Source organism: Stomoxys calcitrans, chromosome 1, assembly GCF_963082655.1.
Source record: "Stomoxys calcitrans chromosome 1, idStoCalc2.1, whole genome shotgun sequence".
Classification (NCBI taxonomy): domain Eukaryota; kingdom Metazoa; phylum Arthropoda; class Insecta; order Diptera; family Muscidae; genus Stomoxys; species Stomoxys calcitrans.
Genome location: NC_081552.1, coordinates 59408429 through 59552607, shown reverse-complemented (window position 1 = coordinate 59552607; position 144179 = coordinate 59408429). Strand labels below are relative to the sequence as shown.

At 39.5% G+C, this 144179-nt stretch overlaps 1 protein-coding gene across 1 annotated transcript; it reads right to left on the bottom strand.

Moving 5' to 3' along the window:
* Nucleotides 1-63940: 63940 nt before the first annotated feature.
* Nucleotides 63941-125191, bottom strand: LOC131995881 (uncharacterized). Its single transcript, XM_059365154.1, has 4 exons — nt 125016-125191; nt 117921-118083; nt 64951-68226; nt 63941-64064 (listed from the first exon to the last, which is right to left on the bottom strand). The coding sequence occupies exons 1-4, from the start codon at nt 125189-125191 to the stop codon at nt 64026-64028; spliced, it is 3654 nt and encodes a 1217-aa protein (XP_059221137.1). The 3' UTR covers nt 63941-64025.
* Between the last annotated feature and the right edge of the window lie 18988 nt (nt 125192-144179).

Below are 144179 nucleotides of genomic sequence, written 5' to 3'. Positions count from 1 at the left end.
TTGGGGGCCGCCTCTCTTCAAAATTAGTCCTTAATGGGGAAAAGTTGAGGACCATAGCAATATGGGGGCGCAAATGAAAGGTCTTTGGGAGGTAAAGCTCGAATCTGATATCAATATTCGGGAAAAGTGTCTATGGGGCCATGCCCACCACCCACAACAACACCCCAAATAGTAAGTATTTTCTGAATTTTGCAGTATGAAGCTCAAATAAGAGGGTTTCTAGAGTAGAACACCTATCGGATACATATTCTCAAGGCCAACTCACTGAGTGGCCGCCCATCCCCAAAACACTTCCCAAACCGGTCATGTTTGCCGACTATGGAAATATGGGGGCTCAAATATGGAAATATGGGGCTCAATATCTGATATCAACATTAGGGAGCAACTGTCTAGCGGACGTCCCACCACCATAAACAACCCCCCAAATAGAACGTATATGCTCACCGAGACAATTTGGGTCTTAAAGAGAGTGGAACTAATTATTTATAGTTTTTTAGAGTCAATACCCCAAACCCGGACATATTTGCTGACTTTTGCAATAAGGAGTTTAAATGAGATTAGAAAACGAATTTCATATCTAATTTTGAGGTCAATAGCAATATGGGGGTTCAAATAAATGGGCATATAGATATATGAGAATAGAGCACGTTGCTGATATATTTTCCGGGCTTTGTGTTTGGGGGGACCACCACTAAATCGGGCATATTTTACCTACCATGTCAATGTGGAGCTTAAATAAAAGGTATTGGGCGGTACAGCAAAAATGTATACCACTTTCGGAGCTAATTTTCTGGGGGGTCCCTTCCCCAAAATACCCCCACAAACATCAATTTTTTACTGACCATCGCAATATGGGGGCTCAAATAAAGCTATTTGGAAGTAGAATACGAATTTGATATCCAAATGGGAGGGCCATTTATTTAGAGCATCACCCCCTTCCCCAAAAGACTCCCCGGCTGACCCGGGGCCCGTTCCGCTACGCCTTCTTTTACTTTATATGGGACAAAAAGTTTCCTTGGAACATTTATTTTCGACAATTAAAGATCTTTTAGTGAAATACCATGCTACGGAAATAGTATATCGCTTGACTAACAGTTTAACAATATAAGTGCCTTTATCTGAATCCTATATGATCTTTATTGTTCTATGAATTTAAGTTTGGATGTAAGGTGTACTCCATTCTTAAAATACTTAATTTCAGCCCGATATTCTCATGATGTCTGATTTAGTGGTGTTTTGGGGGGAGAGGGCGGTCCGCCAGGTGGCCCTGAAAAAAATATCAGCATCGTGCTTTTCTCTCAAATACCTTTTATTTAAACCCCATATTGCCATTGGCTTAAGAGGAGTTTACAGGATGAGGCATCCCCCAAACACATGGCCCCAAAATAGGTTATCAATTTCGTTTTCTAATCTCAAATACCTCTTATTTGAGCCACATAATTGCAAGGTTTGAACATTTTTTTTTCCTTTTAGAGTGTTTTGGGAAAGGGGTGATGCCCTAAATACCATGGTCCTAACATTTGGATATCAAATTCGTATTTTACTCCCAAAAACCTTTATTTGAGCCCCATATTGCGATGGTCACTAAAAAAATGCTGTTCGTGGTGTATTTTTGGGGTATCAATTCTTGTGAAAATTGGTATCAATTCTTTCTCTACCCCCCCAATACCTTTCATTTAAGCTCCACATTGACAATATGTCCTTTTAAGGGGTGGTTTGGCGATTGGGATGGTCCCCCAAACACTATGCCTAGAAAATATATCAGCAACGTACTCTATTCTCATACATCTTTATATCATTTATTTGAACCCCATATTACCATTGGCATCAATGGATATGAAGTTCGTTTTCTAATCTCATTTGAACTCCTTGTTGCAAAAGTCAGAAAAAATATGTGCGGTTTGGGGTATTGGTATCGGCCACTCAGTTGAGTTGGCCTTGAAAATATATATCGGATTCGTGATCTACTCTAAAAACCCTCTTATTTGCAATAGTCAGCAAATACTTCAAATTTGGGTGGGTGCTGTGGGGGATGGGGTGACCCCATAGATACTTTTCCCGAATATCGATATCAGAATTCGTGGCTTTACTCCCAAAGGCCTTTCATTTGAGCCCCCATATTGCTATGGTCGTAAATTTGTCCCCTTTGGGGGCTGTTTTTGGGGAGAGGCGGGCCCCCCCAAACACTTGGTCCCATATTTGGGGTATTCCTTCTCCTGTTCCTATGGTATCACAATTGACGAAAACGTCTAAGTGATTCTAATGGCAGACTGCCACTTAAACCTAACCTAACCTATGTTGATGCTTTTTATTTGGGTGAATGAACGGGAGAGTGATGCTTTCGTATTTGCTCGAAACATTTAGTTCGAATCACTTCATCGGTAATCAAACATGAATGTTCGTACTCGCTCTTTTCATTCAGTAACAAGGGATGATCGAACAATCTATCTTGAATTAAGTAAAATTTTTGATTCCATTCGAGTTTGTTTGCGAGCTTTTTATTGTTCTTTCTACTTCTACTTTCTCGATGCACGAGCACTTAAAATAACAACAAAAACTTGTTAGTTTTTTCTGTTTTTTTTTGTTTGGAATGGCTGAAAATGTCGGAGTTTTGTGTGGAGCATTTTGGCCGACATAATTAAAACTGACGGTTCATCAGCCACCATCGACATGTGGTCGGACAACTCCACCATCGACATGTAAGTGGCATTCCATTTTCAAAAAGACCATAAGATAATTGATTTGGTGGTAGGCAAGAAATTAATGGATTTCGAGTGTTTACCAGCGTAAACATTTTAAAGAAGCTTTTATGCATTGTTAATGAATTTGGTGCCCCAAATATCGAAAAGTAAAATCTAGTTAATTTTATGAAATTAAATTTCTAATGATAGAATTAAGCCATAAAACCAAATGAAATTAAAGGTTTTTTGTTTTCTAAACCTGTGTTAGTTTATTGAAGCGAAGGACATTTTATGAAGCTTGATTCCAATCAGATTTGTTCACTTGCACTTTGAACAAATCAAAACAAATTCAACAAACGGAAAAATCATACTAAACACGAGCCTTATAATTGAGCGTCCCGTTCAGCAGAATCTTTCACAAGCCTCCAACGAAAAACAGCATGTGAGTGGTTCGATTGGGACCTAGTGCTTCAATCGATTCGTTTTTATACCCTCCACCATAAGATGGGGGGTATACTAATTTCGTCATTCTGATTGTAACTACTCGAAATAGTCGTCTGAGACCCCATAAAGTATATATATTCTTGATCGTCGTGAAATTTTATGTCGATCTAGCCATGTCCGTCCGTCCGTCCGTCTGTCTGTCGAAAGCACGCTAACTTCCGAAGGAGTAAAGCTAGCCGCTTGAAATTTTGCACAAATACTTCTTATTAGTGTAGGTCGGTTGGTATTGTAAATGGGCCATATCGGTCCATGTTTTGATATAGCTGCCATATAAACCGTTCTTGGGTCTTGACTTCTTGAGCCTCTAGAGTGCGCAATTCTTATCCGATTGGAATGACGTGTTTTGTTATAATATACAACATCTGTGCCAAGTATGGTTTAAATCGGTTCATAACCTGATATAACTGCCATATAAACCGATCTTGGGTCTTGACTTCTTGAGCCTCTAGAGTGCGCAATTCTTATCCGATTGAAATGAAATTTTGCACGACGTGTTTTGTTACGACATCCAACAACTGTGCCAAGTATGGTTCAAATCGGTCATATAAACCGATCTTGGGTCTTGACTTCTTGAGCCTCTAGAGGTCGCAATTATTATCTGATTCGCCTGAAATTTTGTACGACGGATTCTCTCATGATCATTAACATACGTGTTTATTATGGTCTGAATCGGTATATAGCCCGATACAGCTCCCATATAAATCGATCTCTCTATTTTACTTATTGAGCCCACAAAGGGCGCAATTCTTATTCGAATTGGCTGACATTTTACACAGGTCTCCAACATATAATTTAATTGTGGTCCAAACCGGACCATATCTTGATATCGCTCTAATAGCAGAGCAAATCTTTTCTTATATCCTTTTTTGCCTAAGAAGAGATGCCGGGAAAATAACTCGACAAATGCGATCCATGGTGGAGGGTATATAAGATTCGGCCCGGCCGAACTTAGCACGCTTTTACTTGTTATCTTTTTATACCCTTCACCATAAGATGGGGTGTATACTAATTTCGTCATTCTGTTTGTAACTACTCGAAATATTCGTCTGAGACCCCATAAAGTATACATATTCTTGATCGTCGTGACATTTTATGTCGATCTAGCCATGTCCGTCCGTCTGTCCGTCCGTCCGTCTGTCCGTCCGTCCGTCTGTCTGTCGAAAGCAGGTTAACTTCCGAAGGAGTAAAGCTAGCCACTTGAAATTTTGCACAAATACTTCTTATTAGTATAGGTCGGTTGGTATTGTAAATGGGCCATATCGGTCCATGTTTTGATATAGCTGTCATATAAACCGATCTTGGGTCTTGACTTCTTGACCCAATTCTTATCCGATTTGAATGAATTTCGGCACTACGTATTTTGTTACGATATCTAACAACTGTGCCAAATATGGTTCAAATCGGTCTATAACCTGATATAGGTGCCATATAAACCGATCTTGGGTCTTGACTTCTTAAGCCTCTAGAGTGCGTAATTCTTATCCGATTGGAATGAAATTTTGCACGACGTGGTTTGTCATGATATCCAATATCTGTGCCAAGAATGGTTCAAATCGTTCTATAACGTGATATAGCTGTCATATAAACCGATCTTGGGTCTTGACTTCTTGAGCCTCTAGAGGGGGCAATTCTTATCCGATTTCAATGAATTTTGGCACGACGTGTTTTGTTATGATATCCAACAACTGTGCCAAGTATGGTTCAAATCGGTTCATAACCTGATATAGCTATCATATAAACAGATCTGGGATCTTGACTTCTTGAGCCTCTAGAGGTCGCAATTATTATCCGATTTGCCTGAAATTTTGTACGACGGATTCTCTCATGACCGTCAACATACGTGTTTATTATGGTCTGAATCGGTCTATAGCCCGATACTGCTCCCATATAAAGCGATCTTTCTATTTTACTTCTTGAGCCCCCAAAGGGCGCAATTCTTATTCGAATTGGATGACATTTTACACAGGTCTCCAACATATAATTTAATTGTGGTCCAAACCGGACCATATCTTGATATCGCTCTAATAGCAGAGCAAATCTTTTCTTATATCCTTTTTTAGCCTAAGAAGAGATGCCGGGAAAAGAACTCGACAAATGCGATCCATGGTGGAGGGTATATAAGATTCGGCCCGGTCGAACTTAGCACGCTTTTACTTGTTGAATCACATTTTCGTTGCGTTTTGAGTGAGTTGAATAGACTGGGTTGACTTGTGCACATTCAATTTTAATTTTACTCGTTTTCAAAACAGATAATCAAGCCTACACAATCATACCCCTTGCAGCTCTCTGCAGTGCTGACCAATTTAAGTTTAAGCTCAATGATATGAGGTCTCCTTTTTAGGAGGGGTGTTGTAAGCGGGGAGAAGTTTTTACATGGCTGCTATATCATTTTTATACCCTACACCATTAATGTGGTACAGGGTATTATAAATTAGTAAATTTGTTTGTAATAACTAAAAGGAAGTGAGATAGACCCAATCCGAATCATTTTCTGATTCGATTTAGCTATGTCCGTCCATCCATCTGTTTGTCTGTCCGTGTTAATTTGTGTTCAATGTATAGTTCGCAATTTTCATCCGACCGTCTTCAAATTTGGAATGAAGATCTTTTTTGGCGTAGAGACGAAGCCTATTGAAATTGGAAAAAATCGGTTTAGATTTGGATATAGCTCCCATATATATGTTCGTCCGATTTGGACTAATAATGCAGTAGTATCGTCATTTGTGTCGATTTTAACGAAATTTGGCACAAGAGAGTGTCTTTTAAGTCTCGATATTTGATCGAAATCGGTTCAGATACAGATATAGCTCCCATACATATCTATAGTTCGATTTCCAACTTCCAAAGCCTTTCCAAGGGCTTGTACTACGCTTTTTTCTACGACTATCACAAATCGTTCCGAGTTTGGTCGAAATCTGTTCAGATTTGGATATATTAGTATATATATTCGCCACATTTGAACTAATATTGCAATTATTTGGTAATTTATTAACCGATTCTCACAAAATTTTTCGCTATGATTGCTCTTAATTCTCGACATTGCTGATGAATTTCATAGAAATCGGTTCATATTCACATATAGCCGCCAAGATATGTATCAACGGATTTTCACTTTTAGAGCCTTTGTCAACGTATTTCTTAACATTTGCATAATGTCTTTTTCTATGATTTTAACAATGTGTGCCGATTTTGGTTAAAATCTTATAAAATTTAGATATAGTTCTTATACATATATTCGTCCGATTTTGACTAATGTTGTAATAATCTGGTCATTTGTTGACCGATCCTCACTAAATTTGACACTAGGGTTTCTCTTCTGACTTTTCTGATCCCTGGTAAATTTCATAGAAATCTGTTCAGATTTAGATATAGCTCCCTTATATATGTTTCTCCGATTTTCACTTTAAGGCCTTTAATAACACATTAATCAACCGATCTTCTCAATATTTTGCATAACGATTTTATCTATAACTCTTACAATATGTCTGGATTTTGGTCGAAATCCTACATTTCAACAATTTAACCTGCACACACAACGTGATGTAGGGTATTAAAAAAAGTCGGCTTCTCCGACTTTAACCCGTCCTTACTTGTTTCAAATTGCATAGTTCCTTACAAATGTCGCCAGCATTAGGAGGCGATAATCACCGCCTAATGCTGGCCATGTCTTAGCTTGGTATCCCTGCAAAAGAAATAAGACTTTTCAGGATGATACTTGCTGATACGCGTTCCTCAGTAAGAATAGGAAAGAATCTCTCTGGACCATTCAATACCAAACGAGGTTTCAGAGAGATTATACGAGATGCAGATGTTAATAGATATGGCACACTAAGCAAACATGCTACTCGCCTATGCCGACGACATCGACATAATAGGTCGGTCACTGGAAGTGGGTCTGGCAGTTAATGGAGATAAGACGAAATGGATGGTTTCAATTCCCAAAACGCCTTGTACATCCGAGCAGATAAAGAAAATGCAGAAAGTTGGGAACCACAACTTTGAGATAATCAGTAACTTTATCTACCTCGGCACCGCCATATCCGAAACGAATGACACCAGTTTGGAGATAAATCGAACAATAATACTGGCAAACAGATGCTATGTTGGACTAAGTAAGCAGTTTAGAAACAGGCCACCTCTCGATGAAGATTACACTATACAAGACACTGATACTACCCGTGTTGTTATATGGTTCTTAGGCATGGGTACTTCGAAAGCAGATGAGGCAGTACTTGGGGTATTTGAGGGAAAGATTCTTCGTAAAGTATATGGACAAGTTTGTGTTAATGGAGAATATAGGCTATGTATGAACCACGAGTATGAGCTGTATGCATCAAAATACAACGGCTGCGTTGGCTAGGTCATGTTGTCAGAATGGTTGAGGAAGCTCCAGCAAAGTCTTTCAAAGTCTTTCAAAGGCAAACACGGTGGTACACACAAATCGACAAGACCAAAACCCCGATAGAAAGGTCAATTTGGGGAGGACACCTCAAAACTTAGTGTCAGAGATTTTAGAATTAGCGCAGAAGATCGAGGCGCTTGGAACGCTATTTTACGTTCGGTTAGTGGAACAAATGTTCTGTCATAGCCAATTAAAGAAAGAAGAAATGTTGGCGATAGTTCCTCACAAATGTCGCCAGTATTAGAATTCGATCCCAGGAGTTCAGCGTTATAGGTGGACATGTCAACCTCTGCACTACGGCGGCCTTCTTGACTGGTTAAACCCTCTTAATTCCATCATTTTCAAATTTACGTATTCTATTCTATTTTTATACCCTCCACCATAAGATGGGGGGTATACCAATTTCGCCATTCTGTTTGTAACTACTCGAAATATTCGTCTGAGACCCCATAAAGTATATATATTCTTGATCGTCGTGACATTTTATGTCGATCTAGCCATGTCCGTCCGTCCGTCCGTCTGTCTGTCGAAAGCACGCTAACTTCCGAAGGAGTAAAGCTAGCCGCTTGAAATTTTGCACAAATACTTCTTATTAGTGTAGGTCGGTTGGTATTGTAAATGGGCCATATCGGTCTATGTTTTGATATAGCTGCCATATAAACCGATCTAGAGTCTTGACTTCTTGAGCCTCTAGAGTGCGCAACTCTTATCCGATTGAAATTTTGCACGACGTGTTTTGCTATGATATCCAACAACTGTACCAAGTATAGTTCAAATCGGTCTATAACCTGATATAGCTGCCGTCCGTCCGTCCGTCCGTCTGTCTGTCGAAAGCACGCTAACTTCCGAAGGAGTAAAGCTAGCCGCTTGAAATTTTGCACAAATACTTCTTATTAGTGTAGGTCGGTTGGTATTGTAAATGGGCCATATCGGTGCTTGTTTTGATATAGCTGGCATATAAACCGATCTTGGGTCTTGACTTCTTGAGCATCTAGAGTGCGCAATTCTTATCCGATTGGAATGAAATTTTGCACGACGAGTTTTGCTATGATATCCAACAACTGTGCCAAGTATAGTTCAAATCGGTCAATAACCTGATATAGCTGCCATATAAACCGATCTTGGGTCTTGACTTCTTGAGCCTCGAGCGTGCGCAATTCTTATCCGATCAGAATGAAATTTTGCACGACGTGTTTTGTTATAATATCCAACAACTGTGCCAAGTATGGTTCAAATCGGTCCATAACCTGGTATAGCTGCCATATAAACCGATCTTGGGTCTTGACTTCTTGAGCCTCGAGCGTGCGCAATTATTATCCGATCAGAATGAAATTTTGCACGACGTGTTTTGTTATAATATCCAACAACTGTGCCAAGTATGGTTCAAATCGGTCCATAACCTGGTATAGCTGCCATATAAACCGATCTTGGGTCTTGACTTCTTGAGCCTCTAGCGTGCGCAATTCTTATCCGATTTCAATGAATTTTGGCACGACGTGTTTTGTTATTATATCCAACAACAGTTCCAAGTATGGTTCAAATCGGTTCATAACCTGATATAGCTGCCATATAAACCGATCTTGGGTCTTGACTTCTTGAGCCTCTAGAGGGCACAATTCTTATCCGATTTGAACGAATTTTTGCACGAAGTATAACGTTATGATATCCAACAACTGTGCCAAGTATGGTTCAAATCGGTCCATAACCTGATATAGTTGTAATATAAACAGATCTGGGGATTTGACTTCTTGAGCTTTTAGAGGGCGCAATTCCTATCCGATTTGGCTGAAATTTTGCATGACGTATTTTATTTTACTTTCAACAACTGTGTCAAATAAGGTTCAAATCGGTTCATAACCTGATATAGCTGCCATATAAACCGATCTGGGATCTTGACTTCTTGACCCCTAGAGGTCGCAATTATTATCCGATATGCCTGAAATTTTGTACGATGGATCCTCTCATGACCATCAACAAATGTGTTTATTATGTTCTGAATCGGTCTATAGCCCGATACAGATCCCATATAAATCCTTCTCTCTATTTTACTTCGTGAGCCCCAATGGGCGCAATTCTTATACGAATTGGCTGAAATTTTACACAGGTCTCCAATATATAATTTAATTGTGGTCCGAACCGGATCATATCTTGATATCGTTTTAATAGCAGAGCAACTCTTTTCTTATATCCTTTTTTGCCTAAGAAGAGATGGAAAAGAACTCGACAAATGCGATCCATGGTGGAGGGTATATAAGATTCGGTCCGGCCGAACTTAGCACGCTTTTACTTGTTTTATTCTATTCTATACTATTTCAACTTTTAACAAGTAAAAAGGCGTTAAGTTCGGCCGGGCCGAACTTTGGATACCCACCACCTCGGGTATAAATGTAAACCACCTTCCATCAAAATCCGGTGAAAATTGCATACATTATGTCCCATAGCAGTTATATCGAAATATGTTCCGATTTGGACCAAATACTAAAAAGTTCAAGGTATTGTTCAATTGTGTATAATAAAATATTGGTCTTTTTAGTAGCTATATTTAAAAATATACCGCCTAACTTAGGTCACTGTGTCAAATTTCAGTGAAATCGCGCCTTGAATATGCGCCTTTTATGGGGCCAAGACTACATGGCAGCTATATCCAAATCTGGACCGATCTGAGCCAAATTGACGAAGGATGTCGAAGGGCCTAACACAACTCACCGTCGCAAATTTCAGCAAAATCGGATAATAAATGTGGCTTTTATGGGCCTAAGACCCTAAATCGGCCGATCGGTCTATATGGGGGCTATATCAAGATATAGTCCGATATAGCCCATCTTCGAACTTAACCTGCTTATGGACAAAAAAAGAATCTGTGCAAAATTTCAGCTCAATATCTCTACTTTTAAAGACTGTAGCGTGATTTCAACAGACAGACGGACAGACGGACGGACATGTCTAGATGGTCTTAGATTTTTACGCTGATCAAGAATATATATACTTTATAGGGTCGGAAATAGATATTTCGATGTGTTGCAAACGGTATGACAAAATGAATATACCCCCTTCCTACGGTGGTTGGTATAACAAGTAAAAGCGTGCTGAGTTCGGCTGTGCTGAATCGCATTTGTCGAGTTCTTTTCCCGGTATCTCTTTTTAGGCAAACAAAGAAAAGGAAAGGATAAAAGAAAAGGATTGCTACGCTATTGGGGCTATATCAAGTTATGGTCCAATTCGGACCATAATGGAATGAATATTGGAGACCATAGTAGAAGTCTTTGTGTAAAATTTCAGCAAAATCTAATAAGAATTGCGCCCTTTAGGGGCCCAAGAAGTAAAATAGGGAGATCGGTTTATAGGGCAGCTGTATCAGGCTATAGACCGATTCAGACCATATTTGACACGTCATTGAAGGTCTTGAGAGAAGCCGTTGTACAAAATTTCACCCAAATCGGATGAGAATTGAGCCCTCTAGAGGCTCAAGAAGTCAAGAGCCCAGATCTATTTATATGGCTGCTATATCAGATTATGGGCCGATATGGCTTTTTAAATCCAAACCGACCTACACCTATAAGAAGTTTTTGTGCAAAATTTCAAGCGGCTAGCTTTACTCCTTCTAAAGTTAGCGTACTTTCTACAGAGAGACGGACGGACGAACATGGCCAAATCGCCTTAAAATGTCATGACGATCAAAAATATATATACTTTATGGGGTCTTAGATGAATATTTCGGAATGAATAGATTAGTATACCCCCATCCTTTAGTGGTGGGTATAACAAAAAACTTTCAATAACGTAAAAGATGTAATCTAAAAATTCACTCCATTTATTTATGCAAATGAAGAGGAGGGATGATAACGCAACTCATCTCATCAAATAATTTTTGGCCATTTGGTAGCAAAAATTTTTGTTTTTCTCCTTTATCCTTTCATCATCACACTCAAGTTTTTTACTCACACAAATGCAGTTTATTGTGGTTTGCTAGTGTTGCACGTGGTGTGCTGTGGCTTGTAATAACAATTTGTTACACCGAGTTCTTGAAATCATAACTCATACTCTAAATCCATGGTCATATATTTTTGCTCAGCTTTCAGCACAAAACAAAAAAAAACATTGTAACATATTCGGATGCGGACACTGAAAACAAATGTCTGTGGTGATATGATTTGTGACATCAGGTCTTTAGGTTTTAGTCATGCCTTGGTAAGGGAGTGGCGACAGTGGCAAAAGCATGCACGCGGAGGCCAAGGGAGTTACCATAAACTGAAAAGATAAGGTCAAAGATGATAAATAAATAAAAATAAGGTATCAATTAAAGAAATTGAAAAAGCAATACATAACAAGTAAAAGCGTGCTAAGTTCGGCCGGGCCGAATCTTATATACCCTCCACCATGGATCGCATTTGTCGAGTTCTTTTCACGGCATCTCTTCTTAGGCAAAAAAAAGGATATAAGAAAAGATTTGCTCTGCTATTAGAGCGATATCAAGATATGGTCCGGTTTGGACCACAATTAAATTATATGTTGGAGACCTGTGTAAAATGTCAGCCAATTCGAATAAGAATTGCGCCCTTTGTGGGCTCAAGAAGTAAAATAGAGAGATCGATTTATATGGGAGCTGTATCGGCCTATAGACCGATTCAGACCATAATAAACACGTATGTTAATGGCCATGAGAGAATCCGTCGTACAGAATTTCAGGCAAATCGGATAATAATTGTGACCTCCAGAGGCTCAAGAAGTCAAGATCCCAGATCGGTTTATATGGCAGCTATATCAGGTTATGAACCGACTTGTACTTTATTTGACATAGTTGTTGAAAGTAACAATAAAAAACGTCTTGCGAAATTACAGCCAAATCGGATAGAAATTGAGCCCTCTAGAAGCTCAAGAAGTCAAGTCCCCAGATCGGTTTATATGGCAGCTATATCAGGTTATGAACCGATTTGAACCATATTGGGCACAGTTGTTGGATATCATAACAAAATACTACGTGCCAAAATTCATTCAAATTGGATAAGAATTGCGCCCTCTAGAGGCTCAAGAAGTCAAGACCCAAGATCGGTTTATATGACAGCTATATAAGGTTATAGACCGATTTGAACCATACTTGGCACAGTTGTTGGATATCGTAACAAAACACGTCGTGCAAAATTTCATCCCAATCGGATAAGAATTGCGCACTCTAGAGGCTCGAGAAGTCAAGACCCAAGATCGGTTTATATGGCAGCTATATCAGGTTATGAACCGATTTGAACCATACTTGGCACAGTTGTTGGATATTATAACAAAACACGTCGTGCAAAATTTCATTCTGATCGGATAAGAATTGCGCACTCTAGAGGCTCAAGAAGTCAAGACCCAAGATCGGTTTATATGGCAGCTATATCAAAACATGGACCGATATGGCCCATTTGCAATACCAACCGACCTACACTAATAAGAAGTATTTGTGCAAAATTTCAAGCGGCTAGCTTTACTCCTTCGGAAGTTAGCGTGCTTTCGACAGACAGACGGACGGACGGACGGACGGACGGACAGACGGACGGACATGGCTAGATCGACATAAAATGTCACGACGATCAAGAATATATATACTTTATGGGGTCTCAGACGAATATTTCGAGTAGTTACAAACAGAATGACGAAATTAGTATACCCCCCATCTTATGGTGGAGGGTATAAAAAGAGTATAAAACTCTGTATGGACAAAATATATGTATGTACATCAGTATGTTTGACTCGTGGGTGCTCCACATTGCGTTCTCTCTTCGTTCAATCTCTTCGATCAACTCTCTTCGATTAAGCTTCTCTTTCTTGTATAAATGAAAGACGACAAAGTAATTATATTCTTATAATGACACTTACCAACACTATCCGGACATGTTGAAGGCCTTCTGCACGCTCGGGATACTTGTTGTAGCTATTTAAATTTTTATAGGTTGGTATGAAAGTTTCTTGCCTAGAGCGGAATTAATAGTTTTTATACCCTCCACCATAAGATGGGGGGTATACTAATTTCGTCATTCTGTTTGTAACTACTCGAAATATTCGTCTGAGACCCCATAAAGTATATATATTCTTGATCGTCGTGACATTTTATGTCCATCTAGCCATGTCCGTCCGTCTGTCCGTCCGTCCGTCCGTCCGTCCGTCCGTCCGTCCGTCCGTCTGTCTGTCGAAAGCACGCTAACTTCCGAAGGAGTAAAGCTAGCCGCTTGAAATTTTGCACAAATACTTCTTATTAGTGTAGGTCGGTTGGTATTGTAAATGGGCCATATCGATCCATGTTTTGATATAGCTGCCATATAAACCGATCTTGGGTCTTGACTTCTTGAGCCTCTAGAGTGCGCAATTCTTATCCGATTTGGCTGAAAGTTTGCACGACGTGTTTTGTTATGATATCCAACAACTGCGCCAAGTATAGTTCAAATCGGTCGATAACCTGATATAGCTGCCATATAAACCGATCTTGGGTCTTGACTTCTTGAGCCTCTAGCGTGCGCAATTCTTATCCGATCAGAATGAAATTTTGCACGACGTGTTTTGTTATGACATCCAACAACTGTGCCAAGTATGGTTCAAATCAGTCCATAACCTGATATAGCTGCCATATAAACCGATCTTGGGTCTTGACTTCTTGAGCCTCTAGAGTGCGCAATTCTTATCCGATTGGGATGAAATTTTGCACGACGTGTTTTATTGTGATATCCAACAACTGTGCCTAGTACGGTTCAAATCGGTCCATAACGTGATATAGCTGCCATATAAACCGATCTTGGGTCTTGACTTCTTGAGCCTCTAGAGGGCGCAATTCTCATCCGAATGGAATGGAATTTCGCAAGACGTCTTTTGTTATGATATCCAACAACTGTGCCAAGTATGGTTGAAATCGGTCCATAACCTGATATAGCTGCCATATAAACCGATCTGGGGATTTGACTTCTTGAGCCTCTAGAGGGCACAATTCTTATCCGATTTGGCTGAAATTTTGCATGACGTATTTTATTTTTACTTTCAACAACTGTATCAAATAAGGTTCAAATCGGTTCATTACCTGATACAGCTGCCATATAAACCGATCTGGGATCTTGACTTCTTGACCCCTATAGGTCGCAATTATTATCCGATATGCCTGAAATTTTGTACGACGGATCCTCTCATGACCATGAACAAACGTATTTATTATGGTCTGAATCGGTCTATAGCCCGATACAGATCCCATATAAATCGTTCTCTCTATTTTACTTCGTGAGCCCCAATGGGCGCAATTCTTATACGAATTGGCTGAAATTTTACACAGGTCTCCAACATATAATTTAATTGTGGTCCGAACCGGACCATATCATGATATCGTTTTAATAGCAGAGAAACTCTTTTTTTATATCCTTTTTTGCCTAAGAAGAGATGCCGGGAAAAGAACTCGACAAATGCGATCCATGGTGGAGGGTATATAAGATTCGGCCCGGCCGAACTTAGCACGCTTTTACTTGTTATATATCATGCGATAAATTTAAAAATATTTGTGATATGTTTGCAATTTTGCTTCCCTCATATTATACAAATTATAAAATAGGAAAAATAGTTTTTTTCCCAACGGGACAAAAAAAATTGTTAAATATGATAAGCAACCAAAAACAAAAGGAAATAAAATATTTAACTTTAAATTATATGAAAATTAAACCATTTTTTTATGAGCCATGTTTCGTAAAAATTAAATTTTAACAACGATACCAATCTGAAAACGAATTTAGTTTCTTAAAAAAATATTTCTTTTTTTTATGAGTTTAATGTTTGCATAATTTAAACTGGGGTATGGAATCATCATGTATTTTACTTTAACTTTAGCCCCATATATAAAAATGTGTAAAATGGACTAGGTGTACAGAATTTGTATAACATTTGGGATTATTTGTTTTAATTCATTTTGCTCATATACTTATTCCTTAAATATTAAAGTTGGCGAAAAATTCGATCATAAGGCCAATCATGTAACTTTCCAGTAAAATGTAGCTAACACATGACCACTCTCAGTGGCAAGGCAGAAATCTGCTGTCGTGGCAAAGCTGGATAGGGGGCAAAAGAGTCCCTCGCCGCAGTACTGTGGTAAAATTATTTATAGGATGATGAGGTGAACTTTATGACTCCTTCAGAGCCCAAACGTAGTCTTAAGCCCGACACCTCTGGTGGTCAGATGAAAGGTTACTGGGTAGTAGACAATTATGAGGTTAAGATTTCTGATGCTACCACGTTGTAGTCGGAACGCAACCTTTGTACACCGATACCAACTAGGCGTTTTGTGGGTATCTGTACCCCAATCGGTACAGTCCTAGTGAAAGTGCGGCTGACAAAGTTCTTGGAGAGATTTGAGCAAAATGGAACCTCTGTGGAAGCTGGAGAACCGTCTCGAAGCACACTACACCGAGGGTAGTGTGGTCTCAGGTTGTTATAGCCAATAATAAAAGCAAATCTCTGGTCTTTTAAATATAGCACTGGGTGATTGTGGGCTCCAATAAAGAAATGAAGCACTTCACAGGCAATGGTCAGACACAGGCACCACCTGTATAGATGTGCGGAAAACTCTTCAAAATAATTGCTTGGAGTTTCGATGTTGACTCGTCCGGTAAAAATTAAACACTTTAATTACAACTTCCACTACAAATTATTGCCGAATATATTGATTAAATTTTCCGTATGATTTCACTGAGCGGAATCGACTTTATCACACCAAAGTACACAGGAAGAAGAGTTTTAGCTTCATTCGCAGATTATCTCGAAGCTTCTGAAATCCAAGCCAAATGGGGATGATAGAAGGAATGTCAAATCTGCTTGAATGTTTAAAAGCCATGAACATTTACGTTGCCAATTTCAGCCGAACTTGGTACCAAAAAATGTACTTCAAAAATAAAAAATTTGGTTTTTATCCAGCCGAATAAAAAGAAAAAAACACACTAAAATTCGTAAATTTTTATTAAATTCCAATACAAGTTTTTATTGAAAAAACACTTTTTAGACCGAATGGAAATATACTAAGTGTGCCGGATTAAACATATGTATGATCGAAGCGAATGAAATGACAGTAATAGAAAAACAAAAAAAAAAACAAGCTGAACAGACGGACGGACGATATACCTAATCAAGTCAAAGGGAATATGAATGACAGAATAAAAAACATGTGCATCCTAAAGAAGTGCCAAAACACAACAAATACGCTGTAAAACCAGTTGTGCATAAATCAAAGAACAGCAAAATCGGAAGTGCGGAAGTTCTGCCTGTAAACAGAAAAATTATGTACTCATTCTCAGTGTCTAAGCGCTACAACAACATTGTTATTAACCCCTTAAGTACACATATAAATAGAATTTGTTCGCGAATGATGAAAAATTAAGTTAATTTGTATTAATTTTTCTATATGTAAAAAAAAAATCTTTCTGAAAAAAAAAAACGTCCAATACAAACCGGATAATTAAGAAAGGTTATCCACATCTTAATTAGATGGAAAACAGGACGGTTAAGTACGAATATCTTTCGCATGGTACGTGCCACTACTCTTACCATCAGTGTCTTCGAGAATGTAGTAATGTTTGCCCAGTTTCTCTTTCACTTTTGCCTTAATGAAAACCGGAGCTAACTATGCATTGAAGGATTTCTCAAAGCAACTTTGCGCAAAGTTCCTGCGATATACCATTTGTCCAACAGCAAAGTCTCGGGCTCTAGATCTAAGATCATAGTTATGACGATTTGCGTCAAAAGCGGTCTTAATGTATTTTCTTATGTCCTGTCGCATAAGCTGAAGTCGATCGTCATTCGATAAAATTGTGGTGGGTTCATTCAACATCTCTAACTCCTTAAGCAGTCGATAGGAGGATGCATGCGTCACCATATCAAAGCCAAAGAGGGCATGATATGGCGAGCAATGAATCGTCTGATGAATAGAATTCCTCAGAGCACAACTTATGTGGGTCAGCTTCTGGTCCCATTCCTTATGGCTGTCCTTCAAATAAGCCCTTATACCCGCAATCAAAGAACGGTTTACCCGTTCTGAGGCATTTGATTGTGGCGAGTATAATGCTGTATAAATATGCTTGACGCCATAGGACGTCAGAAAGGCGTTCAAGTCGTGGGATCGGAACTGACTCCCATTATCACTGACCAAGCTTTCAGGGACGCCGTACACATGAAATATGTGTTTTAAAAGAAAATCTTGAATTGGCGAAGCGGTGAATTTTTTCAGAGGACAGAGCCAATGAAATTTCGAAAAATGATCCACGACGATAAAGATCCCGACATGACCGGCTTTACTTCTTGGATATGGTCCAAGAATATCCACATACAATCGCTGGAATGGGCGCTCGGTTTCAGGCAGGTTTCCCATAGGAGGCTTCAACAACGCATTAGGGGCCTTTGTTGTTTTGCAAACTTCACAATTGCGGACATAATCCCTTACGTCTCGAACCATTCCAGGCCAGAAAAATGTCCGTCGCAATATATCAAGGGTCTTACCCATACCTCCATGTGCCATCTCGGGTAAATCATGAGCTTTCGCTATGGTTACTGCACGTAAATTCTCAGGAATCCATAACTTCCAGCTCTGTTGTTCCTGGGATTCGTCCCCAGAGTAATGCTCTGTGCGACAATAAATGAACTTGTTCACAACCTTTATGTCCGGATATTTACTCTGGTTCTGACAAACCCTATCTCTCAATTCTTGATAGTCAAGATCATCAAAGTGAGGTGAATCAAAGTCGATTTCTGGGTTCAAAATCTCGACAGCTGATATCTCCTCCACGGGAATTCTGGATAGTGCATCTGGAACTATGTGATCTTTCCCCTTTCTGTGGCTGATGGTAAACTTGTACGGCTGTAGTTTAAACACCCAACGTGCAAGTCTGCCACTTAAATCGGGTTGACGCATCAGCCACAGAAGGCTGGAATGGTCTGTCACGACTTCAAATTCTTGAAGTTCCAGATAACACCTGAATTTCTTTATGGCCTCGAGAGCCGCCAGACATTCCCGCTCTGTAACACTATAGTTACGCTGAGCGGTGTTCAATTTCTTACTCATGAACGCGATCGGGCGTTCATTTCCTTCATCGTCAAGTTGGACCAGAACCGCGCCAATTCCAAAGTCACTTGCATCGCAATGTAAGTAGAACTTCCGGCTAAAATCCGGATTACATAAAACTGGTGCAGAGGTGAGCAGAGATTTGACCCGATCAAAGGCTCTCTGAGCTACGTCTGTCCACTGGAATTTGCGTTTCGTGGATAGAACCTCAGTAATGGGGAAGGTCTCGGTCGAAAAGTTTTGAAGAAACCTTCTATACCAACCAGCTAGACCTAGAAAACCCCGAACTTGTTTCAAGTTCTTGGGTACAGGCCAGTTGGTAATAGCGGTAATCTTTTCAGGGTCTGTCGTTACTCCTCCGTCACCTATAACATATCCCAAATAGTTCACTCGGGTGACACAAAATTTACTTTTCGACACGTTAAGAGTCAAGTTAGCCTTACGAAATTGGGTGGATAATCTCATAAGTACCTCTAAATGAATATCAAAGTCCTCAGAAACTATCACAAGATCATCTAGGTAACCGAATACAGAATGCCTGAGATCTGGAGGGATTAGAGCATCCATGAGACGGCACATAGTTTGCGGGGCATTACACAGTCCGAAGGGCATAACCACAAATTGGTATAGCGGCCTACCCGGGACCGTGAATGCCGTTAAATGTCTGGACCGCTCATCCAGGCCAATCTGCCAGAAGGCGTCTTTAAGGTCTAGCTTTGTAATAATATTCGCTTTTGGCAGCCTAGAAAAGATTCCTTCTATGTTTGGAAGCGGATAAGCGTCCTTTTTTGTCACCGCATTCAGCTTGCGAGCATCCAAACATAGTCGGACCTTGTTCGGTTTTACCACCAAGCGCATCGGCGAACTCCAAGCCGAAGTTGAGGGTTCGATGACACCTAATTCTAGCATTCTATCGATCTCTTTAAACATTAGTTTTTCCACTGCCGGTGAGACGGGGTAAAACCTTTGCTTTACCGGTGCGGAGTCTCCCACATCGATAGTATGCTCGATAAGATCGGTCCGTCCCAAACCCTGAGTCTCGAAATTAGGAAAAAGTTTGATAACCGCATCCAATCTTCTACGCTCAAGAGGGGTCAATTTATAAAAAGTGTCCTCTATCTCCAAAACCTCCTGATTAAAGTCATTAGAAATATTGGGCACAGATATGTCATCACCATTCAGAGCAAATAAATCGGTGGAATTCAAAACGTTCTGAATCAAATGGAATGACTTCCAGAAATCTATCCCGAGGATCAGTTTTTGCGCAATCGTAGGTACAATGTAAAGTCTTAGGCTTCTGGTCTTATCCCTAAACGTGACATTAACGTCGATCCGACCTAGGACCTTTTGTCCCTTGCCATCTGCGGTATTCACAAATGACTGGTAAGCCAAATAATTGGGAAAAGAAGTGAAATCCTGTTTAGCCAAATCCCCACCGATGCAGCTAACGTTAGCCCCTGTATCTAAGAGACCATATTCCTGAAAATTCAGGAAGGATACCTTGGCATAGTATCGCTTATCATGGGCATTTGCTACTATGGTGGATATATTAACTATCTTAGAAAGCCTCTTCATCTTATAAAAATGTCTAAGTCGAACTGTGGACCTTTTGGGCTTCCTCATTCGAGTAACTGTAGAAACGTTGAAAATCTCGTTTCTTTTCTTAACATATAATTCCCATCGCTTGTGAAAAGTAACCTAGGGTATATTATACGTGAGGTCTCACTGTCTGATACATCTCCAAAATCGTTAGTACGTTTCAAAATCGAAATCTTCTGAGAGTTAGTCACATTGGTGCTTTTGTCAATGCCGGGTGATTCTCTACTATGTGGAAACGATTTATTGGTCGAGGTAGAATCTAGGGATGGTCCTTGCTTGGACCATTCGGTTTCAAGTTTTTTGAAAGTTGACTGCGAGTGATACATCTGGTGCATTGAGGCTTGTACACGTTTTTCGCGCCGCATCCATAACAAAAAATGGTCCTCTCTTCAAGGCAGTCTTGCCAGTTGTGGCCAGAATTGTCACAATTCCAACATTTGTAATTGGAATTAGATGTATTAATGGCATCCACATGACATTGAGTCTGATCAGGTGATGGTTCCTGATCAATTTCCGATACATGGCGACGAGCAGGAAAGCCTGGATTCGGAGCACGTTGAGCCAACGTCTTACGGACGTTCTCATCGTTCCACAAATTCTCACGCATCTGCACAAGTCTTCTTAAATGTGAAAGGGATCGAATGGGTACGTAAAGCAGGTCCTGTCTGATCTCGGGTCGCAAATTCCGAGCAATTATTTCTATGAACTCTTCTTCGGCCATCTGCCTTGGAAGTCTATCAGCTATCACCGAAAGCGCATCGAAAAAGTTATCGTAAGACTCCCCAGGTCTCTGCTTTCGACTACGAATCTCCTCAATCAAATCGAATGAAGACTTCATATCTTTGTACTGGTCCCTTATAGCGAAACAAAAATCCTGCCAAACAATTGCCGGGACTTGCTTGTGATAGCGCCAAAACCACTCACGCGCCTTACCGGTTAAAAGGGTATTCAGGTTTCTACATATGACTGAAAAGTCATCATTAAAAGTTTCCTTAGTGAGGGTCTTAACTCTGTACAAAAACTCGTCTATACTAAGTCCGGAGGATGACCCGTCGAATTTGAGATTCCAATTATGTATGATTGATGTTATCTTGTCAGCATGTATATTGGAACCGCTTAAGCCAGAGAATGCATTGGGTGAATTCACATTACAATCACGAAAATTCTGAGGGCATGACCCTTGAGGTGCATTATTCGAATTCAAATTACAATTTGTAATGGGAATGTTTGCGAAAAGTGACCTATTTCTTACAATGTCGTCATTGGTAATGTTATCAGGTGGATTTAACCGATGCAAGTCATTGCCATTTGGAATCGGGTTCGTATGACCAGCGTCATTGCCGTTTGGGAAAGGAATATCCAAATTAGAATCCTGAGGGTTAATATTCCGTAGCTGAGCTGTTGCCAATGGTTGTGAAAGGTGCATATTCTGAAGTACACGTGTAACACTCGATTCAATTAATCTACCTATTTCCCTATAATCAATGGTAGGTTGATTAACCGTAGATGGCCTAGGATTCTGAATAGGGGACATCACAAAATCGTCGATCAGGGCATCAATCTGCCTATTTGGTGTCCGAAGAGAATCGGATGGACCATTTGCGCTGGTCTCCAGCGAATTATCCCTCTGATCTTGGAAAAGATTACGGCTAACACTACGCGTATTGTACTGTTTAGCCATTGCTCCTCTACCCTTACCTCTCTTGTTACCAGTCTTCGCAGGTGGAGGTGGTCTCGGTACAAAAACAAACGACTTTAGCTCATTCAACTGGCATGCTTTTCTGCATACCGGACATTCCGAAGATGTGGCCAAATGATTCTCAATACAGGCCCTGTGAAAGTAGTGCGAGCACTCGCTAATAAATAAACAGTCCTGACCTTCGTTTAAAGGCTCTTTGCATAATCGACAAAACGCAGTTAGAATATTGGATTCTCCCAACTGATGAGCCGATGAACCAGCCGGGTTTTCTGACTCCTGCTGAGTAGCCATCAATAAATAAAAATCCAAAAAGCTAATGATAGAATTTTAAAAAATAAAACAAACCTATCCTTTCAAAATTGTTATATGTATGTGCTTCCAAATAATTTGAAAAACAAAATAGAAAAAAAATATATATGATCATGAAATGAACGACGATCTCTACAAGGTGATAATGAATAAGAAAATGGAGTGAAATGTGAGATTTTGGATGACAAAAAAAAAAATTTTAAAAAATTGGACTATGGGGATTTGAACATCTGGAAGTTTGCAGACAAACCAGCTTGGAAGTGTATACTAAACCTCTTCCTTCGCTATCCTCCGATGGTCATTAAATTGCCTTTGCAAAAATAATGATATCCTGTCGTCAGAGAGGTGCTGATAGCTCTGTCTCAGCTATAAAAAACTAAAAGACTATCAAATCCAGGAAAAATATGTGAATCTCTTTATATTATGACACCCAGTATCGAAAAGCCTACAGATACTCCGACGGTCAGCCAAGCCGAGGTAAACCCCAAACTGCTGAAGGTTCCAGAAGGGTTCGAATAGGTATTCCATACCTGAATGTTTCTAAAATAAAAAGTCAAAAATCTTTCCCAAAAATGTGATCTCTATGAAATTAGCAAAAAATATCTATTTTTAAGTTCTTCCGGCCCCACGTTGGGCGCCAAAATTCTGTAATGTACATGAACAAAAAATATTTATTCTGATGCAAGTTTCTTATGGATATTAAGCATCGTTAAACCTGATAAGAGACAGGACTGCGGGAGCCATTGATAAAACTAGCAACAGTCTGTGGGGGGGTTCTTGTCCTTTTCCTAGCAGGCCTATTTTCCAAAACAGTCTTTATTATAGACTCCCTTCAGATGTACCCTTAAATTTACTAGAGGTGAAATGGTTTAAAATAAAAAAAAATAAACCGGAAACCGGAAGAAGAAAAAATAACCAGACTATAGTAACGAGAGAGAATTAAAATGATGAAATGGGATAGGACTATTTAAAGTTATCATTTCTGGCATAAAACAGATCTATTGTAAAAAACTAAAAAAAAATATAAATGACTATACGAGTATTAACCAAAAACCACACATGGATTTCTCTGATGTCATTGAGAAACCACCTCTTTACCCTCACCTTCCGTAATCCCAAATGGCGACTTTTATATAGGATCCCTAGCTCCATAATCACTCCAAATTCATTAATCCACCCCTTTTCATAGAGAAACGTCTATATCGGTTTTAGCAGTTCATTTTGAAGTAAATTCGGAACATTTTATTCACATAAAAATAATATCATATATTAGACTTAATTTCCATAAGTATTTCTAAATCTAAGATTTCTATAAACTATGAAAACATTATTATAAACTTTAACAAAAAAAAAAATAAATGTAAATAAAAAAAATGTGTGTTAACACATTTTGTATGAACGAAGCAAAATTCAAAGTATCGCATAAATTCAAATTTCTGTTGTAATCAACTGCCCACAAGGGGTTATAGGTTCTTTGGAAACCCAAAAGTAAATTATTAAAAGAATAAGAAAAAAAAAAACAATCGAAAACTGGATAAGATTATGATGCGAAGAGTGTGAGCGAAGAGAAGGCAATCATTGATGATGAATTGATTAGAAACAACAAGTAAAAGCGTGCTAAGTTCGGCCGGGCCGAATCTTATATACCCTCCACCATGGATCGCATTTGTCGAGTTCTTTTCCCGGCATCTCTTCTTAGGCAAAAAAGGATATAAAAAAAGAGTTTCTCTGCTATTAAAACGATATCATGATATGGTCCGGTTCGGACCACAATTAAATTATATGTTGGAGACCTGTGTAAAATTTCAGCCAATTCGTATAAGAATTGCGCCCATTGGGGCTCACGAAGTAAAATAGAGAGAACGATTTATATGGGATCTGTATCGGGCTATAGACCGATTCAGACCATAATAAACACGTTTGTTGATGGTCATGAGAGGATCCGTCGTACAAAATTTCAGGCATATCGGATAATAATTGCGACCTCTAGGGGTCAAGAAGTCAAGATCCCAGATCGGTTTATATGGCAGCTATATCAGGTAATGAACCGATTTGAACCTTATTTGATACAGTTGTTGAAAGTAAAAATAAAATACGGCATGCAAAATTTCAGCCAAATCGGATAAGAATTGTGCCCTCTAGAGGCTCAAGAAGTCAAGACCCAAGATCGGTTAATATGGCAGCTATATCAGGTTATGGACCGATTTCAACCATACTTGGCACAGTTGTTGGATATCATAACAAAAGACGTCTTGCGAAATTCCATTCCATTCGGATTAGAATTGCGCCCTCTAGAGGCTCAAGAAGTCAAGACCCAACATCGGTTTATATGGCAGCTATATCAGGTTATGGACCGATTTGAACCGTACTTGGCACAGTTGTTGGATATCACAATAAAACATCCCAATCGGATAAGAATTGCGCACTCTAGAGGTCAAGAAGTCAAGACCCAAGATCGGTTTATATGGCAGCTATATCAGGTTATGGACTGATTTGAACCATACTTGGCACAGTTGTTGGATGTCATAACAAAACACGTCGTGCAAAATTTCAGCCAAATCGGATAAGAATTGCGCACTCTAGAGGCTCAAGAAGTCAAGACCCAAGATCGGTTTATATGGCAGCTATATCAAAACATGGACCGATATGGCCCATTTACAATACCAACCGACCTACACTAATAAGAAGTATTTGTGCAAAATTTCAAGCGGCTAGCTTTACTCCTTCGGAAGTTAGCGTGCTTTCGACAGACAGACGGACGGACGGACGGACATGGCTAGATCGACATAAAATGTCACGACGATCAAGAGTATATATACTTTATGGGGTCTCAGACGAATATTTCGAGTAGTTACAAACAGAATGACGAAATTAGTATACCCCCCATCTTATGGTGGAGGGTATAAAAACTAAAAACATGTAAACGAATGCTAAGTTCAGTCGGGGCGATTCTTGGGAACCCACCGCCATGGATTCTACTAAAAAATTTATACAAAATAAATTAAGTTGAAGGGCATAAATTTATTCTACATACCAAACTTCTCTCAAACCAGCAAAAATGAAAGCTTCTTAGAACCGAACAATGATGATCGAGAGACCGGTTTACCTAGGAGCTATATCAGGTTATAGACCGATTTAGACCATACTTGGCACAGTTGTTGAAAGTCATAACAAAACAATACATGATCTATTTTAGCCAAATCGGACAAAAATTAAGCCTTGTAATGGCTCAAGAAGTCAAATCGGGAGATCGGCTAATATGGGAGCTATCTCAGGTTATACATCGATTCCGACCGTACATAGCACAGTTGTTGGAAGTCACAACAAAACATTACATGCAACTAAATCGGATAAAAATTGAGGTTTATAAGGGATCAAGGAGTCAAATCGGGAGATCGTTTTATATGGGAGCTATATTAGGTTATAGACCGATTTGGACCGTAATTCACACAGTTATTGGAAGTCATAGCGGAATACGACATGCAAAGTTTCAGCTAAATCAGAAAAATTGCAGCTTCCAGGGGCTGAAAAAAATTAAGCCGGGAGATCGGTTTATATATATGAGCTAGATCTTATTCTGAACCTATATGGCCCATTTGCAATCCTCAATGGCCTACGTCAATGCTAAGTATCTGTACAAAATTTCAAGTGAATAGCTTTACGCGACCGCTATAGTGATTTCGACAGACGGACGGACGGACATGAAGATATATACTTTATGGGGTCTTAGACGAATATTTCGTGGTGTTACAAACGGAATGACAAGATTAGTATAACCCCATCCTATGGTTGTTGGTATAAAAAACACCTCCGTAGATTATTTTTAAAAGGTACTTGGTTAAGGAATAGTGCTCAGAAGTTCAAATACGAGACAAAGAGCAAATGTAGAGCAGGAATGCCGGGAAGATTATCAACTTTTTTAACTAGCTTTTTTTAAGGAGTACTGCAATCTATGGGTATACCCTAAGCTGCATTAAAACTGATTCTTCAAGCTTCGACCTGAGGGAATATCAAATTGTGTTTCATCCTGCTCTGAGATTAGGTGGTCCATCTTATCTTGAAAAATTCTATTATTGGTGTGAACATTTGCAAGCTTTTAAAGTCATTCTGGTAAGTTCAAAGTTATGAAGAAGTAGACGTCCTTTTTGAACATAGCAGGGGCTTTTAATTACGTCCACATGACGCCTTTGTTAAAATGATGGGCTTCTCTCTATTGGTGAATTGGGTTGATGCGGTGCTGAAAGGGCGCATTATCAACTCACCACTGGTGATTAGGATGATTGACGTCAACGAAATAGCTAAAACGATCTACTCCTGTCGCAACCACTCGAAATATTCGAATAAGACCCCATAAAGTATATATATTAGGACAGGTTGATTATTTCAAATCGTATAGCAAAAATGCAAACTTCATAGAAAATACTCCGAAGAAACCATGTCTCTAAAATAAAATCCTCATTCGCGCCTGTTGGCTTGGAAAAGCTATTATTTCTGGCATTTATGTTTTGCAATCAAGGTATAGTATTGGATAGCAAATACCTTGTTTGCAAAACATAAATGCTATAAATAACTGCTTCTTATAAGGATTAGGATTTAATTTTAGATGCATGGTTTATTCGTAGAATTTATTTAAAACTAGTTGAACCGGGCCCGCTCCGCTGCGCCTTTTTATACCCTCCACCATAAGATGGGGGGTATACTAATTTCGTCATTCTGTTTGTAACTACTCGAAATTTTCGTCTGAGACCCCATAAAGTATATATATTATTGATCGTCGTGAAATTTTATGTCGATCTAGCCATGTCCGTCCGTCTGTCCGTCCGTCCGTCCGTTCGTCCGTCCGTCTGTCTGTCGAAAGCACGCTAACTTCCGAAGGAGTAAAGCTAGCCGCTTGAAATTTTGCACAAATACTTCTTATTAGTGTAGGTCGGTTGGTATTGTAAATGGGCCATATCGGTCCATGTTTTGATATAGCTGCCATATAAACCGATCTTGGGTCTTGACTTCTTGAGGCTCTAGAGTGCGCAATTCTTATCCGATTGGGATGAAATTTTGCACGACGTGTTTTGTTATGACATCCAACAACTGTGCCAAGTATGGTTCAAATCGGTCCATAACCTGATACAGCTGCCATATAAACCGATCTTGGGTCTTGACTTCTTGAGCCTCTAGAGTGCGCAATTCTTATCCGATTGAAATGAAATTTTGCACGACGTGTTTCGTTACGATATCCAACAACTGTGTTAAGTATGGTTCAAATCGGTCCATAACCTGGTATAGCTGCCATATAAACCGATCTTGGGTCTTGACTTCTTGAGCCTCTAGAGTGCGCAATTCTTATCCGATTGGAATGAAATTTGGCACGACGTGTTTTGTTATGACATCCAACAACTGTGCCAAGTATGGTTCAAATCGGTCCATAACCTGATACAGCTGCCATATAAACCGATCTTGGGTCTTGACTTCTTGAGCCTCTAGAGTGCGCAATACTTATCCGATTGGAATGAAATTTTGCACGACGTGTTTTGTTACGATATCCAACAACTGCGCCAAGTATGGTTCAAATCGGTCCATAACCTGATATAGCTGTCATATGAACCGATCTTGGGTCTTGACTTCTTGAGCCTCTAGAGGGCGCAATTATTATCCGATTTGCCTGAAATTTTGTACGACGGATTCTCTCATGACCATTAACATACGTGTTTATTATGGTCTGAATCGGTATATAGCCCGATACAGCTCCCATATAAATCGATCTCTCTATTTTACTTCTTGAGCTCACAAAGGGCGCAATTCTTATTCGAATTGGCTGACATTTTGCACAGGTCTCCAACATATAATTTAATTGTGGTCCAAACCGGACCATATCTTGAAATCGCTCTAATAGCAGAGCAAATCTTTTCTTATATCCTTTTTTGCCTAAGAAGAGATGCCGGGAGAAGAACTCGACAAATGCGATCCATGGTGGAGGGTATATAAGATTCGGCCCGGCCGAACTTAGCACGCTTTTACTTGTTCTACTTTATATGGAACAAAATTATCATTTGAATATTTATTTTCGACAATTAAAGAGCTTTTAGCGAAATACCATGTTACGAAGATAATATATGTATATCGCAAAAGCATAACATTATAAATGCCTTTATCTGAATCCCATATGACCTTTACTGGTCTATGAAATCGCTCGCAGGGTTTAGGGTTATTAAAGTTTGGGTGTTAGATATTCTTCATTATTAAAAGTCTTTATTTCAGCTCGATATTGTTATGATGTCCGATCTAGGGGTGTTTTTTTAAGGGGTGAGGTGGTTCTTTAGACTCTTGGCCCAGAAAAATATATCAGCATGGTGCTCTTCTCTCAAATACCCTTTATTTAAACCCCATATTGCCATTGGTTTAAGGGGAATTTATGGGATGAGGCGTCCTCAAACATTTGGCCCCAACATTTTTATTCTTTGGGGGGTGTTTTGGGAAGGAGGCTGTGCCCCAAATACATGGTCCCACATTTGGATATTAGATTCGTATTCTATTCCCAAATGCCTTTATTTAAGGCCCATATTGCGATGCTCAGTAAGTAATTGTTGTTTACGGGGTGTTGTAGGGAAGGGGTTGGGTGTCTACTGGTTTCCTAAAACAACTTTCATTTGAGCCCCACATTGACGTGGTTGGGATATACGCCCGATGCGCCCAAACACTAAGCCCTGAAAATATATCAGCAACGTGCTCTATTCTCATATATCATCATTCACCATATTGCCATTGGCCTCAAAATTAGATATCAAATTAGTTTTCTAATCGCAAATACCTTTCATTTATACCCCTAATTGCGAAAGTCGACAAATATGTCCGGTTTAGAATATGGGCCCTAAAAACTATCAATATCGACATCCACTCACTTTAAGACCCAAAATTGCCATCGTGAGCAAATACGTCCTATTTGGGCATTGTAATGGGGGTGGGACGTCCCATAGGGAGTTGGTCCCGAATGTTGATATCAGATTCGTGGTCTACTCCCAAATACCTTCCATTTGATACCCATATTTCCACAGTCGGCAAACATGATCGGTTTCGGGTTTGTGGGGATGGGGCGGCCGTTCAGTGACTCTGCTCTGAAAATATATATCAAATTTGTATTTTCACCAGATATGGGGAAGTTCGGATGTCAACGAAAGGGGTGAGCTGCTTATTGAATATATTATAAGCAATCTGGCGATTTGTAACAAAGGGGATAAACCGACCTTTATTACCAGAAACAGGGAGGAGGTACTAGATATTACCTTTGTATCGGAAGATATAAGTGGAAGAATATGCGACTGGGAAGTATTGGATTACCACAGCTTCTCTGGTAATCGTTATTTTAGTTTCAGCCTTAGAGAAAATATTGCAGTAGTGGTCCCTCGGCTAAGTAGAAGAAAGGCGAATTGGGATAAATTTAGGCACAAATTTTGCACGTCTGTCCTTTCTAGACATGAAAAGGAAGTGGAAACTACGGAAGATATAGACATAATGGTCAAGCGGATCAAGAAGGCTATGAATGACTCGCTTGTGTCAGCAAGTCCTAGTGCTAAGCCAAGGTTCAAATAGCGACCGCCATGGTGGACCCCAGAGCTGGTTGGTCTAAGGAAGGACTGTAGAAAACTCTTCAACAAAGCAAAAGTCACAAGAGCACCACACGATTGGGACATCTATAAGGCTGAGTTAAGAAAATATAAGGGCGAGCTCAAAAAGGCTCAGAAAAAATTCTAGGTAGAATTTTGCAGCTTCGTTGAGAATACAACTGAGGCCTCTAGGCTAAGGAAGCTTCTGTCCTCGAGACCTATTACGGTGGGGTATTTTCAGAAGTCAGAGAATGTATGGACAATTTCTTGCGAGGAAACGCTGGAACTACTCTTTGATACACATTTCCGGGGAAATTCTCCAACGGACTACGTGGCGCCAGAAGAGGTTGCCAGTGGTATTCATTCGTCGGAGGTTATTAGGGAAATTGTGTCTGAGCCGAAAATCCTAGAAGGTTCTCTCGCTATCAAGGAATATACAATGGTAGCATTTCTTGACATTGAAGGTGCTATCAATACTGAAAAACCGGCGTCAATCATGAATAAGTTGGAGTTCCTAGGCACCAACTCTACCGTAAGAAAGTTTATTAATAACTTACTTACTAAAATATGCATTACGGCAGGCTTGGGATCTGTGAATCTAAAAAGATGGGTCAGAAGAGAAACACTCTATTAGATATACTTCAGGAAGCTCTACGTGTAACAGCTAAGTGGGCTACCGAAATTGGTCTAGGTATAAATCCGTGCAAGACAGAAGTAGTTCTTTTCACCAGGAGATACAAGTTGCCTACAGTGAAACCTGTCTAGTTAGGAGGAGAAAATGTTCCATTTACAGAAAGCGTAAAATACCTGGGTGTTTTGCTGGACAGGATATTGAACTTCAAATCCTACATTTTGGAAAGGCAAGAAAGGTAACTCTTGCCCTATGCACCTGCAAGAGAGCCATTCGCAAAAGTTGGAGGCAGTTCTCAGACCTATTATGCCATATGGTGTTGTGGTCTGGTGGACGGCGCTTCATAAATCCACCTACTGCTCAATACTTAACCAGATCCAAAGGATGACTTGTTTGTGCATCACAGCCGCACTGAGGACGATACCATCTAATGCACTGAATTTAATGCTACATCTTATGCCTCTGGACATTATGGTTACCCAAATTGCAGCGACCATTGCCGTGAGGTTAAGGGAGCTTTCTCATTGGTCATCTGGTGGCTTCGGCCACTGTTTTATCCTCGATTCAATATCCGATGTTCCAGGCAGTGTAGATTACACCCTACCTGAGCCGTTTTTTGATAAAAAAAAAGTACTGTACCACTATTCCTGAAGAATTGGAACTACGATATTCCTGGTAACATAAGTTACATAGACTTCTATACGGAAGATTCCAAACTAAACGACCAGGTGGGTTTTGGGGTGTACTCTAAAGATCTAGAACTGATCACATCGAAATGGTTACCCGATGGTTACCCGACCACTGCAGTGTGTATCAAACGGAGATCCTTTCACTTAAAAGAGTGGTGGAATGGCTATATATATATATGGGAGCTATATGTAAATCTTGACCGATTTTGATGAAATCTTGAAGATATATTAAAATTGGTAACAGAACAAACCGTGCCAAATTTTGTGTAGATCGGTTAAAAATTTTAGTAACTACGGCCATTTATGTGGAAATTGAGCGATACATATACATATGTGGGAGATATATCCAAATCTGAACCGATTTTGTTAAAATATTGCAGATGAGATCAGGTTGCAGGTTGAGATCAGTAACAAAACAATCCATACCAAATTTTGTGCAGATCGGTTGAAAATGTTAGTTACTACAGCCATTAAAGTGAAAATCGTGCGATTCATATATATGGGAGCTATATCTAAATCTGAACCGATTTTGATTTAATTTTTTAAAGAAAATTAAAATAAAAGAACTGTAAGCATTTTTTAAAAAATAATCAAGTAAAAAGGCATTGAGTTCGTCCGAGCCAAACTTTGAATACCCATCACTTCGGGAGTGTATGTAAACCACCTTATATCAAAATCCGGTGAAAATTGCATACCTTATGTCCCAAAACAGTTATATCGAAATTTGCTCCGATTTGGAGCAAATACTAATAAGTAAAAGTCATTGTTCAATTGTGTATAACAAAATATTGGTCTTTTTAGTAGCTATATTTAAAATAAACCTATCTGAACCATATACGACACGGATGTCGAAAAGGCTAACATAAGTCACTGTGCCAAATTTCAGTGAAATCGGATTATAAATGCGCCTTTTATGGGGCCAAGACTTTAAATCGAAATATTGGTCTACATGGCAGCTATATCCAAATCTGGACCGATTTGGGCCAAGTGGCAGAAAAATTTCGAAGAGCCTAACACACACTGTCCCAAATTTGGGCGAAATCGGACAATAAATGCCTTTTATGGGCCCAAAACCTTAAATCGAGAGATCGGTCTATATGGCAGCTATATTCCCATCTGGACCGATCTGGACCAAATTTAAGAAGGATGCGAGGAGCCTTACATAGCTCACTGTCTCAAATTTCAGTGACATCGGACAATAAATGCTCCTTTAATGGCCCCAAAACCTAAAACCGTGAGATCTGTCTATATCGCAGCTATATCCAACTCTTTACTGATCTGTGCCACATTGCAGAAGAATGTCAAGGGGCTTAACTTAACTCACTGTCCCAAAGTTCGGCCACATCGGACAATAAATGCGCCTTTTATGGGCCCAAAACCTTAAATCGAGAGTTCGGTTTTTATGGCAGCTATATTCAAATCTGAACCGATCGGGGTCAAATTAAAGAAAGATGTGGAAGAGCTTAAGACAACTCACTGTACCAAATTTCAGCAAAATCGGATAATAAATGTGGCTTTTATGGGCCTAAGACCCTAAACCGGCCGATAGGTCTATATGTGGGCTATATCAAGATATAATCCTATATAGCCCATATTCGAACTTAACCTGCTTATGGAACAAAAAAGAATCTGTGCAAAGTTTCAGCTAAATATCTTTATTTTTAAAGACTGTTGCGTGATTTCAACAGACAAACGGACAGACGAACATGTCTAGATCGTCTTAGATTTTTACGCTGATCAAGAACATATATACTTTATGGATATTTCGATGTGATGCAAACGGAATGACAAAATGAATATACCCCCATCCTTCGGTGGTGGGTATAAAAGTTTGCTATTTATTTTCTAAGCCAAAACAAAAAGAAAATATTTTTAAATAAACTATTCTAGTCATTCCCTTTGTAACACCTCGAAATATTGATCTAGGACCCCATATGTTTAAAGTATTTACAGGAGGCCACCGTAGCGCAAAGATTAGCATGTCCGCCTATGACGCTGAACGCCTGGATTTAAATCCTGGCGAGACCATCAGAAAAAAAATTTCAGCGGTGGTACCATTTGTGAGGTACAATGCCATGTAAAACTTCTCTCCAAAGAGTTGTTGCATTGCGGCTCGCCGTTCAGACTCGGCTATAAAAAGGAGGCCCCTTATCAATGAGCTTAAACTTGAATCGGACTGCACTCATTGATATGTGAGAAATTTGCCTTGCCTATACCTTAGTGGAATGTTATTGGGCAAAATTTGCAATTTTACATTTTAAAATAATTATTTCAAAAGAACCACATATATTGGGAAAAAGTGCAGCTAATAGACAGGGTTGTCGAGCGTGGTTAATGTGGTAATTGTATTATAGAGGCGTTGTCGCAATTAATCTGATTTGAATACATCTTACCAAAGCACGGCCCTTGAAGTCATCACACCTTATATGGTTGAAAAGTTTTCTAACCAAAGACAATACGCGTCCCATAGTAGTTGATTTTGTGTTGCTATCTCTGGCTTTCCTTTTCCATGACCATTGAGCTCGTCTCGATAGAGAAACAAACAGAAATTGTAAAATGTCATATAGACCGATCTCCCGATTTAAGGTCTTGGGCCCTTAAAAGGCTGACTTATTGTCCGCTTTTGCCTAAATTTGGGACTGTGAGTTGAGTTAAGCCCTTCAATTTGGCTCAGATTGGTAAAGATTTGAATATAGCTGCCATATAGACCGATCTCTCGATTTAAGGTTTTGGACCCATAAAAGGCGCATTTTTTTCTGATGTCGCCGAAATTTTCGATAGTGAGTTGAGTTAGGCCCTTCGACATCCTCCTGTAAATTTGCCTCGATCGGTTCAGATCTCTCGATTTAATGTCTTCGGCCTATAAAAGGCGCATTTATGATCCGATGTCGCCGAAATTTGGAACAGTGAGTTCTGCTAGAGCCTTCGACATCCTTTTTCAATTTGATCCAGATCGGTCCAGATTTGGATATAGCTGCCAAATAGACCTATCTCTTGGCTCCATATAAGGCGCATTTATAATCCGATTTCGCTGAAATTTGACCCAGTGACTTATGTCAGGGACAATGACATGTATTTATTAGACCACTCAATGTCCGTGCCGAATCCAAATACGACCATATTTCAATAAAGCTGCTATGGGGGCATAAAATATGCATTTCTCACCGGACTATGACGATAGGTGGTTTACATATATACCAGAGGTGGTGGGAATCCAAAATTCGGCCCGGTAGAACTTAACGCCTTTTTACTTGTTTCAATTTGTTTGCTTAAAATTTTACAGAAATGAAAGTAATTTAGAACCAATTGACCGACACAAACAATAAAAATATATGGCTATTATTTGAAACAATAAAACTAGTATGAGAAAAATTTAACAAGTAAAAAGGCGTTAAGTTCGGCCGGGCCGAACTTTGGATACCCACCACCTCAACATACGGTGAAAATTGTATACCTGAATTTCGGCGACATCGGATAATAAATGCACCTTTTATGGGCCCAAAACCTTAAAAAGAGAGATCGGTCTATATGACAGCTATATCCAAATCTTAACCGATCTGTGCCATATTGCAAGATTATGTCGAGGGGCTTAACGTAACTCACTGTTCCAAATTTCGGCGACATCGGACAATAAATGAGCGTTTTATGGGCCCAAAACCTGAAATCGAGAGATCGGTCTATATGGCAGCTATATCCAAAATTGGTCCGATCTGCACCAAATTGATGAGGGATATCAAAGGGCCTAACACAATTTACTGTCCCAAATTTCAGCAAAATCGCATAATAAACGTGGCTTTCATGGGCCTAAGATCCTAAATCTGAGGATCGGTCTATATTGCAGCTATATCCAAATCTGAACCGATCTGGGCCAAATTGACGAAGAATGTCGAAGGGCCTAACACAACTACCTGTCCCAAATTTCAGCAAAATCGGAGAGTAAATGTGGATTTTATGGGTCTAAGACACTAAATCGGAGGATCGGTCTATATGGCAGCTATATCCAAATCTGGACCGATCTGAACCAAATTGACGAAGGATGTTGACGGACGTAACAAAACTCACTGTCCCGAATTTCATCAAAATCGGATAATAAATGTGGCTTTTATGGGCCTAAGACGCTAAATCGGAGGATCGGTCTATATGGCAGCTATATCCAAATCTGAACCGATCAGAGCCAAATTGATGAAGGGTGTCGAAGGGCCTAACACAACTCACTGTCCCAAAATTCAGCAAAATCGGAGAGTAAATGTGGATTTTATGGGCCTAAGACACTAAATCGGAGGATCGGTCTATATGGCAGCTATATCCAAATCTGGACCGATCTGAACCAAATTGACGAAGGATATTGAGGGGCCTAACACAACTTACTGTCCCAAATTTCATCAAAATCGGATAATAAATGTGGCTTTTATGGGCCTAAGACCCTAAATCGGAGGATCGGTCTATATGGCAGCTATATCCAAATCTGAACCGATCTGAAACAAATTGACGAAGGATGTCGAGGGGCCTAACTCAACTCACTGTCCCAAATTACAGCCTAAGACCCTTAATCGGCGGATCGGTCTATATGGGGGCTATATCAAGATATAGTCCGATATTGCCCATCTTCGAACTTAACCTGCTTATGGACGAAAAAAGAACCTGTGCAAAATTTCAGCTCAATATCTCTATTTTTAAAGACTGTAGCGTGATTTCAACAGACAGACGGACGGACATGTCTAGATCGTCTTAGATTTTTACGCTGATCAAGAATATATATACTTTATAGGGTCGGAAATGGATATTTCGATGTGTTGCAAACGGAATGACAAAATGAATATACCCCCATCCTTCGGTGGTGGGTATAAAAAAGCTCAAAAGAGAAAAAATCATGAAACTACTGTTGTTGTTGTTGTAGCCACATTTTCCTGTGGAGATGATGTTCCTCGTCAAACTCCTGTAAGTGAGCAAGCTCGTGCCGGTCCAAAGGACCGACCGATCCACTTTCCGCAAACTGTGGACGGGCCCGGTACCTCGCAGCTAACCTTCTCGTGGCAGCAATGAACACCACAAAAATTTGAGCTCAATGTTCCAGCGTGTGGTGCTCATAGCTACCGGTCATCAAAATACTGAAGCTATAAAACTAACAAATTCGCAAAAACAACCACATTTTTAAGACAGTATAAAATTCAGCTATCACGTTAACCTAATGTCACCGCAGATAGGCTAGTTCCTGCATCCAGTAGCGCCCACAATTTTCATAAAAATTTTGAGATATCTTTTCCAATTCCACAGTAAAAGAAGAATTTTGCAATTTTTCGGGTTTGAAAATATGTGAGATCGGCCCCCCCAAAAATAAAATCCTGGATGCCATATTAACCGATCTCCTGATTAAAGATTTTATGCCCGTAAAAGGTAAATTTATTACCAAAGTTCGCTGAAATTAAGCACAATGCCATGCCCAAATCGGACCATATTTCGATATAGCTGCTATGGGTTCATAAGTGATGCATGATTCACTGTATTATGACGAAAGGTGATTAATATATATATCCGAGGTGGTGGGTATCCAAAGTTCGCCCCGGGCGAACTTAATGCCTTGTTATACCCACCACCGTAGGATGGGGGTATACTAATCTAGTCATTCCTTTTTTATACCCACCAACACGAATGGGGGTATACTAATCTAGTCATTCCGTTTGTTACACTTCGAAATATTCGTCTAAGACACATACAGTATATATTCTTGATCCTCTCGACGTTTTGAGTCGAACTGATCTCCCGATTTGACTTCTTGAGCCCCTGGAACCGCAACATTTGTCCGATTTGACTACATGTAGTGTTCTGTTATGACTTTCAACAACTGTGCTAAGTACGGTCCAAACTGGTCTATAACCCGATATAGCTCTCATATAACCCTATCTCCCCATTTGATTTCTTGAGCCCCTGGAAGTCGCAATTTTTTGTCCGATTTGGCTGAAATTTTGCATATAGTGTTCTGTTATGGCTTCCAACAACAGTTTTAAGTGCGGTTCAAATCGGTCTATAACCTGATATAGCTCCCATATAACTCGATCTCCCCATTTAATTTCTTGAGCCCATGGAAGCCGCAATTTTTTGTCCGATTTGGCTAAAATATTGCACATAGTGTTCTATTATGACCTCCAACAACTGTACCAAGTACGGTTCAAATCGCTCATGAACCTGATATAGGTCCCATTACACCAATCTTTCGATTTGACTATTGAGTCCCTGGAAGACGCAATTTTTGTCGGAATTGTCTTAAATTCCTATTATGGCAACCAACATCTGTGCCAAGTACAATTCAAATCGCTGAAGAACCTGAAATAGCTCCCATTAGGAAGCAACATTTTTGTCCGATGTGGCCAATATGTTGCACATAATGTTCCATTACGACATCCAATAACTGTGCTAAGTACGATCCAAATCGGTCTATAACCTGATATAGCCGCTATATAACCTGATCTCCCCATTTGACTTCTTGAGCACCTGGAATCCTCGATTGTTCGTCCGATCTGGCCGAAATTTGTATATTGTGTTCTGTTATGACTTCCAACAAGTTAAGTACTGTCCAAATCGGTCAAGAACTTGAAATAGCTCCAATTAAACCGATCTCCCGATTTGATTTCTTGAGCCCCAGGAAGCCGTAATTTTTTTCCTATTTCGCTGAAATTTTGCACATAGTGTTCTGTTATGATTTTCGACAACAGTCCTAAGTAATGTCAAAATCGGTTAGGGCCGTGATATAGCTCCCATGGCAACCGGTCTCTCGAACATCTCTGTTCGGTTGCTATAGTTTTAGTTTTTGCTGGTTAGACAGAAGTTTGGTATCATTTCTTCTTATACATAAAAATCAATTTGTGTTTGTTTGTGTGTAACGGCTGAACCGATTTTCTTGAAATTTTCACAGATGGTGCATAATGATCACGTGGTGAAAATAGGGTACTACATTTTTTGATATCTGAAGAACCAGATCTCGGAGATGGATGGTGCGATTTAAGCGAAAAGGTTTTTAAGATTAGAAAACGAATCTGATATCCAATTGTCGGACCAAGTGTTTGGGGGACCACCCCAAACCTCAAAACACCCCAAAATCTGACATATTTACCGACCATGGCAATATGGGACTCAAATGAAAGGTATTTGCGAAAAAAATTCCAATCTGATATCCAAATGTGGGACCAAGTTTCTAGGGGTCCCCAAAACACCCCCAAACAGGACTTTTTTACTGACCATGGCAATATGGCGCTTAAATGAAAGGTATATAAGATTAAAAAACAAAACGAAATACAATCCCATGGCAGCCGGTTGTACGCACCGGATTGACCCGATGGAATCTTCATCGGCAAGGGCTGCCGCCTCAGTGTACGTGTTCGTCTTTTTTCGTCATGGGACAGGCACATCCCCGAGTGCCTTCTCCGCACGCTTCTGGTCCGTGCCGGGATTGAAAAGAACCCCCACCCCTGGTTCTGTTCGGTTTGCCAAAACCGCCTTCATCATCGGTCGGTGTCGGTGAGGTATAACCGGTGCATGGAGTGGGTACATTTCCGATCTAGCTCTGTCCTAACTTCACTACGGGAGTATAGTCATACTGGCTATGTCGCAAGGTGCTGTGCGAACATGGCCAGCAGTGGGTCACAAGCGACGTGTCGTCGCAATCGGCGTCCTCGTCGTCGGACTATGTGACCCCCCCCGACCTCTCCTGTACGGCAATTTACGCAACGGCAGCATCCTAACCCTAATATTGCCAGGCCAGTGCCGGGAAGTGTATCGTTCTTGCAGTTAAACTGCAACGGACTGCGTGGCAAGATCGATGAGATCGTCGACATTATGAGTCGGAAGAGCATATTGGTCGCAGCGATTCAGGAGACAAAGCTGACCAACACCTGCAGCTTGCACAGTTGTCACGGTTACATTGTGCTACGTAAGGATCGCTCATGGAGTGGAGGTGGGGGATTGGCCTTCGTTATACACCATTCGTGCAGTATAGACCTATCTCGCCTGCGCTTGACGCTATTGACCCCTACATGGAATGTATGGGGGTAGCAGCCAAGTCTGGTACTGCCGAGATAGAGATATACAACGTGTATATACCGCCGGTTGGTAGCTGTGTCCCGATTAATGGCCAGGCTTACAACCCCGACATAAGTGGGTTGCTATCTGGCTATAATCGTCTGATTATAGGGGATTTTAGTGCGCATCACACGTCATGGCATTCTCCCCTAGGTAACGACCAGCGTGGCCTATCTTAGGCAGAGCAGATTGAAAGCTCCACGTTTTGCACGCTAGGATCCCGAGGAGGTGCAGCAACCTGCCAGTCATTTCCATTGCATCCCCTGATCTCTTGAGTGACGTATCCTGGCAAGCCGTCATCTCTTTGGGGTCAGACCACCTCCCCATTATTCTCACCATCGACCGACCACACAACTTCATAACCTCTGAGCGCCGGACGTTTATCAATCAGAAGAAAACCGATTTGGCTGGCTTCAGAGAGTATACCAATCGCCGCTTCAGTGAACTGTCACCCCCTCGAATGTGGTAGTGATCGAGAGGAAATTCCGAGACATCAATAACGGAGTATCCGCTGGCTTTATACCAGCCGGTCGAATACCGCAAGTGCGACCCAATTTCCCGGCGCAAGCAGTGGTACTCGCAGACGAGCGTGATGGGATTCGTGCTATGGACCCCGATAACCCCAAAATCAGCGAGCTAAATCTGGAAATAAACAGGGTAGTCAACGAACATAAGCGGTATTTGTGGCTGGAACACTTGGAGCAATGTAACTTAGGCACCGGCGTAGGCAAACTGTGGGCCACTGTTAAGTCACTCTCGCACCCCGGTAGACGGGATGACAGGACCTCAGTCACTTTTGGCGAGATAACCGTGACTGATCCGAAGAGATGCGCCAGGTTGTTCAACCGAGAGATGCGCATCCCGAGAGAGACAGGGCAAGGAGGAGAGCCATTCGCCGTATTCGTGGTCTCCGAGCCGATGAACAGCCATCACAATTTACCGTGGGCGAAGTTACGAATGTCATTCGTGGCGCCAAATCTTCTAAGACGTTGGGCCTTGACGGAATCTCTACATTGATGTTGAAGAATCTGGATTCACCTGGAGTTGAGTACCTTACCACTGTCCTCAACCTGTCATTGAACACTCTTATAGATCCCGATGTCTGGAAAATGGGCAGAGTGATCCCGTTACTGAAGCCTGGAAAAGACCCGAGTTTGGGGGAGTCGTACAGACCGATCTCTCTTCTGTCACCAGTGGCAAAGACGCTTGAGGCATTACTCCTCCCGAGCCTCGTAGGAGAATTTACATTCGCCGAGCATCAACATGGATTTCGGAGACTGCACAGCACAACAACAGCTTTGCATGCCATCACCACACACATTTGCCGTAGCTTCAATCAGCCCAAGCAATGTGATAGGACGGTCCTCGTGGCACTCCAGCCAGGCTTGAAACGATGGGTCGCGAATTATCTGTGTGATCGCCAGTCATTTGTGGAATTTAGGGATAAGAAGTCGAAACACCGTAGAGTGAAACAGGTGGGGTGATATCTCCGCCACTGTTTAAACTCTACTTATCCTCCATTCCACCCCCTCCAGACGGCATAGAGATCATATCATATGCGGACGATTGTACGATCATCAGGCCCCCCAGCAATTGATGACATCTGCGATAGGTTGAACGTCTACCTCAACGAGCTTGCCTCATATTTCGTTGCAAGAAATCTGAAGATATTCGCCACCAAATCTTCAGCCACACTGTTCACCACAAATACGCGTGAGGTGAATACTGAGCTGACTGTGATGGTCGATGGAGAAATGATTCCGACCATCAAGTGTCCCAAAATACTTGGCGTCACATTTGACAGCTCTTACACATTCTCCTCACATGCCACAGCAATCCGCAATAAAGTCAAAAGTATTGTAGAAACAAGGTCCTCAAGTCACCCGCTGGCAGCACTTGGGGTGCAGACAAAGAAACCTTGTTGACCACGTACAAAGCAATTGGCCGGTCTGTGGTAAGTAATGCACCGCCAGTGTGGTCAAGTCAGCTTTGTGACACGCAGTGGAATAATATTCAGATCTGTCAGAATGTCGGACAAAGATCCGACCAGTGCGAAGACATAACTACATGCTGTCTAAGCATGGGCTGTTATCGCTGAAACCATCCAAATCATCATCTTGTGGACCGCTCAGAAGCTTTAAGATAGATCTACACGATCTAGAGCGTGAGGTTCAGCGTTACAAGAGAGAACCTCTAGATCAAGCGGCATATCAATCGGGTCTAAACAATATTCATGCAGACACGGTAGCAGATGCGGTAATTGGCTACCGGGCGAATGTAGTCCTTGGAGAACGACCGCCTCCCATTGCACCCGAAGAAATCGACCTCCCCCGGCAAACCAGAGTGATTCTGGCTCAATTACGTTCCGGCAGATGCAGCCGCCTCAATTCCCACAGAGCTAAGATTGATGCCGACCTGCAAGATGTATGTCCCGATTGTAACCAGGGACCGCACGATACACGTCACCTGTTTAACTGCCCGGCCAGACCCACTCGATTCAGACCCAGATCCCTGTGGACGCACCCCATCTTAGTCGCAGAGTTCCTGGGTCTTGCACTCAACAGAATCAAGCAGACGAAAGATAGAACACAATAAACTGCTACAACAACAACAAGAAACGAATTTGATATCCAATTGTCGGACCAAGTGTTTAGGGGACCACCCCAACCCCCCAAACACACCAAAATCGGACAAATTTATGACCATAGCAATATGGGGCTCAAATGAGAGGTCTTTGGAAATAAAGAACGAGTGTGATATCAATATTCGGGAAAAGTGTCTATGGGGCCCACCACCTCCACCCCCATAACACCACCCAAATAGGAAGTATTTGCTGAACATCGCAATATGAGGCTCAAATAAGAGGTTTTTTGGAATAAAACATGAATCTGATATATATTTTCAAAAGTCATTGAGCGGCCGCCCCATTCCCCGAAAAACCCCCGAAACTGGTCATGTTTCCCGACTATGGAAAAATGCGGCTCAAATGAAAGGTATTTGAGAGTGAAAATAAATCTGATACCAATATTCGGGACCAACTGTCTAGGGGACGTCCCACTACCATAACAACGACCGAATGGGACGTATTTGGTCACCAAGACAATTTTGGTCTTCAAGACAGTGGAGCTCGATATTCATAGTTTTTAGGGCCCATACCCCAAACCGGGGCTCAAATAAAGGAGTTTGGGAGTGGAATACGAATTTGATATCCAAATGTAGGACCATGTATTAAGGGTGGTTGGCAAAATTAAGTTTGGAAGGAGTGATGACTCCTTCCCCAAAACACCTCCCAAAGTATAAAAAATTTTCGGCCATGCGCTTAAATGAAAGGTATGTGGCTTAAATGAAAGGTATTTGAGATTAGAAAACGAATTTCATAAACAATTTAAGGGCAATGTGTTTGGGGGACGCCTCATCCTGTAAACTCCCCTTAAACCAATGGCAATATGGGTTTTAAATAAACGGTACTTGAGAGAAGAGCACGATGTTGATATTTTTTCAGGGCCAAGTGTCCGGGGGACTACCTAACCACCCAAAACAATTTTAAGAATGGAGTACACCTTACATCCAAACTTAAATCGTAGACCAATAAAGATCATATGGGATTCAGATAAAGGCACTTATATTGTTAAACTGTTAGTCAAGCGATATTCTATTTTCGTAGCATGATATTTCCATAAAAGCTCTTTAATTGTCGAAAATAAATATTCAAAGGAAAATTTTGATCCATATAAAGTAAAAGGAAGCGCAGCGGATCGGGCCCGGTTCAGTTAGTATGGAATAAAGTTTGTCCTTCAAATAAATTTATTTTGTATTCATGTTTAGCAGAATCCATGGTGGTGGGTTCCCAAGATTCGACCCGGCCGAACCTAGCACGCTTTTACTTGTTACTTGTTCTTTCTATACTTTGCTCCTTCGTTTTTTTCCACTGTTCAGTGGAGATATATTTTGCAGTGGAAAACGCACAAAGTCATACCCATGTGAATATGCATTTAATTTTGCCAACCACCAACATACGCATGTGTACATATATGTATGTCTTTCTCTCTGTACGTCAGTCTATGTTTGTGTGTTATTTCATTCCAAAGGAGATTTGTTAGCATCAACAAGGCCGACTCTTGATTTGTGGTCTATGACAGCAGTTCATATATCACAGCGTCAGGTATTCGGAGTAAATCCACCAAAAAAGGGAGGTTTTTGTTACATGTGCATACGAAGGTATGTTTTCCGTAGATAGGAAGTGATATAAAGGGTGATTTTTTTGAGGTTAGGATTTTCATGCATTAGTATTTGACAGATCACGTGGGATTTCAGACATGGTGTCAAAGAGAAAGATGCTCAGTATACTTTGACATTTCATCATGAATAGACTTACTAACGAGCAACGCTTGCAAATCATTGAATTTTATTACCAAAATCAGTGTTCGGTTCGAAATGTGTTCATTCACCGTAACGTTGCGTCCAACAGCATCTTTGAAAAAATACGGTCCAATGATTCCACCAGCGTACAAACCACACCAAACAGTGCATTTTTCGGGATGCATGGGCAGTTCTTGAACGGCTTCTGGTTGCTCTTCACTCCAAATGCGGCAATTTTGCTTATTTACGTAGCCATTCAACCAGAAATGAGCCTCATCGCTGAACGGTGAATGAACACATTTTGAACCGAACACTGATTTTGGTAATAAAATTCAATGATTTGCAAGCGTTGCTCGTTAGTAAGTCTATTCATGATGAAATGTCAAAGCATACTGAGCATCTTTCTCTTTGACACCATGTCTGAAATCCCACGTGATCTGTCAAATACTAATGTATGAAAATCCTAACCTCAAAAAAATCACCCTTTACAAAAGCCTCATCAACACGAAAAAAGCAAGTTGAGAAAAATTAAAATTTTCATTTGGTAAGGGGAACAGCACAGCTACAGCAGATGATTTGCTCTTTCTGCCACTGCTTCAATTAAGGGAAGATAAAATTTAAAAATTTAAATTAAATTTCGAACAAAATACATTTTTGGGGACACAAAAAACGTTTGTCGTTAAGTTTGATGTATCTTATATATAACAAGTAAAAGCGTGCTAAGTTCGGCCGGGCCGAATCTTATATACCCTCCACCATGGATCGCATTTGTCGAGTTCTTTTCCCGGCATCTCTTCTTAGGCAAAAAAAGGATATAAGAAAAGATTTGCTCTGCTATTAGAGCGATATCAAGATATGGTCCGGTTTGGACCACAATTAAATTATATGTTGGAGACCTGTGTAAAATGTCAGCCAATTCGAATAAGAATTGCGCCCTTTGTGGGCTCAAGAAGTAAAATAGAGAGATCGATTTATATGGGAGCTGTATCAGACCATAGACCGATTCAGACCATAATAGACACGTATGTTAATGGTCATGAGAGAATCCGTCGTACAAAATTTCAGTCAAATCGGATAATAATTGCGACCTCTAGAGGCTCAAGAAGTCAAGATCCCAAATAGGTTTATATGGCAGCTATATCAGGTTATGAACCGATTTGAACCATATTTGGCACAGTTGTTGGATATCATAACAAAATACGTCGTGCCAAAATTCATTCAAATTGGATAAGAATTGCACCCTCTAGAGGCTCAAGAAGTCAAGACCCAAGATCGGTTTATATGACAGCTATATAAGGTTATGGACCGATTTGAACCATACTAAGCACAGTTATTGGATATCGTAACAAAACACGTCGTGCAAAATTCCATTCCAATTGGATAAGAATTACGCACTCTTGAGGCTCAAGAAGTCAAAACCCCAGATCGGTGTATATGGCAGCTATATCAGGTTATGGACCGATTTAAACCATACTCGGCACAGTTGTTGGATATAGCAACAAAACACGTCGTGCAAAATTTCATTTCAATCGGATAAGAATTGCGCCCTCTAGAAGCTCAAGAAGTCAAGACCCAAGATCGGTTTATATGGCAGCTATATCAGGTTATGAACCAATTTCAACCATACTTGGCACAGTTGTTGGATGTCATAACAAAACACGTCTTGCAAAATTTCATTCCAATCGGATAAGAATTGCGCACTCTAGAGGCTCAAGAAGTCAAGACCCAAGATCGGTTTATATGGCAGGTATATCAGGTTATGGACCGATGTGAACAATTCTTGGCACAGTTGTTGGATATCATAACAAAACACTTCGTGCAAAATTTCATCCCAATTGGGTAAGAATTGCGCACTCTAGAGGCTTAAGAAATCAAGGCCCAAGATCGGTTTATATGACAGCTATATAAGGTTATGAACCGATTTGAACCATACTTGACATAGTTGTTGGATATCATAACAAAACACGTCGTGCAAAATTTCATTCCAATCGGATAGGAATTGCGCACTCTAGAGGTTCAAGAAGTCAAGACCGCAGATCGGTTTATATGGCAGCTATATCAAAACATGGACCGATATGGCCCATTTACAATACCAACTGACCTACACTAATAAGAAGCATTTGTGCAAAATTTCAAGCGGCTAGCTTTACTCCTTCGGAAGTTAGCGTGCTTTCGACAGACAGACGGACGGACAGACGGACGGACATGGCTGGATCGACATAAAATTTCACGACGATCAAGAATATATATACTTTATAGGGTCTCAGACGAATATTTCGAGTAGTTACAAACAGAATGACAAAATTAGTATACCCCCCATCTTATGGTGGAGGGTATAAAAATTAATTTGTGTTTGTTTGTTATACCCTCCACCATAAGATGGGGGGTATACTAATTTCGTCATTCTGTTTGTAACTACTCGAAATATTCGTCTGAGACCCCATAAAGTATATATATTCTTGATCGTCGTGACATTTTATGTCGATCTAGCCATGTCCGTCCGTCTGTCCGTCCGTCTGTCCGTCCGTCCGTCCGTCCGTCCGTCCGTCCGTCCGTCCGTCCGTCCGTCTGTCTGTCGAAAGCACGCTAACTTCCGAAGGAGTAAAGCTAGCCGCTTGAAATTTTGCACAAATACTTCTTATTAGTGTAGGTCGGTTGGTATTGTAAATGGGCCATATCGATCCATGTTTTGATATAGCTGCCATATAAACCGATCTTGGGTCTTGACTTCTTGAGCCTCTAGAGTGCGCAATTCTTATCCGATTTGGCTGAAAGTTTGCACGACGTGTTTTGTTATGATATCCAACAACTGCGCCAAGTATAGTTCAAATCGGTCGATAACCTGATATAGCTGCCATATAAACCGATCTTGGGTCTTGACTTCTTGAGCCTCTAGCGTGCGCAATTCTTATCCGATCAGAATGAAATTTTGCACGACGTGTTTTGTTATGACATCCAACAACTGTGCCAAGTATGGTTCAAAACAGTCCATAACCTGATATAGCTGCCATATAAACCGATCTTGGGTCTTGACTTCTTGAGCCTCTAGAGTGCGCAATTCTTATCCGATTGGGATGAAATTTTGCACGACGTGTTTTATTGTGATATCCAACAACTGTGCCTAGTACGGTTCAAATCGGTCCATAACGTGATATAGCTGCCATATAAACCGATCTTGGGTCTTGACTTCTTGAGCCTCTAGAGGGCGCAATTCTCATCCGAATGGAATGGAATTTCGCAAGACGTCTTTTGTTATGATATCCAACAACTGTGCCAAGTATGGTTGAAATCGGTCCATAACCTGATATAGCTGCCATATAAACCGATCTGGGGATTTGACTTCTTGAGCCTCTAGAGGGCACAATTCTTATCCGATTTGGCTGAAATTTTGCATGACGTATTTTATTTTTACTTTCAACAACTGTATCAAATAAGGTTCAAATCGGTTCATTACCTGATACAGCTGCCATATAAACCGATCTGGGATCTTGACTTCTTGACCCCTATAGGTCGCAATTATTATCCGATATGCCTGAAATTTTGTACGACGGATCCTCTCATGACCATGAACAAACGTATTTATTATGGTCTGAATCGGTCTATAGCCCGATACAGATCCCATATAAATCGTTCTCTCTATTTTACTTCGTGAGCCCCAATGGGCGCAATTCTTATACGAATTGGCTGAAATTTTACACAGGTCTCCAACATATAATTTAATTGTGGTCCGAACCGGACCATATCATGATATCGTTTTAATAGCAGAGAAACTCTTTTTTTATATCCTTTTTTGCCTAAGAAGAGATGCCGGGAAAAGAACTCGACAAATGCGATCCATGGTGGAGGGTATATAAGATTCGGCCCGGCCGAACTTAGCACGCTTTTACTTGTTTGTTTGTTTATTCGTTTCTATTTTTGTGTGTTCCTTATAGACTCAGAAACGACTGAAGCGATTTTCTTGAAATTTTCATAGATGGTGCATAATGACCCCGTGGTGAAAATAAGGTACTACATTTTTTGATATCTAAAGGGGGGCGGACTCTCCCCCTTATCCTAATTTTCAGAAACGCCAGATCTCGGAGATGGGTGGTGCGATTTAAGCGAAATTTTGTGTGCTCTCATATAGTACCCTAAAATTAAAAATTTGGTATCCAAATTTCGGATGGGGTACCTAGGGGGGCTGCCCCACCCTAAAACCTACCACACATATATTTAGACCAATCACGACAATATGAGACTCAAAAGAAAGGTATTTAGGATAAGAAAACGTATCTGATATCCAGTTGCCGGACCAAGTGTTAGAGGGACCACGCCAAGCCCCAAAACTCCCCTAAATCGGACATATTTGCCGACCATGGCAATATGGGGCTCCAATGAAAGGTATTTACGAGTAGAATACAAATCTGATATCCAAATGTGGGACCAGCCCTTTCCCAAAACACCCCCCAGACAGGACTTACTTACTGACCATGGGAATATGGGGCTTAAATAAAAGGTATTTGAATTCAGATTACGAATCTGAATCTGAATCACCAAAAACATCCGCCAAAGAGGACAAATTTACGACCATAGCAATATGTGGCTCAAATAAAAGGTCTTTGGGAGTAAAGCACGATTTAAATATCAATCTTCGGGAAAAGTGTCTACACACCAACAACACCAACCAAATAGTAAGTATTTTCTGACTATGCAATATGAGGCTCAAATAAGAGGGTTTTTAAAGTAGAACAAGAATCCGATATATATTTTCAAGGCCAACTCACTGAGTGGCCGCCCATCCCCCAAAACACCCCCAAGCCGATCATGTTTGCCGACTATGGAAATATGGGGCTCAAATTAAAGGTATGTGGGGGTAGACCAACAACTGTCTAGCGCACGTCCCACCACCATAACAACCCCCAAATAGGACGTATTTGCTCACCAAGACAATTTGGGTCTTAAAGAGAGTGGAACTAAATATTCATAGTTTCTAGGGCCAATACCCCAAACCGGACATAGTTGGTGACTTTTGCAATAAGGAGTTTAAATGAGATTAGAAAACGAATTCGATATCCAATTTTGAGGGCAATGGCGATATGGGGTTTAAATAAATTATATATAAATATATGAGAATAGAGCACGTTGCTGATATATTTACAGGGCTTAGAATTTGGGGGACAACTCCACTCCCCAAAACAACCCTAAATCGGGCATATTTACCGAACATGACAATGTGGGGCTTAAATGAAAGGTATTGGGGGGTAGAGCAAAAATTGATACCCATTTTTGGAACCAATTTTCTGGGGGTCTACCCCTTTCCCAAAATACCCTACAAACAGCAATTTTTTAGTGACCATCGCAATATGGGGCTCAAATAAAGGTATTTGGGAGTAGAATACAAATTTGATATCCAAATGTAGGACCATGTAATTAGGGCATCACCTCTTTCCCAAAACACAGCTAAGCGAAAAAAATGTTTCGACCATTCCAATATGTGGCTCAAATGAAAGGTATTTGAGATTAGAAAACGAATTTGATAACATATTTTTGGGTCATGTGTTGGGGGACAACTCATCCTGTAAACTCCTCTTAAGCCAATGGCAATATGGGGTTTAAATAAATTGTGTTTGAGAGAAGAGCACGATGCTGATATTTTTTCAGGGCCAAGTATCTGGGGGACCATCTCTCCGCCGAAAACACCACTAAATCATTAATCATGAGAATATCGGGCTGAAATGAAGTATTTTAAGAATGGAGTACACCTTACATCCAATCTTAAATTCGTAGACCAATAAAGATCATATGGGATTCAGATAAAGGCACTTATGTTGTTAAACTGTTAGTCAAGCGATATACTATTTCCGTAGCATGGTATTTCACTAAAAGATCTTTAATTGTCGAAAATAAACGTTCCAAGGAAACTTTTGTCCCATATAAAGTAAAAGAAGGCGTAGCGGAGCGGGCCCGGGTCAGCTAGTACGAAGAAACTGCCTAGACGATGGGGTTCAGTGTTGACAGGTAGAACATTTTTTAAAGTACGACAAACATTTTTTATAAAACTATTATCATCATATTTCATTAAATTAAAAACGATATTTGAAATTTTTTGGTAGATTTTTATGGCAATATTCACCAAACTAAATGCAGCCTTAAAATAGGTTTATTTGACAGTTCTATAAAGGAAATCTGTCAAAGAAATTTATTTCAAATTTAAATTAGATTTTATGAATACCAATGTTATTCAATGCGACAATATTTATACCCATTAGATCTTATCTAGTCATTCCGTTTGAAACAACTCGAAATATAGATCTGAGACTCATTAAGTATATATATTCTTGATCATCTTGAAATTCTAAGCTTATCTAGCCCTGTCCGTCCGTCCGTCAATTGATATCATTATAGCGGTCAAACGCTATCCCTTGAATTTTGCACAGATAATTCTTATTGATGTATGTGATTGAGAGTTGCAAATGGGCCATATCGGTTCCGATTTGGAAAAAGCTCCCATATAAAACGACCTCCTGATTTAATTTGTTGAGGCCATGGATACCGCAATCTGATTTGTCAAAAATTTTGCGTGGAATATTTTGTTATGACTTTCAACAACTAGTCCATAACCTGCTATAGCACCGGTTTGGTTGAAATTTGGCGCGATGTGTGCCAAGTACGGTTCAAATCGGTGAATAGTTTGAAATAGTTCCCTTACAAATCGGTCTCCTTCTATGACATCCTGAACCTCTGGAAGCCGAAATTGTTATCTGAAATTTTGCATGCAGTGTTCCGCTTCAATATAGCTGCCATATAAATCGATCTCTCAATTAAATTTCTTAAGCTTCTAAAGGGCGAAATTCTAATCCAATTTAACTGAAATTTTGTATGATGTGTTTTGTTATAACTTCCAACAACTGTGCTTACAATACTTTAAATCGGTTTATAACCTTATATATAGCTGCCATATAAACCGATCGCGGATATTGGCTTCTAGCGCCCTTTAGACGCAGTTCAACGAACCCGAAATAATTTGTTCAAAGGCAAAATTTCAACAAATATCCTGTAAGGGGAAAATTTTAATAAAATATTCTTTATACACAAAACCCCTAAATTATTTTTCTAAAGACAAAACGTTTAAGAAATGTTTTCTAAAGGAATTTTTTAAGAATTGATGAATTATTTTTATTACAATTTCATAGAGACATCATTTAAATGAAATTTTAGCTCAAATTACAAAGAATTTTACTTTTTCAAAGACAACAAGTAAAAAGGCGTTAAGTTCGGCCGGGCCGAACTTTGGATACCCACCACCTCGGGAATATAAGTTAACCACCTTTCATCAAAATTCGGTGAAAATTTCTTACCATATGTCCCATAGCAGTTATATCAAAATATGTTCAGATTTGGACCTCATACTAATAAGTACAGTAGCTATACCTAAAAATAAACCGATCTGAACCATATACGACACAGATGTCGAAGAGCCTAATATAAGTCACTGTGTCAAATTTCAGTGAAATCGGATTATAAATGCGCCATGCGTTGGTATGTTGTATTTGAATCGTATTAATAGCGAAAGCGCATCTACAATACAATCACCACATTAACCACGCTCGACAACCCTGTCTATTAGCTGTACTTTTTCCTATTGGATGTTTTTCTGTGTAAAATTACACTTCTTCCGTACTACACATGATTTTGTGCATCTGTTGGAAGTTGTATTGATGGCTTCGAACGCTAGACAACGATTCATACTATTCAAATACAACATACCAAAGCATGGCCCTTGAAGCCATCACACCTAATATGGTTGAAAAAGTCTTCTAACCAAAGACGAAACGCGTCCCATAGTGGTTGGTGTGTGTTGCTATCTTTGGCTTTCCTTTTCCATTTGCATCTCCGAACATTGAGCTCGTCTCGAAGGAGAAACAAACAAAAATTGTATAGACAAAATTTTAATAAAATTTGTTTTAGGACACAATCGTAATGAAATTTGTGCTGCACACAAAATTTTAAATAAATTTTTTCTGAACACAGAATGAATTTTCACAAAATTTCAACGAAATTATTTCTGCGACTATTTCAACAAAATTTGAGCGAATTTTTTTCTAGGGATAAAATTTTTTCTTGTGACAAAATTTCATTAAAAAAAATTCTCTGAAGGCAAAATTCGACCTATGCTCGGTCTAAATGAAAAGCCTAAAATTTTCTTTAAAGGCAACATTTTAATGAAATTTTTGGCAAGGAAATTATTTTAATGCAATTTGCTCTGAAGTCATAATTTCAATTAAATGCTCTCTAAAAGGCTGCTACTATGTTCATTTTCACCGCTGAAAACCCATGTTTTTCGCTGTTCCTTTTTAGAAATCCTACAAAAATGTCAATAATAATACAGCAAAATTTTATTAAAATTCTGCTGTTCTACTGAATGAAAGAAAGCGAGTTGTTTGCTAAAATAAATCTCGCGAAGAGCAAACATAACACCTTATGACTCAAATTCAGTGAAAATTTCTCTAATGAAAATGTTTTCTAAAGACAAATTTCCAAAAAAACAAGTTAATAATATTGCCTATATTTAAAAAAATTAAGACAAACTTTTTTGGGACAAGATTTTTATAAAATACTAGCTGACCTGGGCCCGCTCCGCTGCCTTCTTTTACTTTATATGGAACAAAAGCTTCATTGGAAAATTTATTTTCGACAATTAAAGAGCTTTTAGTGAAATACCATGCTACGAATATAGTATATCGCTTGACTAATTGTTTAACAATTTAAGTACCTTTATCTGAATCCCATATGATCTTTATTGGTCTACGAATTTAAGTTTGGATGGACTGTGTACTCCATTCTTAAAATACTTCATTTCAGAGCGATATTCTCATGATGTCTGGTCAAGTGGTGTTTTCGGGGGAGAGGTTGTCCTCCAGACACTTGTCCCTGAAAAATATCAACATCGTGCTCTTCTTTCCGAAACCATTTATTTAAACCCCATATTGCCATTGGTTTAGGGAAGTTTACACGATGAAGCGTCCCCCAAACACATGGCCAAGTATAGGTTATCAAATTCGTTTTCTAATATTAAATACCACATATCGGCATGCTCGAAAAATTTTTATCCTTTGCGGGGTGTTTTGAGGAAGGGGTGATGCCCTAAATACATGGTCCTAAATTTGGATATCAAATTCATATTCTACTCCCAAAAACCTTTATTTGAGCCCAGTTTTGCGATGGTCACTAAAAAATGCTGCTTGTGGGGTATTTTGTGAAAGGATTTGACCCCCGAAAATTGGTCCCGAAAGTGGATATCAATTCTTGCTCTACCCCTCAATACCGTTCGTTTAATCTCCACATTGACATGGTGGGTAAATATGGCCAATTTAGGGGTGTTTAGTTTGAGCCCCATATTTCCATAATCGGCAAACATGACCGGCTTGGGGGGTGTTTTAGGCGATGGGCGGCCTCTTAGTGAGTTGGCCCTGAAAACATATCGGATTCGTGTTCCACTTTAAATACCGTCTTATTTTAACCTCATATTGCAATAGTCAGAAAATACTTAAATTTGGGTGGCATTGTGGGGGTGGATGGCCCCATAGACACTTTCATTTGAGTCCCATATTGCCATGGTCGGTAAATATGTCCGATTTAGGGGTGTTTTTGGGGGTTGGGGTGATCCCCCTAGCACTTAGCTCGACAAATGGATATCAGATACGTTTTCTTATCCTAAATACCTTTCAATTGAATCCCATATGGCGGTGTGGGGCGGCCCCCCTAGGTAACCCATCCAAAATTTGGATACCGAATTTTTATTTTTAGGGTACTATATTTTGAGAGCACACAAAATTTCGCTTAAATCGCACCACCCATCTCCGAGATCTGGCGTTTCTGAAAATTAGGGTAAGGGGGAGGGTCTGCCCCCCTTCAGATATCAAAAAATATAATACCCTATTTTCATCACGGGAACACCATCTGTGAAAATTTCAAGAAAATCGGTTCATCCGTTTCTGAGTCTATAAGGAACACACAAACATACAAACAAACCTACAAACAAACACAAATTGATTTTTATACCCTCCACCATAAGATGGGGGGTATACTTATTTCGTCATTCTGATTGTAACTACTCGAAAATTTCGTCTGAGACCCCATAAAGTATATATATTCTTGATCTTCGTGAAATTTTATGTCGATCTAGCAATGTCCGTCCGTCTGTCTGTCGAAAGCACGCTAACTTCCGAAGGAGTAAAGCTAGCCGGTTGGTATTGTAAATGGGCCATATCGGTCCATGTTTTGATATAGCTGCCATAAAAACCGATCTTGGGTCTTGACTTCTTGAGCCTCTAGAGTGCGCAATTCTTATCCGATTGGGATGAAATTTTGCACGACGTGTTTTGTTATGATATCCAACAACTGTGCCAAGTATGGTTTAAATCGGTTTATAACCTGATATAGCTGCCATATAAACCGATCTTGGGTCTTAACTTCTTGAGCCTGTAGAGGCTCAATTCTTATCCGATTGGAATAAAATTTTGCACGGCGTGTTTTGTTATGATATCCAACAACTGTGTCAAGTATGGTTCAAATCGGTTCATAACCTGATATAGCTGCCATATAAACCGATCTTGGGTCTTGACTTCTTGAGCCTCTAGAGTGCGCAATTCTTACCCGATTGGAATGAAATTTTGCACGACGTGTTTTGTTACGATATCCAACAACTGTGCCAAGTATGGTTCATAACCATATAACCTTATATAGCTTTCATATAAACCGATCTTGGGTCTTGACTTCTTGAGCCTCTAGAGGGCGCAAAGAGCTTTTAGTGAAATACCATGCTACGAATATAGTATATCGCTTGACTAATTGTTTAACAATATATTGTTTTACAATATAGCTGCCATATAAACCGATCTTGGGTCTTGACTTCTTGAGCCTCTAGAGTGCGTAATTCTTATCCGAGACCATCAGAAAAAATTTTCAACGGTGGTTTTCCCCTCCTAATGCTGGCACCTCCAAAGAGGTGTCGCACTGCGGCACGCCGTTCGGACTCGGCTATAAAAAAGGAGGACCCTTATCGTTGAGCTTAAACTTGAATCGGACTGCACTCATTGATATGTGAGAAGTTTGTCCCTGTTCCTTAGTGGAATGTTCATGGGCAAAATTTGCATTGGTTCAAGAAGTCAATATACAAGATCGGTTTATAAACAGCTATGCCGGATTAGGAACCGATTTAAATCATACTTAGCACGGTTGTTGGAAGTGATATCAAAACACTACGTGCTAAATTTCAGTTAAATCGGACGAGAGTTGCGCCCTCCATGGGCTCAAGAAGTCAAGACTCAAGATCGGTTTATATGGCAGCTATATCAAAACATTTACCGATTTAAACCATACTTCGCACAGTTGTTGGATATCACAACAAAATACGTCGTGCAAAATTTCAATAAAATCGGATAAGAATTGTGCCCTCTAGAGGCTCAAGAAGTCAAGATCCAAGATCGGTTTATATGGCAGTTGTATCGACACATGGACCGATTTAGCCTATTTACAATACCAACCGACCTACACTAATAAAAAATATTTATAAACAAGTAAAAGCGTGCTAAGTTCGGCCGGGTCGAATCTTATATACCCTCCACCATGGATCGCATTTGTCGAGTTCTTTTCCCGGCATCTCTTCTTAGGCAAAAAAGGATATAAGAAAAGAGTTGCTCTGCTATTAAAATGATATCAAGATATGATCCGGTTCGGAAAACAACTATATTATATGTTGGAGACCTGTGTAAAATTTCAGCCAATTCGTATAAGAATTGCGCCCATTGGGACTCACGAAGTAAAATAGAGAGAACGATATATATGGGATCTGTATCGGGCTATAGACCGATTCAGACCATAATAAACACGTTTGTTGATGGTCATGAGAGGATCCATCGCACAAAATTTCAGGCATATCGGATAATAATTGCGACCTCTAGGGGTCAAGAAGTCAAGATCCCAGATCGGTTTATATGACAGCTATATCAGGTTATGAACCGATTTGAACCTTATTTGACACAGTTGTTGAAAGTAAAAATAAAATACGTCATGCAAAATTTCAGCCAAATCGGATAGGAATTGCGCCCTCTAGAAGCTCAAGAAGTCAAATCCCCAGATCTGTTTATATGACAGCTATATCAGGTTATCGACCGATTTCAACCATACTTGGCACAGTTGTTGAATATCATAACGAAATACCTCGTGCAAAAAGTCATTCAAATCGGATAAGAATTGTGCCCTCTAGAGGCTCAAGAAGTCAAGACCCAAGATTTATATGGGATCTGAATCGGGCTATAGACCGATTCAGACCATAATAAACACGTTTGTTGATGGTCATAAGAGGATCCGTCGTACAAAATTTCAGGCATATCGGATAATAATTGCGACCTCTAGGGGTCAAGAAGTCAAGATCCCAGATCGGTTTATATGGCAGCTATATCAGGTTATAAAGCAATTTGAACCTTATTTAACACAGTTGTTGAAAGTAAAAATAAAATACGTCATGCAAAATTTTAGCCAAATCGGATAGGAATTGCGCCCTCTAGAAGCTCAAGAAGTCAAATCCCCAGATCTGTTTATATGACAGCTATATCAAGTTATGGATCGATTTCAACCATACTTGGCACAGTTGTTGGATATCATAACAAAACACGTCGTGCGAAATTCCATTCTAATCGGATAAGAATTGCGCCCTCTAGAGGCTCAAGAAGTCAAGACCCACGATCGGGTTATATGGCAGCTATGTCAGGTTATGGACCGATTTTAACCATACTTGGCACAGTAGTTGGATATAACAACAAAACACGTCGTGCAAAATTTCATTTCAATCGGATAAGAATTGCGCACTCTAGAGGCTCAAGAAGTCAAGACCCAAGATCGGTTTATATGGCAGCTATATCCGGTTATGGACCGATTTGAACCATACTTGGCATAGTTGTTGGATATCATAACAAAACTCGTCGTGCAAAATTTCATTCTGATCGGATAAGAATTGCGCACGCTAGAGGCTCAAGAAGTCAAGACCCAAGATCGGTTTATATGGCAGCTATATCAGGTTATGGACCGATTTAAACAATACTCAACACAGTTGTTGGATATCATAGCAAAACACGTCGTGCAAAATTTCATTTCAATCGGATAAGAATTGCGCAATCTAGAGGCTCAAGAAGTCAAGACCCAAGATCGGTTTATATGGCAGCTATATCAAAACATGGACCGATATGGCCCATTTACAATACCAACCGACCTACACTAATAAGAAGTATTTGTGCAAAATTTCAAGCGGCTAGCTTTACTCCTTCGGAAGTTAGCGTGCTTTCGACAGACAGACGGACGGACGGACGGACGGACGGACGGACGGACGGACGGACGGACGGACAGACGGACAGACGGACGGACATGGCTAGATCGACATAAAATGTCGCGACGATCAAGAATATATATACTTTATGGGGTCTCAGACGAATATTTCGAGTAGTTACAAACAGAATGACGAAATTAGTATACCCCCCATCTTATGGTGGAGGGTATAAAAATTTCAAGCGGTTAGCTTTATTTCGTCGAAAGTTAGCGTGCTTTTGACAGACAGACGGACGGACATGGCTAGATCGACTTAAAATAACATGACGATCAAACGATATCAAGATATGGTCCGATTCGGACCACAATTAAATTATATGTTGGCGACCTGTGTACAATTTCAGCCTATTCGTATAAGAATTGCGCCCATTAGGGCTCACGAAGTAAAATAGAGAGAACGATTTATATGGGATCTGTATCGGGCTATAGACCGATTCAGACCATAATAAACACGTTTGTTGATGGTCATGAAAGGATCCGTCGTACAAAATTTCAGGCATATCGGATAATAATTGCGCCCTCTAGAGGCTCAAGAATTCAAGACCCAAGATCGGTTTATATGGCAGCTATATCAGGTTATGGACCGATTTGAACCATACTTTGCACAGTTGTTGGATATAATAACAAAACACGTTGTGCAAAATTTCATTTCAATCGGATAAGAATTGCGCACTCTAGAGGCTCAAGAAGTCAAGACCCAAGATCGGTTTATATGGCAGCTATACCAGGTTATGGACCGATTTGAACCATACTTGGCACAGTTGTTGGATATTATAACAAAACACGTCGTGCAAAATTTCATTCTGATCGGATAAGAATTGCGCACGCTCGAGGCTCAAGAAGTCAAGACCCAAGATCGGTTTATATGGCAGCTATAGCAGGTTATGGACCGATTTGAACCATACTTTGCACAGTTGTTGGATATCATAAGAAAACACGTCGCGCAAAATTTCATTCCAATCGGATAAGAATAATTGCGCACTCTAGAGGCTCAAGAAGTCAAGACCCAAGATCGGTTTATATGGCAGCTATATCAAAACATGGACCGATATGGCCCATTTACATAACCAACCGACCTACACTAATAAGATGTATTTGTGGAATATTTCAAGCGGCTAGCTTTACTCCTTCGGATGTTAGCGTGCTTTCGACAGACAGACGGACGGACATGGCTAGATCGACATAAAATGTCACGACGATCAAGAATATATATACGTTATAGGGTCTCAGACGAATATTTCGAGTAGTTACAAACAGAATGACGAAATTAGTATACCCCCCATCTTATGGTGGAGGGTATAAAAAGTCAAATAACCTATTGGACGGACGGACGGACAGACGGGCGGACATGGCTAGATCGACATAAAATGTCGCGACGGTCAAGAATATATATACTTTATGGGGTCTCAGACGAATATATCGAGTAGTTACAAACAGAATGACGAAATTAGTATACCCCCCATCTTATGGTGGTCATTATTATCTAGGGTATAATAATGACGGTCAGCGTGATACGAGGAGTTCCAAACCTGATTGTAAAGATCGCAACCATTTTTAGCTCATCGATAGAGAAGATCAAACGACCTACTGCTGGGCAACACATTTTTGTTGAAAAGTTTTGCCATCTACTGGCTGTTTTTATTAGCGCCAATAAATGGCGCTAATTTGGAGAAGCCAACATGAAAAGAAGAGGTTAGAGTGTTCAAAATTGATCATACAGCATTTATCTTCGTTATGACTTCGCTGCGGTTGTTTGCGGTATTATTTTTTAACTTTCCCACTCTAAGACGGGCCTCAACAATAATTTTCAAAAACACCTGATCTCAGAGAAGGGTAGAACGATTTAAGTGAAATTTTGTTGGCACACTTACATTGACCTAAAATTAAAAATTTGGTGTCAGAATCTAAGGTGGGGTGTCTAGGAGGGCCGCCCACGCCAAAACCCGCCAAAAGGATTTATAGACCAATCACTACAATTTGGGTATCAATATAATGGTAGTTGAGAGTAAAAAGCGAATCTGATATCCAATTGCGGGACTAAGTGTTTCGTGGGTCACCCCACCCCCAAAAACCTTCAAATCGGACATATTTACCGACCATGGCAGTATGGATCTTGAATGTAAGGTCTTTGGGAATAGAGCACGAAATTGACTTCCACTTTTGAGACCAAGTCTCTGAGATTCACCATACCCTTAAACATGGCTGTTACTTATTGGGGTATTTGAAGTATTTGAGAGTAGAAAAATCCACAGCAAAATTGTAGTACATTTTTAACTGAGATTAGGCAGACATTTCCAAATTTAGAGTACTTTTCTCCAACATAGCATTTTCGGGCGCAGCAGAGCGGGCCGGGCTCAGCTAGTTATATAAAAATTAAATTGTTGTGCTTTGTTTGTTAGTTTGTTTGTCTGTTCCGCAAAGACTCAAAAACGGCTGAACCGATGTTTATGAAATTTTCACAAATTGCAGGGTATGAGACTCCAGTGAAAATAAGGAACAACATTTTCTGATATCCGAAGGGGGGTGGACTCTCCCCTTACCCTCATTTTCCAAAATGCCAGATCTCGGAGATGGGTGCACCGATTTAAGCGAAATTTTGCATTCCAGCTTATGATACCCCAAAACCACGAAATTGGTATAAAATTTTGGGGTCGACTTACCTGGGGGACGCATCATCCCAAAACCAACCCGAACGGACATTTTAACCGACTGGAACAATATGGGTATCAAATGGAAAGTATTTAAGAGTAGAGTACGAAATTGGCTTAGAATGTCACCATTAGTGTCAGGTCAGAATGGTGTCAGAATGTCAGGTGTCAGGTTTTCCCCCGTTACACCAAAAACATCACCCAACAAGACACTTTTACAACTTTGGGCAATATGGGTATCAAATGAGAGGTATTAAAGAGTAGAGTACGTACTTGGAATAAAAATGTCACCTTACGTCTCCGGGGGTTCCCCACCTTTGAGATTTGACTTCGAATCTAATACACACATTTGGATAGAATCTGGAACCGGCCCTACCACCTCATACGCTTCGGAATCAGGATGATATGGAAGTTAAACGAAAGGTCTATCACAGTAGACTTCGAATCAAATGTTGATATAAGGATTCAAGTATCTGGGTCACGTCCTGCCGTTTATCCGGACACGTATATCTCGACATTAAAGGACTCAAATAAATTGTCTTTTAGGTCTTAGCGTCGGGTGGACCAACCCTCTACTCCCTTCGTCATGTAGGACGATCGAGAATATATTGTATTCAAATAAAAGGAGGAGTCAGAGGGCATTCGCCCTCCCTCCATACTACAGAAAAAATAAGGAATTAAAAGTAGTAAATGAAGGCCGATCAGGATAGAATCGGATAGTAATGAAAGGTCGTTGGTAGGAGAGTACACTTTTTACCCTCACATTGGGACAGAAACTGGAAGACCTGCGGATCTTTAAAACTATGGTATCCCAAATGGTAGCTTAGAAATTTGATTTTGAATGTAGATAACCAATAAAAAAACAAGTAAAAGCGTGCTAAGTTCGGCCGGGCCGAATCTTATATACCCTCCACCATGGATCGCATTTGTCGAGTTCTTTTCCCGGCATCTCTTCTTAGACAAAAAAGGATATAAGAAAAGAGTTGCTCTGCTATTAAAACGATATCAAGATATGGTCCGGTTCGGAACACAATTATATGTTGGAGACCTGTGTAAAATTTCAGCCAATTCGTATAAGAATTGCGCCCATTAGGGCTCACGAAGTAAAATAGAGAGAACGATTTATATGGGATCTGTATCGGGCTATAGACCGATTCAGACCATAATAAACACGTTTGTTGATGGTCATGAAAGGATCCGTCGTACAAAATTTCAGGCATATCGGATAATAATTGCGACCTCTAGGGGTCAAGAAGTCAAGATCCCAGATCGGTTTATATGGCAGCTATATCAGGTTATGAACCGATTTGAACCTTATTTGACACAGTTGTTGAAAGTAAAAATGAAATACGTCATGCAAAATTTCAGCCAAATCGGATAGGAATTGCGCCCTCTAGAAGCTCAAGAAGTCAAATCCCCAGATCTGTTTATATGACAGCTATATCAGGTTATGGACCGATTTCAACCATACTTGGCACCGTTGTTGCATATCATAAAGAAATACTTCGTGCAAAAATTCATTCAAATCGGATAAAAATTGTGCCCTCTAGAGGCTCAAGAAGTCAAGACCCAAGATCGGTTTATATGGCAGCTATATCAGGTTATAGACCGATTTGAACCATACTTGGCACAGTTGTTGGATATTACAACAAAACACGTCCTGCCAAAATTCATTCCAATCGGATAAGAATTGCGCACTCTAGAGGCTCAAGAATTGAAGACCCAAGATCGGTTTATATGGCAGCTATATCAGGTTATGGACCGATTTGAACCATACGTGGCACTGTTAATGGATATAATAACAGAACACGTCGTGCAAAATTTCATTCTGATCGGATAAGAATTGCGCACGCTAGAGGCTCAAGAAGTCAAGACCCAAGATCGGTTTATATGGCAGCTATATCAGGTTATGGACCGATTTGAACTTTACTTGGCTCAGTTGTTGGATATCATAACAAAACACATCGTGCAAAATTTCATTCTGATCGGATAAGAATTGCGCACTCTAGAGGCTCAAGAAGTCAAGACCCAAGATCGGTTTATATGGCAGCTATATCAAAACATGGACCGATATGGCCCATTTACAATACCAACCGACCTACACTAAAAAGAAGTATTTGTGCAAAATTTCAAGCGGCTAGCTTTACTCCTTCGGAAGTTAGCGTGCTTTCGACAGACAGACGGACGGACGGACGGACGGACGGACAGACGGACGGACGGACGGACGGACGGACAGACGGACGGACATGGCTAGATCGACATTAAATGTCACGACGATCAAGAATATATATACTTTATGGGGTCTCAGACGAATATTTCGAGTAGTTACAAACAGAATGACGAAATTAGTATACCCCCCATCTTATGGTGGAGGGTATAAAAACTGAGGCTCAAGAAAACAAGACCCCAGTTCGGTTTATATGACAGCTATATCAGGCTATGAACCGATTTGATATACTTAGCACAGTTGTTGGAAATCATAACAAAACACTTCATGCTAAATTTCAGGCAAATCGGATAGGAATTGCGCCCTCTAGTGGCTTAATAATTCAAGAATTTTTTTTGGGGGGGCCCATCCCACATATTTTCAAAATCGAAATTTGCCAAAATTTATGTTACTGTGAAATTGGTTAAGATACCTCATTTTTATACCCTCCACCATAAGATGGGGGTATACTAATTTCGTCATTCTGTTTGTAACTACTCGAAATATTCGTCTGAGACCCCATAAAGTATATATATTCTTGATCGTCGCGACATTTTATGTCGATCTAGCCATGTCCGTCCGTCTGTCCGTCCGTCCGTCCGTCTGTCTGTCGAAAGCACGCTAACTTCCGAAGGAGTAAAGCTAGCCGCTTGAAATTTTGCACAAATACATCTGTACGAGAGTTTCTGAGTGAAACGATTTCATTTAAGGTATTTTCATAAAAGTTTATTCACAGAATACTACACATATCTTTAAACAACTGTTCTTATTATTTTTATAACAACAAGAGGTTATTTAGTAATTTTAACATTAAAAAAAAAAGACGAATGACAAGACACAAATTAATGTTTCGCTGTAGCGATCTGCTTTGCTTGAGGCTTAGTTGACAACAACTCTCTCTTGTATAAATGTAAGTTACAGGGTTTTGTTAAGTGAGAGCAAAGTTAATGTTACTTAAAAATACTGTAAGAAAGAGACAATTATATTAAGGCAAGTATCAGTGATGAGATTAAAGTTATAAAATAAAAAACGCTAAAATAGGTTTAAAGTAAAAAAGCCAATACATTCTCCCCCACTAAGAACATTAGTTCTTAAACCGTACTTCAAGTATTTCTTTCTTCCAAAGCATTTAAAGTGACTGATGATGCATCGTTGGATGGGAGAAAACAAATTTTTGCAATTGGACGCTTTATGAATTTTCCATTGCAATACAAGGTCACAACTCGACAGTGCCCGTCAGAGCCAGGATGTATTTCTTCTACTCGAGCCAATGGCCAATGTCCTGGGGTACTGCGTTCATGAAGTAGCAGTACAATATCACCGATTTGGGCCTCTCGTTTTAGGCAATTCCATTTTGGTCTTGACTGCAATCGGCAAAGATACTCTTGGGACCAGCGTTGCCAAAAATGTTGCTTAAGTTTCTCAATCTGTTTCCAATGTGTTAGCCGATTGATGTTTGAGTCTAGCAAGTCGTCTTCTGGTATACAAGTTGTAGGCTCGCCAACTAAGAAATGGGCCGGTGTCAAAACGCTGAAGTCTGAGGGATCAGTTGAGAGCGGGCAAAGAGGCCTGGAATTTAAACAGCTTTCGACTTGGCACAATAGGGTTGAAAGTTCCTCGTATGTGAGAGTCCGGTCTTTCATAATACGACGAAGATGATGCTTCGTAGACTTCACACCCGCTTCCCATAGACCACCAAAATGAGGGGAAGCAGGAGGTATAAAATGCCATTGGGTACCACTGTTGTTGAGGCCTTCTACCAAATGTTCAGGTAATGAAGCTTTGGATCTATGGTACAAAATCTGTAGTTCTTTGGACGCTCCGATGAATGTTGTGCCACAATCCGAGTACAAATCAGTACAAGGTCCTCGGCGAGAAGTGAACCTCTTAAATGCAGCCAGAAAATCATCAGTGGTTAAGCTAGAAACAACCTCAAGATGAACAGCTTTGGTACACATGCAAACGAATAAGCATATGTACCCTTTGGTTGTGGTGCTTCGTCTGAGTGTATTTTGCTTCATATTTATAGGGCCAGCATAGTCTAGACCACTATGTTTGAAGGGCCTTGCAGGATTGAGTCGCACTTGTGGTAGATTTCCCATGATTTGAGTAGCGGCTTTAGCAGAATATTTGAAACAAGTCACGCAGTTTCGCTTCACAGATTTTGCTAAGTTCCGTGCTGAAAGGATCCAGTAGTGAGTCATGACGTATGATTGCATCAGCTGCACTCCACCATGTAATGTTTTAGAATGAGCTTCTGCAAATATAAGGTAGGAAATAGGATCAGTTTTTGTTAATAAAATAGGGTGTTTTTTCCCAAACGATAAATCTGCGTGCTTAATTCTTCCTCCAACTCGAAGAACGCCTTCATCATCCAAGAATGGTTGCAGTTTTAGTACTCGGCTGTTGCATGCTAAAGGAAGTTTGTTTTGAAGGCAAGTTATGTCATCTTTGAAGGAAATGCGTTGGCAAATCTTGACTAACCGCAATCTTGAACTTTTCAATTCTGTTGTCTGGAGACAACCAATCAGTTTATGATGTTTTTGAATGGAATCTTTTGAGATAGACGCTTTCAAATTGTTGTAAAATCGAAGAATATACGCAGTTACCCGTTGCAGTCTGTTGAATGATGAGTATTTTGAAAAGTAGTCCGGATAATCCGACGTCTTCAGCTTGGTGGCTGTACTCGTGGTGAATGAATAGATGATTGGTTTACTCGCAGCCGGATGCACGGTATTTCTGAGCTTACAAACAGGCCAGGCAGTTGAGTCTTCATGTAGCCAGTGTGGCCCATGCCACCAAATGGTATGAGTTTTTAAATCCTCTGGTAATAAGCCTCTGGTTGCGCAGTCTGCTGGATTGTCAGATGAAGATACATATCGCCACTCAGAAATATTTGTCAAGCGTTGTATTTGAGAAACCGGATTTGCCTCATATACTGGGAGCTGAGAAGATTGTGTTTTGATCCAGTTCAGCACCGTGGTACTATCCGACCACAACATCACATTATCTACTTTGAGCCCAATGCATGATTTTACCCTGGTGACCAACCTTGCACACAAAACAGCGGCACACAACTCAAGTTTTGGTATGGTTTGTACTTTCAGAGGGGCTACTTTTGTTTTTGATTGTATTAGACTTACGTGTACTTTTCCATCTTCCTTCACAACTCTTATGTAGACAACTGCGGCAAAAGCTAGCTTGGACGCGTCACAGAATGCATGAAGATCAGTAGAGGATGTCGATTTGCTTTTAAACCATCTAGGCAGCGATAACTTCTCAATGTCCTTTAATGCAGTTCGATATTTAGACCACTCATTGTGCAAATTCGCTGGCAAAGGATCTGTCCAATCCAAACCTTCTCGCCATAGAGTTTGAAACATGATTTTCGCCATTATGGTTGTAGGGGCCAACCAGCCAAGTGGATCAAATAATCTTGCAGAATCTGAAAGTACAACACTTTTCGTAATTTTATCAGAAAAAGTATAATTGACTTTAAAATAAAAATTGTCACTTTTGGGGTCCCAAGATAAGCCCAAGGCTTTAACCATTTCATGATTTTGAAGCGGGAAGCTATTGGCTGTAGTCTGAAACTCGGAAGGAATCGTACTTAATAGTTCGGTAGAATTTGAGCTCCACTTCCTAAGGGTAAAACCAGATTTCGCCAACAAGAGGACAAGCTCATGCGCCAATTTAATTGCTTCCGTAACGCTGTCACATCCAGATATAACATCGTCCACGTATGTATCCGATTCTATCACTTTACACGCTAAAGGAAATTCTGATCTGCCATCTTCTGCTATTTGTTTCAAAACTCTTATTGCCAAAAACGGAGCGGAGGTCGTACCATAAGTTACTGTTTTCAATTTGTAAATATTCAGGTCATTGGTGTTGGGGTCACGCCATAGAATACACTGGTACAGCTGATGGTCGTTGCATACATTTATCTGCCTAAACATTTTTTCCAAGTCGGCTGTAAACGAAATTTTAAAACGTCGCCATCGAATGATAATAGTGGGCAGGTCGTTTTGCAGTGGGGGTCCACTAGCGAGTTCATCATTCAGAGATGGCTGTGGTGGAACTCTGCTGCTACCATCGAAAACGACTCTTAATTTAGTAGTGGTACTGCTTTCGCGCAAAACACCATGGTGAGGCAAGAAGTATATATTCGGTGGTAAATCTTGAGGATATCGTCCCACCTTTTCCATATGGCCCAAATGTTCGTACTCAGACATAAAGGCTTTGTAAGCTGTCGCAAATTGAGGTCGATATTTAAAAGAAGATTCAAGCTGTTTCAGTCTTTTTAGGGCAACATAGTCTGTATTTTGGAATATCGGAGCAGTCTCACCTTTTAACAAACTTCTAAATGGCAAGTGAACTTCATATCGGCCCTCACTCGTTCGAATATATGTTGTTGCAAAATATGATTCACAAGCTTCTTCCTCTAGCGATAAATTTTTTGTTTCTGCCAACTCTTCTTGTTCCCAGAATAAACGCAGCTGATTCTCGAGATTGCAGCTATTTACATTCAGGGTCGTTTTTGGGTATGGTTTGCCTATAGGGCCTGAAACTAGCCACCCGAACACACTTTCCTGCAATAAGACACTGTTTGGAAACTTTATACAATTTTGTTTTAAGATCTCACCATAAACATCACTTCCCAACAAAACATCTATCTTAGATGGCATGTAAAAAGTTGGATCGGATAACTGATATGAATTCAAATCCGGCAGATCACATTTTCTCACATCTATTGGTTTATAATTTGTTATTTTAGGCAAAATAAAAGCACTCACGGTTAAATTGTAATTCTTATTATAATTGGACACCAGCTTCAGCTCGACCATATGTTTGATTGATGTTTTAGATGTTGCTCCAATTCCATCTATCGTTGTTTTTTCAATTCTCTTTTGATTCAAATTTAATAGTTGACATAACTCTCTGTTTACAAATGAGGCTTGAGAGCCGGGATCAACCAATGCTTTAGCATAGCAAACACCGTGGGGGTGTTTAATGAGAATCTTAGCGGTAGCTAGCAGAACTTGGGACTGTTGATTCGCTGCAAGCGATGATAGGTGCGAGTTGATATGTGATGTTGGTTGTGTATGGCTTAATGCTGTAGCATTCATATTTTCTACTGCAGTAGACAGCGCGGTTGTTGTTTGATCTTGAACGATGTCTGTTGCGTAAGCAGCGTGAAGAATGGTGTGGTGAGTTTGATGGCAGAGTTGGCAGCGAGCTGCAATTTTACATTGCCTAAAGTAATGACCTGGGTTCAGGCAGTTCGTACAAACGTTGTTTTGAGATACGATTGATTTCTTTTCTGTTGGCGACAGCGATAAGAACTTGAAGCATTTGTATAGTGGGTGACGACGTTGGCAGCATACACAGGTGCTCGTACTTACGGCTGCGTTATGCATGTGCAGAGATCGTTTAAATGGTTTTTGTTGTGGACAGCGACTAACAGAGATCTGCCTTTCTGGTCGGTTATTTGATTCCTCTACAGACTCCAATGTTCTAAATGTAGTTTCCAAAAACTTGAACAAATCGTTCATTACAGGAAGTTCAGTGCTACTAATGGATTGTTCCCATTCTTTACGGGTCTGTTTGTCCATTTTCTGTGTCATAAGATATATAAGGATCGGATCCCATGTATCAATGTCTATATCGAGCGACCTTAACAGTGATAGAGACGATCGTGTTGAATCAAGCAGTTCTTTTATACTAGAAAACGAACCATTAGACTGTGGAATTGAAAATAACTTGTTTAAGATTTGTTCAATAAGTTTTCTTTTGTTTTGGTATCTTGATTTAAGTGCTTCCCATGCAGCAATGTAGTTTCTATCAGAAGCTGGGTATTGGTTTATAATATCTAAAGGGGAATCTTTACAAGACCCTTTTAAATAAAAATACTTTTGTATATCAGTCAATGAGTGGTTGTTGTGTACCAACGAAGTGAACATGTCGCAGTAGGGTATCCACTCGAGGTACTCTCCTGTGAAGGTTGGTAATTCAATTTTTGGAAGTTTGGCACATGATGATGTTGATGAGTTACTATAGTTGTTGTTGGAAGATATGAAGGTACTTGCCATATGATGATGCGACATTGTAGGCTCTTCGGCTAGATCTAATAGTTTTGATTTAAACGTAATGTAGGTATCAAAGAAAACTTCATAGAAGTCATTTGCTAGATATGGCACATCTTTTTCATTAATGGTGTTTTCCAATGCCAAAGCACAAATTTGCTCATGATCTTCCTTAAAACTTTTATAAATTGTTTCGACTTCTTCTAGAACGCATTTCATATAGCCCTTTGTTATTTCTTTTTCGGGTTTATTGTTGAAACGTTTTGCTAACCTTTGCAAATGGCTGTGTGATTTGTGTTGAACTGCTATTATCGACGATAAATTCTCCATTTTCTAGATGCGATGAATAGGGCAAAAGGTAATTGGAATAAATTGTTAATTATTTTAGCGGATTAAAGATGAACCTGTAAGCTCAGAAAATACCATGCAAAGGTGTATGAAGTTGGGAAAATTTTTAAATTCCAGATATAAAAACACTGATTTAGTTGTAACCACGTAGATGGAGTATATTACACAACTTTGTGTTGGCTTTAATTATTTTTATACCCTCCACCATAAGATGGGGGGTATACTAATTTCGTCATTCTGTTTGTAACTACTCGAAATATTCGTCTGAGACCCCATAAAGTATATATATTCTTGATCGTCGTGACATTTTATGTCGATCTAGCCATGTCCGTCCGTCTGTCCGTCCGTCCGTCCGTCCGTCCGTCCGTCCGTCCGTCCGTCCGTCCGTCCGTCCGTCCGTCCGTCCGTCCGTCTGTCTGTCGAAAGCACGCTAACTTCCGAAGGAGTAAAGCTAGCCGCTTGAAATTTTGCACAAATACTTCTTATTAGTGTAGGTCGGTTGGTATTGTAAATGGGCCATATCGATCCATGTTTTGATATAGCTGCCATATAAACCGATCTTGGGTCTTGACTTCTTGAGCCTCTAGAGTGCGCAATTCTTATCCGATTTGGCTGAAAGTTTGCACGACGTGTTTTGTTATGATATCCAACAACTGCGCCAAGTATAGTTCAAATCGGTCGATAACCTGATATAGCTGCCATATAAACCGATCTTGGGTCTTGACTTCTTGAGCCTCTAGCGTGCGCAATTCTTATCCGATCAGAATGAAATTTTGCACGACGTGTTTTGTTATGACATCCAACAACTGTGCCAAGTATGGTTCAAATCAGTCCATAACCTGATATAGCTGCCATATAAACCGATCTTGGGTCTTGACTTCTTGAGCCTCTAGAGTGCGCAATTCTTATCCGATTGGGATGAAATTTTGCACGACGTGTTTTATTGTGATATCCAACAACTGTGCCTAGTACGGTTCAAATCGGTCCATAACGTGATATAGCTGCCATATAAACCGATCTTGGGTCTTGACTTCTTGAGCCTCTAGAGGGCGCAATTCTCATCCGAATGGAATGGAATTTCGCAAGACGTCTTTTGTTATGATATCCAACAACTGTGCCAAGTATGGTTGAAATCGGTCCATAACCTGATATAGCTGCCATATAAACCGATCTGGGGATTTGACTTCTTGAGCCTCTAGAGGGCACAATTCTTATCCGATTTGGCTGAAATTTTGCATGACGTATTTTATTTTTACTTTCAACAACTGTATCAAATAAGGTTCAAATCGGTTCATTACCTGATACAGCTGCCATATAAACCGATCTGGGATCTTGACTTCTTGACCCCTATAGGTCGCAATTATTATCCGATATGCCTGAAATTTTGTACGACGGATCCTCTCATGACCATGAACAAACGTATTTATTATGGTCTGAATCGGTCTATAGCCCGATACAGATCCCATATAAATCGTTCTCTCTATTTTACTTCGTGAGCCCCAATGGGCGCAATTCTTATACGAATTGGCTGAAATTTTACACAGGTCTCCAACATATAATTTAATTGTGGTCCGAACCGGACCATATCATGATATCGTTTTAATAGCAGAGAAACTCTTTTTTATATCCTTTTTTGCCTAAGAAGAGATGCCGGGAAAAGAACTCGACAAATGCGATCCATGGTGGAGGGTATATAAGATTCGGCCCGGCCGAACTTAGCACGCTTTTACTTGTTTTTGATTGTTGTAGCGGGAAAGTCGTCCCGGGTTTCGGCACCAATTTAATGTACGAGAGTTTCTGAGTGAAACGATTTCATTTAAGGTATTTTCATAAAAGTTTATTCACAGAATACTACACATATCTTTAAACAACTGTTCTTATTATTTTTATAACAACAAGAGGTTATTTAGTAATTTTAACATTAAAAAAAAAAGACGAATGACAAGACACAAATTAATGTTTCGCTGTAGCGATCTGCTTTGCTTGAGGCTTAGTTGACAACAACTCTCTCTTGTATAAATGTAAGTTACAGGGTTTTGTTAAGTGAGAGCAAAGTTAATGTTACTTAAAAATACTGTAAGAAAGAGACAATTATATTAAGGCAAGTATCAGTGATGAGATTAAAGTTATAAAATAAAAAACGCTAAAATAGGTTTAAAGTAAAAAAGCCAATACAACATCTTATTAGTGTAGGTCGGTTGGAATTGTAAATGGGCCATATCGGTAAATGTTTTGATATAGCTGCCATATAAACCGATCTTGGGTCTTGACTTCTTGAGCCTCTAGCGTGCGCAATTCTTATCCGATCAGAATGAAATTTTGCACGACGTGTTTTGTTACGATATCCAACAACTGTGCCAAGTATGGTTCAAATCGGTCCATAACCTGGTATAGCTGCCATATAAACCGATCTTGGGTCTTGACTTCTTGAGCCTCTAGAGTGCGCAATTCTTATCCGATTGAAATGAATTTTAGCCCGACGTGTTTTGTTATTATATCCAACAACTGTGCCAAGTATGGTTCAAATCGGTCCATAACCTGATATAGCTGCCATATTAACCGATCTTGGGTCTTGACTTCTTGAGCCTCTAGGGGACGCAATTCTTATCCGATTGGAATAGAATTTCGCACGACGTGTTTTGTTATGCCATATAAACCGATCTGGGATCTTGACTTCTTTTCCCCTAGAGGTCGCAATTATTATCCGATATGCCTGAAATTTTGTACGATGGATCCTCTCATGACCATCAACAAATGTGCTTATTATGTTCTGAATCGGTCTATAGCCCGATACAGATCCCATATAAATCGTTCTCTCTATTTTACTTCGTGAGCCCCAATGGGCGCAATTCTTATACGAATTGGCTGAAATTTTACACAGGTCTCCAACATAAATTAATTGTGGTCCGAACCGGACCATATCTTGATATCATTTTAATAGCAGAGCAACTCTTTTCTTATATCCTTTTTAGCCTAAGAAGAGATGCCGGGAAAAGAACTCGACAAATGCGATCCATGGTGGAGGGTATATAAGATTTGGCCCGGCCGAACATAGCATGCTTTTACTTGTTTTTCCTTTTTTATACCCTCCACCATAAGATGGGGGGTATACTAATTTCGTCATTCTGTTTGTAACTACTCGAAATATTCGTCTGAGACCCCATAAAGTATATATATTCTTGATCGTCGCGACATTTTATGTCGATCTAGCCATGTCCGTCCGTCTGTCCGTCTGTCTGTCGAAAGCACGCTAACTTCCGAAGGAGTAAAGCTAGCCGCTTGAAATTTTGCACAAATACTTCTTATTAGTGTAGGTCGGTTGGAATTGTAAATGAGCCATATCGGTCCATGTTTTGATATAGCTGCCATATAAACCGATCTTGGGTCTTGATTTCTTGAGCCTCTAGAGTGCGCATTTCTTATCCGATTGGAATAAAATTTTGCACGACGTGTTTCGTTATTATATCCAACAACTGTGCCAAGTATGGTTCAAATCGGTTCAAAACCTGATATAGCTGCCATATAAACCGATCTTGGGTCTTGACTTCTTGAGCCTCTAGCGTGCGCAATTCTTATCCGGTCAGAATGAAATTTTGCACGACGTGTTTTGTTATTACATCCAACAACTGTGTCAAGTATGGTTCAAATCGGTCCATAACTTGGTATAGCTGTCATATAAACCGATCTTGGGTCTTGACTTCTTGAGCCTCTAGAGGGCGCAATTCTTATCCAATTTGAATGAATTTTGGCACGTAGTATTTTGTTATGATATCCAACAACTGTGCCCAATATGGTTCAAATCGGTTCATAACCTGATATAGCTGCCATATAAACCGATGTGGGGACTTGACTTCTTGAGCTTCTAGAGGGCGCAATTCCTATCCGATTTGGCTGAAATTTAGCAAGACTTTTTTTATTGTTACTTTCAACAACTATGTCAAATTAAGTATAAGTCGGTTCATAACCTGATATAGCTGCCATATAAACCGATCTGGGATCTTGACTTCTTGAGCCTCTAGAGGTCGCAATTATTATCCGATTTGCCTGAAATTTTGTACGACGGATTCTTTCATGACCATCAACATACGTTTTTATTATGGTCTGAATCGGTCCATAGCCCGATGAAGCTCCCATATAAATCGATCTCTCTATTTTACTTTTTGAGCTCACAAAGAGCGCAGTTCTTATTCGAATTGGCTGACATTTTACACAGGTCTCCAACATATAATTTAATTGTGGTCCAAACCGGACCATATCTTGATATCGCTCTAATAGCAGAGCAAATCTTTTCTTATATCCTGTTTTGCCTAAGAAGAGATGCCGGGAAAAGAACTCGACAAATGCGATCCATGGTGGAGGGTATATAAGATTCGGCCCGGCCGAACTTAGCACGCTTTTACTTGTTTTAAATTGTAATAGCTTTTGGGTGCAAGATCTGACACATGGCGGCGACATTTGGTCATAAAGTCAGAGCTGAATTTAACACTGATTGCCAACACAGTGCAAATATCTATTGAAAGTGGAAATTGTTTTGAAGTCTATACAACGACAACAGCTCTTGCTGCTGCTCCGTGTGCCCTGGTTCGCATTAACGACGAAAAATTTCGAAAGGTTCGGCCGGGCCGAATCTTATATACTCTCCACCATGGATCGCATTGGTCGAGTTCTATGCTAGAATAAGAACTGTTATGCTTTTGGAGCTATATAAAATTATAGTCCGATTCGGACCATAAATGAATGCTGAACATTATAGAAGTCGTTGTGTAATATTTCAGTTCATTCCGATAAGAATTGCGCCTTGTAGGGGCTCAAGAAGCAAAATCGGGAGATAGATTTATATGGGAGCTATATCAAGCTGTTGATCGATTCAGACCATATTAGACACGTGTGTTGAAGGTCATAAGAAAAGCCGTTGAACAAAATTTCAGCCAAATTGGATGAGAATTGAGCCCTTTAGAGGCTCAAGAGGTCAAGATCCCAGATCGGTTTATATGGCAGCTATATCAGGTTATTTATCGATTTACGCCATACTTCGCACAGTTATTGAAAGTCATAACAAAACAACTCATGCAAAATTCAGCCTTATCCGATGTGGCTGAACTGCGCGCTCTATTGGCTCAAGAAGTCAAGATCTAAGATCGGTTTATATGACAGCTATACCAGATTATAAACCGATTTGAATCGTACATAGCAAATTTGTTGGAAGTGATACCAAAACGCCTCGTGCCAAATTTCAGTTAAATCGGATGAGAATTGCCCCTCTAGAGGCTGAAGAAGTCAAGATCTACGATCAGTTTATATGACAGATATATCAAAACATGGACCGATTTGAACCATAATTAGCGCAGATGTTGAAAGTGATACTAAAACACCACGTGCAAAATTTCAGTCAAATCGGATAAGAATTGCGCCTTCTAGAGGCTCAAGAAGTCAAGACCCAAGATCGGTTTATATGGCAGCTATATCAAAACATGGACCGATATGGCTCATTTACAATTCCAACCGACCTACACTAATAAAAAGTATTTGTGCAAAATTTCAAACGGCTAGCTTTACTCCTTCGATAGTTAGCGTGTTTTCAACAGACAGACCGACATGGCTAGATCGATTTAAAACAAGTAAAAGCGTGCTTAGTTCGGCCGGGCCGAATCTTATATACCCTCCACCATGGATCGCATTTGTCGAGTTCTTTTCCCGGCATCTCTTCTTAGGCTAAAAAGGATATAAGAAAAGAGTTGCTCTGCTATTAAAACGATATCAAGATATGGTCCGGTTCGGACCACAATTAAATTATATGTTGGAGACCTGTGTAAAATTTCAGCCAATTCGTATAAGAATTGCGCCCATTAGGGCTCACGAAGTAAAATAAAGAGAACGATTTATATGGGACGTGTATCAGGCTATAGACCGATTCAGAACATAATAAACACGTTTGTTGATGGTCATGAGAGGATCCATCGTACAAAATTTCAGGCATATCGGATAATAATTGCGACCTCTAGGGGTCAAGAAGTCAAGATCCCAGATCGGTTTATATGGCAGCTATATCAGGTTATGAACCGATGTCAACCTTATTTGACACATTTGTTGAAAGTAAAAATAAAATACGTCATGCAAAATTTCAGCCAAATCGGATAGGAATTGCGCCCTCTAGAAGGTCAAGAAATCAAATCCCCAGATCTGTTTATATGACAGCTATATCAGGTTATGAACCGATTTAAACCATACGTGGCACAGTTGTTGGATATCATAACGAAATACTTCGTGCAAAAATTCATTCAAATCGGATAAGAATTGTGCCCTCTAGAGGGTCAAGAAGTCAAGACCCAAGATCGGTTTATATGGTAGCTATATCAGGTTATGAACCGATTTAAACCGTACTTGGCACAGTTGTTGGGTATCATAACAAAACAAGTCGTGCGAAATTCCATTCCAATCGGATAAGAATTGCGCCCTCTAGAGTGTCAAGAAGTCAAGACCCAAAATCGGTTTATATGGTAGCTATATCAGGTTATGAACCGATTTGAACCATACTTGGCACAGCTGTAGGCTATCATAACAAAACACGTCGTGCAAAATTTCGTTTCAATCGGATAAGAATTGCGCACGCTAGAGGCTCAAGAGACAGACGGACGGACGGACAGACGGACGGACATGGCTAGATCAACATAAAACGTCATGACGATCAAGAATATATATACTTTATGGAGTCTCAGACGAATGTTTAGAGTAGTAGTAGAGTAGCCATCCTATGGCGGAGGGTATAAAAATAATTAGTGTGAATCTGAACATGATCAGTAGTCCTGAATATCTCGATAGCCACCTTCAAAATGCTTAATATTGTGGATATCAAACAAAATAGTGCTATAGATGCTGATACGACGCCACCGTTGCGCAGGGGTTATCATGTCCTATGACGCTGAACGCCTGGGTTCGAATCTTGGCAGGAACATTTTTCGGCGGTCTTTTTCCCTTTTTCCCCTCCTAATGCTGGCGACATTTGTGAGGTACTTTGCCATGTGAAACCCATTCTAAACCAATTTTGATGGACCTCGTCGGTTGTTTTCAGATGGGTTATAACAATCCGTATCATATTTGGAGCATATGTTGAAACTATAATAACTAGGGTCGACAAATGACAACATTATTGCAAATAAGCCAAAATCTGACGAACATATATATGGGAACTACATCTAAATCTGATCCGATTTTGAGCAAACTTCTCAGAAAAAGTGGTAGTCGTCGAGGAAAGCGTTGTGCAAAATTTTGGGAATAAATGCGCTTGGAGTGGCTCTTGGAATGAAAATCGGGCGATTTACATATACGACAGCTACATCTAATTCTAAGTGGATTTCTATGAAATTCACTATAAATATCGAGAGTCAAAAACAAGTAAAATCGTGCTAATTTCGGCCGGGCCGAATCTAATATACCCTCCACCATGGATCGCATTTATCGAGTTCTTTACCCGGCATCTCTTCTTAGGCAAAAAAAGGATATAAGAAAAGATTTGCTCTGCTATTAGAGCGATATCAAGATATGGTCCGGTTTGGACCACAATTAAATTAAGCCATAAAGCCAATTCGAATAAAATTGCGCCCCTTTGGTAGCTCAAAAAGTATAATAGAGAGATCGATTTATATGGGAGCTGTTTTGGGCTATAGACCGATTCAGACCATAATAAACACGTCATGAGAGGATCCGTCGTACAAATTTTCAGGCAAATCGGATAATAATTGCGACCTCTAGAGGCTCAAGAAGTCAAGTCAGATCTGTTTATATGACAGCTATATCAGGTTATGAACCGATTTGAATCATACTTGGCACATTCGTTGGATATCATAACAAAATACCACGTGCAAAATTTCATTTCAATTGGATAAGAATTGCGCACTCTAGAGGCTCAAGACGTCAAGACCCAAGATCGGTTTATATGGCAGCTATATCAGGTTATGGATCGATTTGAACCATACTTGGCACAGTTGCTAGAAGTGATACTAAAACACGTTGCGCACAATTTCATCCCAATCGGATAAGAATTGCGCACTCTAGAGACCAAAGAAATCAAGACCCAAGATCGGTTTATATGGCAGCTATATCAAAACATGGACCGATATGGCCCATTTACAATTCCAACCGACCTACACTATTAAAAAGCATTTGTGCAAAATTTCAAGCGGCTCGCTTTACTCCTTCGGAAGTTAGCGTGCTTTCGACAGACATACGGACGGACGGACGGAAATTTTGACGGACATGGCTAGATCGACATAAAATGTCGCGAGGATCATTCTAATCGGATAAGAATTGCGCACTCTAGTGGCTCAAGACGTCAAGACCCAAGATCGGTTTATATGACAGCTATATCATCATTTTCAATCCATCCCAATCGGATAAGAATTGCGCACTCTAGAGACCAAAGAAATCAAGACCCAAGATCGGTTTATATGGCACCTATATCAAAATATGGACCGATATGGCTCATTTACAATACCAACCGACCTACACTAATTAAAAGTATTTGTGCAAAATTTCAAGCGGCTAGCTTTACTCCTTCGGAAGTTAGCGTGCTTTCGACAGACATACGGACGGAAGGACGGACGGACATGGCTAGAATGACATAAAATGTCGCGAGGATCAAGAATATATATACATTATAGGGTCTCAGACGAATATTTCGAGTGGTTGCAAACAGAATGACGAAATTAGTATACCCCCCATCCTATTGTGGAGGGTATAAAAAAATCATTTCTGCCAAATTTCAAAAGAATCGGCTAGCAAATGAGCATTTTATTGCAATATTTCTCAAAATCGGACGATCATATATATGGGAGCTATAACTAAATCTGAACCGATTTCAAGCAAACTTCTCATGAATTAAGGTAATCGTCGAGGAAGGCGTACAAAGTTTTGGGAAGATTGGTTAATAAATACGGTTACAAAGGTTCTAGGAGTGAAAATTGGGCTATATATATATACTAGCTGATCCGGGACCGCTCCGCTGCGCCTTCATTTACTTTATATGGGACGAAATTATCTTTGGAATATTAATTTCGACCAAGGGCTTTAAGTAAAATACCATGCTACGCAAATAGTATATCGCTTGACTAACAGTTTAACAATATAAGTGCCTTTATCCATATGATCTTTATTGGTCTACGAATTTAATTTTAGATGTAAGGTGTACTCAATTCATAAAATACTTTATTTCAGCCCGATATTCTCACGATATCTGATTTAGGGGTGTTTTCGGGGTTGTGGTGATGCCCTTAATGGAATGTTTATGGGCAAATTTACAAATGCTGCTTTTATTTCAGGGTCCGCCCCCTAAACTTCCTTCAAAACGGCCATGTTTGCATACTATGGTCATAAGGGGCTCACATAATAGTTATTTGATAGTAGAAAACGAATTTGATATTCAACCAATAAACTTCCCCTAATCCAATGTCAGTTGCGGCTCAAATAAAAGGAATTTGTATTTGTAGATTATGCACTCATTGATATATGAGAGGTTTGCCTCTGTTCCTTAGTGGAATGTTCATTGGCCAAATTTGCAATTTTTATTTGTAGATTATGGCAAAAAACGTGGTCAAATCTGATATCTGTGCTATGGTCAAGTGTTTCAGGGACGACTCATCTCATTATCTTCCCCTGAACCACACATATATACCGACTATAGCAATATGTAGCTCAAATGTCGTGTTTGGGAGTAGAGTATTATATCAACTTTCGGTGCAATGGTTTTGCTACTCCAAAACACCAGCAAAACCAAGAGAAGAGAGTAGATCTACCATACAAATTGTAAAAGGTCACCATACATTTTTTTCAAAAACGCCAAATTTTCGTGAAATTTAGTATGTTAATAATAACTCAAAAACAGAAATTTGGTATACTTATTTAAGTAGGGATGTCTAGGGTGGACGACCCACCTCGAAAGGCAGCCAAATGGAAATTTAAACCAATAATGTCAATATTAGGCTCAAATAAAAGGTATTTGACACTAGAGCACGATTTTGATACATGGGTCCACCACAGCCTCAAAATTTGGTAGTGGGACACCAATATGATATCTAAACAGGACTTTTTTCCTGCCCGTGCCAGTATAGGGCTCAGATAAAATAAAAGAGTGAAAGAAGGCGCAGAGGATCGGGCCCTGTCCAGCTAGTTTTTTTTATACCCTCCACCATAAGATGGGGGGTGTACTTATTTCGTCATTCTGATTGTAACTACTCGAAATATTTGTCTAAGACCCCATAAAGTATATATATTCTTGATCGTCGTGAAATTTTATGTCGATCTAGCCATGTCCGTCCGTCTGTCAGTCTGTCCGTCCGTCCGTCTGTCTGTCTAAAGCACGTTAACTTCCGAAGCAGTAAAGCTAGCCGCTTGAAATTTTGCACAAATACTTCTTATTAGTGTAGGTCGGTTGGTATTGTAAATGGGCCATATCGGTCCATGTTTTGATATAGCTGCCATATAAACCGATCTTGGGTCTTGATTTCTTGAGCCTCTAGAGTGCGCAATTCTTATCCGATTGGAATGAAATTTTGCACGACGTGTTTTGTTATCATATCCAACAACTGTGCCAAGTATGGTTCAAATCGGTCCATAACCTTATATAGCTGCCATATAAACCGACCTTGGGTCTTGACTTCTTGAGCTTCTAGAGTGCGCAATTCTTATCCGATTGGAATGAAATTTTGCTCGACGTGTTTTGTTACGATATCCAACAACTGTGCCAAGTATGGTTCAAATCGGTCCATAACCTTATATAGCTGTCATATAAACCGATCTTGGTTCTTGACTTCTTGAGCCTCCAGAGGCGGAATTCTTATCCAATTTGAATGAATTTGGCACGTAGTATTTTGTTATGATATCCAACAACTGTGCCAAATATGGTTCAAATCGGTTCATAACTTGATATAGATGTCATATAAACAGATCTGGGGACTTGACTACTTGAGCTTCTAGAGGGCGAAATTTCTCTCCGATTTGGCTGAAATTTCGCAAGACGTTTTTTATTGTTACTTTCAACAATAATGTCAAATAAAGTACAAGTCGGTTCATAACCTGATATAGCTGCCATATAAACCGATCTGGGATCTTGGCTAAAGACCGATTCAGACCATAATAAACAGGTATGTTAATGGTCATGAGAGGATCCGTCGTACAAATTTTCAGGCAAATCGGATAATAATTGCGACCTCTAGAGGCTCAAGGAGTCAAGATCCCAGATCGGTTTGTATGGCAGCTATATCAGGTTATGAACCGATTTGAACCATACTTGGCACAGTTATTGGATATCATAACAAAACACGTGGTGCAAAATTTCATTCAAATCGGATAAGAATTGCGCACTTTAGAGGCTCAAGAAGTCAAGACCCAAGATCGGTTTATATGACAGCTATATCAAGTTAGTTATGAACCGATTTGAACTATACTTGACACAGTTGTTGAATATCATAACAAAACACGTGGTTCAAAATTTTATTCTAATCGGATAAGAATTGCGCACTCTAGAGGCTCAAGAAGTCAAGACCCAAGATCGGTTTATATGGCAGCTATATCAAAACATGAACCGATATGGCTCATTTACAATGCCAACCGACCTACACTAATAAAAAGTATTTGTGCAAAATTTCAAGCGGCTAGCTTTGCTCCTTCGGAAGTTAGCGTGCTTTCGACAGACAGACGGACGGACGGACAGACGGACGGACATGGCTAGATCGACATAAAATGTCGCGACGAGCAAGAATATATATACTTTATGGGGTCTTAGACGAATATATCGAGTAGTTACAAACAGAATGACGAAATAAGTATACCCCCCATCCTATGGTGGAGGGTATAAAAATGAGTTTGTGTTTGTTTGTTTGTTTGTGTGTTTGTTTGTATGTTTGTTTGTGGGTTTGTAAATTTGTTTGTTCCGTAAAGACTCAAAAACGGCGAAATCGAATTCTTTGAAATTTTCACATATTGTGGGGAGTGGTCCGGAAAGAGCAATAGGCTTTATAACTTAGTGATATTGGAATAAAGTGAACCGATCAAAATAAAAGTGAACCAGGACAATATGGGACTCAAACGAAATGTATTAAGGAGTAGACTACGAATTTCATATTGAAAATTGGATCCAAGTAAATGGGGGGCCGCCCCGACCCCAAATCCCTCAAGAATAGGTTTATTGGACGATTATGTCTCAATGGGACTCGAATGAAAGGTATTCGGGAGTAGATTACGAAAACGGTCCGGTATGACCAATAGGCAATATAATTTATTGATATCGGAAGAGGGGCGGACCCTCTAGAGGGCACGAATTTCATATTAAACAAGTAAAAGCGTGCTAAGTTCGGCCGGGCCGAATCTTATATACCCTCCACCATGGATCGCATTTGTCGAGTTTTTTCCCGGCATCTCTTCTTAGGCAAAAAAAAAAGGATATAAGAAAAGATTTACTTTGCTATTAGAGCGCTATCAAGATATGGTCCAGTTTGGTCCACAATTAAATTATATGTTGGAGACCTGTGTAAAATGTCAGCCAATTCGAATAAGAATTGCGCCCTTTGTAGGCTCAAGAAGTAAAATAGAGAGATCGATTTATATGGGCGCTGTATCGGGCTATAGACCGATTCAGACCATAATAAACACGTATGTTGACGGTCATGAGAGAATCCGTCGTACAAAATTTCAGGCCAATCGGATAATAATTGCGACCTCTAGAGGCTCAAGAAGTCAAGATCCCAGATCGGTTTATATGGTAGCTATATCAGGTTATGAACCGATTTGAACCATGTTTGGCATAGTTGTTGGATATCATGACAAAACACGTCGTGCGAAATTTCATTCCGATCGGAAAAGAATTGCGCACTCTAGAGGCTCAAGAAGTCAAGACCCAAGATCGGTTTATATGTCAGCTATATCAGGTTATGGACCGAGTTGAGCCATACTTAGCACAGTTGTTGGATATTATATACCAAAACACGTCGTGCAAAATTTCATTCCAATCGGACAAGAATTGCACACTCTAGAGGCTCAAGAAGTCAAGACCCAAGATCGGTTTATATGGCAGCTATATCAGGTTATGAACCGATTTGAACCATGTTTGGCACAGTTGTTGGATATCATAACAAAATAATACGTGCCAAAATTCATTCAAATTGGATAAGAATTCCGCCTCTAGAGGCTCAAGAAGTCAAGACGCAAGATCGGTTTATATGACAGCTATATAAGGTTACGGACCGATTTGAACCATACTTGGCGCAGTTGTTGGATATCGTAACAAACCACGTCGTGCAAAATTTCATTCCAAGCGGATAAGAATTGCGCACTCTAGAGGCTCAAGAATTCAAGACCCCAGATCGGTTTATATGGCAGCTATATCAAAACATGGACCGATTTGAACCATACTTGGCACAGTTATTGGATATGATAACAAAACACGTCGTGCAAAATTTCATTTCAATCGGATAAAAATTGCGCACTCTAGAGGCTCAAGAAGTCAAGACCCAAGATCGGTTTATATGACAGCTATATCAAAACATGGACCGATATGGCCCATTTACAATACCAACCGACCTACACTAATAAGAAGTATAGAAGAGACTCACCTTAAAGGCAGATTACGAATGTGACATTAAACTATGTGTTCAGGAATCTAGGTGATGCTTTAACTCTTAAATTCATCTCCAATAGGTTATTTGACCCATTAAAAGAATGGGGGATCAAGTGACAGATATTTTGGAGTGGAGTGCGTCACTCAAATTTGTGGAGTGTATCACACAACCCTCCTATAGACGCCCTCCACCAAACGGACTAATCATGAGGATATGGGGTTAAATTAAAGGTTGTGGACTGCGAATCTAAAATCTTTGTTCTGCTCAAAAATCTGGCGAACCACCTCACACCAAAACACTTGATCGATCATAATAGCCTAACAGAACTCTAAGATTTAATTTGTGTGGACATACATCAATGTAGGCCGCCATAGCAGCAAAGTTATGACGTTCAGTGTGATAGGAAGAGTTGCAAACGTCAGCGTCAAGGTGGCCGCCAGTTTTAGATCATTGATAGGGGCCTTCTTTTCCTAGACAAGGCCAAACGACGTGCTGCTGGGCAACACTTTTATGGTTTTGCATAGTTTAACTACTAAGAACTGCAGCCACTGCTCTTAATATATAGACCGGCAAATTAGTTCTTTACCGTAAAGAATCGTTCAATATGGCAATTAGATTTGATTTAAAACAAGTAAGAGCGTGCTAAGTTCGGCCGGGCCGAATCTTATATACCCTCCACCATGGACCGCATTTGTCGAGTTCTATGCGCGGTATCTCTTTTTAGGCAAACAAAGAATATAGAATAAGTACTGTTATGCTATTGGAGCTATATAAATTAAAGTCCGATTCGGACCATAAATGAATGCTGAACATTGTAGATGTCGTTGTGTAATATTTCAGTTCATTCATATAACAATTGCGCCTTGTAGGGGCTGAAGAAGAGAAATCGGAAGATATATTTATATGGGAGCTGTATCAAGCTATTGATCGATTCAGACCATATTAGACACGTGTGTTGAAGGTCATGAGAGAAGCCGTTGTACAAAATTTCAGCCAAATCGGATGAGAATTGCGCCCTTGAGAGGCTCAAGAGGTCAAGATCGCAGATCGGTTTATATGGCAGCTATATCAGGTTATATATCGATTTACGCCATACTTTGCACAGTATTTGAAAGTCATAACAAAACACCTCATAGAAAATTTTAGCCAAATCGGATGAGAATTGCGCGCTCTATTGGTTCAAGAAGTCATGATCTAACAGCTATACCAGATTATGAACCGATTTGAATCGTACATGGCACAGTTGTTGGAAGTGATACCAAAACACCACGTGCCAAATTTCAGTTAAATTGGATGGGAATTGCGCCCTCTAGAGGCTCAAGAAGTCAAGACCCCAGATCGGTTTATATGGCAGCTATATCAAAACATGGACCGATTTGAACCATATTTAGCAGAGTTATATGAAGTGATACCAACACACCACTTGCAAAATTTCAGTCAAATCGGATAGGAATTGCGCCCTATAGAGGCTCAAGAAGTCAAACCCAAGATCGGTTTATATGGCAGCTATATTAAAACATGGACCGATTGGGCCCATTTACAATACCAACTGACCTACACTAATAAAAATAATTTTTGCAAATTTTCAAGCGGTTAGTTTTACTCCTTCGAAAGTTAGCGTGCTTTCGACGGACATACGGACGGACGGACGGACAGACAGACGGACGGACATGGCTAGATCGGCATAAAATGTCGCGACGATCAAGTATATATATACTTTATGGGGTCTTAGACGAATATTTCGAGTAGTTACAAACAGAATGACGAAATTAGTATACCCCCATTCTATGGTGGAGAGTATAATAACTTAAAAGTTCTCCGACAAAAGAAGTCGACAAATGCGATCCATGGTGGAGGGTATATAAGATTCGGCCCGGCCGAACTTAGCACGCTTTTACTTGTTTTATTTACAGTTTTAAAGTAGATGCCTTTCCTTTGTTGATGACAACACTAACATTTAAATTGGCGTCATCTATTGGCTATTCAACTATATGAAATAGATCAACTGAATGCAGTTGCCAACACAAACAGAGAGAGGTGAAAATTGATCTTTGTTATGAGAACCTATCGGTAATAAGAATAGAGAAAAACAAGTAAAAGCGTGCTAAGTTCGGCCGGGCCGAATCTTATATACCCTCTACCATGGATCGCATTTGTCGAGTTCTTTTCCGGGCATCTCTTCTTTGGGAAAAAAGGATATAGGAAAAGATTTCCTCTGTTATTAGAGCGATATCAAGATATGGTCCGGTTTGGACCACAATTAAATTATATGTTGGAGGCCTGTGTAAAATGTCAGCCAATTCGAATAAGAATTGCGCCCTTTGGGGGCTCAAGAAGTAAAATAGAGAGATAGATTTTTATGGGAGCTGTATCGGGCTATAGACCGATTCAAACCATAATAAACACGTATGTTGATGGTCATGAGAGAATCCGTCGTACACAATTTCAGGCAAATCGGATAATAATTGCGACCTCTAGAGGCACAAGAAGTCAAGATCCAAGATCGGTTTATATGACAGCTATGTCAGGTTATGAACCGATTTGAACCAAACTTGGCACAGCTGTTGGATATCATAACAAAACACGTCGGGCTAAAATTCATTCAAATCTGATAAGAATTGCGCCCTATAGAGGCTCAAGAAGTAAAGACCCAATATCGGTTTATATGACAGCTATATCAGATTATTTGTCCATTTACGCCATACTTTGCACAGTTATTGAAACACCTCATAGAAAATTTTAGCCAAATCGGATGAGAATTGCGCACTCTATAGGTTCAAAAAGTCAAGATCTAACAGCTATACCAGATTATGAACCGATTTGAACCATACTTGGCACAGCTGTGGGATATCATAACAAAACACGTCGAGCCAAAATTCATTCAAATCGAATAAGAATTGCGCACTCAAGAGGCTCAAGAATCAAGACCCAAGATCGGTTTATATGACAGCTATATCAAAACATGGACCGATATGGCCCATTTACAATACCAACCTACACTAATAAGAAGTATTTGTGCAAAATTTCAAGGGGCTAGCTTTACTCCGTCGGAAGTTAGCGTGCTTTCGACAGACAGACGGACGGACGGACAGACGGACGGACGGACAGACGGACGGACGGACAGACGGACGGACATGGCTAGATCGACATAAAATGTCACGACGATCAAGAATATATATACTTTATGGGGTCTCAGACGAATATTTCGAGTAGTTACAAACAGAATGACGAAATTAGTATACCCCCCATCTTATGGTGGAGGGTATAATAAAATATAGGAATTTGGTTGCGGTGTTATTTTAACTCTCCAACTTTAAGACGAGCCTTAACAATTGGTGTTCTAGGTATTTTAACTGTCTTTTGTAGACGTAAATAAAAATAGATATAAATACAATTTCTATAGAAAAAACAATTTTGGAGAAACATGATTTATTAAAATGTTGTTAAAATTTTGGAGTAAGAATAAGCAACCTATTTTTCGCGTGGTGTAAATGAAAGCGCAGCAGAGCGGGCCGGGCTCAACTAGTCTATATATATAAACATTAATTTGTGTTTGTTTTTTGTTTGTATGTTTATTGGTTTGTAAATTTGTTTGTTCCGTATAGACTCAAAGAGGCTGAACCGATTTCCTTAAAATTTTCACAGATTGTGGGGAGTGATCCGGAAGAAGCAATAGGCTATATAATTTGTTGATATCTCCAGGGGGAGGTTGCCTACCCCATAAGTACCACCCAAAAATAAAAGTGAACCGTTTGGGACAATATGGGACTCAAATGAAAGGTTTTCGGGAGTAGAATACAAATTTGATATCAAAATGTGGGTCCAAGTACCCAGGGGTCTGCTCCGACCCCCGTCCCCTTCAAATAGGCATATTGAACGATAATGACAATATGGGACTCAAATTAAAGGTGTTCGGGAGTACATTACTCCCAAAACACCAGCCAAAGCCAAGGTTGACCGATCGGGACAATATGGGTACCAAATGAAATGTATTGGAAAGTAGAATACGAATATGGTAATTAAAGTTGGGTCCAAGGATCCCAGGGGTCACTACAACCCCAATAGTTCCCCAAACAAAAACATTTGACGTACATATCAATATAAGATTCAAATGAATGGTGGTCGGGAGAAGATTACGAATATGACAGAGAAAATTATGTCTAACTATTTCGATCAATCATAATGACCTAACAGGGCACTGTGTGATTTAATTAATGTGTAGGGACACAAATAAATGCAGGCCGCCATACCCCAAAAATTATGACGTTCAGCGTGATAGGAGGAGTGGTAAACCTTAACGTTAAGTTTGCTACCATTTGTAGCTTTTCGATATACAAGACCAAATGACCAAACTATCGCCATCGCACCAAATATATAGACTGACAAATTAGTTCTTCACCACAGAAAATCGCTTAATATGGCAATTTGATGTGATTTAAAACAAGTAAAAAGGCGTTAAGTTCGGCCGGGCCGAACATTGGATACCCACCACCTCGGGTATATATATAAACCACCTTTCGTCAAATCCGGGGAAAAATGTATACCTTATGACCCCTAGCAGCTATATAGAAATATGTTCCAATTTGGACCAAATACTAATAAGTACAAGTCATTGTTCAACTGGGTAAAACAAAATTTTGCTCTTTTTAGTAGCTATATCTAAAAATCAACCGCTCTGAACCATAAACGACACGGACGTCGAAAAGGCAAGCATACGGCACTGTGTCAAATTTCAGTGAAATCGGATTATAAAAGCGCCTTTTATTGGGCCAAGGCTTTTCATTGAGATATGGGTCTATATGACAGATATAGCTGTCATATAAACCGATCTGGGATCTTTAATTCTTCAGCTTCTGGGGGCTACCATTAATATCCGATTTAGCTGTAATTTAGCACGTGGTGTTCTGGTATTACTTCCAACAACTGTGCTAAGTATGATTCAAATCGGTCCATAGCCTAGTATAGCTGCCATATAAACCAATCTTGGATCTTGACTTCTTGAGCCGCTGGATGGCGCAATTCTCATCCGATTTGGCTGAAATTGTGCATGAAATGTTTTGTTATGACTTCCAATATCTATGCTTAGTAGGGCGCATATCGGTACATAGCCTGATATAGCTGCCATATAAACCGATCTGGGATCTTGACTTCTTGAGCCTCTAGACGGCACAATTCTTGTTCGATTTGGCAGAAATGTCTACAACTGCTTGTTTCATAACCAATGCGTGTCCAATATGGTCTGAATCGATCTATAGCTTGATACCGCTCCCATATAAACCGATCTCCCGAGTTTGCTTCTTGTGCCTCTATAAGGCGCAATTCTTATCCGAATGAACTGAAATATTACACAATGACTTTTGCAATGTTCAGCATTTAATTCATTAATGGTCCGAATCAAACTATGACTCGATGTAGCTCCAATAGCATAACAGCGCAAAGAACTCGACAAGTGCGATCCATGGTGGAGGGTATATAAGATTCGGCCCGGCCGAACTTAGCACGATTTTACTTGATTTTTAACTTTCCCGCTCTTAAACGGGCCTTAACAATAATTTTGAAAAACACCAGATCTCGGAAATGGGTAGGGCGATTTAAGCGAAATTTTGTTGGCACACTTACATTAACCTAAAATCAACAAGTAACAAGTAAAAAGGCGTTAAGTTCGTCCGGGCCGAACTTTGGATACCCACAACCTCGGATATATATGTAAACCACCTTTCGTCAAAATCCGGTGCAAAACTCATACCTTATGTCCCATAGCTGAAATATGTGGAGGGGCTTAACTTAACTCACTGTCCCAAATTGCGGCAACATCGGACAATAAATGCGCTTTTTATGGCCCCAAAACCTAAAACCGAGAGATCGGTCTATATGGCAGCTATATCCAAATCTGGACCGATCTGTGCGATAATGCAGAAGTATGTTAAGGGGCTTAACTTAACTTACTGTCTCAAATTTCGGCTACATCGGGCAATAAATGCGCCTCTTATGGGCCTAAGACCCCAAATCGGGGGATCGGTCTATATGACAGCTATATCCAAATCTATACCGATCTGAGCCAAATTGACGGAGGATGTTTAAGGGCCTAATACAACTCACTTTCCCAAATTTCAGCAAAATCGGATAATAAATGTGGCTTTTATGGGCCTAAGACCCTAAATTTGAGGATCGGTCTATATGGCAGCTATATCCAAATCTGGACCGATCTGAGCCAAATTGACGGAGAATGTTAAAGGGCCTAACACAACTCACTGTCCCAAATTTCAGCAAAATCGGATAATAAATGTGGCTTTTATGGGTTTAAGACCATAAATCGGAGGATCGGAATATATGGCAGCTATATCCAAATCTTGACCGATCTAAGCCAAATTAACGAAGGATGTTAAAGGGCCTAACACAACTCACTGTCCCAAATTTCAGCAAAATCGGATAATAAATGCGCCTCTTATGGGCCTAAGACCCCAAATCGGGGGATCGGTCTATATGACAGCTATATCCAAATCTATACCGATCTGAGCCAAATTGACGGAGGATATTTAAGGGCCTAATACAACTCACTTTCCCAAATTTCAGCAAAATCGGATAATAAATGTGGCTTTTATGGGCCTAAGACCCTAAATTTGAGGATCGGTCTATATGGCAGCTATATCCAAATCTGGACCGATCTGAGCCAAATTGACGGAGAATGTTAAAGGGCCTAACACAACTCACTGTCCCAAATTTCAGCAAAATCGGATAATAAATGTGGCTTTTATGGGTTTAAGACCATAAATCGGAGGATCGGAATATATGGCAGCTATATCCAAATCTTGACCGATCTAAGCCAAATTAACGAAGGATGTTAAAGGGCCTAACACAACTCACTGTCCCAAATTTCAGCAAAATCGGATAATAAATGTGGCTTTTATGGGTCTAAGACCCTAAATCGGCGGATCGGTCTATATGGGGGCTATATCAAGATATAGTCCGATATAGCCCATCTTCGAACTTAACCAGCTTATGGACAAAAAAAGAATCTGTGCAAAGTTTCAGCTCAATATCTCTATTTTTGAAGACTGTAGCGTGATTTCAACAGACAGACGGACAGACGGACGGACATGTTTAGATCGTCTTAGATTTTTACGCTGATCAAGAATATATATACTTTATAGGGTCGGAAATGGATATTTCGATGTGTTGCAAACGGAATGACAAAATGAATATACCCCCATCCGTCGGTGGTGGGTATAAAAAGGCGTGAAGTTCGGCCGGGCCGAACTTTGGATACCCACCACCTCGGGTATATATGTAAACCACCTTTCATCAAAATTCGATGAAAATGTTATGCATACTCATATACCTCATACCGATCTGAACTATATACGACACGGATGTCGAAAAGCCGAACATAAGTCACTGTGTCAAATGTGAAATCGGATTATGAATGCGCCTTTTATGGGGCCAAGACTTTAAATCGAGATATCGGTCTACATGGCAGATATATCCAAATCTGGACCGATTTGCATAAACATGTCGAAGAGCCTAACACAAAGCACTGTCCCAAATTTCGGCGAAATCGGACAATAAATGCCTCTTTTATGGGCCCAAAACCTTAAATCCAGAGATCGGTCTGTATGGGAACTATATTCAAATCTGTACCGATCTGGGCAAAATTGAAGAAGGACGTCGAAGAGCCTAACCAAACTCACTGTTCCATATTTCGGCGACATCGGACAATAAATGAGCATTTTATGGGCCCAAAACCATAAATCAAGAATTCGGTCTATATGGCAGATATATCCAAATCTGAACCGATCTAGACCAAATTGAAGATATATGTCAAAGGGCCTAACACAACTCACTGTTTCAAATTTCAGCAAAATCGGATAATGAATGTGGCTTTTATGGGCCTTACACCATAAATCGGAGGATCGATCTATATGGCAGCTATATCCAAATCTGGACTGATCTGTGCCAAATTAACGAAGGATGTCGATGGGCCTTACACAATTCACTGTCCCGAATTTCATCAAAATCGGATAATAAATGTGGCTTTTGTGGGCCTATGAACCTAAATCGGAGAATCGGTCTATATGGCAGCTATATCCAAATCTGAACCGATCTAGGCCAATTTAACGAGGGAAGTCGAAGGGCCTAAGACAACTCACTGTCCCAAATTTCAGCGAAATCGGATAATAAATGTGGCTTTTATGGGCATTAGACCCTAAATCGGAGGATCGGTCTATATGACAGCTATATCCAAATCTGGACCGATCTGAGTCAAATTGACGAAGGATGTCGAAGGGTCTAACACAACTCACTGCTTCAAATTTCAACAAAATCGGATAATAAATGTGGCTTTTATGGGCCTAAGTCCCTAAATCGGCGGATCGGTCTATATGGGGGCTATATCAAGGTATAGTCCGATATAGCCCGGCTTCGAACTTAACCTGCTTATAGACAAAACAAGTAAAAGCGTGCTAAGTTCGGCCGGGCCGAATCTTATATACCCTCCACCATGGATCGCATTTGTCGAGTTCTTTTCCCGGCATCTCTTCTTAGGCAAAAAAGGATATAAGAAAAGAGTTGCTCTGCTATTAAAACGATATCAAGATATGGTCCGGTTCGGACCACAATTAAATTATATGTTGGAGACTTGTGTAAAATTTCAGCCAATTCGAATAAGAATTGCGCCCATTGGGGCTAACGAAGTAAAATAGAGAGAACGATTTATATGGGAGCTTTATCGGGCTAAAGACCGATTCAGACCATAATAAACACGTTTGTTGATAGTCATGAGAGGATCCATCGTACAAAATTTCATAATAATTCCGACCTCTAGGGGTCAAGAAGTCAAGATCCCAGATCGGTTTATATGGCAGCTATATCAGGTTATGAACCGATTTGAACATAAATTGACACAGTTGTTGAAAGTAAAAATAAAATACGCCATTCAAAATTTTAGCCAAATCGGGTAGGAATTGCGCCCTCTAGAAGCTCAAGAAGTCAAATTCCCAGATCTGTTTATATGACAGCTATATCAGGTTATTGACCGATTTCAACCATACTTGGCACAATTGTTGGATATATGAACAAAACACGTCGTGCAAAATTTCATTACAATCGGATAAGAATTGCGCACTCTAGAGGCTCAAGAAGTCAAGACCCAAGATCGATTTATATGGCAGCTATATCAGGTTATGGATCGATTTGAACCATACTTGGCACAGTTGTTAGATATCATAACAAAACACGTCGTGCAAAATTTCATTCTGATCGGGTAAGAATTGCGTACGCTAGAGGCTCAAGAAGTCAAGACCCAAGATCGGTTTATATGGCAGCTATATCAGGTTATGGACCGATTTGAACCATACTTGGCACAGTTGTTGAATGTCATAACAAAACACGTTGTGCAAAATTTCATTACAATCGGATAAGAATTGCGCACGCTAGAGGCTCAAGAAGTCAAGACCCAAGATCGGTTTATATGGCAGCTATATCAAAACATGGACCGATATGGCCCATTTACAATACCAACCGACCTACACTAATAAGAAGTATTTGTGCAAAATTTCAAGCGGCTAGCTTTACTCCTTCGGAAGTTAGCGTGCTTTCGACAGAAAAACGGACGGACGGACGGACATGGCTAGATCGACATAAAATGTTACGACGATCAAGAATATATATACTTTATGGGGTCTCAGACGAATATTTCGAGTAGTTACAAACAGAATGACGAAATTAGTATACCCCCCATCTTATGGTGGAGGGTATAAAAAGGATATAAGAAAAGATTTGCTCTGCTATTAGAGCGATATCAAGATATGGTCCGGTTTGGACCACAATTAAATTATATGTTGGAGACCTGTGTAAAATGTCAGCCAATTCGAATAAGAATTGCGCCCTTTGTGGGCTCATGAAGTAAAAGAGGGAAATCGATTTATATGGGAGCTGTATCGGCCTATAGACCAATTCAGACCATAATAAACACATATGTTAATGGCCATGAGAGAATCCGTCGTACAAAATTTCTGGCAAATCGGATAATAATTGCGACATCTAGAGGCTCAAGTAGTCAAGATCCCAGATCGGTTTATATGGCAGCTATATCAGGTTATGAACCGACTTGTACTTTATTTGACATAGTTGTTGAAAGTAACAACAAAAAACATCTTGCGAAATTTCAGCCAAATCGGATAGAAATTGAGCCCTCTAGAAGCTCAAGAAGTCAAGTCCCCAGATCTGTTTATATGACAGCTATATCAGGTTATAAACCGATTTGAACCATATTTGGCACAGTTGTTAGATATCATAACAAAATACTATGTGCCAAAATTCATTCAAATTGGATAAGAATTGCGCCCTCTAGAGGCTCAAGAAGTCAAGACCCAAGATCGGTTTATATGACAGCTATATAAGGTTATGGACCGATTTAAACCATACTTGGCACAGTTGTTAGATATCGTAACAAAACACGTCGTGCAAAATTCCATTCCAATCGGATAAGAATTGCGCACTCTAGAGGCTCAAGAAGTCAAGACCCAATATCCGTTTATATGGCAGCTATACCAGGTTACAAACTGATTTGAACCATATTTGGCACAGTTGTTGGATATCGTAACAAAACACGTCGTGGAAAATTTCATCCCAATTGGATAAGAATTGCGCACTCTAGAGGCTCAAGAAGTCAAGACCCAAGATCGGTTTATATGGCAGCTATATCAGGTTATGAACCGATTTGAAACTTACTTGGCACAGTTGTTGGATATCATAACAAAACACGTCGTGCAAAATTTCATTCCAATCGGATAAGAATTGCGCACTCTAGAGGCTCAAGAAGTCAAGACCCAAGATCGGTTTATATGGCAGCTATATCAGGTTATGAACCGATTTGAACCATACTTGGCACAGATGTTGGATATCATAACAAAACACGTCGTGCAAAATTTCATTCCAATCGGTTAAGAATTGCGCACTCTAGAGGCTCAAGAAGTCAAGACCCAAGATCGGTTTATATGGCAGCTATATCAGGTTATGGGCCGATTTAAACCATACTTGGCACAGTTGTTGGATATCATAACAAAACACGTCGTGCAAAATTTCATTCCAATCGGATAAGAACTGCGCACTCTAGAGGCTCAAGAAATCAAGACCCAAGATCGGTTTATATGGCAGCTATATCAAAACATGGACCGATATATCCCATTTACAATACCAACTGACCTACACTAATAAGAAGTATTTGTGCAAAATTTCAAGCGGCTAGCTTTACTCCTTCGGAAGTTAGCGTGCTTTCGACAGACAGACGGACGGACGGACGGACGGACAGACGGACGGACGGACTGACGGACGGACGGACGGACAGACGGACGGACATGGCTAGATCGACATAAAATTTCACGACGATCAAGAATATATATACTGTATGGGGTCTCAGACGAATATTTCGAGTAGTTACAATCAGAATGACGAAATTAGTATACCCCCCATCTTATGGTGGAGGGTATAAAAAGAATCTGTGCAAAATTTCAGCTCAATATCTCTATTTTTAAAGACTGTAGCGTGATTTCAACAGACAGGCGGACAGACGGACGGGCATGTCTAGATCGTCTTAGATTTTTACGCTGATCAAGAATATATATACTTTATAGGGTCGGAAATGGATATTTCGATGTGTTGCAAACGGAATGACAAAATGAATATACACTCATCCTTCGGTGGTGGGTATAAAAATTTGGAATCTGAATCTGAGGTGGGGTGCCTATTAGGTCCGCCTACCCCGTCCGTCCGTCCGTCTGTCTGTCGAAAGCACGCTAACTTCCGAAGCAGTAAAGCTAGCCGCTTGAAATTTTGCACAAATACTTCTTATTAGTGTAGGTCGGTTGGTATTGTAAATGGGCCATATCGGTCCATGTTTTGATATAGCTGCCATATAAACCGATCTTGGGTCTTGACTTCTTGAGCCTCTAGAGTGCGCAATTCTTATCCGATTGGAATGGAATTTTGCACGACGTGTTTTGTTACGATATCCAACAACTGTGCCAAGTATGGTTCAAATCGGTTCTTAACCTGATATAGCTGCCATATAAACCGATCTTGGGTCTTGACTTCTTGAGCCTCTAGAGTGCGCAATTCTTATCCGATTGAAATGAAATTTTGCACGACGTGTTTTGTTATAATATCCAACAACTGTGCCAAGTATTGTTCAAATCGGCCCATAACCTGATATAGCTGCCATATAAACCGATCTTGTGTCTAGACTTCTTGAGCCTCTAGAGTGCGCAATTCTTATCCGAATGGAATGGAATTTCGCACTACGTGTTTTGTTATGATACCCAACAACTGTGTCAAGTATGGTTTAAATCGGCCTATAACCTGATATAGCTGCCATATAAACCGATCTTGGGTCTTGACTTCTTGAGCCTCTAGAGGGCGCAATTCTTATCCGAATGGAATGGAATTTCGCACGACGTGTTTTGTTATGATATCCAACAACTGTGCCAAGTATGGTTGAAATGGGTCCATAACCTGATATAGCTGTCATATAAACAGATCTGGGGATTTGACTTCTTGAGATTTTAGAGGGCGCAATTCCTATCCGATTTGGCTGAAATTTTGCATGACGTATTTTATTTTTACTTTCAACAACTGTGTCAAATAACGTTCAAATCGGTTCATAACCTGATATAGCTGCCATATAAACCGATCTGGGATCTTGACTTCTTGACCCCTAGAGGTCGCAATTATTATCCGATATGCCTGAAATTTTGTACGACGGATCCTCTCATGACCACCAACAAACGTGTTTATTATGGTCTGAGTCGGTCTTTAGCCCGATACAGATCCCATATAAATCGTTCTCTCTATTTTACTTCGTGAGCCCCAATGGGCGCAATTCTTATACGAATTGGCTGAAATTTTACACAAGTCTCCTACATATAATTTTATTGTGGTCCGAACCGGACCATATCTTGATATCGTTTTAATAGCAGAGCAACTCTTTTCTTATATCCTTTTTTGCCTAAGAAGAGATGCCGGGAAAAGAACTCGACAAATGCGATCCATGGTGGAGGGTATATAAGATTCGGCCCGGCCGAACTTAGCACGCTTTTACTTGTTTATAAAAATTTCGTGCAGCATAAATTACCCTACGAAATTGTATCTCGTATCACTTTAATCATTTGACCAATTACCTTAGCTCTTTGCTGGTGTCTAAGCTATGAGTTTTAGATTTTGTGACAGGCGAAAATTGGTTTGTGTAATGCGTCACGTAAAGGCGCCATTACATGAAACGGAGTAATTATTCAAGCACGTAATTGTCTCCTTCTGCATGGCCACGTCCTGGATTCGAAACTATAATGACTATAATAAATTGGTGTAATGTGTTTAGGTGACATGTGTGTGGGGGAAACCATAATTTTTGTCAAAATCAAATTTTGTTAAAAATTAGGAGTATGGGGTGACAAAGATAGTACAGTGGATTGTTGTGGAGTTGAAAGAGCAAATGTTAAAATTATAATTAAAGGAAAGTCCAAAATCGGAAGGCAGAGATACACCTATGTTTTGTGCCGTATATGCTTTTAGAAATGAAAAATATTTCCATCATTTCCTTATATTAGTTTGCTAAGAGTACCGAGACTCTACCCAAATAAAGTTGTATTTTCTTAGATGACTGAAAAGGGATTTGCATACAATAGTAGGGTCTTTTGGAAGATTGTTGTCTTCTTGGAGAAAGAAAATCAGCCCAAAACAAAAAAAACCCATGGATTGCCGGGGATATTTTATACATTGGGAAATAGCATATCACAAAAGAGCGGCAGTTAATTGGGATGTGTAATACATACGGTTAAAGGAATATGATTTAATGATTTGAATGGCAATACGTACCTCTAGGGAAATTTTTTGCGAACCGGTCGATAACGTTAATGATGCCGCCTTGATGAAATATTTTCTCTTAAAAACATATGTCCAAAATTATAGTAAATAGGCGATATGTATGAAAGTAAGAGCAGAGACAACGCAGGAAATGTTGGGGCTTTTGATTTAAACGCAAAGTTCGGATTAATGGGATTGATCAAAGGCGTTAAGACATTATGTTAGAAGAAGGCTTGAGGTGCTTCCAACCATTTACGGGCGTTGGCTTTTATACTTCGTGATAAGAGAACAAAAACAAATATAAATCATTGAAAATTGCTTTATTGTTTTTTAAAATATTCCCCATTAAGATCTATACACCTTTGCATGCGTTTGAACCAATTGTTGAAGCTCTTTCCCACACTGATTGAGGTATCTCCAAAACATACTTTCTGAACACATCAACCGCTTCTTCAGCAGTCAAAAACCGTTTACCTCTCTTTTTATACCCTCCACCATAAGATGGGGGGTATACTAATTTCTTCATTCTGTTTGTAACTACTCGAAATATTCGTCTGAGACCCCATAAAGTATATATATTCTTGATCGTCGCGATATTTTATGTCGATCTAGCCATGTCCGTCCGTCTGTCCGTCCGTCCGTCCGTCCGTCCGTCTGTCTGTCGAAAGCACGCTAACTTCCGAAGGAAAAAAGATAGCCGCTTGAGATTTTGCACAAATACATCTTATTAGTGTAGGTCGGTTGGTATTGTAAATGGGCCATATCGGTCCATGTTTTGATATAGCTGCCATATAAACCGATCTTGGGTCTTGATTCTTGAGCCTCTAGAGTGCGCAATTCTTATCCGATTGGAATGGAATTTCGCACGACGTGTTTTGTTATGACCAAGTATGGTTTAAATCGGTTCATAACCTGATATAGCTGCCATATAAACCGATCTTGGGTCTTGACTTCTTGAGCCTCTAGAGTGCGCAATTCTTATCCGATTGAAATGAAATTTTGCACGACGTGTTTTGTTATTATATCCAACAACTGTGCCAAGTATGGTTGAAATCGGTTCATAACCTGATATAGCTGCCATATAAACCGATCTTGGATCTTGACTTCTTGAGCTTCTAGAGGGCGCAATTCTTATCCGATCAGAATGAAATTTTGCACGACGTGTTTTGTTATGATACCCAACAACTGTGCCAGGTATGGTTTAAATCGGTTCATAACCTGATATAGCTGCCATATAAACCGATCTGGGATCTTGATATGCCTGAAATTTTGTACGATGGATCCTCTCATGACCATCAACAAACGTGTTTATTATGTTCTGAATCGGTCTATAGCCCGATACAGATCCCATATAAATCGTTCTCTCTATTTTACTTCGTGAGCCCCAATGGGCGCAATTCTTATACGAATTGGCTGAAATTTTACACAGGTCTCCAACATAAATTAATTGTGGTCCGAACCGGACCATACCTTGATATCGTTTTAATAGCAGAGCAACTCTTTTCTTATATCCTTTTTAGTCTAAGAAGAGATGCCGGGAAAAGAACTCGACAAATGCGATCCATGGTGGAGGGTATATAAGATTCGGCCCGGCCGAACTTAGCACGCTTTTACTTGTTATTTTTTTACATAGGGAATAAAAGGAAGTCATTCGGTGCCAAATAAGGACTATACGCCGGATGATTCATCAAATCGATGTTTTGAGAGCTCAAAAAATGCGGTTGTTTGAGCCGATGTGTGAGGGATCGCATTGTCGTGGGGAAGAGTGATCCGTCTTCGGCGGTTGGTTTTCCTGATTTCTTGGAAGACATCTGGCAAACAAATGGTTGTGTACCAATCAGAATTGACTGTTCTGCGTTATTTTAGTGGTACGATTGCGACATGTCCAGTTTTTCCGAAATAAACAGGCTATCATTTGCTTGAAAATGCTTCGTGTGCGAGCAACTTTTGTTGGATTTAGCTCATCTTGAAACACCCATTCGGTCGACTGCTGTTTACTTTCGGGGTCATACGCATAAATTCACGATTCGTCATCTGTCACGATGTCATCGACGTGTTTCAAAGCACGGCGATCGCATTTTTGGAGCATTTCTTTCGACCAATCCACCGAGCCTTTTTTTGAGCGATTGACAAATTGAGTATCCAACGCGATCAAATTTTTTTGAGGGTCAAATGTTCATGCAATATTGAATGTATGCTGGTCCACTAATGCCTAAGTTTTTCTCAATCTCACGATAGGTCACATGACGATCTTGCATTATCAGTTGGCGCACACCATCAATGGTTTTGGAACAACCACTGATTTTGGACGACCTTCACAAAATTCGTCTTGGAGTGAACTACGACCCCGGTTGAATGCACCATACCATCAATAAACGCTGGTCCTATGAGAGAGATATACGTTTTTTCGACACCTGAAGAAACGGGTGATGCGTTCAGAATACATCTCAATCAGAGTGCTAAAGTGCTTCGACAATTGGCTCAAACGCATGCAAAAGTGTATAGATCTTAACAGAGAATATTTTGCAAAACCATAAAGCGATTTTCGATGATTAATATTATTTTTGTTCTGTAATCCCGAAATATAAAAGGCGACCCAGGTTATGAACCGGTTTGGATTATACCTAGCGCAGTTGTTGAAAATTATATAAAAACGCATCATACAAAATGTTACCCAATTTGGATAAGAATTGCGCCGTCTGAGGCCCCAAATGTCAAAATTCCAGATCGATTTACATGGCACCTATATCAGGTTATGAACGGATTTTGACCAGACTTAGAACTTTTGTTGGAAGTCATAACGAAAAACCTTATTCAAAATGTTAGCCAAATCGCCTCTAGAGACTCAAGAAGTCAAGATCCCAGACCGATTTAAACCATACTTTGCACAGTTATTGAAAGTCATAACAAAACGTCTCGTACAAAATGTAAGCAAAATCGGATAAGAATTGCACCCTCTTGTGGTTCAAGAAGTCAAGATCTGAGATCCGTTTATACGGTAGCTATATTTTAGTACTTATATCGGTTAGGTACTAAAAATTACCAAAACGTACGGTATGGGTCAACTTTGTGCAGGGTGGATGGATGGAGGCAGAATTTTAGAATTTGACTTGAGCAAGATCAAAAGAATGAGGGTGAAAAGAAAATATAGAACAAGTAAAAGCGTGCTAAGTTCGGCCGGGCCGAATCTTATATACCCTCCACCATGGATCGCATTTGTCGAGTTCTTTTCCGGGCATCTCTTCTTTGGGAAAAAAGGATATAAGAAAAGATTTCCTCTGCTATTAGAGCGATATCAAGATATGGTCCGGCTTGGACCACAATTAAATTATATGTTGGAGGCCTGTGTAAAATGTCAGCCAATTCGAATAAGAATTGCGCCCTTTGTGGGCTCATGAAGTAAAAGAGGGAAATCGATTTATATGGGAGCTGTATCGGCCTATAGACCAATTCAGACCATAATAAACACATATGTTAATGGCCATGAGAGAATCCGTCGTACAAAATTTCTGGCAAATCGGATAAGAATTGCGCCCTCTAGAGGCTCAAGAAGTCAAGACCCAAGATCGTTTTATATGGCAGCTATATCAGGCAAAATTTCATTTCAATGGAATAAGAATTGCACACTCTAGAGGCTCAAGAAGTCAAGACCCAAGATCGGTTTATATAGCAGCTATATCAAAACTTGGACCGATATGGCCCATTTACAATACCAACCGACCTACACTAATAAGAAGTATTTGTGCAAAATTTCAAGCGGCTAGCTTTAGTCGTTCGGAAGTAAGCGTGCTTTCGACAGACAGACGGACGGACGGACAGACGGACGGACGGACAGACGGACGGACATGGCTAGATCGACATAAAATGTTACGACGATCAAGTATATATATACTTTATGGGGTCTCAGACGAATATTTCGAGTAGTTACAAACAGAATGGCGAAATTAGTATACCCCCCATCTTATGGTGGAGGGTATAATAAACCAATCTGAACCATGCACAACATGGATGTCGAAAAGCCTAACATAAGTCACGGCGTCTAATTTCAGTTAAATCTGATTATAAATACGCCTTTTTTAGGGGCCAAGATCGGTCTATATGGACAAAAAAAGAATATGTGTCAAAGTTTTAGCTCAATATCTCTTTTTTTAAAGACTGTAGCGTGATTTCAGCAGACAGACGGACGGACATGTCTAGCTCGTCTTAGATTTTTACGCTGATCAAGAGCATATATACTTTATAGGGTCGGAAATAGATATTTCCATGTGTTGTAAACGGAATGACACAATGAATATACCCCCATCCTTTGGTGGTGGTATAAAAATTTAATGGGTGCTCGTACAATTCTAACATTGTGATACCAAAATTGGTATTCTTTGGGACTTTCTGTGCAGTGGACCTAAAGATCAGGAATTTGGCATGTAGGTACAACTAAGAAATATATGATAGTTTGCTAAATGATCTATTTACCATTCCACATTTTGGTTTAAAAATTGGCACCATTTGGTTTTATACCCTTCACCATAGGATGAGGGGTATACTAATTTCGTCATTCTGTTTGTAACTTCTCGAAATATTCATCTGTGACCCCATAAAGTATATATTCTTGATCGTCGCGACATTTGATGTCGATCTAGCCATGTCCGTCCGTCTGTCCATCCGTCCGTCTGTCTGTCGAAAGCACGCTAACTTCCGAAGGAGTAAAACTAGCCGTTTGAAATTTTGCACAAATACTTCTTATTAGTGTAGGTCGGTTGGTATTGTAAATGGGCCATATCGGTCCATGTTTTGATATAGCTGGGATGAAATTTTGCACGACGTGTTTTGTTATTATATCCAACAACTTTTTCAAGTATGGTTCAAATCGGTTCATAACCTGATATAGCTGCCATATAAACCGATCTGGGGTCTTGACTTCTTGAGCCTCTAGAGTGCGCAATTCTTATCCAATTGGAATGAAATTTTGCACGACGTGTTTTGTTACGATATCCAACAACTGTGCCATTTATGGTTCAAATCGGTTTATAACCTTATATAGCTGTCATATAAACAGATCTGGAGACTTGACTTGAGCTTCTAGAGGCCGCAATTTCTATCCGATTTGGCTGAAATTTCGCAAGAAGTTTTTTATTGTTACTTTCAACAACTATGTCCAAAAAAGTACAAGTCGGTTCATAACCTGATATAGCTGCCATATAAACCGATCTGGTGTCTTGACTTCTTGAGCCTCTAGAGGTCGCAATTATTATCCGATTTGCCTGAAATTTTGTTCGACGGATTCTCTCATGACCATTAACATACCTGTTTATTATGGTCTGAATCGGTCTATAGCCCGATACAGCTCCCATATAAATCGATCTCTCTATTTTACTTCTTGAGCCCACAAAGGGCGCAATTTTTATTCGAATTGGCTGACATTTTACACAGGTCTCCAACATATAATTTAATTGTGGTCCAAACCGGACCATATCTTGATATCGCTCTAATAGCAGAGCAAATCTTTTCTTACATCCTCTTTTTTGCCTAATAAGAGATGCCGGGAAAAGAACTCGACAAATGCGATCCATGGTGGAGGGTATATAAGATTCGGCCTGGCCGAACTTAGCACGCTTTTACTTGTTCAGTATATTTTGGTAGACGAGACATCCCTTATAGTTGGCTGTATGGGTTTGCAAACAGTTTACACATCTTGGAGGAACTTTATGTGTTTCGTACAGTCTGTTGTTAGTTGACCTAAGCCATATTTTACACATCTGAAAAACTTTTTGCAATAAGGCTTAGTGTGTCCGAATTCCTAGCAGCGAAAATATTGCACAAAATCGTCAAAATTCTTTGACAGGTCAACCTGAATTATCGCATTTTCAAATAATTTTATCTTATAAATTTCATGCTTATATAGATTTGGGTCCAAATTTCCAAAAAACTTTGGTAGCGGGAATTTTGTTTGACGGCTGACAATTTTCCTAACAATGCGCACCTGGTGTTCTTACGAAAGCAACATGGCTTTAATATCAGAGGTCAAAGTTGAGTGATGTAGACTCTTGATTAGAACTTTATAGGCCCTTTCGTTCTTAAGTTGGTACGTATGGAATGTTTTTTTTTTGAACTTTCCAAAAATTGTATAACTGTTCGATTCGAATGTACGTTGTTTGTAGTGAGCCTAACTTGACCATCTCTTAGTGATTTATAGGAAAAACAAAACGGTTGGCTGATGTTGAAGGCCCATCACCCGAATTGAAACGTTTTACATGTTGATTCACTATTGTTGGGGATCCTGTATGTTTTGTTTTTGATGATACTCGCTGCCAGTTGTCGTCTTCTTCATCATCAGCATTGCTGTTTTTATACCCTCCACCATAGGATGGGGGGTATACTAATTTCGTATATATTCTTGATCGTCGCGATATTTTATGTCGATCTAGTCATGTCCGTCCGTCCGTCCGTCTGTCTGTCGAAAGCACGCTAACTTCCGAAGGAGTAAAGCTAGCCGCTTGAAATTTTACACAAATACTTCTTATTAGTGTAGGTCGGTTATGACATTCAACAACTGTGCCGAGTATGGTTCAAATCGGTTCATGTTTTGATATAGCTGCCATATAAACCGATCTTGGGTCTTGACTTCTTGAGCCTCTAGAGTGCGCAATTCTTATCCGATTGGAATAAAATTTTGCACGACGTATTTTGTTATGATACTCAATAAATGTGCCGAGTATGGTTCAAATCTTTTGATATAGCTGCCATATAAACCGATCTTGGGTCTTGACTTCTTGAGCCTCTAGAGTACGCAATTCTTATCCGATTGGCTGAAATTTTGCACGACGTGTTTTGTTATGATATCCAACGACTGTGCCAAGTATGGTTTAAATCAGTCCATAACCTGATATAAACCGATCTTGGGTCTTGACTTCTTGATCCTCCAGAGGGCGCAATTCTTATCCGATTTGAATGAATTTTTGCAAGTAGTATTTGTTATGATATCCAACAACTGTGCCAAATATCGTTCAAATCGGTTCATAACCTGATATAGCTGTCATATAAACAGATCTGGGGTCTTTACTTCTTGAGCTTCTAGAGGGCCCAATTCCTATCCGATTTGGCTGAAATTTTCTTTCAACAACTGTGTCAAATAATGTTCAAATCGGTTCATAACCTGATACAGCTCCCACATAAATCGATCTCTCTATTTACTTCTTAAGCCCCCAAAGGGTGCAATTCTTATTCGAATTGGCTGACATTTTACATAGGTCTCCAACATATAATTTAATTGTGGTCAAAGCCGGACCATATCTTGATATCGCTCTATTATGAGAGGAAATCTTTTCATATATCCATTTTTGCCTAAGAAGAGATGCCGGGAAAAGAACTCGACAAATGCGATCTATGGTGGAGGGTATATAAGATTCGGCCCGGCCGAACTTAGCACGCTTTTACTTGTTGTTCTTCTGTGCATCACTCGTCGACATACTGATTGCAAGCACTGCACTCAGCACGCGGACTTGTTTTGCCTTTGAAGCGATGAGTGTGTAGTTTGGGTTCATTTGCACTTAGTGTATGTTTGTCACTAGTGAATATTTTCGGTTTCACAAACGTTGCTGCTTACAGTTACATAGACTTCTATACGGATGGTTCCAAACTAAACGACTAGGTGGGCTTTGGGTTGTACTCTAAAGATCTAAAACTGGTCATATCAAAAAGGTTACGCGACCACTACAGTGTGTAGATCCTTGCAATTAAGGGAGTGGTGGAATGGCTAAGATATAATGTCATTACGACAATTGGCATAAATATCTTTTCAGTAGGCAGCCATTAAATCCTTGGAGAACGTATTTCTGAGCACAAAAACCGTCCTCCACTGTCGCAGATCTCTTATCGAGCTGGCTGAACAGTTCGAAATTCACCTGTTCTGGTTGCGGGGCTAGAGCGATATCCAAGGTAATTGTAAAGCGGACGAGCTTGCGAGACTAGAAACTAGAAACTACCCTACACATTCCAGGGATACTTGCAACAACAACAATTTATAACATTTACTGGCATTTTAAAAGAATTTCTCAAGTTAAACCCATGTGTCAACTTAATATTAAGTTAGTTCTCACATAGAGTTTAGTCTCTTAATCGAATACTACACATGCACCCCCAAAAACACTACCCAACGCGTCACTTTTACCGTCGTGGACGCATGAGTATCAAATGAAAGGTATTTAAAAGTAGAGAACAAATCTGACTCAAACATTTTTTCATTGGTGTCTGAGGCGCCTCCCCACCACCAAAACCATCCATCCTGACATATTTACCGATTGGGACAATATGGATACCAAACGATAGGTATTTAAAAGTAGAGTAAAAAGCTAATGTAAAAATTTAGGATTAGGATCGACTGATTTTGAAGTTGCCCTTCGAAAATTGGGATAGAAGATCGGAACGCCATCTGTGTTCTGAATTAACATGCGGTCATCAAAGAAAAGGAATAGTTCCAGTGGAACGAATCCTTTTGAACCTCTCGACATTCTTGTTCAATATGTCCCAGACCGGTCCAGATTTGGATATAGCTGCCATATAGGCCAGTCTCTCGATTTAAGTTCATCGGCCTATGAGAGACGCATTCATTGTTTAATATCGCTGAAACTTTGGGAGTTGTGTAAGGTCCCTCGACATTCGTGTTTAATACAGCCGGATCGGTTTAGATTTGGATATAGCTGTCCCATAAAAGCTGAATTCATTACCCGGATTCGGTGAAAATTAGTACAATGAATTTTGTTACACCATTCGACATTCGCATCTAGTATGTTCAAGATAGATCTCAATTTGGATAAAGCTGCCGTATATACCGCTCTCCCGATTTAAGTTTTTGTGCCCATTGTTTGATTTCGCTAACATAAATTGTTTTAATAGACCCTTACATATCCTTCCATATGGTGGAGATCGGACTATATTAAAATACACTTATGTAGCTGCTATTCAAACCAATATTCTGTTTTACCGTCTTAAAAGGTGAATTGTATTTGACCCCTCGACGTCCATGCCAAGTTAGTTCCAAATGGAACCATATTTCGACGTAGCTATTTACCATATTATGATGAAATGAAATGACACCATATTATGACGGCCCGCCAAAATTAATCCATTTTTAACTGGTGACAGCTCATATCTTTTAAACAGCCATGGTCAAACGACGTGTCACAGTGCGGCACCTCTTTGGGGGAAGGCTTTTCCACACAAAAAGATATTTTTGCTATTTTTAATTCGGTTCAAATCATTATCATTTTCGGCAACACTGGCTTAAACAGCTCACGCACGTTACGTGTTTTGCCTCACATTCAAACATCTTCAGCTTGGTCTATTATTTAAGAATCATGTTTTACAAACGATCAACGCTTGAAAATTATTGAATTTTATTTGTCAAAATGCGAGACCGGTCAATTGGCCACCTCGATCGCGCGATTTAACTTTTAGACTATTTGTATACCCTCCACCATAGATTGGGGGTATACTAATTTCGCATTCTGTTTATTACACCTCGAAATATGCGTCTGAGACCCCATAAAGTATATATATTCTTGATCGTCATGTCATTTTAAGTCGATCTAGCCATGTTCGTCCGTCCATCCGACCGTCCGTCCGTCTGTTTGTCGAAAGCACGCTAATTTTCGAAGTAGTAAAGCTAGCCCCTTGAAATTTTGCACAAATACTTTTTATTAGTGTAGGTCGGTTGGTATTGTAAATGGGCGAAATCGGTCCATGTTTTGATAAAGCTGCCATATAAACCGATCTTGGGTCTTGACTTCTTGAGCCTCTACAGGGCGCAATTCTCGTCCGATTTAACTAAAATTTTGCACGTGGTGTTTTGTTATCACTTCCAACAACTGTGCCATGTATGATTCAAATCCCCATATAAATCTATCTCCCGATTTTGTTTCTTGAGCCCATACAAGGCGCAATTCTTATCTGAATGAACCGAAATATTACACAACGACTTCTACAATGTTCGGCATTCATTTATGGTCCGAATCGGACTATAATTTGATATAGCTCCAATAGCATAACAGTTCTTATTCTATATTCTTTGTTTGCCTAAAAAGATATACCGCGCATAGAACTCGACAAATGCGATCCATGGTGGAGGGTATATACGATTCGGCCCGGCCGAACTTAGCACGCTCTTATTTGTTATATATTAGATATAAGAGAGCACACAAAATTTCGCTTTCATCGCACCACCAAGATATGGCGTTTCTGAAAACTAGGATAAGGGGTAGGGTCCGCTCTCCCTTCAGATATCAAAAAATTTAGTACCTATTTTCACCACTGGCTCATTATGCACCATCTGTGAAAATTTCAAGAAAATCGGTTCAGCCGTTTCTGAGTCTATAAGGAACACACAAACAAAAAAAACTTCAAACAAACACAAATTGGTTTTCATACCCTCCACCATAAGATGGGGGGTATACTAATTTCGTCATTCTGTTTGTAACTACTCGAAATATTCGTCTGAGACCCCATAAAGTATATATATTCTTGATCGTCGTGACATTTTATGTCGATCTAGCCATGTCCGTCCGTCTGTCCGTCCGTCCGTCCGTCCGTCCGTCTGTCTGTCGAAAGCACGCTAACTTCCGAAGGAGTAAAGCTAGCCGCTTGAAATTTTGCACAAATACTTCTTATTAGTGTAGGTCGGTTGGTATTGTAAATGGGCCATATCGGTCCATGTTTTGATATAGCTGCCATATAAACCGATCTTGGGTCTGGACTTCTTGAGCCTCTAGAGTGCGCAATTCTTATCCGAATTTTGCACGACGTGTTTTATTATAATATCCAACAACTGTTTTAAGTATGGTTCAAATCGGTCCATAGCTGCCATATAAACCGATCTGGGGTATTGACTTCTTGAGCCTCTAGAGGGCGCAATTATTATCCGATTAAAATGAAATTTTGCACGACGTGTTTTCTTATGATATTCAACAACTGTGCAAAGTATGGTTCAAATCGGATCATAACCTGATATAGCTGCCATATAAACCGATCTTGTGTCTTGACTTCTTGAGCCTCTAGAGGGCAAACTCCTTATCTGATTTGAATGAATTTTTGCACGAAGTATTTCGTTATGATATCCAACAACTGTGCCCCAGATACGTGGTGGGGTGACCCACGAAACACTTAATTCCGCATTTGGATATCAGATTTGTTTTCTACTCTCAAATACCTTTAATTTTAGTCCCATATTGTAGTGGTTGGTCTATAAATCAGTTTAGCGGGTTTTGGGTGTGGGCGGCTCTCCTAGGCATCCCACCCCAGAATTTGATACCAAATTTTTTGCTTTTAGAACTTTCCTATATTCCTATACCAGCTGACCTGGGCCCGCTCTGCTGCGCCTTCTTTTACTTTATATGGAACAAAAGTTTTCTTAGAATATTTATGTTCGACAATTAAAGAGCTTTAGTGAAATGCTATGCTACGAAATAATAAATCGCTTGTCAAACAGTTTAACAATATAAGTGCCTTTATCTGAATCCCATATAATCATTATTAGGCGACGAATTTAAGCTTGGATGTAAGGTGTACTCCATTCTTAAAATACTTTATTTCAGCCCGATATTCTCACGATATCTGATTTAGTGGTGTTTTAGAGGGAGAGGTGGTCCCCCAGATACTTAGCCCTGAGAAAGTATCAGCATCGTGCTCTTCTCTCAAATACCATTTATTTAAATGGTTACTAAAAAATTGCTGTTTCTGAGGTATTTTGGGTATCAATTCTTGCGAAAATGGGTATCAATTCTTGCTCAACTCCCCAATACCATTGATTTAAGCTCCACATTGACATGGTGGGTAAAGATGCCCGATTTAGGGATGTTTTGGCGATTGGGATGGTCCCCCAAACACTAAGCCCGGAAAATTTATCAGCAACGTACTCTATTCTCATATAACTATATATCATTTATTTTAACCCCATATTGCCATTGCCCTCAAAATTGAAAATCAAATTCGTTTTCTAATCTCATTTAAACTCCTTATTGCAAAAGTCAGCAAATATGTCCGGTTTGGGCTATAGGCCCTAAAAACTATGAATATTTAGTTCTACTCTCTTTAAGACCCAAATTGTCTTGGAGAGCAAATATGTCCTATTTGGGGGTTGTTATGGTGGTGGGACGTCCGCTAGACAGTTGACCCCCAATGTTGATATCAGATACATGGTCTACTCCCAAATACCTTTAATTTGAGCCCCGTATTTCCATAGTCGGCAAAAATTACAGGCTTGGGAGGTGTTTTGTGGGATGGGCGGGCACTCAGTGAGTTGACCTTGAAAATAAATATCGGATTCGTGTTCCACTTTAAAAACCCTCTTATTTGAGACTCATAGTGCAATAGTCAGAGAATACCTACTATTTGGTTGGTGTTGTGGGGGTGGCGTGGCCCCATAGACACCTTTCCCGAATATTGATATCAAATTCGTGCTTTACTCCCAAAAACCTTTCATTTGAGCCCCATATTGCTAAGGTCGTAAATTTGACTACTTTGGGGAATATTTTTGGTGAGAGGTGGCCCCCCAAACACTTGGTCCCATATTTAGATATCAGATTCGTATTCTGTATTCAAATACCTTGTATTTAAGACCCATATTCCCATGGTCCGTAAATAAGTCCTGTTTGGGGGTTTTTTTTGGGGAAGGGGTCGATCCCCAGATACGTGGTCCCACATTTGGATATCAGATTCGTATTCTACTCGCAAATACCTTTCATTTGAGTCCTATATTGCCATGGTCGGTAAATATGTCCGATTTAGGGGTGTTTTGGGGTTGAGGTGGTCCCCCTAGCACCTTGTCCGACAATTGGATATCAGATACGTTTTCTTATCATAAATACCTTTCATTTGAGTCCCATATGGTCGTGATTGGTCAAAATTTATTTTCGTTAGGTTTTAGGTTGGGGCGGCCCCCCTAGGTACCCCACCCGAAATGGGGATACCAAATTTTTATTTTTAGGGTACTATATGAGAGCACACGAAATTTCGCTTAAATCGCAAAACGCATCTCCGAGATCTGCCGTTTCTGAAAATTAGGGTAAGGGAGAGGGTCCGTCCCCCCTTCAAATATCAAACAAGTAAAAGCATGCAAAGTTCGGCCGGGCCTAATCTTGTATACCCTCCATCATGGATCGCATTTGCCGAGTTTTTTCCCCGGCATCTCTTCTTAGGCAAAAAAGGATATAAAAAAAGATTTCCTCTGCTATTTGAGCGATATCAAGATATGGTCTGGCTTGGACCACAATTAAATCATATGTTGGAGACCTGTGTAAAATGTTAGCTAATTCGAATAAGAATTGCGCCCTTTGGGGGCTTAAGAAGAAAAGTAGAGAGATCGATTTATATGGGAGCTGTATCGGGTTATAGACCGATTTAGACCATAATAAATGCGTATATTGATGGTCATAAGAGGATCCGTCGCACAAAATTTCAGGCAAATCGGATAAGAATTGCGCTCCCTAGAGGCTCAAGAAGTCAAGACGCAAGATCGGTTTATATGGCAGCTATATCAGGTTATAGACCGATTTGAAACACGTCGTGCAAAATTTCATTCCAATCGGATAAGAATTGCGCGCTCTAGAGGCTCAAGAAGTCAAGACCCAAGATCGGTTTATATGGCAGCTATCAGGTTATGGACCGATTTGAACCATACTTAGCACAGATGTTGGATATGATAACAAAACATGTCGTGCAAAATTGCATTCCAATCGGATAAGAATTGCGCACTATAGAGGCTCAAGAAGTCAAGACCCCAGATAGATTTATATGGCAGCTAAATCAGGTTATAAACCGATTTGAACCGTACTTGGCACAGTTGTTGGATATCATAACAAAACACGTCGTGCACAATTTTATTACAATCGGATAAGAATTGCGCACTCTAGAGGATCAAGAAGTCAAGACCCAAGATCGATTTATATGGCAGCTATATCAGGTTATAAACCGATTTATACCATACTTAGCACAGTTGTTGAATATCATAATTTAACACGTCGTGCAAAATTTCATCCCAATCGGATAAGAATTGCGCTCTCTACAGGCTCAAAAAGTCAAGACCCAAGATCGGTTTATATGGCAGCTATATCAAAACATGGACCGATATGGCCCATTTACAATACCAACCGGCTAGCTTTAATCCTTCGGAAGTTACCGTGCTTTCGACAGACGGACAGACAGACGGACGGACATGGCTAGATCGACATAAAATTTAACGACGATCAAGAATATATATACTTTATGGGGATTTAGACGAATATTTCGAGTAGTTACAATCAGAATGAATGACGAAATTAGTATGTCTGTCTGTCGAAAGCACGCTAACTTCCGAAGGAGTAAAGCTAGCAGCTTAAAATTTTGCACAAATACTACCTATTAGTGTAGGTCGGATGGTATTGTAAATGGGCCATATCGGTTCATGTTTTGATATAGCTGCCATATAAACTGATCTTGGGTCTTGACTTCTTGAGCCTCTAGAGTGCGCAATTCTTATCCGATTTGGCTGAAATTTTGCATGACGTATTTTATTCTTACTTTCAACAACTGTGTCAAATAAAGTACAAGTCGGTTCATAACCTGATATAGCTGCCATATAAACCGATCTGGGGTCTTGACTTCTTGAGCCTCTAGAGGTCGCAATTATTATCCGATTTGCCTGAAATTTTGTACGACGGATCCTCTCATGACCATCAACATACGTGTTTATTCTGGTCTGAATCGGTTTATAGTCTGATACAGCTCCTATATAAATCGATTTCTCTATTTTACTTCTTGAACCCCCAAAGGGCTCAATTCTAATTCGAAGTGGCTGACATTTTACACAGGTTTCTAACATATAATTTAGTTGTGGTCCAAACCGCACCACATCTTGATATAGCTCTAATGGCAAAGCAAATCTTTTCTTATATCCTTTTTTGCCTAAGAAGAGATGCCTTGAAAAGAACTCGACAAATGCGATCCATGGTGGAGGGTATATAAGATTCGGCCCGGCCGAACTTAGCACGCTTTTACTTGTTGTAACTCTATTTGCCGCAAAGGTGGTCCACCTTGCTGGCTTTCCGGCTATCCATGCTAGGGTTATTGTTGAGTCGGGTCAACAGGAGTTTTCGGCAGGTGTGGTGGGTAAGAATTTCAAAACTGTAGCTAGAAGTTCAGACAAAATGAGCGGTACCCTATTTTCACCACAGGATCATTATGCACCATCTGTGAAAATTTCTTGAAAATCCTTTTAGCCGTGTCTGAGTCTATAAGGAACACACAAACATACAAACAAACGCAAATTGATTTTTATATATAAGATATTGATATCTATATATCTTCAAATAATTTTAAATCGCAGCAGTTAAATCGAAATATGTTCCCATTCGGACCAAATACTAATAAGTACTAGCCATTGTTCAATTGTGTATAACAAAATATTGATCTTTTCAGTAGCTATATCTAAAAATAAACCGATGTGAACCATACACGACACGGATGTCGAAAAGCCTAACATAAGTCACTGTGTCAAATTTCAATGACATCGTAGTTATGGAATATTTGCAAAAATTTAATCCATATAGTGAAACATTGTTATGCAAATTACATGGATTTCAATTACCCCTGACAATCAATACTTAATGCAGTCGATGCCACATACACAAATAAAAACAAACACTTTAATTCAAATGGACTATAATCATTGTAATAGTCAGTATTATTATAATCAAATAGACCAATAAGCCCAAAAATACATTTAAGAAAAAACATATACCCTCCACCATGGATCGCATTTGTCGAATTCTATTCGCGGTATCTCTTTTAGGCAAACAAAGAATATAGTATAAGAACTGTTATGCTATTGGAGCTATATCAAATTATAGTCCGATTCGGACCATAAATGAATGCTGAACATTGTAGAAGTCGTTGTGTAATATTTCAGTTCATTCAGATAAGAATTGGGCCTTGTAGGGACTCAAGAAGCAAAATCGGGAGATAGGTTTATATGGGAGCTTTATCAAGCTATTGATCGATTCAGACCATATTAGACACGTGTGTTGAAGATCATGAGAGAAGCCATTGTACAAAATTTCAGCCAAATCGGATGAGAATTGCGCCCTTTAGAGGCTTAAGAAGTCAAGATCCCAGATCGGTTTATATGGCAGCTATATGAGGTTATTTATCGATTTACTCCATACTTCGCACTGTAATTGAAAGTCATAACAATAACCATAATGCAAAATTTTAGCTAAATCGGATGAGAATTGCGTGCTTTATTTGCTCAAGAAGTCAAGATCTAAGATTAGTTTGTGTGACAGCTAAACCAGATTATGAACCGATTTGAATCGTACATGGCACAGTTGTTAGAAGTGATACCAAAACACCATGTGAAACCGATGAAACCGATTTGAACCATGTACTAAACGGATGTCGAAATGCTTAGCATAAGTCACTGTGTAAAATTTAAGTGAAATCGGATTATAAATGCGACTTTATGGGACCAAGACTATAAATCGGGATATCGGTCTATATGGCAGATCTGGATCGAATTTAAAAAGGATATCGAAGGGCCTAACACAACTCACCGTCCGAAATTTCGGCGTCATCAGACAATAAACGCGCCTTTTATGACCCCAAAACCTTAGATCGAGAGATCGGGCTATATGGCAGCTATATCCAAATCTGAACCGATCTGAGCCATATTGCAGAAATATGTCGAGGGGCTTAATTTAACCCACTGTCCCCAATTTCGGCCACATCGGACAATAAATGCGCCTTTTATGGGCCCAAAACCTTCAATCGAGAGATCGGTCTAAATGGCAGCTATATCCAAATCTGAACCGATCTGAGCCAAATTGACAAGGAATGTCAAAGGGCCTAACTCTATTCACTGTCCCAAATTTCAACAAAATCGGATAATAAATGTGGCTTTTATGGGCCTAAAATCCTAAATCAGGGGATCGGTCTATATAGAGCTATATCCAAATCCGGACTGATCTGGGCCAAATTGACGAAGGATGTCGAGGGGCTTATAGGTACTCACTGTCCCAAACATCAGCAAAATCGGATAATAAATGTGGCTTTTATGGGCCTAGGACCCTAAATCGGATGATCGGTCTATATGGCAGCTTTATCCAAATCTGGACCGATTTATGGAAATTTGCCCATGACTATTCCATTATTGAATAGGAACAACTTTTTCACATGTTATTGAGTGCTTTTCGATTCAAGTTTAAGCTCAGTGATAAGGGACCTCCTTTCATAGCCGAGTGCTAATGGCGCATCTCTTTAGGGAGAAAGAAAAATTTTCTGATGTTGTCGCCAGGAATCGAAGCATTGCGGACATCCTTACCTCTGCTCCACGGTGGTCTCCAGGAAACTACTCAGGGATTTCCCAAACTAATAATTTGACAATTTGTTGCAAGCTAAGGAGAAATAAATATTTGCTTATGGTGTACCATGTTGCTCATAACTAACATCAAGATGAAGACAAATATATCATACGCTCTCATGGTCTAAGAAATTTTAATTTGTATGTTTTCAAAAAACTACTTCAAAGTTTAAAACTTCTTCTTTGCCTTGCAAGAAAATTTAATTTTCTTAATTCAACTCAAGTCACCCTAAAACTTAGGCTGACCCATAAAATGGCTTACTTTAGGAAAGGCAGACAATTTGCAAATGCCAAGAAAAAAAGTGCAGAAATTCTTTGTGATATATGACATCCGTATTATTGAAGCAAATTTAGCAGACTTCCATCCCGTTTATTTTTTAACATCCGCCTCATGACTATGATTTATTTCCATCCTATGAGAAGTTGAATAAACTTTAAACAAAATTGTAACGTTCTATACATGAGTAAATACATATGGGGTTATGTGTAATAAGGGTAGCATAGAGCTATATCAACACATCAACACATACCCTAGCAAAATGATTGCCAACAATGGTGTAAAGAGGAAAAAAGGGTTCAACATCCGTTTGTGTCTTGCAAGGCATCGAGGATTTTTACAACACATTATTTCAACGAGGGATTCGCTTGCCTGCAATATGCATGAGAACTTTGTATATATAAACAGAGAAGAAGAGTGGGATTTATTGGGCCCAACCCTTTGAAAATGCGTAGCCTTTTTCAAAAGTTATTTATTGTCAACTTGTTTGTTTTCCATTGTTTAAGATTTCAGGCATGGTGAAGTGGGGGAGTTACCTAAATAAGAAGTAGATACGGACAAAATTTCCCAATGAATATTTCATAAAACTTCTCACGTATCAATGAGTTCTGTCCAATTCAAGTTTAAGATCAATAACAAGTAAAAGCGCATTATGTTGGGTCTGGCCTAAAAGTTTAATATACCCTCCAGCATGGAACGCAAGTGAATAGTTCTTTGAATGGCATTTCAAATAAACAGGAGCTATACCTAGTTATCGACAGATATGAACCTTTGTTGTCATGGCTGCTACAAGTTATTCAATAATACCACGTTTATAATTTCATTCAAATCGGATAGTAACTGCGCTCTCTAGTGACTCAAGAAGTCAAATCGAGATATCGGTTCATATGGCAGCTATATCCAAACATGGACCGATGTGGCCCATTTACAATCCCAACCGACCTACTCAAAGACCCCTGATTTACGTACCCATTGAGCCAAAAACGAGCTTCTTCGCTGAAGAAGAAGAAGCGAGCTATGAACTTTCCTAACAGAGTTTGTATTTTTATAATAAAATTCAATAATTGAAATTTATAATTGTTCGCTTTTAAGACGATTCATGGTTAAATTATAGGCCAAAATGAAGATGTTTGACAGTGAAACAAAACACGAAATGTGCGTGAACTGATTAAATCAGTCTTGCCAAAAAGATAATAGCTAACAAATCACCCTTAAAAAAACAGTGTAAAGCAATGTCTACAAAGGTTTTTGTTTGTTGTTTTAACAGTGTGTTGTACACTGAGGCGCCAGCCCTTGCCGATGAAGGAGTCCATTGGGTCAACCCTATATGTACAATCGGCTGCCATGGAATTGATGTCTACCAAGGTATGGCAAAGGGCGTCAGGACGTTCAAGAATATATATACTTTATGGGGTCTTAGATCAATATTTCGATTACCATCCATCCTATTGTGGCGGGTATAAAAATGGTATGGCAGCACGCCGTTCGGACTCGGCTATAAAAAGGAGGCCACTTATCATAGAGCTTAGACTTGAATCGGACATCACTCATTGATATGTGAAAAATTTGCCCCTGTTCCTTAATGGAATGATAGTGAGAAACTTTGAATTTCATGTATTCACAATTTCGATCACTTCAATTGAGAGTCACTATTGACTTTTTGAGCCTCTATAGGGAAACTTTAGGACTTATAAAGACATTTAATCAAATTATAGCTATAGACCTTTTTCATCAAAACGGGTTTACGATCGATTTTAATAAAGTTCGGAGGTGAAATTAGCGGTATCATTTAATCATAACGTTTATTTTTTTGAAACATTTACAAATATAGTGGTTTAATAATTTCAGTTAGTTGGCGTAAAATTCAATGGAACCAAAAGTCATTTAAAACCAATTGACCGACACAAACAATAAACCGTTTAAATCATAAAACTAGTTTGAGAAAAACTGTGGGTTGAGCCCTCCTCAAAATTAAATCCTGGCTACGTCCCGGACTCCCAAATCAACCGATCTCCTGATTTGACTTCTTGAGCCCGAGGAAGCCGCAATTTTTATCCGATTTGGTTAAAATTTTGCATGTGGTGTTCCGTTACGACTTTTAACAACTGTGCTACGTGTGGTCTAAATCGGTCTATAAACTGATATAGCTCCCATATAAATCGATCTGCCGATTTGACTTCTTGAGTCTTTACCAGCCACAAATTTTGTCCGATTTGGCTGAGATTTTTCATGCTGCGTTCTGTAATGACTTCCAAGAACTGAACCAAGTACGGTTGAACTCGTTTTTATAGCCTTCACCATAGGATGGGGGTATAATAATTTCGTCATTATGTTTGTAACACCTCGAAATATGCGTTTGAGACCCCATTAAGTATATATATTCTTGATCGTCATGTCATTTTAAGTCGATCTAGCCATGTCCGTCCGTCTGTCTGTCGAAAGCGTGCTAACTTTCGAAAGAGTAAAGCTAGCCGCTTGAAATTTTGCACAAACACTTTTTGTAAGTGTAGGTCAGTTGATATTGCAAATGGGACAAATCGGCCTATGTTTTAATATAGCTGCAATATAAACCGATCTTCGGTCTTGAACTCTTGAGCCTCTACGCATGGTGTTTTGGTATCACTTCCAACAATTGCGCCATGTACGATTCAAATCGGTTCATAATCTGGTATAGCTGTCATACAAACCGATCTTAGATCTAGACTTCTTGAGCCAATAGAGCGCGCAATTCTCATCCGATTTGGCTAAAATTTTGCACGAGGTGTTATGTTATGACTTTCAATAACTGTGCGAAGTATGGCGTAAATCGATAAATAACCTGATATAGCTGCCATATAAACCGATCTGGGATCTTGAGCCTCTAAAGAGCGCAATTCTCATCCGATTTGGCTGAAATTTTGTACAACTGCTTCTCTCATGATCTTCAACACACGTGTCTAATATGGTCTGAATCGATCGATAGCTTGATACAGCTCCCATATAAATCTATCTCCCGATTTTGCTTCTTGAGCCCCTACAAAGGCGCTTATCTGAATGAACTGAAATATTACACAACGACTTCTACAATGTTCAGCATTCATTTATGCTCCGAATCGGATTATAGTTTGCTATAGCTTCAATAACATAACAATTCTTATTCTATATTCTTTGTTTGCCTTAAAAGAGATACCGCGCAAAGAACTCGACAAATGCGATCCATGGTGGAGGGTATATAAGATTTGGCCCGGCCGAACTTAGCACTCTCTTACTTGTTTAACCTGATATAGCTCCCATATAAACCGATCTACCGATTTGACTTCTTGAGCCCTTACAAACCGTTTTGGACTTTACTTAGCGCAGTTGTTGGAAGTGGTACCAAAACACTAGGTGGAATTTCAGACAAATTTGATAATATTTGCGCCCTCTAGAAGCTAAAGAAATCAAGGCCCATGATCGGTTTATATGGCAGCTATATCAAATCATGGACCGATTTGGCTCAGTTACAATCCCAACCAATCTACACCAATAGGAAGTATTTGTGGAAAATTTCAGGATCCTAGAAGTACTCTTTCGAAAATTAGCGTGCTTTCGACGGACGGACGGACATGGCTAAATCGACATTAAATGTCATGAGGATCGACAATATTAATACTTTATGGGCTCTTAAACGCATATTTCGAGATATTAAAAACGGAATGACGAAATTAATACACCACCATCCCATGGTGGAGGTACAAAGAAAGCGCAACACTTTCATTTTTATACTCAACACCATACCATAGGGCGTACATTCATTTTGTCATTATGTTTGCAACACATCGAAATATCCATTTCCGACCTCACAAAGTATATATTATATATTTCGGATCGTCGTAAAATTCTAAGACGATTTAACGATGTCCGCGTTTCGGTCCGTTTGTGTGTCCTTCAGTTGTCCGTCACACTACAAATTCTTCAAAATTGACATATTGAGATGAAATTTGGCACAGAGTCGTATTTCTTTCATACGCAAGCTAAGATTGTGAATGGGCCAAATGGTTTTAAGCCTATAACCGGCGCATTTATTGTCTGATTTCGCTGAAATTTGGCACAGTGAGCTGCACTTGAGGCCCCGATATTCAATTTGGCGAATATCAAGCCATATTTACATAAATCTGCCATATAGACCGGTATGCATAGCAGGCGCACTCACTGACAGTGATTTTTATTAGGCCCATCGATATCCCACCCGAATATGGTTCATATCGGGTCATATTTACAAATAGCTGCCATTTAGATCGATTTGCCTATTTAGGATCTTATGACTATAACAGACGCAATTATTACCTGTGGGTATACAAATGTTTTTAGAATTTGCCAAAGAGTTAAATTTTGAGAGCAGCTTGGTGATTGTTTCTGGGCTTTTACAAGGCCCTATAGTCAAACGCTCTTAAACTCTGCCTCTGTATAGTTGATTATTCCAACACATTCTAAAGTGTGGGCAGCAAGTGAGCGCAATACGACTTAAAATAGGGACGTGTCAGCAAAATAATGCGAATAAATCATGCATAAAATGCTGATGACAATAATAATTTCCACTCACCTTTATGCACACATTGTAAATAGCAATGCTCACCTCACGTCCTTTGCCATTATGATAAGCATATACGAGTACATTTACCTTCATCCTTCGCAATGCACGTATAATAGAATGTGTGGTTTTGGTAGCAAACAAACAACATTTACACGTGTGACAAGCGTAAAGGCTACGAAAGCAAATTAAGAAAGATTTTCATGGAAAATTAGTTAAACAAGCAAATACTAATTTTGGGCAGATATGCGCATTGCATAGAGAATAGGAATTGAAACAAGCTTTCAGTTTGGTAAAAAAGGTTGTTGAGATTGGTATTCAGATATTTTTAAGTTTCTAAATAGTTTATTTGTCTGCTTTTACAGTTATTAAAATTGTTTTGTTTGCTTTTAAACCCACCACCATAGGATGGAGGTATACTAATCTAGTCATTCCGTTTGTAATACCTCGAAATAGTCGTCCAAAACGCCTCAAAGTATATATATTCTCGATCGTCTCGACGTTCTGAGTCGATCTAGCAATGTCTGTCCGTCCGTCCGACCATCCGCCTGTCGAATTAACGATAGCGGTCGAACGCGTAAAGCTAACCGCTTAAAATTTTGCACAGATACTTAATATAGGTCGTTGGGGATTGCAAATGGTCTATATAGGTTCAGATTTATATTTAGCTCCCATATAAACCGATCTTCCGATTTGACTTCTTGAGTCCCTGGATGCCGCAATTTTTATCCGATTTGGCTGAAATTTTGCAAACGATGTTCTGTTATGGCTTTCAACAACTGTGCTAAGTACGGTTCAAATACGGCAAGAACCTGATATAGCTCCCACATAAGCCGATCTCCCGATTTGACTTCCTGGGCCCCTGGAAGGCGCAATTTTTGTCCGATTTTGCTGTACATTGTGTTCTGTTATGACTCCCAACAATTGGGCTAAGTGCGGTTCAAATCGGTCAAGAAAAGGATAAGCTCCCATATAAACCGATCTCCCGATTTGACTTCTTGATCCCTTACAAACCGCAATTTTTATCCTATTTGGCTGACATTTTGCATATAGTCTATAACTAGATATACAATAGCTCCCACATTTTAGCAGAATCCATGGTGGTGGGTCCCTAAGATTCGGCCCTGCTTTCATGCCTAGCTATGAAATGTAAAATTTCGCCAAAAATCTGTAAGTCTGCTGAAAATAGCAAACACTGTCAGCTGATTGTTAGTATTTAGTTAATGTTACTGCTATTGCAATAGTAGTTCTGTTATTACGGCAGCAGTTCTGTCATTTCAGAACAGCAGACTTACTCCATAATTTACGATGAGTTTGTTACAAGAAATGAAATGTAAGAGAAGATTTTTAACAAGTAAAAGGGTGCTAAGTTCGACCGGGCCGAATCTTATATACCCTCCACCATGGAGCGCATTTGTCAGTTCTTTTCCCGGCATCTCTTCTTAGGCAAAAAATGATATAAGAAAAGAAAGAAAGAAAATTCTGCTATTAGAGCGATATCAAGATATGATCCGGCTTAGACAACAATTAAATTATATGCTGGAGACCTGTGTAAAATGTCAGCCAATTCGAATAAGAATTGCGCCCTTTGGGGGCTCAAAAAGTAAAATAGAGAGATCGATTTATATGGGATCTGTATCGGGCTATAGACCGATTCAGACCATAATAAACACGTATGTTGATGGTCATGAGAGGATCCGTCGTACAAAATTTCAGGCATATCGGATAAGAATTGCGCTCTCTAGAGGCCCATGAAGTCAAGACCCAAGATCGGTTTATATGGCAGCTACATCAGGTTATGGACCGATTTGACCCATACTTGGCACAGTTGTTGGATATCATAACAAAAAACGTCGTGCAAAATTTCATTTCAATCGGATAGGAATTGCGCACTCTAGATGCTCAAGAAGTCAAGACCCCAGATCGGTTTATATGGCAGCTATATAAGGTTACGGACCGATGTGAACAATACTTGGCACAGTTGTTGGATATCATAACAAAACACTTTGTGCAAAATTTCATCCCAATTGGATAAGAATTGCGCACTCTAGAGGCTCAAGAAGTCAAGACCCAAGATCGGTTTATATGACAGCTATATAAGGTTATGGACCGATTTGAACCATACTTGGCACAGTTGTTGGATATCATAACAAAAAACGTCGTGCAAAATTTCATTTCAATCGGATAGGAATTGCGCACTTTAGAGGCTCAAGAAGTCAAGACCCCAGATCGGTTTATATGGCAGCTATATAAGGTTACGGACCGATTTGAACCATACTTAGCACAATTGTTGGATATAATAACGAAACACGTCGTGCAAAATTTCATTCCAATCGGATATGAATTGCTCACTCTAGAGGCTCAAGAAGTCAACACCCAAGATCGGTTTATATGGCAGCTATATCAAAACATGGACCGATATGGCCCATTTACAATACCAACCTACACTAATAAGAAGTATTTGTGCAAAATTTCAAGCGGCTAGCTTTACTCCTTCGGAAGTTAGCGTGCTTTCGACAGACAGACGGACGGACGGACGGACAGACGGACGGACGGACGAGAAGTTACAAACAGAATAACGAAATTAGTATACCCCCCATCTTATGGTGGAGGGTATAAAAAGAAAGAAAACAAGTAAAAACGTGCTAAGTTCGGTCGGGCCGAATCTTATATACACTCGATCATTGATCGCATTTGTTGAGTTCTTTTCTCGGTATATCTTTTAAAATATATAAAAATCAATTTGTGTTTGTTTGTAGGTTTGTTTGTATGTTTGTGTGTTCCTTATAGACTCAGAAACAGCTGAACCGATTTTTTTGAAAATTTACAGATGGTGTATGACCCCGTGGTTAAAATAGGGTACCACATTTTTTGATATCTGAAGGGGGGGGCGGATCCTCCCCCTTGCGCTAATTTTCAGAAACGCCAGATCTCGGAGATGGGTGGTGCGATTTAAGCGAAATTTTGTGTACTCTCATATAGTACCCTAAAAATAAAAATTTGGTATCCAAATTTTGGATAGGGTACCTAGGGGGGCTGCCCCACCCTAAAACTTACCAAACATATATTTACGGCAATCACGACAATATGGGACTCAAATGAAAGGTATTTAGGATAAGAAAACGTACCTGATATCCAAATAAAAGGTCTTTGGGAGTAAAGCACGATTTTGATACCAATATTCGGGAAAAGTGTCTATGGGGCCACGCCACCCCCACAACACCACCCAAATAGTAAGTATTTTCTGACTATTGCACTACGAGTCTCAAATAAGAGGGTTTTTAAAGTGGAACACGAATGCGATATATATTTTCAAGGCCAACTCACTCAACATCCCCCAAAACACCTCAAAAGCCTGTCATTTTTGCCGACTATGGAAATACGGAGCTCAAATTAAAGGTATTTGGGAGTAGACCATGTATCTGATATCAACATTAGGGGCCAACTGTCTAGCGGACGTCCCACCACCATAACAACCCCCATATAGGACGTATTTGCTCACCAAGACAATTTCGGTCCTAAAGAGAGTGGAGCTAAATATTCATAGTTTTTAGGGCCAATACAACAAACCGGACATATTTGCAGACTTTTGCAATACGCAATATGGGGCTCAAATAAGGTATTTGGGAGTAGAATACGAATTTATTATCCAAATGTAGGACCATGTATGGTTGCCCAAAAAACGGATTTTTTAAAAGAAAGTGAATGCATTTTTAATAAAACTTAGAATGAACTTTAATCAAATATACTCTTTTTACACTTTTTTTTCTAAAGCAAGCTAAAAGTAACAGCTGATTACTGACAGAAGAAAGAATGCAATTACAGAGTCACAAGCTGTGAAAAAATTTGTCAACGCCGACTATATGAAAAATCCGCAATTACTTTTTGGGCAACCCAATATTTAGGGCATCACCCCTTTCCCAAAACACCCCCAAAGGGAAGAAATGTTTTGATCATGCCAATATGTGGTTCAAATGAAGGCTATTTGAGATTAGAAAACTAATTTGATAACCTATTTTTGGGCCATGTGTTTGGGGGACGCCTCATCCTGTAAACTCCTCTTAAGCCAATGCCAATATGGGGTTTAAATAAATGGTATTTGAAAGAAGAGCACGATGCTGATATTTTTTCAGGGCCAAGTATCTGTTGGACCACCTCTCCCCCGAAAACACCACTAAATCAGAAATCATGAGAATATCGGGCTGAAATGAAGTATTTTAAGAATGGAGTACACCTTACATCCAAACTTAAATTCGAAGCCCAATAAAGATCACATGGGATTCAGATAGAGGCACTTATATTGTTAAAAGTCAAATTCGCATGGTATTTCACTAAAAGATCTTTAATTTTCGAAAATAAATATTCCAAGGAAACTTTTGTTCCATATAAAGTAAAAGAAGATCGCGGCGGAGCGGTTCCGGGTCAGCTAGTAAAAGATAAAATAAAGAATTGCTATGCTTCTGGAGATATTTTGAATTGAATGTTGAAGACCATAATAGAAGTCATTGTGTACAATTTTAGCCATTTCGAATCAGAATTGCGCCCTTTGGGGGCTCGAGAAGTAAAATAGGAAGTTCGGTTTATATGAGAGTTTTATCAGGATATAGACCACTTCAGACCATATATAACACGTTGAAGGTCATAGGAGAAGCCGCTGTACATAATTTCAGCCAAATCTGATAAAAATTGCACCCTCTAGAGGCTCAAGAAATCAATATCCCAGATCGGTTTATATGGCAGCTACATCAGGTAATGGACCGATTTGAACCATATTTGCCACAGTTGCTGATAGTCTTTATAGAACACCTAATGCAAAATCAGCCAAATTCGATAGGAATTGGGCCCTCTAGTGGATCAAGAAGTCAAATCGGGAGATCGGTTTATATAGTGCTATATCAGGTTATAATCTGATTTGGACCATACTTAGCACAGTCATTGGAAATCATAACATAACACTACACGCAAAATTTCAGATACATCGGAAAAAAATTGTGGCTTCCAGGGGCTCAAGAAGTCAAATCGGGAGATCGGTTTGTATGGAAGCTATATCTAAATCGGAACCGATATGGCCCATTTGCAATCCCCAACGACGGACGGACATGGCTAGATCGACTCAGAACGTCGAGACCATCAAGAATATATATATATACTTTATGGGCTCTTAGACGAATATTTCAAGTAGTTACAAACAGAATGACGAAATTAATATACCCCCATCCTATGGTGGAGGGTATAATGAGGAACAAGTAAAAGCGTGCTAAGTTCGGCCGGGCCGAATCTTATATACCCTCCACCATGGATCGCATTTGTCGAGTTCTTTTCCCGGCATCTCTTCTTAGGCAAAAAAGGATATAAGAAAAGAGTTACTCTGCTATTAAAACGATATCAAGATATGGTCCGGTTCGGACCACAATTAAATTATATGTTGGAGACCTGTGTAAAATTTCAGCCAATTCGTATAAGAAATGCGCCCATTGGGGCTCAAGAAGTAAAATAGAGAGAACGATTTATATGGGATCTGTATCGGGCTTAAGACCGACCAGACCATAATAAACACGTTTGTTGATGGTCATGAGAGGATCCGTCGTACAAAATTTCAGGCATATCGGATAATAATTGCGACCTCTAGTGGTCAAGAAGTCAAGATCCCAGATCGGTTTATATGACAGCTATATCAGGTTATGAACCGATTTGAACCTTATTTGACACAGTTGTTGAAAGTAAAAATAAAATACGTCATGCAAAATTTCAGCCAAATCGGATAGGAATTGCGCCCTCTAGAAGCTCAAGAAGTCAAATCCCCAGATCTGTTTATATGACAGCTATATCAGGTTATGGACCGATTTCAACCATACTTGGCACAGTTGTTGGATATCATAACGAAATACTTCGTGCAAAAATTCATTCAAATCGAATAAGAATTGTGCCCTCTAGAGGCTCAAGAAGTCAAGACCCAAGATCGGTTTATATGGCAGCTATATCAGGTTATAGACCGATTTGAACCATACTTGGCACAGTTGTTGGATATTACAACAAAACACGTCCTGCCAAAATTCATTCCAATCGGATAAGAGTTGCGCACTCTAGAGGCTCAAGAAGTCAAGACCCAAGATCGGTTTATATGGCAGCTATATCAAAACAGTGACCGATATGGCCCATTTACAATACCAACCGACCTACACTAATAAGAAGTATTTGTGCAAAATTTCAAGCGGCTAGCTTTACTCCTTCGGAAGTTAGCGTGCTTTCGACAGACAGACGGGCGGACGGACATGGCTAGATCGACATAAAATGTCACGACGATCAAGAATATATATACTTTATGGGGTCTCAGACGAAAATTTCGAGTAGTTACAAACAGAAAATTAGTATACCCCCCATCTTATGGTGGAGGGTATAATAAAATACGTCATGCAAAATTTCAGCCAAATCGGATAGGAATTGCGCCCTCTAAAAGCTCAAGAAGTCAAATCCCCAGATCTGTTTATATGACAGCTATATCAGGTTATGGACCGATTTCAACCATACTTGGCACAGTTATTGGATATAATAACAAAACACGTCGTGCAAAATTTCATTTCAATCGGATAAGAATTGCGCACTCTAGAGGCTCAAGAAATCAAGACCCAAGATCGGTTTATATGGCAGCTATATCTGGTTATGAACCGATTTCAACCATACTTGGCACAGTTGTTGGATATTATAACAAAACACGTCGTGCAAAATTTCATTCCAATCGGATAAGAATTGCGCCTTCTAGAGGCTCAAGAAGTCAAGACCCAAGATCGGTTTATATGGCAGCTATATCAAAACATGGACCGATATGACCCATTTACAATACCAACCGACCTACACTAATAAGAAGTATTTGTACAAAATTTCAAGCGGCTAGCTTTACTCCTTCGGAAGTTAGCGTGCTTTCGACAGACAGACGGACGGACGGACGGACATGGCTAGATCGACATAAAAAGTCACGACGATCAAGAATATATATACTTTATGGGGTCTCAGACGAATATTTCGAGTAGTTACAAACAGAATGACGAAATTAGTATACCCCCCATCTTATGGTGGAGGTTATAAAAATGGTGCGGTTCACACACCTACTCTGCACACGATAAGATAACATTTTGTTGTTGTATATTGCACATGCTGTTTGTAAAAGAATTTGGAGCACAGACAGGGTACATGCGTTTACGACAGGAAAAAGGGTCATCGTTATTGTTTACAACACACAGCACACATGAGTCATAAGCATCAAGTAGGTTTGAAGAACGCGTCATGTCACTGTTTAAAGTACTTTTACACTGTTTTTATACCCTCCACCATAAGATGGGGGTATACTAATTTCGTCATTCTGATTGTAACTACTCGAAATATTCGTCTGAGACCCCATAAAGTATATATATTCTTGATCGTCGTGAAATTTTATGTCGATCTAGCCATGTCCGTCCGTCTGTCCGTCCGTCCGTCTGTCTGTCCTTCTGTCTGTCGAAAGCACGCTAACTTCCGAAGGAGTAAAGATAGCCGCTTGAAATTTTGCCCAAATACTTCTTATTAGTGTAGGTCGGTTGGCATTGTAAATGGGCCATATCGGTCACTGTTTTGATATAGCTGCCATATAAACCGATCTTGGGTCTTGACTTCTTGAGCCTCTAGCGTGCGCAATTCTTATCCGATTGAAATGAAATTTTGCACGACGTGTTTTGTTATGATATGCAACAACTGTGCCAAGTATGGTTCAAATCGGTCCATAACCTGATATAGCTGTCATATAAACAGATCTGGGGATTTGACTTCTTGAGCTTCTAGAGGGCGCAATTCCTATCCGATTTGGCTGAAATTTTGCATGACGTATTTTATTTTTACTTTCAACAACTGTGTCAAATAAGGTTAAAATCGGTTCATAACCTGATATAGCTGCCATATAAACCGATCTGGGATCTTGACTTCTTGACCCCTAGAGGTCGCAATTATTATCCGATATGCCTGAAATTTTGTACAACGGATCCTCTCATGACCTTCAACAAACGTGTTTATTATGGTCTGAATCGGTCTATAGCCCGATACAGATCCCATATAAATCGTTCTCTCTATTTTACTTCGTGAGCCCCAATGGGCGCAATTCTTATACTAATTGGCTGAAATTTCACACAGGTCTCCAACATATAATTTAATTGTGGTCCAAACCGGACCATATCTTGATATCGTTTAATAGCAGAGCAACTCTTTTCTTATATCCTTTTTTGCCTAAGAAGAGATGCCGGGAAAAGAACTCGACAAATGCGATCCATAGTGGAGGGTATATAAGATTCGGCCCGGCCGAACTTAGCACGCTTTTACTTGTTTTACTCCTCGAAATATTTTTTTAAGACCCCCTAAACTATATATATTCTTGATCGTTTTCGTCCGTCTATCGAATGCACGCTATCTTTCGAAGGAGTAAAGCTATTCAACAAATACTTCTTATTGGTATAGGTCGGATGCGATTGCAAATGGGCCATATCGGCACATATTTTGAAATAGCTGCCATATAAACCGATCTGGGATCTTGATTTCTTAAGCCACTAGAGGAAGCAATTCTCATCCGTAAATTTGCAAGAGGTGTTTTGTTATAACTTCCAACAACTGTGGCAAATATGGTTCAAATCGGTCTATAACCTGATATAGATGCCATATAAATCAATCTGGGATCTTGACTTCTTGAGCCTCAAGAGGTCCTAAATATTATCCGATTTGGCTGAAATTTTGTGCAACGGCTTCTTCCATGACCTCCAATATACGTGTTTATTATGGTCTGAATCGGTCTTTAGCCTGATACAGCTCCCCTATAAACCGATCTCCCTATTTTACTTCTTGAGCCCCAAAAAGCCCAATTCTTATTCGATTTGGCTGAAATTTTACACATTTACTTCTACTGTGGTCTCGAAAATTCAATTAGCAAAGCAATTCTTTTCTTTTATCCTTTATTTATCTAAAAAGAAATGCCGGGAAAGAACTCGACAAATGCGATTCATGGTGGAGGGTATATAAGATTCGGCTCGGCCGTCAAATGCAACATAAGGCAGAATCGCAATGTAAATTTTTCAAAAGACAATAATCTTGTGATTGTTTTAAACGAAAAGTTATGCAATTTTTTTCAAGGCAAAACCTTCGTAAAATTTGTATACCCTCCACCATATGATGGGTGTATACTAATTCGTCATTCTGTTTGTAACTCCGCGAAATATTTGTCTAAGACCACAAAAAATATAAATTAGGTTGCCCAAAAAGTAATTGTGGATTTTTCATATAGTCGGCGTTGACAAATTTTTTCACAGCTTGTAACTCGGTAATTGCATTCTTTCTTCTGTCAGTTATCAGCTGTTACTTTTAGCTTGCTTTAGAAAAAAAGTGTAAAAAGTATATTTGATTAAAGTTCATTCTAAGTTTTATTAAAATGCATTTACTTTCTTTTAAAAAATCCGCAAATACTTTTTGGACGATCCAATATATTCTTAAACGTCATGATATTTTAATTGATCTGACTATGTCCGTCGACTTTCGAAGGAGTAAAGCTAGCATCTTGAAATTTTGCGCAAATACTTCTTATTAGTGTAGGTCGGTTGGGATTGTAAATGGGCTATATCGGTCCATGTTTTGATATAGCTGTCATATAAACCGATCTGAGGTCTTGACTTTTTGAGCCGCTAGAGGGCACAATTCTTTTGCGATGTTACTGAAATTTTGCAAACAAATGTGCTGAGTATGGTTAAATCGGTACATAACCTGATATAGCTGTCAAATAAACCTATCTGGAGTCTTGACTCCTTGAGTGTCTAGAGGACACAATTACAATCCGTTTCTGAAATTTTGCACGACTTGTTAAGTTATGACTTCCAACAACTGTGCTAAGTTTGCTTTAAATCGGTCCATACCCTTATATAGCTGCCATATAAACCGATCTTGAATCTTGACTTCTTGAGCCTCCATAATTATTATCTAGTTTGGCTGATATACAGCGGCTTCTCCCATGACTTTCAACATTCGTGTCAAATATGGTCCGAATCGGCCTGTAGCCTGAAACAGCTCCCATATAATCCGATCTCCGTATTTCACTTCTTCAGTCCCTGAAGGGCGCAATTCTTACTCGAAAAGGCTGCAATTTAGCATAATGAGTTCTACTATATTCTCCAACATTCAGTTCAATTATGGTTAGAATCGGACCAAAACTTGATATAGCTGCTATATTAAATCAATTATTTTTGTATCCCTTGTTTCCCCAAAAAGAGATATCGGGAAGAGAACGCGACAAATGCGGTCTTTGGTGTTGGGTATATAAGATTCGGTCCGGCCGAACTTAACACACTTTTACTTGTTTTTTGTAAAAATTGTTCTGAAAGACAAACATTTAACAAAAATTTTTCTGAGACATAATTCTATACGAATTTTCTCTTAATTCTCGTTTTTTTATTTTATTTTAATTGAAATGTCATCTAAAAAGAAATATTATTTTAAAAATGACATGAATAAAAAAACTTTTCCAAAGAATAATTAGTAACTTTTATACCCTCCACCATAAGATGGGGGGTATACTAATTTCGTCATTCTGTTTGTAACTACTCGAAATATTCGTCTGAGACCCCATAAAGTATATATGTATATTCTTGATCGTCGTGACATTTTATGTCGATCTAGCCATGTCCGTCCGTCTGTCCGTCCGTCCGTCCGTCCGTCCGTCCTTACTTCTTCTTCTTTATTATATCCAACAATTGTGCCAAGTATGGTTCCAATCGGTCCATAACCTGATATAGCTGCCATATAAACCGATCTTGGATCTTGACTTCTTGACCACTAGAGGTAGCATTTATTATCCGATATGCCTGAAATTTTGTACGACGGATCCTCTCATGACCATCAACAAACGTGTTTATTATGGTCTGAATCGGTCTATAGCCCGATACAGATCCCATATAAATCGTTCTCTCTATTTTACTTCGTGAGCCCCAATGGGCGCAATTCTTATACGAATTGGCTGAGATTTTACACAGGTCTCCAACATATAATTTAATTGTGGTCCGAACCGGACCAAATCTTGATATCGTTTTAATAGAAGAGCAACTCTTTTCTTATATCCTTTTTTGCCTAAGAAGAGATGCCGGGAAAACAACTCGACAAATGCGATCCATGGTGGAAGGTATATAAGATTCGGCCCGGCCGAACTTAGCACGGTTTTACTTGTTCGTTTTGTTTATCTTTCGAGACGTGCTCATTGATTGCAGATTTTTGCAATGGAAAAGGAAAGCCAGAAATCACAACGCACACCAACCGCTATGGGACATATTTGTAATTTGGTTAGAATAACTCATCGGCCATATCAGGTGTGGAGGCTTCAAGGTCGTACTTATACCGCGAAAACGTGTAGTTCGGTTGGGATTGTAAATAGGATATATCGATCCATGGTTTTGATATAGTTTCCGTATAAACCGATCTTTGATCTTGAATTCTTGAGCCTCTTTATTGCACAATTCTTATGCGATTTGGCTGAAATTCTGCGTGTGGTCTTCTGCTACGACTTCCAACTGTGCAAAGTACGGTCCAAACTTGTCTATAACCTGATACAGCTTCCATATAAAACGGTCTCTCTTCTTCTTTTTATTCGAATAAAATCTTTGATTCATAGCAGATATGTTACTTAAAATTAATTTTCTAAATATGTACATTTATTCTTAGAAAGAAGTAATATTTATTAGCGACTATGTGTATAACGTCTGTCGCATAAACTTTAAATTTTAATTAATGATATTCATTTAATAAAAGTTGCCGATAATTATAAGCCATTCGTAAATAAGTTGTTAGCTTATCCCAATTTCCCACTTCAATTCCGTCTAGTATATGGAGTACTTCTACGAAGCTCAATGATGCTTTACTAAAGGCGGCCAATCTAAATTCTCTTAGAACCGGACAAATTCCAAGGAAATGGTCCAAAGTTTCTGTTTCTCTTAGGTTGCAAAGCTTACACATTTTTTCCGACTCATTCTCTTCAAAGTTATTGTAACCCAGGGATATCATTCCACTGCGAGCTTTAAATATCCAAGTAATATTTTCTGATGTGTATCGCTCATTAAGATAGAGATAGGCTTTGTTCGGGTCCAGGTATTTATATATTCTTTGTTGGCTTTCCGTTTTTCTGTGAATCCTATTTTGATAGAGGTTCAGTTTTAAGCTGTTTATAAGTTTCTTGGTAAAGTCATACCATAGGCTTGATGAAGGAAATGCTTCAGGCCATTGAATATCCATACTTGCAGCTAAGGATTTCAGTTCTTTTACCCAGAAGACATTTCTGGGTAATGCAATATTGGATAGCTGGTTTGGCAATCTAGCGCCCGAATGCTGAAACAGAGTTTTTCCTATATATTTTAAGTGCAGTCCCAGGGTATATATATGTGTATCCTCTACCTCCGTTTCTAGCATGAGTACGTAGTTTGGAGTACAAACTGGTAGTTTTAAAATCCTTTTTAAGAAATAACGTTGCAAGGAGTCAACTTCTTCGAAATGACAGAACCCCCAAACTTGGGCAGCGTAGGTTTGAATGGATCTGCAAACCGCTAAAAACAATTTCCATTTTGCGTTCATATTTATGTCTGTTCTGCCTACAAAGTTTTTCCATGTTGCGTTTATTGCAATTTTTGCTTGGTTGTTCCGATTTTGGATATGTTTAGTAAATGTCATCTTTGGTGTGAATATTACCCCTAAATATTTATATTCATTTGTAATTTTAATTACGTTTCCATTAAATTTCCATTTTTCGTGTTTGGCTAGTCTGCCTCCATTCCTGAAAACCATAATTTCCGATTTTGATAGGTTCACTTCCAGGTTCCAGGTATTACAGTATATTTCTAGGTTGTGTATCATATTCTGTAATACATGGACGTCGTCTGCTAGCAACACAATGTCATCAGCGTATAGTAGGAGCCGTAGGTTCAAATTTTCGACAAAAATTCCGCCTTCAAGGTATTCATACAGGTCATTGATATAAAGAGAGAATAGTAATGGTGACAGTAAGCATCCTTGTTTCACTCCTTTAGTAGTATCAAAGTATTCAGATAATTCATAACCGTCCCAAGCTGCCGATTGCGTTTTATTATAGATTGATTCTATCATAGATACCATTTTGTGGGACACACCCAACTGAAAGAGTTTGTAGATTAGTGCTTGCCTGGATATATTGTCAAACGCCGCTTTAAAATCTACGAAGAAGGCATAAACTTTTCTTTTTTCCCCCAGCTTTAGACTAATGACAGTTGAAAGGTTATATATGTTGTCAACCGTTGAATATTTCTTACGGAATCCTGCTTGAAACTCAGTCAGAATCCCATATTTTTCAACCCAATTATACAAGCGTTCGTTCAGAACTCCCATAAATATTTTGGCTACACAGTTCATAAAGGATATGCCTCTATAATTTGACGGATCATTGCTATCTCCTTTTTTATATATTGGATAAATGATCGTTTTTGTAAATGTTGGATCAGCTGTTCCTTCTGTGTATATTTTATTATATATTCTAAGCAGTTGTTTGTGCAGCTGTTCCGTACCATTAACGAAGAATTCATACGGCACTCTGTCTTCGCCAGGAGCCTTATTAATCTTCACATTTTGTAGTATCTTTTTCAACTCTGACATCATTATTGGTCCATCTAAATCCAAGTCTTCCGTAAATGTTGGTGCGTAATATATAACGGCATTTTTTTGTACTGAATTTAATAAATTTTCAAAATAGCGTTTGAAAATATTTGATGTAAGGGCAGATCCTGCTTGATTATAGTGGCAACGTATTTCCCTGGCGACTTTCCACCAATCTTTTGAGTTTGTAACATAATTTAATCTACTTGCCATTTCATTATAATAATCGGCTCTACTGTTATTGCATACTATCTTGTAATGATTTTGCGCTGACAGATATCTTTTTCGGTCTTCTGAATCTTTTGTTTTTCTGTACACGTTTAATAATTGAAAGCTTTTTATTCTTGCCTTGTTGCAATTGTTATTATACCACTTACATTTCGGCTCAAATGAGTATAATTCAGTCGATGGCACAGAAGATAGTTGGATTAATTTACAGACATCGGTTAGACCTATTTCTTCGTTTGTGGATAAGCTACAATCAAAATTTTCATTTAGAGAACTTTGGTATTGAATTTTTCTACTATCTTTCCAAATTAGTTTTGGTAGCAAGTTCATCTTTTTTGCCTTTTCCATTTGCATATTCAGTTTTAGGTTTATAGGAAAATGATCGGACCACACCTTATCATCGACAACAAATTCATTAACAATATCCAACGTTTCTTTAGATACAGCACATATATCGTTTACCGATTCCCCCATTGTGCTAACATATGTGCATTTTCCGTCCTCGTCGCCTTTGGTTACACCATTTAATACGAATATATTGTAATCGTTGCAGAATTGTATAAATTGTTTACCTTTTTGATTTATAATCTTATCTTTCGATTTTCTGACTTCATAACCGGCATAAAAGTTTTCAGTGTAAAATTCTCCTATATCCTGCCGCAGCTCTCCAATTCTAACATTTAGATCTCCCATTATTACAGCATTTGGTACTTCAACATCTTGAAATATCTGTTTTAACCGCCTAAAATCAATATCCCAGCTAACCGGTCTTAAATATTGGGGAATTATAGTAATGGTATTGTGCTTGTTGAACAATTTAATAGTGAGATCTTCGTTCTCATTGACTTCATGCGATATTCCAAAATCTTTTAGATTTTTACTTATACCAAGTATGCTTCCTCCAATAGCTCTACCAAATCTGTGTATTCGTATAGCAGGTTTGAAAAACAAATGAAATCCATTGAAGTAAGACCTTGCCCTTTCTGTTTTTTCTTTTTCTAGATGAGTTTCTTGTAATAAAAATATTTCGAACTGCTTAATGTATTGGAAAAATGTAGGGAATAAATATTTATTTTCAATCCCATTTATATTATATGCCACAATTGATAAGGTTTTAGAATTTTCTTCCGTAGTGGGTACTTTTAGTTTTTTGAAAATAAATTTTGACTTAGTTGATTAAAGTTGATGTTAATTGATTTGATATTTTCTCCATATAGTTTAACTAGCTCCTCTTCTCCATTTGAATTACCACATATAAGCTTATTTTCGTTATTCCATTTGAACCAAATATTATTTATTTTGAGTTTATCATCTCTTACTAAAATCTTATATTGCTTGCTAACTGCTAATATTTGTTTCCTTAGTCCCAGGAATGCTTTCTTTTGTTGCTGTCTTTTTGGTATCAAGTCTCGTTCAACTGATATGTTTGTGCCAGCCAAATTTTTAGTGTTGCGAAAAACTTCATCTATAGCTTGTGGGGTACCTAGTTCCACTAGCACTGCCATTTTTCCATTACGTTCAAAAACTTTACGCACATTTGATATATCCGCTGTTATCTTTAATGTTTCCCTGAAAAGTTTTCTAACTTCATCCATAGGTTTGGTAGCAGAAATTAATCCTTTTATAAATATTTTATTGGACCTTATTTGATTTTGTAACCATGTGATGTCTTTTTTTTGTTCTGCATTTTCCTTTTTTACCTTATTAAGCTCCTCCCGCAGGTTTTGATTCTCCGCTTTTAATGAATTTATTTCTGATCCTATAGAAGTGATTTCTTGTTTTATATCTTCCAAATCAGATTTTGTTGGGAGCATTTTAAGCTTGTCATCTAAATTATTATTAATAGTATCTTTGATCAGATCAATTAATTCACTTGACTCCATATTTGGTTTGGCTGTAAAACGGTCTCTCGATTATACTTGTTCGGTTTCTAGAAGATTTAATTTTTGCTGGTTTGACAGAAGTTTGGAATGTAGAACAAAATTATGGCCATAAACTAAATTTATTTTATATACATTTTTAGTAGAATCCATGGTGGTGGATTTCGAAGATTCGACTCGGCATAACTTAACACGCTTTTACTTGCTGAAGTACACAATTTGCCGTCAGCGGTATTTGAAGTCAGGCCCTTCCAATGAGAATCGGCTGCTTTGCCAACTCAGCCATACATTTAATATGGTGAACGGCAAAACACAACGAAAATCTAGCAGGTGACGCGAACATCCAACTCCCTTACTACACCCAGAAAACCGATTTTTTGTCTTTACCAATTCTTTTGCCAACTGCAACTTTACTGTTGTGACAACCAACGTGGTGTTGAGGTTAGAGTCTAGTTTATGTTATGCTACCAAAAATATAAATTGCTTTAAGCGTGCGTCGTCGTTCGGGATCGCTGCGCTTATTTGTTCTTTTCCGCTTGCTGCTGCTCTCCCTCGGCTTTTTCTCTCACGGATACTTACGCTTTAAATTGTATACTATTGGGTTGCCCAAAAAGTAATTGTTGGTAACATAGTAGTAATATAGTCGGCGTTGACAAATTGTTTCAACGGCTTGTGACTCTGTAATTGCATTCTTTCTTCTGCCAGTTATCAGCTGTTACTTTCAGCTTGCTTTAGAAAAAAAGTGCGCGAAATTTTGTTTACATTTGTTTGTTTGGCGTCAATTTTAATATGGGTACCACATGTATTGAAAGAAATTCATTTAACAAACCGAATCAACGCTTGCGATATGTACCTTAAACGCAATGAATTCGATCCGTTTTTAAAACGAATCATAACTGGAGATGAAAAATGGATTGTTTACAACAACGTTAGTCGAAACGATCATGGTCCAAGCATGGTGAACCAGCTCAAACCACTTGAAAGGCTGATATCCACCAAAAGAAGGTTTTGCTGTCTGTTTGGTGGGATTGGAAGGGTGTGGTATATTTTGAGCTGCTTCCAAGGAACCATACAATTAATTCGGATGTTTACTGTCAACAATTGGACAAATTGAATACAGCCATCAAGGAGAAGCGACCAGAATTGGTCAATCGTAAAGGTGTCATATTCCACCAGGACAACGCTAGGCCGCACACATCTTTGGTCACTCGCCAAAAACTGAGTGAGCTTGGCTGGGAACTTTTGATGCATCTACCATATAGCCCTGATCTTGCACCATCAGACTACCATTTATTTCGATCTTTGCGAACTCCTGAAATGGTAGAACTTTCGGCAATGATGAGGCTATAAAATCGCACTTTGTTCAGTTTTTTGCAGATAAAGGCCAGAAGTTCTATGAGCGTGGAATACTAAATTTGTCAGGAAGATGGCAAAAGGTTATCGAACAAAATGGCAATTATATATTTGATTAAAGTTCATTCTAAGATTTATTAAAAATGCATTTACTTTCTTTTAAAAAATCCGAAATTACTTTTTAAGCAACCCAATATAAGTTTTATCGGTGGTCGAGGGAAGATTAGAACACATGATGTCATGTATGGTATTCTTTCACGCATCCTCTAGCCTACAGACATCATTTTGTTAATTATGATACAGGGCAATAATCATCACTGTACAATAATAAGTATCTCAATTAAACTAAAATTAAAACAAGTAAAACGGCGTTAAGTTCGACCGGGCCGAACTTTGGATACCCACCACCTCGGGTATATATGTAAGCCACCTTTCGTCAAAATCCGGTGAAAAATGCATATTTTATGCCCCCATAGCAGCTATATCGAAATGTGTTCCAATTTGGACCAAATACTATAAGTACAAGTCATTGTTCAATTGTGTTAAACAAAATATTGATCTTTTTTGTAGCTATATCTAAAAATAAATCGATCTGAACCATATACGATATGGATGTCGAAAAGCCTTACATAAGTCACTGTGGCAAATTTCAGTGAAATCGGATTATAAATGCGCCTTTTATATGGCCAAGACTTTAAATCACGATATCGGTGTATATGGCAGCTATATCCAAATCCGGACCGTTTTGTGCGAAGTTGCAAAAAATTTGTTGAAGAGACTAGCACAACTCACTGTCCCAAATTTCGGCGGCATCGAACAATAAATGTGCTTTTTATGGGACCAAAACCTTAAATCGAGTGATCGGTCTATGAGGCAGCTTTGTCCAAATCTCGACCGCTATGAGCTCATTTAAAGAAGAATATGAAAGGGCCTAACACAATTCACTGTCCCAAATTTCGGCAACATCGGACGATAAATGCCCTTTTTATGAGCTCAAAACCTTAAATCGTGAGATCGGTCTATATGGCAGCTATATCCAAATCTTAAACGATCTAGGCCAAATAGAAGAGGGATGTCGAAGGGCTTAACACAACCCACTGTCTCAAATGTTGGCAAAATCAGACAACAAATGCGCCTTTTATTGGCTCAAAACCTTTAATAGAGAGATCGGTCTATATGGCACCTATATCCAAATCTCAACCGATCTGTACCATATTACAGAAGTATTTCGAGGGGCTTTACTTATTTCACTGTCCCAAATTTCGACGACGTCGAACAATAAATGCGCCTTTTATGGGCCCAAAGCCTTACATTAAGATCGGTCTATATGGCAGCTATATCCAAATCTGGACCAATCTGAACCAAATTGAGGAAGGATATCGAAGGGCCTAACACAATTCACTTTCCCAAATTTCAGCAAAATCGGATAATAAATGTGGCTTTTATGGGCCTAAGACCTCAAATCAGCAGATCGGTCTATATAAGGGCTATATGAAGATATAGTCCGATATAGACCATCTTCTAATTTAACCTGCTTAAGGACTGTGGAATCTGTGCAAAATTTCAGTTCAATATCTCTATTTTTTAAGGCTGTAGCGTGATTTCAATAAACAGACGGTTGGATATGGCCAGATCGTTCTGGATTTTTACGCCGATCAAAAATATATATACTATGTATGGTCGGAAATGGATATTTCGTATGTTGCAAACGGAATGACAAAATGAATATACCCCCAACCTTCGGTAATGGGTATAAAAAGTGTATAAATCATTTATTTAGAACAAGTAAAAGCGTGCTAAGTTCAGCCGGGCCGAATCTTATGTACCCTCCACCATGGATCGCATTTGTCGAGTTGTTTTCCCGGCATCTCTTCTTAGGCTAAAAAGGATATAAGAAAAGAGTTGCTCTGCTATTAAAACGATATCAAGATATGGTCCGGTTCGGACCACAATTAAATTATATGTTGGAGACCTGTGTAAAATTTCAGCCAATTCGTATAAGAATTGCGCCCATTGGGGCTCACGAAGTAAAATAGAGAGAACGATTTATATGGGATATGTATCGGGCTATAGACCGATTCAGAACTTAATAAACACGTTTGCTGATGGTCATGAGAGGATCCATCGTACAAAATTTCAGGCATATCGGATAATAATTGCGACCTCTAGGGGTCAAGAAGTCAAGATCCCAGATCGGTTTATATGGCAGCTATATCAGGTTATGAACCGATTTGCACCATATTTGACACAGTTGTTGAAAGTAAAAATAAAATACGTCATGCAAAATTTCAGCCAAATCGGATAGGAATTGCGCCCTCTAGAAGCTCAAGAAGTCAAATCCCCAGATCTGTTTATATGACAGATATATCAGGTTATGGACCGATTTAAACCATACTTGGCACAGTTCTTGAATATAATAACAAAACACGTCGTGCAAAATTTCATTTCAATCGGATAAGAATTGCGCACTCTAGAGGCTCAAGAAGTCAAGACCCAAGATCGGTTTATATGGCAGCTATACCAGGTTATGGACCGATTTGAACCATACTTGGCACAGTTATTGGATATCATAACAAAACACGTCGTGCAAAACTTCATTCTGATCGGATAAGAATTGCGCACGCTATAGGCTCAAGAAGTCTAGATCCATGATCGGTTTATATGGCAGCTATATCAGGTTATGAACCGATTTGAACCATACTTTGCACAGTTCTTGGGTATCATAAGAAAACACGTCGTGCAAAATTTCATTCCAATCGGATAAGAATTGCGCACACTAGAGGCTCAACAAATCAAGACCCAAGATCGGTTTATATGGCAGCTATATCAAAACATGGACCGATATGGCCCATTTACAACACCAATCGACCTACACTATTAAGATGTATTTGTGCAAAATTTCAAGCGGCTAGCTTTACTTCTTCGGAAGTTAGCGTGCTTTCGACAGACAGACGGACGGACGGACATGGTTAGATCGACATAAAATGTCTCGACGATAAAGAATATATATACTTTATGGGGTCTCACACGAATATTTCGAGTAGTTACAAACAGAATGACGAAATAAGTATAACCCCCATCTTATGGTGGAGGGTATAAAAATGTTAAAAAAATAAATACATATTTTTATACCCACCAACGAAGGATGGGGGTATATTCATTTTGTCATTCCGTTTGCAAATATCCATTTCCGACCCTATAAAGTATACATATTCTTGATCAGCGTAAAAATCTAAGACGATCTAGACATGTCCGTCCGTCCATCTGTCTGTTAAAATCACGCTACAGTCTTTAACAAGTAAAAGCGTGCTAAGTTCGGCCGGGCCGAATCTTATATACCCTCCACCATGGAGCGCATTTGTCAGTTCTTTTCCCGGCATCCTTCTTAGGCAAAAAATTATATAAGAAAAGAAAGAAAGAAAAATCTGCTATTAAAGCGATATCAAGATATGATCCGGTTTAGACAACAATTAAATTATATGTTGGAGACCTGTGTAAAATGTCAGCCAATTCGAATAAGAATTGCGCTCTTTGGGGGCTCAAAAAGTAAAATAGACAAATCGATTTATATAGGAGCTGTATCGGGCTATAGACCGATTCAGACCATAATAAACACGTATGTTGATGGTCATGAGAGAATCCGTCGTACAAAATTTCAGGCAAATCGGATAAGAATTGCGCTCTCTAGAGGCCCAAGAAGTCAAGACCCAAGATAGGTTTATATGGCAGCTACATCATGTTATGGACCGATTTGTCCCATACTTGGCACAGTTGTTGGATATCATAACAAAACATGTGGTGCAAAATTTCATTCTAATCGGATAAGAATTGCGCACTCTAGAGCCTCAAGAAGTCAAGACCCAAGATCGGTTTATATGACAGGTATACCAGGTAATGGCCCGAATTGAACCATACTTAGCACAGTTGTTAGAAGTGATACTAAAACACGTCGTGCAAAATTTCAGTCTAGTCGGATGAGAATTGCGCCCTCTAGAGGCTCAAGAAATCAAGACCCAATATCGGTTTATATGGCAGCTATATCAGGTTATAGACCGATCTGAACCACACTTGGCACAGTTATTGGATATCATAACAAAACACGTAGTGCAAAATTTCATTCCAGTCGGATAAGAATTGCGCACTCTAGAGGCTCAAGAAGTCAAGACCCCAGATCGGTTTATATGGCAGCTGTATCAGGTTATGGACCGATGTGAACCATACTTGGTACAGTTATTGGATATCGTAGCAAAACACGTCGTGCAAAATTTCATTCAAATCGGAGAAGAATTGCGCACTCTAGAGGCTGAAGAAGTCAAGACTCAAGATCGGTTTATATGGCAGGTATATCAGGTTATGGACCGATGTGAACAATTCTTGGCACAGTTGTTGGATATCATAACAAAACACTTCGTGCAAAATTTCATCCCAATTGGGTAAGAATTGCGCACTCTAGAGGCTCAAGAAATCAAGGCCCAAGATTGTTTTATATGACAGCTATATAAGGTTATGAACCGATTTGAACCATGCTTGACACAGTTATTGGATATCATAACAAAACACGTCGTGCAAAATTTCATTCCAATCGGATAAGAATTGCGCACTCTAGAGGCTCAAGAAGTCAAGAAGTCAAGACCCAAGATCGGTTTATATGGCAGCTATATCAGGTTATGAACCGATTTAAACCATACTTAGCACAGTTGTTGGATATCATAACAAAACTTATCGTGCAAAATTTCATCCCAATCGGATAAGAATTGCGCACTCTAGAGGCTCAAGAAGTCAAGACCCAAGATCGGTTTATATGGCAGCTATATCAAAACATGGACCGATATGGCCCATTTACAATACCAACAGACCTACACTAATAAGAAGTATTTGTGCAAAATTTCAAGCGGTTAGCTTTACTCCTTCGGAAGTTAGCGTGCTTTCGACAGACAGACGGACGGACAGACGGACGGACGGACATGGCTAGATCGACATAAAATTTCACGACGATCAAGAATATATATACTTTATGGGGTCTCAGACGAATATTTCGAGTAGTTACAATCAGAATGACGAAATTAGTATACATGGTATACATTTATACATGGTTTAGTTTTATAAATACTTCGATTTCGTAAAAATGGTTGGTAACGCCGTTGGCATTTCATATGGATATGATTAAATTTAGCATAATTTATTCGTGATCCTTGACATCATTTTAATGAGGGTATTATACCTTCCACCATAAGAGGGGGGGTATACTAATTTCGTCATTCCGATTGTAACTACTAGAAATATTCGTCTGAGACCCCATAAAGTATATATATTCTTGATCGTCGCGACATTTTATGTCGATCTAGCCATGTCCGTCCGTCTGTCCGTCCGTCCGTCCGTCCGTCCGTCCGTCCGTCTGTCTGTCGAAAGCACGCTAACTTCCGAAGGAGTAAAGCTAGCCGCTTGAAATTTTGCACAAATACTTCTTATTAGTGTAGGTCGGTTGGTATTGTAAATGGGCCATATCGGTCCATGTTTTGATATAGCTGCCACATAAACCGATCTTGGGTCTTGACTTCTTGAGCCTCTAGAGTGCGCAATTCTTATCCGATTAGAATGAAATTTTGCACGACGTGTTTTGTTATGATATCCAACAACTGTGCCAAGTATGGTTCAAATCGGTTCAAAACCTGATATAGCTGCCATATAAACCGATCTTGGGTCTTGACTTCTTGACTTCTTGAGCCTCTAGAGTGCGCAATTCTTATCCGATTGGAATGAAATTTTGCACGACGTGTTTTGTTATGATATCCAATAACTGTGCCAAGTATGGTTCAAATCGGTTTATAACCTGATATAGCTGCCATATAAACCGATCTTGGGTCTTGACTTCTTGAGCCTCTAGAGTGTGCAATTCTTATCCGATTAGAATGAAATTTTGCACGACGTGTTTTGTTATGATATCCAACAACTGTGCCAAGTATGGTTCAAATCGGTTCAAAACCTGATATAGCTGCCATATAAACCGATCTTGGGTCTTGACTTCTTGAGCCTCTAGAGTGCGCAATTCTTATCCGATTGGGATGAAATTTTGCACGACGTATTTTGTTATTATATCCAACAACTGTGCCAAGTATGGTTCAAATCGGTTTATAACCTGATATAGCTGCCATATAAACCGATCTTGGGTCTTGACTTCTTGAGCCTCTAGAGTGCGCAATTCTTATCCGATTGGAATGAAATTTTGCACGACGTGTTTTGTTATGATATCCAACAACTGCGCCAAGTATAGTTCAAATCGGTCCATAACCTTATATAGCTGTCATATAAACCGATCTTGGGTCTTGACTTCTTGAGCCTCTAGAGGGCGATCTAGCCATGTCCGTTCGTCTGTCCGTCCGTCCGTCCGTCTGTCTGTCGAAAGCACTCTAACTTCCGAAGGAGTAAAGCTAGCCGCTTGAAATTTTGCACAAATACTTCTTATTAGTGTAGGTCGGTTGGTATTGTAAATGGGCCATATCGGTCCATGTTTTGATATAGCTGCCATATAAACCGATCTTGGGTCTTGAATTCTTGAGCCTCTAGAGTGTGCAATCCTTATCCGATTGGAATGAAATTTTGCACGACGTGTTTTGCTACGATATCCAACAACTGTGCCAAGTATAGTTCAAATCGGTCCATAACCTGATATAGCTGCCATATAAACCGATCTTGGGTCTTGACTTCTTCAGCCTCTAGAGGGCGCAATTCTTATCCGATTTGAATGAATTTTGGCACGACGTGTTTTGTTATGATATTCAACAACTGTGCCAAGTATGGTTCAAATCGGTCCATAACCTGATATACCTGCCATATAAACCGATCTTGAGTCTTGACTACTTGAGCCTCTAGAGTGCGCAATTCTTATCCGATTGGAATGAAATTTTGCGCGACGTGTTTTGTTTTTATATCCAACAACTGTGCCAAGTATGGTTCAAATCGGTCTATAACCTGATATAGCTGCCATATAAACCGATCTTGGGTCTTGACTTCTTGAGCCTCTAGAGGGCGCAATTCTTATCCGAATAGAATGGAATTTTGCACGACGTGTTTTGATATGATATCCAACAACTGTGAAGAGTTTGGTTCAAATCGGTCCATAACCTGATATAGCTCCCATATAAACCGATCTTGGGTCTTGACTTCTTGAGCCTCTAGAGGGCACAATTCTTATCCGATTTGAATGAATTTTGGCACGTAGTATTTTGTTATTATATCAAACAACTGTGCCAAGTATGGTTGAAATCGGTCCATAACCTGATAAAGCTGTCATATAAACAGATCTGGGGATTTGATTTCTTGAGCTTCTAGAGGGCGTAATTCCTATCCGATTTGGCTGAAATTTTGCATGACGTATTTTATTTTTACTTTCAACAACTGTGTCAAATAAGGTTCAATTTGGTTCATAACCTGATATAGCTGCCATATAAACCGATCTGGGATCTTGACTTCTTGACCCCTAGAGGTCGCAATTATTATCCGATATGCCTGAAATTTTGTACGACGGATCCTCTCATGACCATCAAAAAACTTGTTTATTATGGTCTGAATCGGTCTATAGCCCGATACAAATCCCATATAAATCGTTCTCTCTATTTTACTTCGTGAGCCCCAATGGGCGCAATTCTTATACGAATTGGCTGAAATTTTACCCAGGTCTCCAACATATAATTTAATTGTGGTCCGAACCGGACCATATCTTGATATCGTTTTATTAGCAGAGCAACTCTTTTCTTATATCCTTTTTTGCCTAAGAAGAGATGCCGGGAAAATAACTCGACAAATGCGATCCATGGTGGAGGGTATATAAGATTCGGCCCGGCCGAACTTAGCACGCTTTTATTTGTTTTTCAACTCAATTTTTTTGTTAAGCTTGGCTTCAATCTTTTGCAGGAGATTTTTTTGATTTGGTTCAATGCCTCTATGCAGCTATATCCTAATATAAACCGATCTGAACCATATTAAGTTCGAATATAGAAATAACTCACTGTTTCAAAACTGTTTCGAAATCGGGTTATAAATAAAGGTTTTATGGGCTTCAGTCCCTTATAGGCAGATCGGTCTATATATGGTCTCAAATATATTTAGGTCAGTTGTCGGGAGGCTTAAAATAACTCAGTGTTTTAAATTTCAGCGAAATTGGGTAATAAATAAAGCTTTTACGGGCTTCAAACCCTTTATCGGGAGATCGGTCTTTATGGCAGCTATATCTAAATTCAGACCGGTCTAATCCATATTTAGGTCAAATGTAGAGTGGCTTAAAATAACCCACTTTTTCAAATTTCCGGGAAATCGGGTAATAAATAAAGCTTTTATGGGCTTTAAACCCTTTATCGGCAGATCTCTCTATTACAGCTATATCTAAAAATAGTCCGATCTGTACCATGTTTGGGTCCTATGCTGGGAGGCTTAAAACTGCGCACTGTTCCAAATTTCAGCGAAATCGGGAAAAAAATAAAGCTTTTATGGCATTCAGACCCTTTATCGGGAGATCGGTCTATATGGCATCTATATCTAAATATGGTCCGATCTGAACGATATTTATGTCAGATTCGGGCAGGCTTAAAGTAACCCACTGGGGGGGGGGGGGCTTAAAATAACCCAATGTTTTAAATTTCAGTGAAATCGGATAAAAAATAAAGCATTTATGGGCATTAGACCCTTTATCGGCAGATCGGTCCGAATTCCGAATTCTTCAGTGGTATGTGAAGATTTTGTATGCAGTACTAACTGCCGGAAGGATAGTTTGCACAACTACCGGTAAGGGGTTACTAGAACTTTGGTATGGCTGTTAGCACAACTACCGGTAGGGTAATAAGCAAAACTACCATACGAGTGTTGTGCTTACTCTTTGGCGGTATTGCAGAAAATAAAAAGTTGTTGATACAATTGCCAGAAGCAAACTGAAATTTTTATGAAAATGATTGATGGAGCTGATATATCGATAAGTAGCATCTTCTTTTAACATTATTTACAGTATCGTGGTTAAGATAGCTACTGAACTAAGAAAATAACCAAACTGTGGATTTAACAATTGAAATTGTTTTTATATTATTATCTTTTTGTTCTTATAATTGAATTTCAACCAATGGGTGTACGTGTAGGCAACTATTAGAGAAAAGTTATA

Bases quoted from the DNA above. Each gene is read 5' to 3' on its own strand.
- LOC131995881 (XM_059365154.1), bottom strand. From the start codon at position 125,191: ATGACGCGTTCTTCAAACCTACTTGATGCTTATGACTCATGTGTGCTG. The intron at 118,084-125,015 runs GTAGGTGTGTGA...TTGCTTTCGTAG, and splicing joins GTTATCTTATCGTGTGCAGA to CCTTTACGCTTGTCACACGT. The intron at 68,227-117,920 runs GTGAGTGGAAAT...CATCGCATCTAG, and splicing joins TTTACAATGTGTGCATAAAG to AAAATGGAGAATTTATCGTC.